Source organism: Falco peregrinus, chromosome 17 (genome assembly GCF_023634155.1).
Source record: "Falco peregrinus isolate bFalPer1 chromosome 17, bFalPer1.pri, whole genome shotgun sequence".
In the NCBI taxonomy this organism is placed as follows: Eukaryota; Metazoa; Chordata; class Aves; order Falconiformes; family Falconidae; genus Falco; species Falco peregrinus.
In genome coordinates, this window is record NC_073737.1 from 5,254,349 (window position 1) to 5,395,123 (window position 140,775).

Genomic DNA, 140,775 nt, shown 5'->3' on the forward strand with positions numbered 1-140,775 from the left:
CTTCTAACATTTGCTGAGTCATTGCCCATGTTCTGCAACCTAAATGTGTCACCAGAAGAGTCATGAGGACAGAACTCCCCCAAGGCCAACCTGAATCTGCAAGTCAGCATGTCTGATTAAAGAAAATCTCTCAGCCAAGTAAAAGTAGCGTTGACAAATAATAGAACTGAAAAAGTGAGAATGGTTTCTCACCTAGAAGGAAACCACTACATACCTTTTCTGCTATGCCATTTTCTGTAGTATAGATGGCCATCAACTCTGTGTCTTCTGTATCCTGATCACCGCTGGATGTTGCTCCACCGTTTATGACTACCTTAAAATAAAAAGAAAGAAACACATGGTCTTAAAATAAACGTTTTCCCTGCAATCACACCCCATGTCACCCAGTTTTCTCCCTTGGTACTTGACATCTGCCTTTGACATTTTGTCAGAACACATTACAAGCACGGCAAGCAATCATGGCTGTAACAGCATGTCTAGGAATATACAGAAACTTGAAAGACATCACATACAGCTCCTCAAAGCCTGGACAGCATCAGCTGAGGGTGGCAGGAGACAGCAGCAGACCGACTGGAAGAGTTATTAAGAGGCAGACGTGTACAACAGGAACGGTACAACTGAAAATCTGCTCAAGTAAAAGACAAGCAAAGGTTTTCTTGCTGTCACCTACTCCTCTTAGTCAAGTGACTTGAGGCATACCAGGGGCTGCTGCATTCCACAGGAGGACAGTTAACTGTTCTAATCATAAACATGAAATTGTTCTAATCGTGTCAGGGGTATCGCATGTCCTGTGAACAGCGCTGCTTCGGAGCACGCGCATGAAACAACCACAGACAATATAATTGGCTGTTTCTATATAAACAGTAGCAAGTGGCAAAAGAGGTTTTACTAACTACTTGTGGAAATAAAGGGTTTGTACAACATGATTACAACAAAGCATTATTAACTGATTATTATTAACTATGTAGTACCTGAAAGTGTTACTTACAGGCAGGGTGAAAAAGGTGGGATGTTTAGATTCATCCTCATATTTGCCTTCTGCGGAGCCTCCTGCCTCCACTGATTTTGAAGTAGTATTCTTACCAATCCCCATCGTTTCCAGGATGTCAAGGACTTGCATGCAGGACCCACGCAGATGATTCTGGGATATGACAGGCCAAGTACTACGGACAAATTCTTATTTAAACAGCCGCACCTCCAGGAATCACAGAAGTGCTCAGTAATCCAGCTGGGACATTAGGGTTGCTTTTTTAAGTATCATTAGCATCAATGGCACCTAGAATTGAAGAGAGACATTAATTTTTTCTTGATTACCTAAGATATTTGTACAAGCACACATGCCCTGCAGCCCTGGTTCCCTTTCATGCTCATGACTCACCAATTCTTATCTTCTCCTTTGGATTTGATAATTAGGAGACTACCATTTAAAGATAAAGCTGAAGGTATTTTAAATTCTTTCACGATGGGAATACCATGATTATTCTCTCATTCTTCTCTCGTCATCTTCAATTATTAGAATATATATCAAAACCTTGGGTTTGTTTCAATTCCACAGTCACATCCAGAGAACCTTTGAGGAACAAAGTACGCCTGTACTCCAGCTACGCAGCAATGCTATTGAACACCGACTGCAAACAATACTTGTGCTTCTTCAGAAAGCGTGAACTGTAGACCTACTCACAAGTCCACCTCTGTATATCTAAATCCTTCCTTTTAAAACGACCTGTTTTTAAATAAAAAGCATCCAGGAAGCTTAGATTAGATGGATTGAGAAGCACACCTGTCTTTCAGTAAGCCCATTTCAGACAGACGGAAACAGCCTTTTCTGCTGAACACCCTTACCTGAAATTATCCCAGCTGCATGAGGAACATTCAAAGTAATCTGCCTGATGATGCTGAAGCAACTGGTTCAGGATAAAATTGTGTATTTTAATTAATATCACTACTATTTTGGCACAGGAACAGGAAAATGCTTACTGGTTCTCTTGTTTTCCCAGATGGGTCACTACAGTACTGTTTTTCCACATTTACTCCTTAAATTAGACCTGCCAGTCTATGGTGATTGACACTTCTGCTATTTCCAAGACTACGAAGCATGGATGAACAGATTTTAACTCAAACTTCCCAAAGGACAGCACAGAGAATTCTGCAGCAAACCAAGTTTTGCAACCTGTTGTTACAGAGCTTCGAAGAGGAGGTGCAGCTGCAGACAGCTGCAGATAAAACAAGCTAAGCTACAGACGAAAGTACATGACAGAACCTGAAAAATGGCCTTTTCAAAGTCATATCAAGTGAAGTTTTCTGCAAAGCCAGGCACACATTCAAGCAGCAAATCCCACTGCACGCTGGCGTTACTTCAAAAGCAAGTTTATAACATCGTCAACTTAATCACTACAGCCACACACACGGCTAATGGACATTCAAAAAACACGGTTATGTATATATATTAAAAAAGAACAAAGAAAAACCAAACTACAGTTTGGAATTCTTCTTAAGCATCCTGTCTAAAATGCTGCTCAGGAAGATGCTAGCAGCTTGAATGTAATTGCAATCAAAATGAAACTTGACAAAGACCCTTCTGCTAGGGGCAATTTAGGACTGTTTGAAAAATTACCAAATACGAATATTTTAGAACATCTTAGTAGCTATTAACTGCCCATTTGCTAGAAAATTCTGATTATTTGAGGTGAGAGATAGTAATCTTACAAAGCAGATGTAACTTTTCAAGAGAGAAAATATAGGTACCTTAAAAATACTCTGTGGGCACTGAGACACCCTTGAAGCACCCTTAATTAAATCAAAACGGAATGGAAAATCTTCAAATAAGGGTTTAATTATGACCTCTCTCAAAGTAAATATTAAAATAGCAAAATTAATTATTTCTCACTTGAACTTCAGACTGAAGGAGAAGGCTAGTTGGAGCACTCACGGCCCTATGCCTGGAGAAGAAAAAAGGCATTCCCATTTTGACGATAACCACAGACTTCCCCTTCAGAAGTGCAAATCTCCAGACACGAACAGCAACTTTATAATTAGTTTGTCTGCTTCTGAGTTTGTGCACAGATAACTGGCGATTGCTCAAATCTCTACAGGAATATTTGTCTCACAGCTGCCTATGCAGCTTAGGGGGGGGGGTAACGGATACTGGTTAAAGGTTTGGGGCCAGTGGGGGTGTCTGGGGTGGGGGGGGTGGGGGGTTGAGGGGTTTTGTTTGCTTTTTACTGCAAAGGCACGGGGGACTTTTGCAAGCACAAAAGAATAAAAAAAAGAAATGAATCTGCCGTTTTCTGTCAATGCAGACATATTTTATTCTCCAAGAAAATCAGTGATGGAGACAGGCGTAGTTTAGTCTGGCGGCTTTTATCATCTCAGATTGGAAAGGAAAAGGGAAAGGGCAGAATTAAACGCAGCCATGCCAATAAAACACCAGCGTACCAGTTACACCAGCAGGAAACCTGCCATTCAGGAGATCTGGTTTAAGGTACTCTGGCAAGATAAGCTGCTTAATTAGCATTAACTAGCATCTCCACCGATGCAAATGAAAAGACCATGTAATCCTATTTCACTTTGCGTTGCAAAACAGTAAGACTGCTATCTTCTCAAAGAAGATGTGATCATTCCTCAGGAATTGTTCTTGAGAATGACATCAGGACAGCAAGCAAATAAGCTGTGCCTATTATTTATTCTTGAGAGCTGAAACACAATAGCTAGAACAACAATATTTGGATAAGGGCTCCCAAATGATGACAAGCAAGCTACTCCAAATTAACAGGCAAAAATAGCCTCTTCTACTACTTTTCCTAGTGAGAGGGAGTGTTTGTGTACACACATATACATGCACACAAACTACACATAGGTGTGCCGGGGGGCGGTCCACAGAAAACAAGGTGGACAAATTGCCAAACTTTTCTTGCTTATACTCAGCAATTAAACTTACACTTAACGGCACAGATGATAATCAGAGGTTTTGCAGAATAGTTTTATTCTGCAATCAGAAGCGTCAAAGTGAAACAGCTTATCTGAAATATATCCTCCTTTATCAGACCTCTTATCCCACCAACTGAGCATAGCTAAACAAGACGACTCTGACATTTTATAGTCCTCCGTAACACATCTAACTGATCAGAAGCTGAAAAGTTATGTAAGAAGAGATAAAACTCATTCAGCATCAGCTAGGTGCACACAGTACAACAAATTATCTGTGCCTTAGATCAAATGGAAAAGCTAGAAGTGAAATTTCCACCAGGATACCGATTAACTTTCATGCCTTTCTATACCAACTTATCTTCAGTGCTTGTACATGATTAACCCAGGAAGGCCAAAAGCTGACATGGTTTTATAATGCTTTAGATAAGATTAGTATCTAGACAAAGAGCCTACTGCAGGGGATAGTCCAGGTGCAAGTTCACAAGACTAAAACCCTCCCAGCCAAGGAAAGGCCACCCTGCATCTTCCACACGCTTGCCTTTCCTCCCACACACAAATCTTTCAGATTTGGTACCACCGAGACAGGACACAATGCCATGGCAGTGTCTGCTTTGACACCACGCGGTAGTTCTTACACTTTGCATTTTCATGACTACTAACATCACATTTTCTATTTTACTGAGGCAGCTCTTGTTTTGTTTAAACAAGTTAAAATGCATTTCAAAGTTCACTGAAAGAAAAAACGGTCATTAAACGTACTTTTCTTTTTCTTCCGGCAGTTTCTTCCTGCAAGTCATTACTCTGGAACCTCTGCCACAAATAAAAACATTCACAGAAGCAGACAACAAAGGTTTTTCTATAGAGAAATCTGCCCACATACCAAGACAGGCTGCACAAAAAGCTTCTATTTCACAAGGTAACCAACCGCATGCAAGTCTGTTGAAAAAAAATCATTTGAAAACTCACCTCTTACTAGATTCAAGAGTTAAATTGGGCAGGACAGAAGACACAGATCTACACAAAGAGCTTACTACCACGGAAAGGAAAAATGGACCACAAATGCCACTAAAGGAGCAGACAATCGTAATATATACAATATGTAAAATATCTCCTCCCTTGCATGCACTGTTGTCTTTAGAAGCAGCATCACTTGATAACAGGTTTTGGCTGAACCACACTAAAAATGTTCCCTACTTTTTTGTATTAGTTTGAGAATACCCAGCAACAACTACAAGAGACAAATTAAAAAAAAAAAAAAAAAAAAATCCGATTTGCAGTGACGCCATTCATCTCTACAGTGCTATGCTTGAGGGCCTTTAACATTTGAATTCTGAGCTTAGCAAAGCAAAGACTGAGGAAACCAAAACCAATGTGACCTCCAGACAGCAGCATGCTTGGGGCAAGAGGTTGTTGGGGCTCTTTCTGTTTGCTTGAGGTTGGTTGGTTTTTTTAAGCATCCATTATAAGAGTCAACAATTTGTCAGGTGCTGTTCACCGGCAGCAGCAGAACTGGGAAGCAGTGCTGTGTTCAGGACATACCGCCAATACGATGAAGCTCATCGCCCCACATTTGCAATAAGCAGACCTGGAGGTTAACCCTCTGAAAGAAGCTTCGTCCAAACCTCTGCTTCCCCCATGACTGTCACGATGACTTTCAACTCTCAAAATTACTGTTCTTCCAAAGCATAAGAACAAGGCAGGTTTTTCTTCCCAGAAGCTTTAAGAGGGAAGCAAGCTCTGTGTACTTCCTTATTTGCCAAACTCAACCCAAAAGCTTTCTAAAACCACAAGGGCCTTTCCAAATTACAACTGGATCTCAAATTTCTATCAACTGAGCCAGGCCCACCATACAGAGACGTTATCCAAAATACTTTAGACTTTCCATACTGATTTGTCCAGCTGCTTTGAGAGGACAGGAGGCAGCTGACTCAGCATAAAGCTGGGCAGATAAACACGAGCAATGGGCACAAAATTTGAATACAAGTGAAGCAGCTTCATTTAGTGCTTTGCACAATGGGGCCGCAGCATTTTAGAACTGGTACCAAGACCCCTAAAAACAACAGTCAAAAGCTGCTGGACAGTCACAAATGTTTTATCACTCTATAAAGTGGCAGAACTGTCTGCAGAGAGAAATGGAAAGCAGGTACATTATAGCTGCAGTTTGCTGTATTCCTTTCCCTCAAAACACCAAGTTCTGCTGAAGGTCTAGGCCACCAGCTGGTGAAAAAGTTAAAAGGAGAATCCTATCCAGTCTGAAAGGTAAGTGTATTCCCTCCTACCCTTAGCACAGCAGAAGTATCAAACAAAATTAAGTAGTTCATCAGTACCTGTGGTCCTTGCCACCTCTACACCGTGGAAAATCAGGAACTGACCTACATTTGGTAACCCTACACTGCTGTGCAAGGGAACTATTTGTAAAGGAAGCACAACAAGGCGTGGTTATAAAACAAGCTGGCAGTGAAACAGCACATTCTTTAGAGCGTACTGATGGAAAAGCTCCCAGGAGCGCTGATGTGGGTATGCCACCTGGTAAGCACATGTCGCACCGCCCCAAGGAAGGAGCCATGTCAGATCCAACCCACGACCTTTCTGGCTTTTACAGACGGCTGAAGAGCCAAGAGAGCTCAGTCTGCTGCATACACTAAGGAGATTACAATCAAATTAAGGTGACAGCTTAATTACATTCTTCAATTTATTATTTGTAATTAGCTGTCAGACTCATGTGGATAACAACAACTTTCTCCTGCAAGCAGAGATGACGCTCAGCCAGAAGTTGTCCAACCTTACATCAACCAAGGTTAGCTTCACCTACATTTTAAATAAATTCCAAACAGCTGAGGTGAATAACCTGAACTCCAGCAGCACATCTGGGGTTCCACCACCTCCAACGGCAGTCTCAAGTGTCAGGCATCTCTGACACTCAGGCACATGATGTGTTTAAATACAAATCAAGATAGCCTCTACGTCTGAGATTGTATTTTTGGCAACAGACACATGACAGAGATGTGGAAAGGGACCTGCACTCCCTGCACATCAGGATATTTTACCGTTAAAACGTGCCAAGTCTGAGCAGAAGATAAAACCAGTTTTACAACCCACTTGACTCGCTCAGTACCCAATACTGTGAGCACTGCACAGCTGTTTCTGGAAAGGGCACGCTGCAGACTGCGACTACAGGTAAATTCTCGGTTCCTGCAGTGTCAGACAGCTATGAAGAATTCAAGGTGCACAGCATTTACTTTGTTTAGTTTAAAAAAAGTGCATTTAGGCCAAGCAACTAATACTACTCTACAACATTAGGGACATTAAAGAGAAACCACATGCTGCAGGACAGAGCTGCTTATAGTTTGGTTGCCAGTCAACGTTCACCAAGAGACATGGAGAAGGGGGACCGGCAAACACACGGCTCGGATCGGCACGAGAGTATCCAGGGAGATGGAGATGGCTGCAGAAGGCAGCAGGATGGATGCCAATAGATCAGGGAAGTTTTGAAAGAAACTCCTTCACCAGAACACTGTACCGAGCTGATTAGGGAAACAGGAGTGCTTCTGTGCTTTCAAGACCAGCAACGCAGACAATTAAGGAATATTGTGGAGGCTCCAATTAGACAAGTTTACTTACAAGGTACAGCTATCCCTGGCCAGACACACAGTTCAACACAAAAGCAAGGCAATTCCCAGTTAATTATGGAACAGCAGCTTTCTCCAGACTACTACTGGCTCTAGTTACATCCATCAAACAAAATTTCTGTACTGATTTTGTGCCATCAAGGTATCAAAAAACAAAGACTCCTCTTCCTGTTATTAGACACCCCTTGTCTTCTGTGCATCAGATGGGAGCTACAGGCGCTGTGGTTTGTATTTATACGTGTCCTCACTTTTACAGGTCCTGAGTTATGCTACTTTTTAATACTAGAAGAACCTGAGCACAGGATTCCCCCATTTCACTCTCCAGCCTGTCTGCCATAGCTATTCACATCTTCTATTTAACAGCATAATACAGTAAGCCTGAGAAATTTGTTTCTGAGAAATTGTTAAATATGAAACAATATGCTATCAAAGGGTTTTAAACTATTAATGACCAAATTCCAAGTGATCAGAAGAGCAGCAACTTTACTACTTAACACTGTCCAAAAAGTTGCTTGGTTTTTTTCCTACAAAACAAAAAGGTCCTCCCCACCTCAAAGAATTCAACAACAAGAATCTCATTTAGCGAGGCTAAAAAAGCCCAAGAAGTACTTAACATGATGCAATCAAAGTACCATCTGCAGACCCGCAACCACAAACGGTGCTGGCCAGGAGTATTACATCTCCAGATTGGTACCTGGATACGGCACCCATGAGGTCCCCTACCCCACAAACTGTTCCAGATAGGTAGGTGTGCCTGAAGGGTGTTTTGCCAAGCTTCCAGGGGATTTTGACCATCTCACAGATGCGAAAAAAGCTGCAAAGCACATGCACTTAAATCTTCTGTTGCTACATGTAAAAACCATCTTCCCACTTTAGTCTTAAGTAAAGCTCTTCCTCAGGCTATTTTGAAACTGAGCCTCTTTGATCCAAAAAATACTCATGATCTGACTGTACCAGGTGCTTCTTGCACCCAGAGTTCCTTGCCATGAAATGAAATTGCACTGAAATGCTACTGTGTCCTTAAATGCTACAGAGATGATTTTCCCCCTCCAGTCAAGAGCAAATTACATCCACACTTAGAAAAAGTATACTTCAAATTCCTAATGCAACACTACCTAAAAAGACACAATTTCCCTTTGCCTGCAGTAGAAGCAAAGTACTGCTAAATATGCCCGAACTTCCTAACATTTAGTTTTTAAAAACCATGACTTGACGTGCACTTTAAGAAGTTTCAGTCCCGAGTTAGTTTCTCACTTTGCTTCAAAGTATGTCTTCAAAGCCCAAACATATTCCTTCTTTGTAGGCACTAATGAATTTTTAAGTAGTTGGTATTTTGACTTCCATCCAGGATAGTATGTCTTAACAACTGACCAACATTATTAGGGCATGTCTACACAAAGACGCACAGGAAAGTTATGCCGAACTCAAACCTTCCGTTGATTTAAAGCACATTAGCTAAATCTCATTAACTTCCTGTGTGAATGAGCTTGTTGAGGACTTAAATCCAGCTGAATTAGACTTTTAACAAAGGATCTCACAGCTTTCAAAAACTGCATGTTTGGTTACTCGGATTATTTAGTAAGAGCTTATTTAAGCTGTGATTCTAAACAAAAATATCTGAAATATGAGTATTTCCAGTATAGGTCAACCTGAAGTGCACTTGGTCAAAACCATTATTGGTCAAGCTGTTCCTCGCTCATCTTTCATCCCATTGCTCTCTCAGTTTATTGTTCCAATAGGCAACAGTTTTGCCAAATTTCTGTGCAGCATGAGTGCCACCCTCCACAGGAGATCCCATCAACGCACATGCAACGGTCTGCGTGAACAGAGTCCTAACGGAAGACCAAGAAAGAACTATACAGATGAATCTGTAAGATTACATTTCAAAAAAGTGCAAGCAAAATCTAAGAGGTAACAATTTCACAGCTTGACATCAAGTGACTGATATCAAATGACACCTGCAGTGTTTTCTAGATAGCAACGATGCTCACAGTAAATAAAAATTAAATAGCATATCACTGTTCTTTATCAAACACTTCACTACTTTATAGTCTTACTTCCAACATAGTAACCTCTCACTGTTCATGGTACACATTAACTTGATTTATAGTATTATACAGCAGTCCTTACAGTCTCCCTGTGGAGCATTAATAGTCTAAGAATTCAGATACCTCCACATTATATGGATATTAATACACAGTTCATTAAGCTCCTTCATGGCACTCAGAAAGCAACCTGAGCACACACTGGTTCTTTTCTCAGCTTTCTTTGTACTGCTACTTGGCACTTTGATGAAAGCTACTTTTTTTCCAAGACCTTAATCACATTAAAACAAAGGTGAAGTTAGAGACTCATCCAGGAAAAATTCCATTTATTAAGCAAATCAGGGTAACGTGCCAACTTTTTCAGCTCTCAATACGAACCTCCTTTCCAAAGGCTCAGGCATTCCTACATCTACTTTTGAAACAGATACTCACTCCTTCCTGAAAGAGAACAATTTTAGTCCAGTAAGCAATATAAAACCAGTTACTGATTACACACACACACTTGAAAAGATGCTGAGTTGACTTATTAGGCTTGTCTTAAAATAAATATTTTACATCCATTTAAAATAGCTTAATAAAAGATTGAAAATTCAAGAAACTTCCAAAAACTAAGCAAGATGCTGTACTTTGGGGTCAAGCGTTCTTAAAATCTCTTTTTTACTACATAAACCTCATATAAACTTTTCCCTTTTAAAAAGTAAAAGAAAGCCAAAGTTTACAGGTAAACAGGAAAGAGGGTAAGTACTTCTGAGTCTCTCTGTACAGTGATAACAATTTTAAAATGAAAAATTAAGCTCTCAAATCTTTAGGATATTGAAACTTATGTTACTAAAAACCTTTTGACAGGTTTTTCTTGCTTAATAATGCCCACACTAAAGCAGCTGAATTTTTGTAATCATCCTCCATTAACATCTGAATTCAAAGCAGCTCTTACCTCCAAGAAACCTGTACCAACTTCTAGAGACTGCCTCTGCCAATTCCTCTGCCGCCTTTCTTCCAGTCTACGCTCAGTGCAACAGTTCGCGTTGCAAGTTGCAGCCTGAAAGGATGCAGACATACCGAAGGAGGATTTTTATAATCTGGTTGGGCTCACTACATTGTATAACTGTACTGTGCCCAATCACAATCTCGGCACATTACACAACGGCCGAAATGCAGGAAGACACCACACGGCCATCAACTGTTACTGCACGCCTCGGCCATAATTACAAAAAGTAAGCAAACGGACAGTCTCTGAGTAACAGCAGAGTGCGTACAGATCAACCCAAACAAGGAGGTTCAAGCGTTTTACAGAACCTGCAATGCTACAGGGAGAAAAAGCCAGCCAGGCCCCCTAGAATTCAAGTTGCATAAATATTTACATGCTGACTGCAGCAGCTATAATCAGGATTGGGATTTTCTCCACCCAGTTAGCATTTCCATAACCTCCGTTGTGCAACTTGCACAGAAACAGTTTTATTAGCCATTAGCCAGTTTTCAGGAGGTCCCAGATCTCAAAGCTGTTCCGTAAGACAAGGTTTAGCAAGCCACAACCTCACCAAGAAGTAAAAAACACACAGTATAACTTACACTGGGCTTTTTCACTTTCCTAATGGAAAATGCTGCATAACAGTGATGTTAAGGTCACAGAGCTAAGTGAGATGGTAAGGATGCAGGAACAGAAGTGAGAGAGGCTGGAAACAATTAATCAACATGCAGTCCTCCTGCATAAATCTATTCTCCCCTCCCTGACCTACCTCTTTTTCTGCAAGAAGACAGCACCGCCTTAAGGCTGCCCTAACACTTTAAACATCACGTTATAATTCACCGCACCACAGCCCCCGCCTCAAGTTATCACTTGCCATCATTTGTACACCATCCCCTTACCCCACGAGGGAAGTAATCAATTACCTCTCCAAATAAGTCACGTGTTTGCACCATTAATGAGGCACCATCCTTCCACAAGTGATACCGTAAGCGATAATTAAACCAGGCCACCAGAAAGCACCACCCAACTACCAGGCACTGCCCACATTTACACGCAGCATCTCAGCCATCTGCGCGCAACAGAGTGGCCAAGAGGGGAATAAAGAGCTGGCTTTACCTGAAACGCACCCTTTGAACCCAAATTCGTGGAGGCAAAAGCTGGGCGGATGGCGCCATCTAGCCCCCTCCGCTCACCGCGCAGAGCCAGCCTTACGCAAGTTTACAAGTTCGTCATCCAAGCTTGCTTAATTGTCAAGACCTGAAAGCGGCGGATCACCAGCAGATCAGAAATCGGCATGTCCTTGTTCTTGCATCAAAGAACCAGCCACTGAATAGGGCACGTTTAATTGAAAGCTGACACTTATTATGTGCAATACTCTTTATTCATCATTCACTAAGAATGCAGGGAAGGAAGCCAATTATCTCCACTGATTATTTTATGCAGTGGGTGCGTATATAAAACCACATTATGTTCCTGCATTTAATCTCCACTGCAAAGAGATGTCAAAAAGCTTCCTCCTCCACTTGCCCCTTTTCCAATTATTCTTTCCTTTGCTCCTTCCTTCAGAATTCCAAATGTTCTCACAAACAGAAACACCTTCTCATTTCAGTATGGCGAAAGCTTACAGCCCTTAATGCAAGCATCAACATAGGCGAAGTTTTAAGACCATGCACTGCCGTACCACAGGTCCACAGACTGCCTGCAAGATTACTCATCTACAATATTTTTGTGGAATATGCTAGAAATTATTTTAGAATCAAGGCTTTCAGTGTGCTCACAGGGACCTACAGGACCAAGAGATCAATAGCAAGAAAACCACACAGGTTTTGAAAGAAATAAGCCATTTGCTTTTTTAAATTCTGGACATCGGACTGAATATTTTTAAATAGTTGTGTTAAACAATGCCAGGGACTCAAATGCTGCTTTGCCCTGGATATCATAGTTCAAAGTATAATGGAGTTCTGTGCAAGTAACATTACTTAAGTATACAATTACACAAGACTTCTCTACTGACCTTATAATTAAAAACAATCATTCCAAAGTTCTTCACTGATGAGTGGAGAATTGCATCATTCAAAAGACTTTTTTCTGACTACTTAGTATTTACACTCAATAATTTAGTTCAAATAAGCCACCTACTAAACTGGACACCTCCACTTAAAACCCAGCTTCCATGATCGACCGTCTGGACAGATCTGATGGCAGGTTGTTCCGTTAAAATTCCTCGCAGTGAATATGTACTTTATCACTACCATAGTTGAGATGAAAGTTAATTCAAGATATAACTCTTGCGACTACTGTTTCAAGACAGTGGAATATTTTACAATGCATTTTCAAACTCCTTAATGCTGTGAAAGACAGGCAGGAATAAACAGATGAGCAGCTCTATGTACTGCTGCACTTTATCGATGCAAGTGAAATCGCAGTAGACAATTTATCTTGCTCTGCTTCAGTGCAGGGAAGCATTGCCGTGACGATCCTACATAGCTAGTCATCATTTTTATAACCTGCTTAGTATCTGAAATTTAAACTGATGGGAGCATTTCTCTTGCTTCAAAATGTTACTCCTAGGGGGAGTTCACTTCTGATTATTATAAGAAAATCCAATTTTTCGCCTTCTTCTCAGGCATACCGTGTTCAGCTTAAGGATGACACAAACACTTCAGAGTGCCCTGGTCAAATTACAAATGTTTGTTGTTAGACACACACTGGTAAACTACCTGACAATTTGCAGGCAATGTTCTGAGTCTGAATACTTATTCTGAGGCCATCCTCCCTAGTTTTGCAGCACTCAGGACAAAATTCTTCTTTGAAGTCACCTATTTCCACTGTGTGTATAGGGATGGCAAACTGCGGTTATCTCGTATAATCAAAACTGATAATAATGTGACCCAGTGACTGCAAACACCTGGTAACTAAATGCCTCCTTTGAACTTTCATATCTTGCCAGGTAATAGAAATGCCCAACATAAAAAAGCCAGTCTGATGAAGTCACTGAAAAAGTGTTAAACAAAAGAAAAAAGCCTGTTCAAGCATAGCACATGCCTCGCAACACTGTTAGAAAAAGGCACATCATCTTCGCAAGAACATCCTGTTTCATCAGGAGCGTGAGGTGTAGGATGCCTCATTCATGACGGCCAAATGAATCTCCCAACTACATTTTTGTAGCTATCTCCTCATCTAAGTATTCTTCCTACTAAAGTCGTAACAAATACGCGGTCTTCTGCATCAGTGAATAGGTTCAACTGATGCAGCAGACTCCCATGAACATCTTCCAGAATGCACTTAACATAATACAGCAAACACAAGAAAATAGCATCACATACTAGTAGAATAAATAGATCCACTTCCACCCACAACTTGGAGCAGCAGAAAGCCATTAAGTTTGATCTTACGGAGACATTTATAAATCCATAGAATTATAAATTCCTTGGAAAAGCACTTACCAGAAGATATGTTTTAATGTGAAAACACCTACTGCTCTCTTCCCTAATGCTGTATCAAATATACACAAAGAATTACTGAACTTGCTTTGAAAGCTACCATTTCATTCAATGAGCAATACGCCGTCCTGGGTACGCCTTACAGATACTGCTTGTACATGATTCAACCCATTGCAATGTACATCCCTCTCATTTAACAGAAATGATACCTAGAGGCAGTCCATGTTCCGTAAATTCCCCTTTTCCAGTCAGAGAACACAATGCTTCGGGCCTAACTTCTGTTGTCGTTACATCCTTAATCCAGTTACAGCTTGTATTATAGCATTTCTTAGAACTCTTCCTGCAACTGTGTATTTTTAAACATTTGTAAGAGAAAGCTAGGGTCTGAGATGTACATCAAAGGAGACCGACAGTTCTTCTATGTAAAGAAGTAATTAAAGGCACTTCCATCTTGTAAAAATACCTATGGCTGATTTCTGGGCAAGAAACAAGAAACCATTTTCAAGGAAAACCAACAAAAGAGTAGTGAAGCCAAAGCCATACACTCCACAGGCACAGATCAAAGCGCTTCAAAAATTAATGGAGAAGGAACGTGGGTTTTGTGACCCGCTATTGTATCCACCGTGTCCATAAACTAAGTCAGATGCCTACGTCTTTCCTGGACCTCCAGGTATGCTTGTAATTAAAGGCTGAAGCTCAAATAATTTTTCTTTGAAGAACTGACAGAAGTAAAATCTGTTAGTGGTCAGCAGAGCACCAAGGGAGGTTGCTACCCTTAAAGCACCATTACCTTCACGTATTCCCAGATGCCTGGGGAAAAGCTGTCAGCTTCAACATAGGCTTAGAAGACGGCAGCATATGGCCCAAACTCAAGTATGCAGTAACTCAGCCAAGGGAACAACACACCGCTGACCCAACCGGCCCAAGTATATAATAAGCCTACAACCAACAAGCTGCAAACTTCACACCTACGACTTCAGTCTCTTCATTTCTCAAATGTCAGATCTTCAAAGCACATCCTAGGTGCACCCACAGGTTCTAGCCATAAGCAAAAACCCATGATCAGCCCAACAGCTCTGACCTGCTCAACGCCGCACAAAATGGAGTGGATATGCAAATTTATATGCTAAGTCTAGACTTGAAACATCTGCTGGCATTATCTGCTAAAGTTGCAATTTTGTAGTTTTCTGGTATTACATTGGCATTATTTTGCTGTTACTGTTCAGTTAGCACACTCATTTCCCCCTCACTCTATTTCTCTGTATTCTTTCACGCTTTATGTCTCTCCTCTCATTTTTGTGATTGCAGTAGTTTCAAAAGTGCAGGCTAAATCTCTGTACAGAAAAAAACCAGCAGACTGATCTTGCTACAGGCTGTGCAAAGAACACTGAAAGTTCCATCCTTCAGCTAAACTTGCTGTTATTTTCATCTTCTAAAGGCAAAACATGTTTATACAAAAAACGTCCATAGGTTTTGCATTCAATATGCCACTTGCTCAGATGCCTAAAAATCCACCTGCACTAAATAGCGATCAGCTAGGTTGAAGATTCTAGCTGCAAGACTGTTTAAAAAAAGGGGGGGGGGAAAGGAGCATGCACCGGGATCACCGGACAGGAGCGTGGCTATCTCATTCACAGTTCAGTACACAAATGGCAAATGCAGCCTCACAGTGCTGCCCAACTGCTCCAGCAGCCACAACTCCTCCTCCCACCGATCCCGACCTCCTTCATCTGAAATGAAAAAAGCCCTTTTAATCTTCAAAGCATGGCCACGAGTCAATCTCAAACTTAGCACACTTTTTAATTTTCTTTTTAATTATCCAGTTGGGAGAGTTATGCCCTCCTCGCTCAGTGACCTTTCACTCCTTCAAGATTATTTCAAGAAATCTTTCCTGGGAATAATCAGCAAATTTATACCACTTGCAGAGGAAATGTTTCAAGGCTTCCAAGCGCTGAGGGGGAGAGACAGCATGATTCTTCGTGTGCTTTTGTGCAGGCAGCCTTTGCTGTGTTACACAGTACCCTCAGCTCTGCAGGCCAAGTATCTGCTGGCTTCAGGCTGCTGACTGCTGTGAGCGCAATCCCAGCACATCTGCTCAAATACCTTCCCACAAGTAAGTTGTCACCGTGCTGGGTTTTAGAGCCCCCCGACTCCTTATGTGGAGCCAACCCCCAAAATGGCAAGCCAATTTATTTCTGCTGGAACTGACAAAAGGCAGGGCGCAAGCAGATCATCTTTTGGTGCCACAGAGCATTAATATGCTATTATTAATTATGTTAGCAATAGTGGATGCTATTAGTACTACTGATAGCTGTTGACCAACCGTTCTTCCCATGAGTTTTGGTCACTAAGCATAGCTTGGTTTCCCATAGCCATAGGGAAAAATTAAGTCATTACTGCCATTAATGATTTTTAAGTTAGACCAGCACTACTTACTCTCTACCCACACACTAAACAACTGTATGCAACCCTGCATTTGATTCCCACACGTTAAGCCAACCAATTACTAATTTATTAATTTCACAACAAGCCTGGAAGTGTTTACAGATCCAGGCTTGTGTTTAACCAGACTTGCTGCTTAACTTCCCGTACTCCCGTTTCAGGCAGGCTTAGGTGAAAGTGTTTACATGCACAGCAATCATGACCTACTTCCTTATAAACCTGCATTTGCGCATCTTGCTCCAGGCGAGAAGTTAAGGTGACACCACCAGTTCAGTCCTCTGACTCCACGAGGGCAATTAGTAGAGACAGGAGGTAACTAGGACCTGTTGAAACCCAGCCGACACCTAACCTGTACGTCATATAATGTGCTACCGTGCAGAGATACAAGATGTAATTTAGTCCAGTAGAGCGTCATATAACGTGCTACTGCGCAGAGATACAAGATGTAATTTAGTCCAGTAACGCTTTGAAGATTTTTCTCTGTACGTAAGTGGTTCATTAAGAATGCATTACATTTATATGAATGCATTAAATACCCCTACAGCAACAAAACTGTTAAAGGTGGCTAAGTGAATTCTTCTCCAACTGCAGTGACAGAAATGCAACAGTCCACTTAATACCAAACTAACTGCTCAAGAAAAGCACAAAAAAATACAATATTTTGTCAGAGTTCACGTTACTTAGAAAAATATTTATGCCAAATATAGTTTATTGAAGGAAAGCTTTTTCTTTTCAGCAAGACATGCCTTTTTATTTTGGCAACATTTAATAGAATACTTTTTTTATGATTTTTGCCAGTAAAACCATCCTTTTTTAGCCAATTGCCAGTGGTTTCAATATTGTACTTTATGGGTTCCTTCATCTTCAGGACTCTTTTGCAGATGTCAGTATAGCACTACTTAAAAAAAATTATCGCCATTGTTCCTACTTAATTGGCATTGCCTGAAAGGTGGGAATTCTTTGCCGCTACTATTTGGAGTAATATAATTTAGGCATACACTTTGAACTCAACAAAATTCTCCTTTTGAATAATTAAAGAGGAGAAAAGACCAATACAGATAGAGTCTCCTTTGAAGGTACCCACATGCTGTGCTGTCTCCATAATAAATCTATTACCTGCCATTCAACAAAACATTATCTGTCACAACAGTCTCCAGAACAAAAACAGTAATTACACTTGGATCTTAATATGCTCGGCACACAGTTCTGCGGTCTACAATTCAGCGGGTTTAGAAAGCAAGGAACAGTGCTCCTAAGCAAAGTTAAAAATTGGACTAATAACTATCACAAAATCTTTACCAGAACTGAACAGCCAAGGAAGATAGCTCAGTTAATACTTAGGGTTTAGGCTCTTTATACTAAGAAACTTAATAGAAGGCTTAATTGACAGCTTTGCTTGATTTGATTGCGCCTTATTAGGCACCTTCATGAAAAGCATTAAATGCGTTTGATCCCTTGCAAAGAAGGGGAAGACTCATTAGCAATGGGTGTTTACAAGTAGCCAGGGCTCAAGATTACAGGAGTTCTTCCCCTTCTGCAGAAAGGGCTTTTTAGATCTATGTTTTTATGAGAAGGGTCACGTATTGTCTCTGGAAGAGCTCAGGCTTCCATCCTTTACTTTTTCTGATATTTGCAAACAAGACAGACGGACAATGAGAATGTCAGCTCATTTGAAAGGCTGACTTGTAAGAGCCGACACAGCTCGGTACGCAACTAGCAGTCCTGGAAAATTCAAGCTGTAGGGCCAGTCAACACTAAAGATGATGATTTATACCAAGCCAGATTTTCTATGTTCTGAAATGACTACAGCGCAAATTAAGCTGTTCCCATTCAATTTCCAGTTTCTGGCTAGATCAAGTAAATAGATACACTATCTTACCGCAGCAAGACCACAACACTTGGGTATTAAAAAAAATAATAAAATAAAAGCCATCTCCTCGTCCATATAATTTTCTTCTTTGAGTTTTAAAAGCATCTGCTAGTAAGTTGAAATAAACTGCAGGTAGCCAACAAGTGTGTGTAACCGTCTGAACAAACCAGTACAGAGCCCCGTAAAATTGTATTGATAATAACTATTATGCTCAGCGTAATCACCTGAAGTTACACACACAAAATTAAAAGGTACACATGCAAATACGTATTTCCAACACCAGCAAATGACTAATACCTGTTATTGTTCCCATATATGAAAGGACACTAAACAGTGTGAGAATACTGCAATTATGTCTTGCAGTCTGATCCTACAGAACAGGGACCCATTTCTTGCTTGTTGGTCTGAATCCCAATTATTCCTCAGGGTTGACCTTTACACAATGAAATGCTCATCAGGAAATGATGCTCTTTAAGCTTTTATCAAAAACTCCAGTCTGTTAAAGTATGATGAAGCAAATGCTTCATGCATCAGGAGCATCTAGTCAACTTTCAGGAAAAATTCATTCTGTACAAAAAATGAAAAAGGAAAAAAAAAAGTAACCATGAAGCAGCTGATGCTGTTGAGTACATCACCTATAAATACAAGGATGTATTTTCTTTGCTCAGGTACGGTAAGGGTCAGAATATATAGGATTCTACACACAAAGGGCAAATAATAAACCGAGCAAAAATTGTAGAATTTACGAATATCTTTTTTCTGTCATAGGATTCAAAGACTCCATGGAAATTCAAACGCTATCACAGCACAGTCCATTAAGTGCTGTTAGCTCAGGGATGCTTTCATTTTATTCAGCACACAAAATCAGAGGTTGGTAACTTTGCAGCGCAGCACTTTTTATTTAGAAGCCTGGAATGGAAATGAAGTGAAAGTCGTGACATGGAGTCACGTGCCTGTTTATGAGGAACTCTGTATGACCTTGAATACTGGTAACAACATATATGCACTTTTTTCTTTAAAAGCACGAAACAGCAACACTGAGCTGTATGCTTAAATACAACACAGGTAAGTGATGAAAGGAACAAGGCCAGAAAAAAAAGAAACCTTTCAGATTGCTACTTCTCTGCTAGAAAAGAAAGAGTGCTCCATAAAGATATGCTTAATGATAGACTCCAGTGATCAAAGACTTCCAGTATTTCCCTCCCATTGCTAGCGTCAGGTCAACGACGAGCACTGGAAAACTGGGATAAATCCACTAACGGCACATTAATCGCCTCATCATATAAACACAGCTATGAGAACCCATAGGAGACCGAGTGTTTAAGGTACCTTCCTATTAAAGCTTCCAAACTGTGCTTTATTCTCTTAACTTTTACAACCTTACAAGTCTACTAATAGCCAGCATACCACTAAAATAGGCCTTATCGCCCTAGGCTGCCATTTCACAGCCATGCAAAATAAGAGTAAATCCAATTAAAACGTGTTGCTACATTTAGAGCCCAAACTACTCAAAGCATCCACACACGAGGTTAACGCCTAGGAATTTAAGTGCATAAACCCCCCCTAAACCACTTTTTACTTAACTTTCCTGCTAGCCAGCACTGTTGTCTACTATGCATTCACAAAATGCTTCAGCCGACTGTTGGGAGTCACACAAGCACTGCAATAGTTTGATTTAAAAATAAATTCAGACAACAAATTTGGGGGACATGCAGACATTTGAAATCCATTCCATGAGTCACTACGTTCCAAAACAGTGAAAAACAAAGTAATGGTGAGTCAATCCCTCCTTCACCATTTATACTAATTTGAGCCCACACTTCAAGCAATTTTAATGTAAAGCAAGCATAAAGGAAACGGGTGCTGAATTAAAACAGTCCCTTTTATCACAAAGGGTGTAAACAAACAAATGCTGGTTAAATCCAAACACACATAAACAAGTTCAGTTATTGCTTTCATACCACACAGAGCCTAAAAGTTCAAAAATACACACAGGTACTGTACCGTTACTTACTGCTCCTCCAACACAATTACAACTGGACTAATCTGCTCCCATCTGCTCCTAAAAATACAACCATCAGACAGAGCTTGTTTTCTCAGGCATTTTGCTGACGCAAATACAAGATCAAAACATCACTCATTCAGATGAGAAAGACGTACTGGTCTCCATAATACACAAGCTAAAATCCAGCTACACCATCGTTCTAAGGTGCACATGACACACTCTTACCAATACACATCAATTTTATTACATGTTTAGTAACGTAGGTTTTGGGGGAAGAATAAATTATCCTGGCTGCCTGAATGTGGCAAGAAGAAATTCCAGAAATTCCCTTTCACCAGAAATGGACAAAGTTTAGTCTCTCCTAAAGCTGTTTTTAAAGAAAACCTCTAATTTTTGGTTTTTTTTTTTTTAAAAAGTAGACCAGACACTTGGATGGTAAGTGCATTGCCCCCCCTGCCCTCCGTAACTAGCACTTTCATCTTCCGCCCCGAGAACTGAGACACAAGGAGATTTAGATCATTTAATTTCTCATTATAAACCCGTTAAAAGACTAGTTTTACAATTACCTCAAGGCCAGCCATTCCTCTGCAAATAAGAAAACGGAGCTGTCAGATAGGAACAAGGAGTATTTCAATACATTCCCGCTGCGCAGGATGGGGTCAATCAAAGAAAGTGCTTTGGGACTCCCTCACAACAGCCCAGCTGGGCCTTTGGTGGTCCACGTACCCTTCCCAAAACCAGCCCAGAGTTTTCAAACCCCAGTCGGCCCAACTCTATTCTGGGGCCACAGCACAGCCATGAAAAAAAAAATAAAAATAAAAATAATCATAGCTCTCCGCAGACCCAAGGCGATTGATGATTCACTATTTACCTGACTGAGGACAACATTCAGTACCAAAAAATAAGTTCATTAAACCTCTGAGAGCACAGTGGATTAGAAAACCATGGGAGACACACAGTGCATCACCAGGCACGCTGTATTTCTGATGCCATACACGTTTTTACTGCAATATTTGGCAATAGAAATGGCTAAGATTAATGTTGAATGCAAGGAATAACACTAAAGCGGGAGATTTCTTAACTATAAGATTACTTCTCCCTCTTTCTTCCTTTTCCCCACCAAGTGCCAGCAATGTTTCAACACCCCAACTCCATTTCCCAAGCAGGTAGCTGCACTCCTCTCATGGCCAAATTACCATGGCAAGAAATCCATATTCAGATTAATCTCTAATAGAACATTCAAACAGCTGACATTTCCTTCTCATAACCTGAAAATGGCCAAATATCACTGGATTTCTTTTCTGCCTTCAAATAAACATTGTCATAAGATGTCTTATGACAACTGAAAATACTTAGCCATAAAAAAAAATATGCTCCCCAGTACTGATAGAAGTATTATGTGCAGTACCACAAAGTTAGCACAATGTCTTAATGCGCTTCACCCCTGGGAATGGCTAGAGAATGGCAAATACCCTTCATTTTAAATGATTTATTTTATTCCTGCCTTACACTACATCATGATGCATCTCTCTCTACTCATCCTGACTGTCAATATTTTCTTCTTGCCGCTTTTAAGTAAAATAAAACACACTGTGACTGCTGTCAGACCGTTTCATGACCACTAAGGCTTCATAAAACAGAACATTTGCTAAAAATACGTTTTTCCAGCAATACATGAACCAACATCTTCAGTGGAAGAAAAACCGTGCTGCGCAGCCACCTGTATTTTCTCCTGTAAGGATAAATGCATAAAGAAGTGTTTGAAAGTAAAATAAAAATGGCCCCACCACAGAATCTTCCGGGGCTTGAGGTTTCTTACACGGTTCACACAAAGACACTTGACAGGAGCAGCTACAGCCGGGCAAGATCTTCCAAAAATCACCTTGTGTGGGACACCAGTTTGTAATCTGCTGCAAACTGAGACAGCTCTCCAGGGTGTGCCAGTTGACTTCCCCCTGTACCCACCAGGATCAGAAGAGGTTAACTGCTGCAGTTCAGATTAGGTCATTAGAGCAGCTTAACAGCTACTTCTGGAGGAATCCATACTAAAGATGGCTGAAGTTTCCCCCATTTAGTTTTCAACCGTCTCCAATCAACCTAAACAATGCCACTTCATAGCACAGTTAAGAAAGTCAAGAAAGTCTATTATACTGAGGAAGTTGACAGATTTGGCTATACCAGGAAGAAAAAGAAAAACATACCGACAGAATCAAAGAAATCTCAACTCGGTTTAATTTAAACACCTTTGAAATAGTAACTGCATACAATTGCAGCATCTTCCACGGTGTCTTCTAAACCAATGCAGGGAAAATCCACAGTCATAAAGTTTCTTCTCTTAGGGGGAAAAAAAAATATCCTCAATCACTGCCATGACCTTAAGCTCCTCCTGAAGAAAAGAGTCACCAACCAAATAATACTAACAAAGACACGACTTTTATTTCTCCACTGGAATTCAACTCTCTGTTAGCTTCAGCTGCAGAAGACAAGTTCTCATATTAGCAGTCTTTAAAAAAAACCCATACGCATACATCACTCAGTATGCCTTTAGGGATGCACACACAGCTTTACCCGTGGCTCAGGGAGGGTAAGGAGCAGCTAAAAATTCTCCAAACAGATCTGGCTTCAATATGAAAGCAAGGCTTTTGTGGGCTAATCCAAAAAAAAGCTCCCTGACCAAGCAGCCATCCATCCAGGGGTACCAGCACCACCAAGGGGGTCACTGCAAGGCTGGGAGCGCGCAGCCAGTGATGGATGGGGGCTGTTTAAATTGATGCTGTCACCAAAGGAAACATTCATCAACCTGCAGCCCAAATTATCCCACTATTTGAAAAGCTGTTTCCCCTTCTGATGTCTTTCCGTACTGATGATGCAGAATAAGCAAGGGGCCCGTATTCAGAGAACCTTATTTCCATCCAGCTCCTTACATGTACTCAACGTGAGAGCCAGGTGCCTCGAGAAAACAGTTCACCAAATCTAAGCCTAGCTAAGAGCAGGGCTTACAGACAAGTGACAGATTGGGATGGATTTTAAACCGTATGAATGTGGCCTGTTAAGGAACAGCAGGAGAACAACCTACCCTTGAGAATCACTTAACTCCTTCCCTTATCCACAGGGCTCTGACAATACATTTTCAACTCCTATTTGCATCTTTACTAAAGCCAAAGGCTTGTTTAAATCCATGATAAAAATCTCAGGGCTTGTTTAACCTCACTGCTAACCTAAGGTTGAATTTGTTTCAGTGCACCTCCATGTTAATACTGCTCTAATTTCAAGCTATCTGGATCAAGACTTGAAGCTAGGAGTAGGGTTGCAAGAGCTCATCGACTACTAATCCAATTGTTCTACATATCTCAAGGATTACTTTCCAGTTTACTAACCTGAGCTACTTGTTGCAATAATCCTTTACCAATAGTGAAATCACTAGGCAGATCAAGTTGCACAGCGTTGTCAGCCCCAGCTCTGTGCATCACATCAGTAGCTAATCGCTCTAGTATTTGTTCTGCTTCTCTGCTACATTTTACAGCCTGCATCAAACTCCAGCTGCCAGTAAAAACGCTACCCAAAACAGAGGGGTTTTTGAAGCTTAAACTGGGCAATTTAAAGCTTGGTTAAGTATGGCAACAGTGCGATGCAGTGAGGATACACACACATATTAAGCTCCCTGTGACAACAGTGTATTTGGTATTTTTGTTTCAGCTGGTCAAGTTCAACAGCAACAGGGAGCCTAGCAATTACCTGGCACTGAACTCATACTGAGAAAGTCAGCTGCATAGGGCAAATTATTAAAATGGAAAAAATTAACATGCAATGTCTTTACCTTGTCTCAAATACATCTGGGGATTTCCCTTTCCTGCCAGAATCTTCTCTGCCTGCAGCTGCCTTTTGGGGTCAGCCCCTGCCTGCACTTACCTGGAGAGCTCACAGGACACGAGTGGGACCCCAAGCTGCGTTAAGTGTTTGTCTTCCCCGTCTACAAAATGACAATGATGGCTCCAAAATGAAAAGATAGGAATAAAAGTCTACAAACCTTACTGCCTGCATACCCATCTTTTATGAAAAAAGGCAAAAACCACTGACAACAGAGATAACGGTATAGGTAGATAGTCATCTGTTAGGTAAGGAAACCTGACAGAAGGCTTTCAACAAGATTTTTTCGAGCATTTTTCTGTGCTTCCTACATCACTTATTTCGACCCAAAATGTACCTTAAAACAAAAGAAAATCACACATGATACCGAACGGGGCTCACGAGCCAAAAGCAGAAAACAGAAATATTTACTGCCTCGATCTGCACTGGAAAGAAAAAAATAAAAAACCCCACAAAGACCACAAAAAAAGCAAGCAAATAAATGAAAAAAAAACCCACCCTCAAAGCGTATCACGAGAACGGGATCAGGCAAGAAAGCGAGGCCACCCCTTCAGGAGCGGGGGAGAATTAACCTGCATTTCTCCATCCCATCTGCAAGCTTACGACTCTGCCACCCATTTTGTTTCAGATTAAAGAAAAAAAAAAAAAACAAAAAACAAACCACGTTAAAAACCCAGATTCTCTCAACGGAACAGAGAAAACACAACACCCGCACCCAGGGGCACAGCCCCGGGGCCGGCCGAGCCTCGCAGGGCAGGTGCCCCGGCCGCAGGTGCCCGCCTCAGGCATCCCCTCAGCCGCGGCCGCCCAGGCCGTGCCCCAGGTGAGGCGCCCCTTCCCCTCCGCCCAGCACAGGCTAGGGGCCACGCCGAGCCAGAAACCACCGGCACGGAAAACACGGCAGGGTTTAAAATATAAATACGAAATAAAAAGGAGAGGAGGAGAGGTAGAGGCGGCGCAGGAGCCGCGCGGCCAAGGTGAACCGCGGCCGGGCAACATGGTGGAGGCTGCCGGGGAGCCCCGACCCAACGCCCCGGGAGGAGGAAGGGGAGAGCCCCGGGTGCCTGGGGATGGAGGGCGGCTCTCAGGCGGCGGCGGGGAGCCGGGATGGAGGTGACAGCGGGCGGGAAGCGATAGCAATGACCGCGGCGGGCTGAGGGGAGAGCGCCGCGGGGGAGGCGCCGGCGAGGCTTCTCCCTCAGGGCGGGCGATCGGCGGCATCTTGCCCGCGGGAGGAGGAGGAGGAGGAGGAGGAGGTGGACGGGCTCACCTGCCATAGCGGGCTGAGGGCGGCAATGGCGCTGGGGACTGCGGCTCCGCTCCGCTCGGACGGCAGCGGCGAGTGCGGCGGGGCCGGGGCCGCCCCGGCAGGCAGAGCACGGGGCGGGCCGGGCCCCGCTCCGCCCCCGACAAGATGGCGCCCGCCGCCCGCCGGGCCGCCCTTCTCCCCTCAGGGCACGGCCGCCATGGCAGCCGCGGGGCGGCGGGGGACTGAGGCGCCGGGCCGGCTGGGGGACGGGGAGGGCTCCCTCTCCCTCAGCGGGGCTCCCTCTCCCTCAGCGGGGCTCGGCGCCCCGGGCCGCTGCGTCTGGGGGCGTCCCTCCCCCCCCCAGCCCCCAGGAAAATGGCGCTCGCCTGCTGTCACCACGGGCTGCCCTCAGCCCTGGCCCTTTCTGCGGTTTGGCGGGATTTTGGTTGTTTTCTGTTTTGTTGGTTTCGTTTGTTCTGGTTTTTAGGAAAATATCCAGCTTTTATAGTAAGAGAGTGAGCTTAGTGGGCAAAAAAAGAGGAAGGCTAAGGAAGTTGAGCCCCCCAAACGATGGCACTTCCACCGCATGCACATCCCTCTTCCTATAATCTTGTTTTTATGCGCTTTTCACAGTTTTCTGGCTGGGGAGGACAGTAAATCTGACATGATCCCCCATCAGCACATGCGGCTGGGGGGTCCAGGCACAGCGCAGACATTGCTGCTGGGACACCCCGTACCAAAGACAGATGCCACCTCTCTCGCCTCCCTCTCCGCAAAACCTGAATTTCCTAATAGGCTTTGATAACATTAACTTGCTTTAATTTGGCTTCTGCCCTTTCCCGTAGGCGCAGTTCTCGGACACGCCGCAAGCAGCTGGCCCGTGAAGCCTTTTGCTGCTCCATGCTTTTCTGGGAAGCCGAGGCTGAGCCCCCGCAGCCGCCTCCAGTAATTTCTACTTTTTCTCCCCGCAACGAAACTGTGCTGTGAACATCAGCCTGCTAATTTACAGTAGGTGTCCTTGAGATAATATTGACTGATGCTGAGCTTTCTCCCCCCCCTCAGCCCCCTTCGTTATTTGATTAAGGTGCCTTGTAGCTCAAAGTCGATAGGAAAGCCTGTGCTCCCCAGACCAGTGACACTAATTGTAATCCATTGCATCATTTTACCCAGACCTGCGATCCTTTGTTGATCTTTCAGGTCTTTGCCTTAATAGTTGCTGTTTGCGCTGAGTTCGGCTACCGGGAATGTTTACCGAGTATTTGTTCACCAGCTGTCCATCCTCTTCCACCCCACTGCCCTATAAAGAGGGTTTCATCAGATCCCGTTAAAAGCCAGGAGCTTATTTTAAGACCATAGACCCTACGAGGCCTCTGGAGCATTTGTGCTTCTTATCCACATGCATAATTTTTTCCACATTCACTGCAATACTCTCCACGTTAAGCTTCTAAACAAGGCTTTCAAATGAACCATATGGAGAACTATATAGGACACTGGGAAGTCACAACGCACCTCTTCTGCTGCTCTAGATCATGAATATCGATCCCGTAGCATTATTCAATACCTGGCCATATCCTAAACATACACACAGTTAGTGCAGCTTTTAAATGTTAATAGCCTTTGTTTGTCAGGGTAGAGGAGCCATGATGTAAGGAACATTTTAGTAATGCAAGATTGATTGAGACTGCAGCAGTTCTGCTGTTGACAGGAGTTTGTACCAGAAGATGGATCATATGTATTCAGCGATGCAGTCTCCCTGTGTTCAGGAATCATCAGCAGAGATGCAGCTCTATACTTTTGTAATTGTTTTAAAGTGTTACGGTTTTCTAACCCGCCTCTGCCTGTGGAAGATGGCAGAGTGAAACACAAGTAGTACGGTAAGAGATCTGCAAGTGAGAAGTTCAGACACGTGCATCAGTCAGATTGAAATTTAAGAGACAGAGAGGCCTTGGGGTCAGTATAATCCCAAGGACAAGCAGGGGAAAGATGATAAAGGTGGATTTAGCGCTCCAAGAATTGAATTTGACATAGCTAGACCCCCTGGAACCACGGGCTCAAACCCAGCAAAGCATTTTTCAGCCCTTTGTTCCTCTTAAATAGATAAATTACCTTCCGGGTGGCCTTCAGTGCTGTAAAGTATCACAAAATGCCCCAACATTTCACTTGTTCAGGGAGCCAGAGCCCATTCTATGCTGTCACACAGTCCTGCTGTCGAAGTAAAAATAATTTTACTGGGATTATTGGTATATATAATTCCTGTTATTAAAATATAGTGAAGAACCATGAGGTATTTATAAAAACATTCAGTCACTTTCTGCCTGAATGATTTACAGGACCATAAAAAAGTTGGAAGAATCAGAGACACAGGATGTGCATGTGCGTGTCCTTCATAACAATGCTATCAGGAGAAATTGGCAGTCATTAATCATTTGGTGTGCCAGACCTTTGAGACCCTAAAGGAGACATGTTCCCTTTGTTGTTAGCTTTGCTTTGCTTCATCTAATCTGGGAGATTATTTGAGCCTTGCAAAACTCACTCAGGGATTTACCTGAACAGGTGAGGTGTTGCTGCATCTAGACAATTAGTCCCAACAGAAGGCTTGTGCCAGTCTTCCCACTCTAACCAGTGTAAAATACCTGTCCATCAAAGATACATAGCCTGAATTTCTCCTGTAATTGCCCTAACTGGCCTAAATTCCTGTAATGCTGACTTTCTTCAGCTAAGACTACAGTCCTGGAGTCCCCGTTCCGCCCTCTGTTCTTTGTACTAATCAGTCATTATGCTTGCTTTCATAATGCAGGATAAATATTATAGTATTAATGTAATCACAGTAGTAACGATTAGCAAGTGCATGAGCAAATAGTGCTTTGTGATATTTGCCAGCCTGAGTCACTGCAACATCTCCATGACAGTGAGCAAGCAGGGATTTGATTTTGTGGTGAGGCTGTGCCCATGTGGAGCTAGGAGCATCCAGAGGGAGATACTGTTGTGGGACAGTCAAGCCTTTAGTCCAGGCTGTGTGTCCTTCTCTGCAGCCAAAGAACACAAAACTGTTGCAATAATCTGAGGTAACTTTTAATGAGGATGTTCCCCAAGCATGCCAGCTTTATTTTGTTCGTTTCTTTATGGCTCCGTGCAAATGAAATGGTAAGGACAGGACTACAGAAGGTCAGGGTTTTCTCGAGATGCAGCATGTATATTACTGGCATAAATTTAAACGCTGAAATGCTTTTGGCTGGCATTTCTTCTGTTTACTGAAAATTTCCATTTTAAACCAGCGTTGCCTCAACTGGGACATGAATCATTGATCTGAGTGCAGGATCTCCAAAAGACCAAATCAAAACTTCATATCCAGTTATATCCAGGGATATTTGCATTGGGCCTGGGATCCATAGCTCATTTCCCTGTCTTGTTTCCTTGGTTTGTTGTGTTCTGGGTTTGGGGTTTTTTCTTTCCTTTTTTTTTTTTTTTTTTTTTTTAGAGCATAAAACAAGGGAAAAAATGGTCCGCCTTACATCACATTAACAATATTTTGTGCGAATCCCACAGATGGAGTCCAGAGTTAAGAACAAGCCAGCACACATATGCAGATAACATACTTTTACTGGATTACACAAACTAAAAATGAAAAACCTGGTATTTCAACAGCTGCCTAGGAGGTGAAAGGAAACTCCCCCAGAAAAGACAACTCGCCAGCAATGATGTTTTTACTTCCCCTTCTGGAATATGGAGTAGTAACTGTAAGGGGAAGAGAATACTCAACTGGGGCAGAGCTGGGGATTCTATTCTAAGAGGTAAAGAAAGCAAGAGTGAACACCACTTCTTAACAAATGCTGTCTACCACCACCTAGTGGAAAACACCACCTCAGGCTCCTTCACCTACATAAATTTGTAATCTTGGGGACAGGCATGACCTGACTGCAGCGTGTGTGTCCCCTCCACGCTATATGGAAATACAAATTAGCAAAAACTTTGTTTCTTTCTAAGAACTATTTCTAAAACTGGACGCCATACTTCCTGGTCTGTCATCTGACCTAAATCCTCAGTTTTGTCATCTGCAAAATGGAGGCAGGAAGAATTTTATGAAGTTTAATTAGTGCAAAGTGCTCTTAATAGCAAATAGGGCTTTCGGTCCAAGGATCTCAGACTGCTTTGGTCCAAGTACTCAAATTACTGAGGCTTCAGTCAGCGATCCAAGAGGCAGATGTACTGCTGTGCTTGCTATATAGAAAGATAAATAGCAGGGGTTGCAAAGTTACAGTTGCCTGAATTCACATAATAAATCAATAGGGGAGCAGGAGGAAAAAATCTGCATAGTTGCAGAATTGTTGGATCCCTGCTGTTCATTTTACCCCTGGTAGCTTTTGGAGGGAGGAGACCTTCCTTCACCTTTGTATATGCAAAGTATTTTTTTGTAAATGGAGACCAGATCCTGGCAGCCAGCACAGTACAAACAATTCAGAACAGGTTCCTGTGCTTATAGGGTTGCTCGAACCACATTGGCCACACTATTCATCCAAACATCATCTGTGAATATAGGGAAGGAAGAGCAACGCTTACAGTAACACTAACTCAACTGGACAGCTTGGGCTTTGGGTGAGCAGCTCATTTTCTTGATGCTGTTATGTCTGGTACCTCAGGGGCTGTACCAAATAGATGAGATTTAACTTGCTGAGTCAGGAGGCCTGCGTTTGGCAGAGGAAGGAGGAGATAGGTTTAGTCACCTCTCAAGTGTTTGTTCCCAGTCCTCTTTTCAAAAGCACAGCCCCTGAAATTAGCCAAGGGAGAGTCCTTACGTCTTGGGAAGAGCGGGAGCAGGATGGGGCCAGGAAACCGGCCTGCATTTATCGCCCGTTCTCGGTTTCTGCCAGGTTCTAGCTGCCAATACTGCTGAATCGCTGGAGCCACTCACAGCTCCTGACTCTGAGATGTTGTGGCAGCAGAAAAGGCACTGCAAGAGCCTGTGGCTGACAGCCCCTGACATTTTTTGCTTTGCGAGTACGCATTCAGGCTGGCGTTTTGCTTGCAGCTGAAGTTTATGTTGTCTGGAGAGACGGTCTCCAAGCAGGAGACATGCTGGGGTTTGCCACCTTGTATCAAGTTCGTGCGTGGCTCCTGTTCAAAGCTGTGGCAATAAATGGCAGCTTCTGTTGACAGATGTGCACAGGCAGGACCAGAGCAGCTTATTTCCACTTAAACTACTGCCAAAAGGGTGTGAACACGGCGCACAAAATCATTTTTAAGTCCACTAGAGGAATTTTGTAGCGCAGAATAGAACAGGTTTTCTCAAGCCGCCTTTGCTGGGAGTTCGAATGAAGGTCCTTTTCTTTGCAAAGAACAGACAGCAACACCCTTGTGGTTGCTTACCCATACCTCAGCAGAGAGATAAACCCTGTTTTAATCTTTGATTGCTTGAACCCACTTGCAACCCATTCTGAAAGAACATCCACAATCTGTTCAGAGAGGAAGGATGGGTTTGGACATTGTCATTCCTTTCACCCACTATCTCCCCATGACTCATTTAATTCTTCATGTGAGCATATAGTAAGAAAACCACACAGTGATTTCAGGAGGGATAGAAAAAAGGATCGCTGCAGAATCGACCTTCTCTAGCAAGTGGCAAAAGACAAAAGAACCGAGTGTGGGTCTGAGGCACAAGTTAAAGATCAAAACTGGCAGCACCATAACAAGCCCTCTACAGAGCTGCTTCTGAAATGGAGCTGCCTGAATCGTGCCGGGCCGACACCAGGAATCATCGTTCGCACGCAGCTAGAAAAAGAACTCCCTGAGGCAGGAGGGAGAACTGGGCCCAGACCGAAGCTCAGCAGGCAACTCGAGAGCTGGAAATTGTCTGCGGCAATACTTTTCCGTTCCTTCTTTCCCTGACAGCTGAACTAACACTTGTCGCAGGAGTGCAAACCAGGCAATTATAGCAAGCATGGATGCCACAGGGCTGGACAGGCTCGCTATTTATAGTTCCTTGCCGAGAGAGCTTTCCTGCTGTGCTGCTGTACACAGGTTAAGGTGCAGTCCATGCCTTGAAGGGCTCACAGTCTAAATAAAAATAGAAAGAAGGAGTAGCAACCTCTTTCATGATGAGAGCCGAGACTCAGAGATGAAAGGATAAAAAGGAAATCCACAGCAGAGCCTGGAACAATGAAATTCAACTTCTGCCCCCGAAATTGCCCTTTATTTTGTTAACTCCTTCCACGCCTGAAGTGCCACCTTCTCTGCTACTCATAATTAGTGCCAAACAGTCTCATACAGTGTCACTGAGGTGTTCTTGCAAGCTCTGGCCTGCCTTGCCGCTGTTCAGTGATTTATTTTCCCTACCTACAGCAGAGATGGGAGAAGGGATGTGTGCCTGCCCTTCACTCCCTGCTGAGAGCTGGGCCCGTGCCCAGGTGTGGACAGGGTGGGAAGCAAGGGACCAGGACCGCATCCTGGAGCTAAAGGGATGACAGACTCCCAGGAGCGGAGCAGGCTGCCAGCTCCAAGCGTTCAGAGTCTCAGCCAACTGCAGATGCAAGTCAAAGACTCTCCTTTGTTTCAGGGGGAGGATTAAAACACGAGCTGTTTGCGAGTTGAACTTTGAAGTATCTTTGTAGCAATTTGAAATGCGGTTGCCCAACAAAGAGAAACCTTTACAAATACATTTTTTTGTATTTGAAGTTAGAGACCATCCACTGGCCTATTTTAAGGCATACATTTGAACTGGCCATGAATCCTGCCTCTGTTCTCATGCACTAAAAGGCAAGAGAGGATTCACTTGACCTGCACTATCAAATACAGAGAAAATAAGGCATTTGCCTGGGAAAGAACCACCCAAAATAGCAGTGAAGAAATCGTGCTGCGACATGAGCTGTTAGTGATGAGAGACAAGAAAAATGAGTTCTAAGAGCTGGTAGACTTCTTCTAATGACGTATTAATGAAAACTGCTAGAAAATTATATGGTGATGCTAATTAGTCTTTCTAGGTTTAAGGACCTGAGATCTTTCCCTTTTACACTAAATACTCACATAAGAGTAGGGAATAATCCTTGTTGAGGTGAGTTCTCAGCGTTCTTTAAGGATTCTTTCTAGATCCACCTGACATTTCCTTTGCTGAACACGGCTTTTAGCTCAGAAACCAATGCTCTTGCCTGAGGAAACCCTCCCCTGGCAGCCGGTTTTTGATCGATTGATTTGACTGCTTGCGTTAAACATGATGCAACACGGTATGACAAATGCAAGCGAACATCAGGATGGAGCGCAACGGAAATGCTGCATGCTATCTGGCAGGTCAGCAGGAGGGGAAGGAATTACTTGCCTGGTAACAGCACATGGAAAAGCACAGAGGCAGGGGGTAGGATTCATCTGCAAACATCTCATGCTCCCTAAACTTTTTACAGCCCTGTCATGGTTTAACCCCGGCCGGCAACCAAGCCCCACGCAGCTGCTCGCTCACTCCCCCCCACCCAGAGGGATGGGGAAGAGGATCGGAAAGGAATGTAAAACTCAAGGGTTGAGATAAGAACAATTTAATTGGTATAGCAAAAGCCACACACACAAGCAAAGCAAAGCAAGGAATTAATTCCCCACTTCCCATGGGCAGGCAGGTGTTCGGCCATCCCCAGGGCAGCAGGGCTCCATCACGTGTAACAGTTACTCGGGAAGACAAACACCGTAATGCCAAATGTCCCCACCTTCCTCCTTCTTCCCCCAGTTCATATACTCAGCATGACGTCCCATGGTATGGAATAGCCCTTTGGCTGGCTTGGGTCACCTGTCCTGGCTGTGTCCCCTCCCAATTTCCCCTGCCCCTCCAGCCCTCGGGCTGGCAGGGCCCAAGGAACCGAAAAGTCCTTGATTTAGTATAAACATCGCCCAGCAACAGCTGAAACCATCAGCGTGCCATCAACATTGTTCCCACATCAGAGCCAAAACACAGCACTGTACTAGCTACTAAGAAGAAAATTAACTCTGTCCCAGCCGAAACCAGGACAAGCCCCTCATTCGGCTTTGCAATGTCCTAAAGCAGACAATTATGACTATATCAATTTTGTGTCTTTCCCCTCCTTCAAGAAGCTGGAGAATGAACCCAGAAGAGCTGCCTGTGGATGTATTAACTTCCCACTATCGCATCAGCGAGACCATATGTATCACGCATTTCCCACTGACAAGGAAAGAAAGGTTAAAACCTTGCATGACAGGTTAACAGCATGATTTGCAGCAGCGGCTTAAATAAATGGTCGCAGGCACGAAAGACTAGCAGGCAGCTAATCCTTTAAAGATTTAAGAGCAGCTACTACTTCAGTCCAAGTAAATATTTCAAAATAAAATTAATTAATGGTGACTAGTGGATTTTTTTCTGCTTCGTTTTAACAGCCCAGGCTGAAATGGCGATGCCGCCACGGAACTTGCACTTTCAGTGCCAAAACTGTTATTTCATAGAGGCAAGAAAGAGTCCTCCCAAAGAAGATTTGTTGCAGTTTTGTTCCTTACTGTAACCGCAGCAGAACTGGAAAAGCTCTGTACGAATCTCGCGGGTCGGTGTTAGTGTCAGAGAGGCAAGCGCCAAGAGCAACCTTTATGCTGCCCCAGAGATGCAGGACAACATCATGGCTCGGTGTCCAACAGAAGCACAATGCAGAGGAAGGAAGCGTTCGCTTCCTGATTCTTGTCATAAGTAAGCTCTGTCCATGCGGGCCACAAAAAAAGACCTCCTCATAACTGTCTTCCTTCCGATTAAAAGAACTTTCTTAACACCTTCCTAGACACAGGTGAAAGCATGGAAGGAAAGGCTCTCAAGGTAACAAGTACCTAACCAGCACACACAAAGTCTGCCCGAGCCCGGAGAAACAAAGCAGTCAATGAAATGATTTGGAAACAACAATTTCTACTCCTCAATTAAACTTTTTTTTTCCCCAGTATTCCCCAATATCCCTCCCTCCCCCCCCCCGACCTTTGGCTCCATCTCAGAACAAAGGCAGTTCTCTTGGGAGGGAGGAATCTGTCATGGCCCACTGAACTGTCTGGACTATTTTTAGTTAAATCCAGCATTCCTAAAAACATCGAGCTGCTTGTGTGTTAAGGAAGGAGAAGGGAAACGCCGTGAGCGCGCACATCCACATTTCACACGGGGAGCGCAGAACACGGCATGCCATCTGCCTTGCAGCACGACAGTGTAGCTGGGCTGAACGCAGAGCTCTGGGAAAAAGGCAAAGAACATTTCACCGGGTAGAGAAGGCAGAAAACCAAGGCAGGATTGCCGACTTCCCCGAGCTGGAAGAGGCAAACCAAAGGTCTCTGCTCGCAGCTGGGAGGCCAGGGAGATGCAAGGGCTGGGCGATTTGCACTTACCTGCTAAACTGATGAGCTGCAGTTCCAGGGTTCAGCGATGAGGAGAGTGCCAAGTGGAGAGGCAGGATCAGCCAAGTAGTCCTGGAGGTGCTTTGCAGGTTGAGATCTTGCTGGCACGAGCAGGACAAACACCCCAAGGGAAGGGCCAGGAGAAAGAAAGCTGAAGGAGCGGTTTAGGGAGAGGCAGAAGACGTGAGGGGCAGTTGTATGAATGGGCTGATGCTTGAGACTTTTAAGGACTAGGCATGAGGGGGAGGAGTATGGAGAGACCATGGAGAAACACATTTAGACCACGGGCGTAAGTGGAGCATAGCACAAATCTGATTAGAAGGGACAGAACTGTCGTGTCGAGTCATTTCTTCCTGCCCTGCAGGGTTTTTACGTTGTCTTTTATGCTAAGCAAAATCCATATTTGCTGTAAGAGCAGCGGTAAAGCACTGGGCCTCTCAGTGGCAAATGTTGCTGAATTTGGCTAATTGCAGTTGACAGAAGGCAAGCAAACCCTGACCGCAGGGGCTGGTCTAAGTGTTCCTGCACGATGGGCACCAGAAAGGCACCAGAGATGCTGTTGCAGATTGTGCTGTTCATTCAAACAAAGCATTTGGTTTATGGCGATATTTATAGGAGGGGGGTTGTAGCCAGCATGCTCCAAGTGAGTCATTATATTCTGTTGTCCACATTTCTGCAGATGTCTCACACGACTTCTAGTAAAATACTTTCAGGAGTAAGATCAGTAACCTGCTGGCCAGGCCAGCCTCCTCACAACCAACCTGCTCTGTGGACAAACAGTGCAACACCCAGCCAGGCCTCCAGGATGAAGTTATTGGAAGGGTAAGAGGAAATACAAATCCCTGCTGAGAAAAGATGAACAAGGAGTCTGAAACTCAAGTTTCCTCTTCCTACATCACCACGGGACCGGTGATGGGCCTTGCTCTTCTCCCCACCCCATGAACCTCCATCAGCACAAGCACATGGAGAATCTCAGAGAGAAGGATCAACAGCGACGTCGAAAAACATGTCTGTATCGCTATATAGCACAATTCAGGTTGCTGCCTGGAGCCCTTACACCTGCTTTCCCAGGACCAACAGCAGTGCCTGCAGCTGCCAGCTGCTTCCCTGTGGAGGGAATGATGGCTCTTCACAGGGCTCTCTGTGTGAACAGATGCAAAATCATGAGCCTGTAAGAATCACAACATTGCTGGCTCCACAAGCCTTAAACCCAAGAACAGAGACACCAGGACAGGGTGATAAGACCTTCAGGGCTGTGGCTTCACTTGGACCCAAAGCTCACACACAGTCTCCAGGCTGGTGAAACACCTCACTGCTCCTTCACTTCAAGCAACCTCCAGCAGCAGCATTTCTGCCTCTTCTTTCAAGGATTAGTCGCCAGCCGAGGTTAAACCACGACAGAAGCCTCTCCTGGAAGCTCACCGTGTGGGCAGCAGGTTGACTCTGCAGCTCTACACTCGAATGCCACCACTTGGTGCAAACCTACTGCCTGGCTTCCCATCTTGATGGAAACCAGCTGTGGGAAGTGTTAGAAAATTAGTCATACACGGCATTGTTGAGCCAGGAGCCACTGGTGGCCATCGCTCTCAGCCGGTGGCATTTGTACCACCAACAGTGGTAAAAAGCCTCCTGGAGAGGAGAGGAACGGGCCCCATTCTGCCTCGGGGAGCACAATATGCTATTAACAATGAGCCATCGCAAATAAGGAGCAGAGAAAGAGCCATTTTGGATCTAGCATCAGTTTCCAGGGCTTGTAGTTAATGTCTGCAGCTACTCAAGACTGTCTCCACGGCTACCTTCTTTGCTCCCCCCAGTTTATTCACCCCGATGTTTCATACGGCTTTGCTACAGTAGTTTCGTCTGATGTGATGATGCTTGGGAACTTCAATTAGCTTTGTTCACTCCAGACGCTCACAAAAAATTAAAAAAAAACCAGAAAAAAAGAAGAAAAAAAAAAAAAAAAGAGATTGACTTAAAAATGAGTCTTTGCTTTTATAAATAATGCACTGGGGGAATTTCTCTGGGAAGCTCGGGCCAGAGGACTCTAGAATCACGTTTCCAAATGTCTTTCCAGCAAGTTCATGGTATTAAATTAAGTACGTAACGGTATAAATACACCGTACACCAGCAACAGAAGAACATCGCTGAGGACACGTGAATTCAAGCGCTCATAAACGAGAGAAAAGCCTGAAATTGGGGGCTTGTTCTTTCTCCAGAGCTTCTGCGCATAATAATACCCCATCGAGCTATATAAATGCCAACTGTTTTTTTCCTGAGACAGCTGCCTTGCCGAGTGCCCAGAATGGATGATGCTCAATAAAGGAAACAGCTATTCAGTATTATCCTCATTCACCAGAGTTCGGCCAGCGCCTTATTTGTCATTCAAGCCCTGCTCTAGAACGAGAAACTTCTCCACAGGCGTTTTTGCTCCTGCCCTCACCACTGCGGTGAGTCAGTCAGTTCTCCCCAAACCCACAACAGCCCTGACTTCACAGAAGGGGAACTGCGGAGCAGAGCCATTAACCGTGGGGTTTGGCAGCAGCATCCAGCACCCGGGGTCAAGGGAAGGATACAGCTCAGGGAGTTCGGGCAAGGCAGCGAAGGAGCCGAGCCAGCCATGAAAATCACACGTGCAGGTCCACAGCGTGGCAGGAGTGGGGGGAAAATTAAAAAGATCCTATTGTATCAGCACTGAAACAACGGCCCCATTGGGAGGAGAGCTTCATCCTTGTACAATGTTTTAACAAGTGAAAGGACTGACAGCACCGATGACACTCAACCCAGTATCAGGGAGCACCACTGTTAAGGTACAAACTGGGCTCGGAGAAACAAAATATTTACAGTAAAATTTGCCAATCTCTTGAAACAAATGTGAACGCACGCTATTTTACAAGAGAGAATTGAACCCTGGCTATTAGCTAGACAATTAGCTAGAGCTAGACAATTAACAGACATTTTAACATCTAGAGACTTAGACTCTGGAGGAAAACTATGCTTGTAATGCAATACGTCAAAGAATGAAGTCGTCTGTATCTACATTTTTCCAGCCGTCAGCATACCTTTTTTCTTTCCCCAAAATGTCTCCTTTTTCCCAGATCAGATATAAAACAATCGCTGTCGAGAGGACTGTTTCCCTGTGGCCATCCCTCACGCAGACAGCCCTGCGAGCGCTAGGGCAGGGACTGTTATTTATACACTGTGCTGCCTGAGAACTTCGCTTCTGTCAAATAAAAAAGAAATTGCCTTTCCTCCAGAAATGTCAGCATGTTCTTCTCCCATCCCCTACGTTTTTCTTTCTTAGCTGACCCAGGCTTGCCATCTTTTGGCATCTTATCAGCCCCACTCAAAAGCATCTTCTCCCTCCCCCTTTACTTTTTCTGTCTAAACATCCCTTTCATTTCCTCTCCCCTTCCCCAAAACCCAAACAAACCCACATTCTTATCCCCTAGTAGAGGCTGATTCATGTTCTGCGTCAGCAGCCACTCTCCTGGCCAGACCCAGCTTTAACTGACACATTTCAGCTGCTGCCAAGCGGGACGGGACAGCATCTGGGAAGCCGGGCTGCCGTCAGCCCAGGGGCCAGCGTGACGCAGCAGAGTGGCAGAGAACGTGCATAGATGATGCCTTCAGAGATGGAAAGGGAGATCCTGAATTCAACCAGAGTGCAACACCGGGGCACACACAAGGCAATGAAGTCAAACGTGGGAAGAGACGTAGCTTACAAAGAGATCTTGGCTCAGGCTTTGGGTTTGGAGGAGGAAAAAAAGGCAATCTGAAGAATACTTTCAGAGCAAGGCGTTCATCCAGCACTGTTCTCATCTCAACAGCTCCACAGACCTACCCTGCACTAACACCGACACCTGCCCCTATTCCTTCCGAAAATTTTCAGTCCACATGAGGCACACGCCTGAATTCTGGAGTATCAGTACCAGCCTGCAAACTGACACTGCCCCGTTACACTGCCCAACAAAAGGAACTGTATGTCTGGGCCCTGAAAAAAAACCCCCAATTAGAAGCCTGAGGTCTTTGCACATTTAATAAGGACTGCATGTGAGGCTCAGAAAGCGAGTCCCGACCTCCCGAAGCAGCACATTCTCCTGCCGCACCCAGGGCAGTCTGGATTGCTGCCACGGGGAGGGTCCTACAGCAAGGTCCTCTGCCCTAAGCGAGCCAAGGGTCCTGGAGAGCAGATGGGGCTGTCGCAAAGCTGCTGGCTCAGCACGGCCTAATTGCAGTGACTGCATTAGCAACTGGAAGCAGTGGGCAACAGCAGATTCAGCTAAAGCCTTAATCTGGGGGCCCAGAACTGTTTTTAGCACACACCGAGACCTACAAATGTGAAAAAGACAAGCTTATGACTTGTACACAGACTATAGTGAAGTTTATTCATACTAAATACACGTACTTGCATCACTACTCGCCGCATACTTGCCCTCTGGGATGCCGAGTTCATTCCCACTTCAGGAGTCAAGACTGTTTTTACTTTGCATAAAACAAGAGCTGCCAGTTTGGTTTCCCTGAATAACATATCACTGAAGCTAGCAAAACAATACAAACGGGGGTTTATTCAGTACAAACTATACAGAAATTTTCTTTTTACCGTTCTAGGGAGTTATGCACAGCATATTATTTAGACAAGCACAAAATGATTCCAAATATACATAAATACAGTGGAATTCAAGTGTCTCCAATATCCACACTAGTCAAAACCAAGAGTTTTGGTATTTGGACACTTGGGTCCTGGTCCGGATTCCAACGCTTCTCCCCGCATCCATTTGGTTTGTTTAAAATAATAAGCAAAATCCAACAACAGCCCTGTTAAAGGATAAACTGGTTTTGCCAAAATTAACAGTAACAGCAGCATGGGGAAAAGCTTGCTTCGGAAGAGCGTGTTTGCCAAGTAAGTAAGGTTGGTCAGTCTGACAGGAGGAGTTGTGTAGCAAATGCACGACGTGTAAATCCTTTCACGCAAGTGCAGCTTCCTCCCCTCTCGTGCCCATTCCGACTGCCGTTACTCCAGACAAGCACAGGACAAGAAGATTGGAAGCATTGCTGATGAGCAGAAAGCCAAAGGAGAATTTAACTATGGTGTTTGTCTGCAAAGGTAAACCCACCGATAACCACAACGTCACCGAAAACAAAAATAAACTCTATAAAAAGTTACAAAAAACAAGTATCTTTGATGTTGCAACCGGCTCATCTATTTTTGGAAAATTGCTAGAACTGCCTTGCCCAAGAGGAACTTTTTTATAAGCAACCAACATTAGGTAACCAAAAGAGTCAAAATACCATAAATCATGTTTTTTCCCACCTTGTGTTGCAACCCTTCGGGTCAACTCTGTGTTCGAGCCCCCACCAAGTGAAAAACCCGCCACACCTCAAAACTGGGAACTCGCATCTTGTGACCAATAATACTTATCTTACAGGCCCCCTCTGATAGCCAGGGTAACTAACAGCTCTTACCGCCAATCTAATTATAACGCGATTAAATACATTGTTCAATCATCAAAATCTGGGATATCGTCGTAGGAATAGCCCCGGTAGCCTTTGGAAGCGTAGTATGCGATGCGCAGGTGGTAGAAGCCTGGGAGAAACACAAGGATCCCAATGATGAGCACGGGGATGGCACGGTCCGCTCCCTGCGGGGGAGAGAGGGGCAAGAGCAGTGAGGTTGGGGAGGGGGTGTCTTTCACGTTCCTTAAGTCCTGTCTCTACTCATCCCCAAGGCCTGGCTAGCTGCCAAAACAAAAATTCATCTTCAATCAGAATTTTCTTCAGGCTGAGCTCTCCCTCCTCGCTACAGGAAACCCTCAACATCCCCTTCGGACGCCAACAATGGAAGGGCAGTGCCAGCCCCCGGCCGGGTGCTGTGCGCTTGGCTGAGCACCAGCTCTCCTGGCTGTGCCTGGCTGCTTCTGATACAGCCGAAACGCTGCTGTGCCCGCCCTGATAAGCGGCAGCCGCCAACCGTAAAACAATTCCATACGGCGCAAGGTAAGAGGAGGAGCGCGCCGTGGAGGGGCACCAGGCCAAGCTGTGAAAAACAGATTCCCTTCCAATGGGTCGCAAACACAGCGATGAGAGCAGCGGTGCCGTGTCCTGTACCACGGCCTGGGATCTCCTACCCAAGTCACCAGCCGGTCTTTGCTAGGAAGAGCGACGATCCCAGCGTGAAGTTTTTCCAGGACAGCAAGCTGACCTCAGCAGGGACATTGTGTTAAAACGAAACCGTACCCCAGGGAGGCCAGGGGAACTCGGCGCTCCCCGGCCGATCTCCAGTTCAGCTACGACCGTGCTGCAGAGCGGCAGCTGAAGACACCAGAGGGCTCAGCTGCTGGAGAAACGGGGCTGTCGGCCAATGTGGAACTCGTCACAGAAATGTAATCGAACAACTTACACCTTTGCTGATGTATCCCGCCAGGAGGAGGGCTCCGATGATAATGAGGAAGGTCCCGATCATGAAGAGCACAACAGCCAGTGCAATTGCCTTGTAGGGGATTTTTGGTGGGCTCTTCTTGAACTGGATGGAAAAAAAGCCCCGACCCAATATTAAACAGCTTAACGCAGCACAGCTCCCCTCCCGCCACGGCAGAGCTGCGAGTCCCACAGCCAGCAGAGATGACATGGGACAAAACTGCTGCAGCAGCTCCGCTGCAGGGCTCTGCGATGGCCCTTCCGTGAGGAATCCTGCCCAGACCCCGCTCTCTGAGCCAGCCTTTAACCCACTGCTTCCAGATCCGCTCTCATTTTCTCCTCCCTCCAAAAAACCGTTTCTGGAGAAGGGCTGAAGTGGTGGCTCACAGCTTTGTACCCTGGAGGTGAACAAAAAAGCAGCCTCCTGCGCACACACAGCGCTACAGCAGCTTTTCCTAGCAGGTTACACAGTCAGAGCAGCAGCAGAAAGAGGTTTCCTTCCCCGCTTTTTACCTGCAGGTCAATATATCCATCGTCAGTGCTGGCGAGCTTGGAATATTTGACTTTGCTACTGGGAATCCCAGCAGTCAGGTTTGTACGTGATGGCATCATTACAAGGAAGCCTGGGCATCAGCTAGAACCTGGGGAACAAAAAGAACAGGAAAATAAAATAATCGGAGCACACTGTGCGACAGAGGCTGGGAGAGACGGAACAAGTGTCTCAAGAGAAACGAAAGTCTCAGGCCCGCGCTAACCAAATGGCGTCGTTGTTCTTTTTCACAAATGAAACCTTTTCAAACAAACCCTTGTATTTAAGCCTGAAGTACAAAACCCTGAATATAGCTGCAACAGGGTTTGCCAACATTGGAAAACAAAATCAAACTAAGAGAGAACTTGTCTTTAAAACAAGACAGAAATTCCAGAATCATGCACGATGTATAAACCAGCTCTCGTTGCGCAAGGAGATCGCAATTCCAGCAGGGAAATGTCTGAGGCCCAGCTATTTCTAAATGGGGACACGAGCAAATAAACCCAACCCAGAAGTAAACAAAGCAGCTTCTCTCAACCAGCCGGATATTTTGCAAGAGATCCATGGGGTTTTTTTTGGGGGGGTGGGTGAGGTGGGGAAGTAGAGCAAACCACCGTAAAGTGGAACGAAAAGGAGCTGTCATTCCCGAGACAGCTCGAGTCGTGACTCAGAGGGAGCATGACAAGGGGATGGGGTGGTTAGTGGGTGAGGTAACCAAACGAGCAGCAAGGAGCTAGAAGCAGAGGTCACTCGCCTGCCTGGCTGCGAGGGAGGCAGCGCCCTGGGCCGAGCTGCATTTCCTTACGCCACAGCCGGACCCTGCCATTGCCCCACGCCGCAGCCAGCTCCTGCGGTTCTGCTGCCAGCAGCGCAGCCCCGGGGAGGGGGCAGAGCCAGCTGGCTGCTGCGGGGCCCAAGCCGAGCTCTGGCCTGCCAGCCCCCCCCCCGCCGCCTCGCTGCAGAGCCACTGCACGGGCTGGGACCCCTCCTCGCAGCGGGACCCAGGCGCTGGGTGCCACTCGCCCACCGCCATCAGCCTGCGCTGCCGCCCCGCAGCGGGGTGGAAAACAGGCTTCCCACGCTTCCCAGCTTCCACAGCTTTTTTTTTTATTTCCTGAGGAAGTATGGAATAAAGAAAACAAAAATGCATCTATCCCAACTGTTCCAACAGGAAGGGACAAAGACGCTTTTTCCGTAACGCTATTTCGCATCTAAGGTAATAGCATCTCCTTAAAATATTTAGTTTCCACGGAAATCCTTTGTCTCCCTCTCGCTAACTGCCAGCACGCTCCCGTGACATCGGGTTTGTTCCTCTTGCAGGAAATTTAACTTCTATAAACCCCCAACACCCTCTGATCTTAAACCCCAACACAGATGTCCCTTTAGCTTGAACTTTCTGCTTTTTTTTTTTCTTTTGCAGCAAAACCCCAAGCACAGACAAATCATTTCCAGCCCCAGGCATACCCGAAATCTATCGCCCACCTCCAGGGTGGGCACGCTCGCCTCCTCTGCTCCTCACACATCATTTCCCGTACCCCAACACCCCCAAGGCCTCCTGCGTGTCCAGGGGGTAGCCAAAAGAAATCAGCACATCAGAAACGCGTCCAGATTTTCTGATTCGGGCCCAATTTTACTCTTGAGCACTTGTGGGACTTGTTACTGCCGGTCCCACTATTTACCCGGCCATTCCTAGTGGCTTCCTAGGAATTATTTCCCATTTACATTTGCATAAACTGATGATCTGCCCTTGCCCTCACCTTGCTTACCAACAAGAAAGAGGCTGTTAAGGGCAAATGCAAATGCAAATAAAAAAAAAAAAATACTCTCAGCCCTCACGGTTAAGGGCCAGTTTGAGCCCACCGAGCTTCACCCTCCCCGTGGGCTCAGGATGAGAAACAAGCTGCGAGGGGTGGATAAACGGCGAATCGTGCCTGTCCTGCCCGTTTAAAACACGCTGCGCGACGGCCACGTTTGAAGCACAGTGGGAAGCCGGCAGCGTGCGGGGACAGGTGGGGGGGGAAGGGGAGGGGGGGGTGGGGGGACACAGAGCGCAGGCTCAGCGGGGAGCTCGTCGCTGTTTACGGCCCCTCAGCCCAAAATCCCGTTTACCCCCCGAATCAGCCCGACACCATCTGCTCCCCCTCCCCCAGGAAGGGGGGGGGGGGGGGGGGAGGCCATTCCTCGCCCTTTGGCCAGCTCAGCCCTCACCCCGCTGCACCCCAGACCCAAACCGGTTTCTGCGCTGGCGGCCAGGAAGCCCCCAGCAGGCCCGACCCCCCGCCTCCCCCACGGCGCAGGCCGCCTCCCGCTGCCCGGCCCCGGTACGGACACGCCGAGGCCGCTGCCGTTACCGTTACCGCCTGCTCGCGCCGCCCAGGCCCATCGCCGCCAGCACCGCCCCGCTCCGCTCCTGCGCCGCGGCCGCGGAACCACCCAGGAAGTTTATTCTGGATGACAGCAATGTCCTTCCAGGTCACGGCAGCTGCCGCCGGCCCGGCTCCGCTCCACGGGGCTGCCCCCGCCGCCCGCTCCAGAGCCGCAGCTGGAACTGGGGTGTCCCTGGGGAGGGCGGCAGGGCCCCCGTCACACGCGACGCGCCGTGCCAGAGCTGCTCCGTGTCACGCCAGGCCTGTGTTTGTAGAGGGTTTAGGAAACGTCACTCCTACACAGACTTTAAAATAAAGCCGATTTTCTAGAGGATCCGGATGCGATTAAACGGGCAGATGCAGCACAGCCCTCCGTCAGGGCCGGGTACGGGACCTGCCACAGCCAGAGAATTATTTGTAGCACCTGGAACAACATAAACCCATCAGGTAAAACAGGTGGGGACCGACCTCCACCAGCCGCGCCAGAGCAGGGAGCTGCAGGAATTGCCATGGCTCCTCCAAGTTAATAAAATATTTAGAGCCCCAAAAGCTTCATCTCCTGAAGTAAATTAATAAAAACCCCTGGATTTAGAGCCTGTAAAGCCTGATCTCCTGAAGTTTCAAAGAATTCTTGCTTCCCTCCCCCCCCCCACCCCCCCTTCCTTTCTTTTCTCCTTGGTAAGAAAGTCTAAACATTTAAACTTCAAAAGCTTACTCCCTCAAACATGGAGAAACACATCCAGCACTCACTAAGCCTCCTCAGCTCTTTTTTTTTTTTTGTTCTTGCCCTTTTTAGTGTTTTGTTTTTAAAAGGGATTATCTTTATTTTGATTATTTGGGTATGGCAATAGCAACGTAAACATTCAGCTTCTTTAAGGCTTTATCCAGAAAGCCCAGCGCATGGGTCAGAACACCCAGCGTGTAAATACTAATGGTAAAGGAAATTTTCTTAAAAGATGCGACACCACCAGCTCATTACAGCTGTAAAAATAACCAATTAAACTATACTTTTTTTTTTTTTTGGCCATGTTTATGAGTAGAGTAGCACCAAGCCTGATGGCCCCCCCCGCAGCAGGAGGCTGCACCAAAACAAACCAAGAATTTGCTTCCGGCACCAGCCCAGCCTGATGCACGTTATTGAAACCCAGGATAAATCCCCATTTCAACATCGTGAATGTCTGATCCGGCACTGAGGAGCATCACACCGGGAGGGGAAAACCCATCCTGGTTATTTGAGGTACCTGCTACTGCTGGGGGCTGTAACTCTGGGATTGCTGGAAAGCTTTAGGGCAGCTGAAGACCTTGCTTTGGAGATTATTTTTTTTTTTTTTTTTAAAGGTACTGAATGATTCAGCAAGTAGAAGGGAATAAAGGGGGTGTGCACTGGAGACATGAGACGATACAGGAGCAGAGAACCACACAAGGAGCCACCTGCATCACAGCAGCAGCAAACCGCAGGCTAAACTCTACTACAGCAGCGCGACCACCAACGAAAAGTCAAGGTCAGGGGCACCGAGAACCCCTGTCCCAGAGCTCGGGGCTGGCTCTGTGGATGGTGGCCATGTCATTCTGACACAGCAGGATTTGTTCCTCAATCAGCACTGCCACCTTGTGAAACTCTTCGGCTGCATCCATCGGGTTTCAGGTCCCAGCTTTTTTGCAGCCAAAAACCCACCCCCCCAGGGCTAAAGTGCCCATGCGTGCCACCTGCCACCGCCCCCGGCAAGCCCCCCCAGGTGCTTCTTGCTGTTTTACTGCTGGGGACAAAGCGGGGCCACTCTGGCTCCAGACGGAGGGTACAGGGTTACGGCTGACTCTGAGCAGTACGAGAAGCAAAGAAAAAAACCCCACAGCTGCCCAAAACTGTTTTCAAATCCTATTTTTCATGATCAAACCTTCAGGGTGAAACATGCTGTAAACCTTTACCGTTCTCATCAACAGTAAATACGAATGTGATGACAAAGACCCTCGGTTAAGAGAGGAGCGGCTGGTGGCACGGCCGAGCGCACCACGCTTGAGAGGCACAGGGCAGAGGCAGCCGATGAACACAGCGATGAACACAGCGTGCACAGGTCGGCAGAGGAGGAGAATGAAACCCAGGCAGGGCTTGCACGGCACCATCAGACCAAGGAACGGAGCCGCAGCGTGGGCCTGCACCCTCAGCCTTCACTGAGAGGCAGAGCAGCAGCTACCGAACAGTCTCTGGCACCTGCTGAACCTCGTGCATTTTAAATAAAACCTGTTTCACAAACCTCCTCTGCTTAAAGGAAAGAGCATTAAGGGCTGATTAGTTACAGAAACAATAACCACACCTCTCCATTTCACCTGTCTGAACCATCAGAGCAGCTGCTGGTAACTCCAGCACAAAAAAAAAGCACAAGCTTGCCCATGGCAGCACCTTTCAAAACAGGAGCTAGCCTACGTTAGCGTAGTCTAAGAAAGCATCGATTCCTCCACCCACGTTTAAAGATGATAAACCCCATGAAATTACATTCTTTATTTCCATTTTCAAAGATTCAGTTAGAATACCAGCTGCAAAACTAAGTGAAGGTCTAAAACTCACAGCATAACTGAACAGCAACCCTAGGCAGCTACAGAACTCTATGGGAAATGGGTCTGCACTCAAGTTAAATATCGCACCCCTTCCCTAACACCAGCTGGAAGAGGTAAGATACTTCACCTTCAGACAGCACCTAAGAGGTGATTGGAAGTACAGGAATACGAGAAAAACCAAGATTTCCTTCTTCCAGTGACACCAGTATAGCAAAAGAGGAAGTTGAAAAATATTTACAAAGATATCTACACGACATGCCTAACTGTGCTGATGTGATGCTCCACAGCACTGAAACTGCTAACGCCGCCACCTCCTTCTCCGCCAAACCAGCTGTCCTCTGGAAGAGCTGACCAGCTCCACCCCTCAGTCCTGCTCCAATTAAGAGCCTTCTTGTTGGTCTTCGATCTTTGGAGCCAGGTAGTATTTTAAGTGTCCCATATCAGCAATCTTGTACTCCACAACTAGGGAAAAAGAAAAAAAAAAAAAAGCCCGATATTCAGAAGGTTTTTAATAAACACCCTTCAGTCAAGAGTTGTTAAAGTAGTTGGAAGGCGGCAGCATGCTACAAGATTTTTCAGTAGAGCTGCTTGTACTCACCAAGAGGAACATCTGCGGACATGCTGAGTGTGACTGTCGGGGACAGGGGAGTGGCTTTGGTAAAAAAGTTCAAGTACCTCAGAGCAAAGGTCAACTGGACTGGCTCGTTCATCTCTATTGCAACCTAGAACACCAGCAGCCAGGTCAGAGCTTAGCAAGCGCCAGCCGCAGCCAGCTCCCTCAAATAATTCCGACACCTAAAGCAAGGGCAGTCAGTGCTGCTCCCCACCCTGGCCTGCTCAGCACCACCTGCGGGCCCCAGGGACAAGGGCCTGGTATAAACCAGAGAAATGTACGATCCAATCCCCCAGCAGGTCATAGAACGCGCAGTGTTTGCAGAAACCTCAACATCGAAGGCACCACAGTAACAATCAACTTACAGCTTCTTCCTCTTTATCCACGTTACTGGTCTGTGACAGCTTGATGTTTCCATTGCCCAGCTCTCCACTGGCTGAAAATTTCACACCATCTTTCGCACAGGAGATGACAACCGCATCGCCAATGTGGCTGAGATCTCTACAGATGCGTGCGAATTCAGCAGACGGCATTTTCACTACGCAACTATACTCTTGTTCCTGCAAAGGAAGTGCCACAATTAAACTTGTACCAAGAAATGTAATCGCTACACTTGAGTTCCTTCAGTCTTTCCAAAGGCAGTTGTGTTACAAGCTCAAACGCCAAGTCTGATGGAGTTTGACATGGAAAAACACCCACTTTAAGACAGGGTGTAATCAGTCATTTGCACCACTACTTACTGGAATTCCAAGCTGCTCCACGTCGAGATCCATTAGCTTCATCTCATAATCAGAAACCTTTTCCTGATCTAAAGGAACAAACCACAGTTTCACCAGGTGTTTCTTAGAAGTTATCATCCTGAATTTAACTTCTGCGCCCTCCTCCCAAGTAAAACCACACTGATCATGCCAGTAAGACCCACCTTGTTTAATCAGAGCTAGCAGTCCAAAAGTGACCCCAACACCGAAAGTGACCCCAACAGCCTTTTGTAGGCTGTAAGAGGACAGGAACCCAAGGGCATCTGTTTGTGGCCTGAAGAACTGTCTGTCTCTTATAAGGAGTATGGGTCAAGTTTCTAAGTTTACATCTCCAGACTGTTTCAAGAGTTTACCAGGTGACCCCTCCTGTTTCAGAAGTATTTACAGCCCCCCCTTGCATCTCTGTGGTTTATGAAGCCTACCTAAAAATATCCTGCTACCAATTTACTTCCGAAATCTAACACTCACTTGGTGCTTCAAACACTAGAGCCAACGTGTCTGCATTGTCCTCCGCCCGGAGCGTTATGATGTCCTCGTTTCCAGCACATTTCAGTATTTTGGACATGCTGGGGGGGAGGGGAGACAGGTTACTCGCAGGATTACCAGGGGACAGAGCAGAACCCGCACCCATGGCCTACTACAGTGTGAAAGCCAGGCTACATGGCAGCAGCGGCCAGTGCCCTCCAAGATCCCCTTCCCCAGCCCCATACCCCTCCCCAGCCCCCCTTCCCCAGCCTCCCTCAAGTTCCCAGTACCAGGAGCTCACTCCCCAGCCCGCTCCAAAACCCCCTTCCCCAGTCCCATAACCCCTCCAACACCCCCTCCCCCAGCCAGCCCCACACCCCTCCCAAGCCCCAAACCCAGCCCCCCTGCTTCCCCACCCCCTCAAGTGTCACCCCAGCCCTCACTCCCCAGCTCCCTCCAACAACCCCTCCCCCAACCCGCCCCACATCCCCCCCCAGCTCCCCCCAGCACCCCCTCCCCCAGCCCCACAACGCCTCCAACGTCCCTTTCCCCAGTTCAGCCTCCCCCGCTCCCCGCCAAGATTTCCCGCCATGGCGCGCCGCGCGCCGGTAGTGACGTCACGGCACGGCGGGCCCCGCGCGCGCCGCGAAAAATGGCGCGAGAGCGCTGAGGAGAATGGGGGAAGGGCCGTGGGGGGGTGTCCGACCGACCCCTGCCCACCCCAGGAGCCGCTCCGCGGGTACGGCCCGGGCACAGCCGCCCCCTCGCCCCTCCCCCGCTCCCCGCAGCCCGGGCCAGCCGCCTCAGCCCCGTCCCAGCGCCCGGGGGGGGGGGGGGGGGCCGCGGCCGCCGCTCCCCGTACCTGGAGAGGTTGACGCCCATGGCGATGTTGCGGTCGCAGCGGTAAGTGTCGAAGCCCTCGGAGCGCAGCGTGAGCTGCACTAGGGAGACGTGCGAGGAGTCCATGCTCTGCAGGCTGATGCCGCCCGAGCCCAGGTCCCAGCAGGCCTCGGTGATGAGGTCCTTGAGGGCCTCCAGCACCCGCTTCAGCACCGAGCCCTGCACCAGCCGCGCCTCGAACATCCTGGCGGCTGCCCCTGCGGCACCACACACACCCGGCAACGCAACAAGCGGCCCACCGCCGGGCAGCTGCCCGTTTTATAGCCTCTCCCGCCCCGCCTCCCGCCGCGCCGCAGCCAATCATCAGCGGCCCTCTCCGCCCTCAGCGAAGCCCTAGCACGGTCACATGACGGATACCCTGCTCTCCAACCAATTGCGGCGTCGCTCCTCTCCTTAATCCCGCCCCTTCGGCCGGCGGGAGCCAATCGCCACGCGGGTTACACACTGGCGCTAGCCCGCCGCCCGCCGCGCCGTACGGCGATGGCCAGCGGGGCGCAGAGGCGGTGGGGGCCCCGGCTGAGGCGGCGGGGAAGGGCGCTGGGGCCGCTGCGCCCCGGGGCCTGTCCGCAGGGGCTGCTCGGCGCGCCCCTCCCCCGGCAGGAACTGCAGGCCTGAGTGAAACCCAGCGCAATCTCCCCTTTCACGCACATCCGTCACCCCTGAGCTTCCCGCTCGCGGGGCTTTCCCGATCGCCAAGGGCTGCGCCCCACCCCCCGCCCCGGCGATTTGCGCTCGCCCATCATGGCGCCGGCGGGCGCACATCCGGGTACACCTGGGCGGAACCAGGCTGGCGTTAAACCCCGCCCCCGCACGCATCCTCCGCCGCTGATTGGGCGGCGGCGGTGCCGCTCTGCGCTCCCCCGCCCCCTGGCGGCAGTGGCAGTGGCGGCGGCGGCGGCGGAGCGCGGCGGCCGCGGGAGCGGGGCCGCTATGAGCGAGCTGCGGCAGCGGCTCGGCCGGGAGCCCGGCGGGGCGCGGGAGGCCGAGGAGAAGGTGGGGTGAGGGCCGGGGGGCGGGGGGCTGGCTGCGCGGCCCGTGGGGGCGCGGGGGGACCCGCCGCCGCCTCCTCCTCCTCCTCCTTCTCAGCGGGCCCGCCGCGTCTTGGCCCGCACCGCGGTGTGTGGGGGTGGGGGTGTGAGGGGGGTGTGAGGGGGGGTCCCCGGCAGCCCCAAAGCGGCCCCCGGCGGGCAGAGCCCGGCCCGGGGGGGAGCAGCTGTCCGTGGCCGGACACCCGGGCCCGCTGGTGGGAGCGCGATATGGGCGCCTCAGGTGGTGGGGGTCGCAGGCCCCGCCGGTTCCCTCAGGAGGGACTTGGGCATCTCCCACCTCACCCCCGAGCGCCCCGCCGGTGGTTTATCGGGGTTTAACGGTTTTTCTGAAGAAGAGCCGCGAAAGGAAAACCTGGCCGGTGCCTCCCGTAACGTCTGTGCTGTTCCGTTCCCAGCCCAGCCCAGTGGATGCTCCGTGCTTGGCGGTCGCTTCGCCGTCGCCTTTGGCATCTTTACTCCTGTGCCTCCCCAAAGAGTGAAGGACTGGGAGGAATAAGCAGCCAGGAAAAACTTTATAAACAATGTTCGCAGTGTCGCAGAGAGCAGAAGCTGGAGGGTGAAGTGGCCCGTGGCTGCGCTGGTGTGTAACACGCGTGTCTTGGGGGTGACCCTGTGCTCTGCGTTTGCCCTTCATGGCATCGTACTCGTGTGTCCCGGGGTAATGCATGAAGTACGCGACTCAGAAGAGCACGAAATCATCAGGCAAAACTGTCTTTTGCGATTTAAGTGTCGTGTTCCGTGCTGGTTTCGATGCCGGTTTAACGCCCGCTAGGAGCTGCGTGGTCGGGTTGGAGGAAGCTTTGTTGTTCTGATGTGATTAGAGAGGGATCTGGGGCAGAAAGCGCTGGCAGCGCCGAGAACGGGCTACCTTGATGTGGGTCTGAAGTTTCTGCCTTTTTCATAGTTTGCGTGAAGCTGCATAAATCTGACAGCAGATTTACTGACCTCTACTAAGAGAGCGGTAAGATGGCTCCTGTTCTGTTGTTGTTTTGCACAGGGCACAGCTGTTACTCTCTACGTAAATACGTTTGTCTCAGCTGGAATTTAATTTGCAGCAGAAAATCTTCAGGGACATTTATATTCCAGAACTCTGGGAGTTGGAAGGCGTCCCTCAGCAGCCTGGAAGGACTAGCACTCCTTGACCAATGTGCAAACAAACTCCCTCGGCCAAGCTGTGATCTTGCTACTTGTGTTGTGTTCCTAAAGAAGGTCAGAGGGCCGCTATTTTGAGTGCAATTTTCTTATCTCCAGGCAAATAAGCTTTTTACATATAATGAGCCTTCTGAAGGGCTGCTCTAATACTACCTTTGAGTCAGTGACTGGAAGTGTTCATCCTAGAGAGAGAGAACATTTGTGTCATACTGCTCATCCCAAAGCAGCTCAAATGAATTGTGAGAGAGAAAAAAAAAAAAAAAAAGAAAAGATGTTTCCAAGCAGTGTAGAACAGCTCCTCTGAGGTCCTGAACCTGATGTCTCTGAACAATACGAAGCAGTTCCAGGAGGCAGAGAATTTCCCCAAACTGTTAAAATCAAGCCTGGTAGGAGGTTACCTGGTAACAGTAATCCTGCTATTAGTGAAACCCTACAGTGTCATGCTTTCTGTGGCAGCAGACCTCAGCAGCAGATTTTTCTTTCCTCCTGAGACCAAACTGTTGTGTTTTTAGCGCTCAGGAAACGCCTGGCAGAGCCTGGGAATCACATCAGCATAAAGCCAACGCAGCGGAATTGCTCATGCATGTCTTATTTATCGGTGGTCTTAGCTTGCCCAGTGCGTTGCCTGCAGGTATTGCTGTTGAGAGGGGAGATTCCCATTTCTGCTTTGTCATTCAGTTAGCCTTGCCAGGAAAAATAATTTAGCAGCACATATTGTGATCTCCAGAAAGCTTTGTGTCTTCTGAAAAGAGCGCTCGGAGTATTAAAAGAAATGAGTTAAAATGAGATGTCAACATCGAGGCTGGTCTTAAGATCGGACCTGGGAAGTTGTATTGTGGAATTGTTCCTTTTGCCGTTTTGATAACGGAAAGAGAGAGGCTGGTTTCACTTTCTGCTCCTCTAACCCTCGCACAGTGTCGTGGCTTTGGTGTTTTCCTCCCCCCAGCACATGGCAGTGCTTACAGCTGAAACTGTGCTGCTTCAGTTGAGACTGTTGTGCCAGAACATTTTAAAATCGATTTCTGTTAAAACTGTTGTGCAACACAATCTTCGTCTCAAAGGGAAACAAGGCAACATCTGTTTACTCTGATCAGTGAATGCCCCCTGATCGCTCCAGTGAAAAAAACAGGGAAACTTGCCCTGATGTTCTTCGTGCTTGGTACCCATTTTCTTAGCCCAGAGGACTTCAGTGCTGTTAACTGTTGCTGTTAGTGTTTAGATACCTGAGATTAGATGCTTGGAACAAGTTCCAGTTTCTTGTTACCTTACAGATCCCGTTCTCCCTTGGTCTTTGTAGACTTGTTCCTTTGCTTTGTAGATATTCACTATCTAAAACCAGAGGGCAATGCTTTCTCTCCTGTGTTGCATCCCATTAAGTCGTGTTTTCTCTTCCTGCTTCCAAAGAGAACAGGAAAAGTGCAAAAGGAAATTGTTTCATGATGCCTGCAGAGCTCTGGAACACTTCTGCTGGTGTAATGGGATCTTAAGGTGGTTTCTCAGTAGTGGTTTGTACTTTGTGCGACTCGACAGCGAGGACAGCGGGGTTTTTTCTTTTCCGTCCTTCTGCTAGGACGTTGCACTAGTAGTTGTCTGAAATCAGAGGGAGCTCAGACATCCCGTGGCCTAGTCCCAGGGAAGGGGAGGAGGGCAGTTTTTTTATTTAGAGGCTGGATTATCAGGACTGCAGATCACACCCCTGCATCACTTGTGGCTTTGTTTGCCAACCCCTTTCTCACTGGCGCCCAGTGTCTTTCTGGAAAATACTGTCCCTTTTAAGAGAGGTGGCAGCTGCCAGAGCAAATGGAAGCGGTCCCTGCCGCTGCTGTGCCTGGCAGACCTTTTTGTGCAAGCCCATGCAGGTGGATTTTACCACTGTGCAGTGTTTGGCACCTTGTTGCACCCACAGCAGCTGATTTCCTACGGGAGAAGGGGTGACGGTGATCACAGGAGCATTGCTTCGCTGATACAAGGCCTGGAAGAGCAGATGTGAAGTGTGCGAGGGTGCAGTGTTTCCATACTTAAGGAGGATCCTGCAGTGAGTTTGCTACCCCCGTGATGAGGGCTGCTCTTCTTTCCAGCCCGGTTTTGCGGTGGACTGATGATGTGACTTTTTATCTGGCCACATCTGTATCGCGTGGTACAAAAAGTGAAAGGCCCTGGCTTCCAAGCCTCATGATTTCTTGTGCTTCCAGGCATTTTGCAAGACTTCCCTAGCAATCTGAAGTGCTCTGAAGATGTTGAGCTAAGTAAGTGTTTGAACACTCATGCTGACAGCTGCCCCTTAGGTCTGCTTGGGAGGGGGAAGGGTAGGTGTGTGCGGCTGCCATGTGTGTGCTGGAAAGGACACAGCAGCTCTGAGTTTGGTGCTCAGCTTAGGAGAGGGCGCAGGACGTAAAGGAATAACAGCGCAGGCACTCTGAAGGTTTAGGCAGTTTCAAATCCTGTTACTTCCCAGGTCACAGGAGAGCTCCTAGGAGCTGGGAGTTGGTGGTAACAAGACGAGGTTCTTGTAGCACCAAAACCAATAAAGCACCGCAGTAATGTCTCTCTTCATCTTCATCCACGATTAAGAGAGGCAGAAGTACAAGTCCGCTTCCAGCCCCATGCCAAAGGCTTATTTTTTTAATAGCTCTTAATATTATTTTAGGCTTGATACCAAGCGTCGGTTTGCTTGGCTTCTGCTGAAGCATGAGCCTCATTTATTTTTGATAGATGCTGGCAATCTCGGGTCCGATGTGCGGATACGTTTCAGCCTTCCTTGCTGTTTGGTGCTCGGCTTCGTGCGTGCCTGCCAACAGGAGCGCACCGTTAGCTGTACTCTTAGTTGTGGCAACGAGAAGTTGGACTGACCGCGTTTCTAATGGAGCTCATTACAACCGGCTGTTGGATTTAATACCTTCGCCAGGTTCTGGCCTGCCCTGCAGCTGATGAAAGAGCTGCAGGCTGCTCATCGTTTCCTTGGGATGGCGTTTGACTTGCCCGCTGCTCCTCTTTGCAAAATGTGTGGGGTCTCCATTGAACTGCCCGTTTCCCTTGCTCGTTTCTGGTGATGCTGGAAAAGTTTGATCCTGGGAAGATTTTTGTCATGTTAAGGGTTGGATGACTCTGCCTCGGGCTGTGAGGAGGTCCTTTCCTTCCCACTCTGCATGGAGCTGTGTGCAGCACTCGTGCATGGCAGAGCAAGCACGGAGCCTCTCGATGCTGAGGTTAAGCCCCCCAGGTGCACGCTGCTTTCCCGTTCCTCAGCCCTTTGGGTGGGTGAGAGCTGGCATCTGTTTCCTATCCTTATTTAATGCCTGGATTTATTTCTGTCTGGTCTGGAGGGCTACACAAGAGAATGTCTCTCTTGGCAGTATCTGCAAGTCGCTGTTCCCTCCAGGCAGATGGCTGACCTGGTTTCTGAAGTGTTCCTGCTGGGATCTTAGTGGATCTAGGAGCTTCTTACCGAGCTCCCTCTTGCTGCTCCAGCAGTCTGTCCTCACTCCCGATACTCTCTCATTGCTGTGTACCGTGAGGTCAGTGTAGGGCAGCGTGTTGGAGGGAGGCCGTGGCATGTCCGCAGCTCCCGATGGATACTTGTGCCGTCTTTGACCCCCCACCCCGTTGCACGTTGAGGTCGGGGCTCTTGCTCAGCGCTCAGACGAGCTGATTTATACACGGTGTCTCTGCTTGCAGTTCCGAAGCCGCGTGCTGGCGGTGATGTGATGGGGGGGATTCCCATGGATCGAGGGGTGTTTGGTGCTGAGCAGCAGGAAGTCGTGATGAGGTGTTTGCGTTTCTCTTCCCAGCACAGAGAAAAACCGAGGAATGATTTCATTGTCAACCATGTGACACACATTAGGTGGCAAGAAAACCATTTTATCCCCCTGCCTGCTTTTAATGAGCAGTGATGTGCACCAGGTGTAGACTACCCTGGGAGATAAAACCCTTAGGAAGCCAACCTCGGTGAAGATGCAGTGTTTCCAAGCAGATCTGTACTTCCTTTCTGAAGGAAAAGGATACCGCCACTTGTCTTTGTATTGGCCAGGACACATCTGCAGGAATTTGGGACAGAAATGATGACGCTGTCAGTGGCTCTGTTGTTTTCCCCGAAAATGTGGTCTGTGTTAGCATGTGTCCCTCCTGGTGATCTGCTTCACTTGAGTTTTCTCTGAACCCTGGTTTCCAGGATTATAAAGGACCATGAAGATTCACAGATTTCTCTTTAGAACAGGTTGTGTGGTAGTCTGTAGGTTTGCGATAGCTGGGACTTCAGAAAACTGCCAATTTGGGTTCATCGGTGTAACATCCAAACATACTGGCCCAAGTCCTGCATGGCGCCTTTCCTTGATTAGTTCCAATTAGTTTCCTTGATAAATCCAACGAGATTGACTGGTAAAGAAGCTTGTGGTACCACCTTATAGTCAGAAAGTTAAATAGACTGGTGAGATTTTTTTTTTCCGATTAGGTTTTGGAAAAATACGTGTAACACGAGCAGAACCGAGGGTCAGAAGCCATTGGCCTCAACGTGATGCAAGCTGTCGTTTTGGGGGACAAAAATAGACTTTTCCTGCACTAACCTTCCAATGCAAATAGCGTACCCGTTGCTGCCGAGCTGTTTGCTCTCCCTCTCGTTTCTCACAGCTCTTCCAAATAACAACAGCTCGAAATGTCTGCGCAGAATCGTGCAGACGCAGCTCCAAGCTGGGGCAGCCTCTTCCAGACAGCAGTTCCAAGAGGCTCTCGGGAGCGTTGCTTTCTTGTTTCCGTACGTGTTTCTTTGTCTCCACAGGGACAGCACGGTGTGCCGGTTCGGTAGGTGCCACGAGCGCAGGGGAATGCCGGTTAGATCCCGGAGAACCCAGCACTGGAGGCGATCACCAAAACATCTCCATCACGTGTTTCGGAGGGGGAGGCAGGTTGCTTTCTTTGCAGTAGGAAATCTTGGGGGAATGCCAGAACCAGCAACCTGTTTTTGTGCTCTTTGTGTACAATAGCTTCTTGAAAGCACTTGGAGCCTGATGCGTTTACCTCCGTGGTTTCCTGGCATAAACAGACCCCGGAGTGGGTGCTGTGTTGGGGGCCGGGCAGAGGATGAACTTGTGCCGAGTGAGTCACAGGGCTATGTGATTTCGCGTGAATCATAGTTGCTGACACTGAGATCAGGCTCTTGTATCAGGCTGTTGTTCTGCTAAATGCAAACAATGCATACCTCCGAGCACATCCCGCCGGCGAGCTGAGCTTGCTTGTGTTGAAAACGTGGGAACGTGAGATGGCAATGGGGAGTTTTCGTAGCTATTTCAGCCGCTGTGTAAACGTTTATGCTGTTGGTGATGTTACCTGCTAACGGTCTCTGTTTTCAGGCATGCCCTAATTTCTGTTCGTGCTTTCAACTGGAATAATTTTTTGGGGATAGGGAAGGGAGTCCCATGTCATAAATGAAACGTGAGCTTTGTTGGTTTTTTGGAGACAACAAATCAAGCAGCCACCACTAGATGCCAGCTTGGTGGGATATCCTGATGGGGGCACACAAGAAACTTGGATTGAATTGCCCTGTAGACAACTTCACAGCCCAAGAAGCACTTTCCTCTAGACCAGCACCAGGACATGTGTGGTGCCGTTTTGTGCCCACTTGCCAAAAAACAGTGCTTTTTGGGGACCTTAGTACAAATCAAGCCTGGACGCTTGTTTGCTTCTTCTAGTGTTAATGCTCTCCAGACTTCTCCCTTGTTTCACCCTTCTGACCTTGTGAACCTCTAAAAGAGAATATCCTCTAATTAGGGAGTAACAGGATGATTTTTTTGCCTTGGTGTCACCTTGGTGGGTCTGTCTGAGGTGGGTCGGGCTGTGGCACAGCAGCTGTGGGAGGTGGGTGGGGGGAGAGGGGGATGGAGACGGCTGTTTTCCCGGACATAGGAAGTAAAACCACTTTTGAAAAACATTGAGATTTTCATAACTGAAGCCGCTGGGTTTGCATCCATTAGACTAATTATATTGGCCTTGATCCTGCAAATGTGCTCAGAGGTGAGAATAGCAGAGGCTTTAGTACAGTTGGTCCCTGTTGTTCAGCTGTCAGTTTTATTGCCTGAAAAAGCAACTATATTTTTCTCTGTAGCGGTGTATTAGCATTTTCCGTCACAGCTTTTTGTTAAAATCTGGCAGGAAGTCTAAATAAAACGGCGCCTTGCTTCAAGAAAGGTGCATAAATAATGGGATTTCTTGAACTGATTTAATCTACCAGCATTGAATACTTAACTGTATTTCTGTATTGGGCAGAAAAATTTTGGCAGGGAGATAGCTAGCTTGTTTCTATGACAACTGAGATCATGTCATGGATACTTGGGCCGAAAAACCGAACGCTCACAGCTTCGGCTGCGAGAAAGCCTTTAAAATGTGAGCATTTCTTACTGCATGCTTGCAGGAGTTAAGTTGTTTAAAGAAAGCTAAGACAACTTGTTTCTCCTTATATCTTTCTTTAGGGTGATAAAATATTTGTTCACAGATGTTGCTTAGATCTACTGCTGTCACAAACCTAACAAGCAAGTAGGTATCTGGCTTTTTTCCTCTGCTCTGGTTCACCAGTCAGGAGGAACAGCCCTCGCAGAGATGTGTTGGTTTTACTCTTTCTTCTTATCGTGCCTTTAGTAGAAGTGAATGAGTTAGGAGAAAATGTGCATTGCTATCTTGATTTTATTCCTTCATTACATATTCCCTTGATTCTTTAAGAAGCCTTCGATACCGAGGTGATGCATTGAAGAAGGAGTGTTGGGCTTGCCTATGGTGCTGGACAGGCAGATTTGCACAAAAAAGAGCCCTTCAATGTAATAACTGCATGTTGGTAACAGAAGCCAGTAAATCTACTGCATCTGATTGTATTTTAATAGGCTTAATGCTTACCCTGTGAAAGAAACGGAGAAATAAAGCGAGAATCCAAGGTAAGTGGAGGGAAAGTTTGCTTTGCTTGCCCTTTTTTTTTTTTTAAAAAAAAAAAATTTAAACAAAACCTAAGGGGTTTTAATTGTTTCCCGGCTCCACATCATGTACATAGATTGCTAGCATCCTGGCACAGGCTTGCACTGAGTGCTCTGCCCTCCTCCTGCCTGGGAGGAGAGAGGCACAGGGAATATCAACAACTGAACTAACAGGAAAAACTGGTGATGGAGAGGTGTGGTAAGAGAATATGGAATAAATACAGCCGGAGGCAGCTATGTCCTGGTGCAGGAGCACTGGTGGGAAGTGGTGGGATTGCTGGAAGGTGGTGGGGCTGCGTTTTCATTTGGTTCAGCGAGGACGTGGTGCTGTGTTAGTTGCTACCTCGAAGTCATAGTTGGTTCAGGCATGATGAGATGATGTCTGTGTGGATCAGCCTGTGGCTAAATATCTTCTTTGATTTTAGGAAGAATCTAAACAACAACAAAAAAAAGACAGAAAAAAGGGTCTGTGGAAGGCTAAAGGAGAGAATACGTTCCAGTGGCTGGGAAGGGGATGAGTCACGATTTCTGGGTTAACTTGCTGCAAGTCTGAGTCTCTCCAGGCTTTTGTTTCAAGGGCAGAAGTATGAGAAAATAGCACGGCAGAGGCATCAGAAGCCTGGTGTTTCTTAGGGGAGCAGCAGAACTGGTGACAGAATGCCATCTATTAGACCCAGTTTCCCTGAAATGCTGGTTGTACTGGCATTGCAGGACACAGTTTGCACCTGCCCCTTGCAGTCACAAACTCCTTGCAGCAGCACTGACTCCGTAATGCGCTTACATTTTCACTGGCCATAGCCCTCGAGCATCACTCACCGTTGGCTGTGCCACTTTGCACTCTCTGCTCGCTGCTGCAAGCGGCTTTGCGGGAAGCGTTGCTGTCTGCTGGTTATCCTTCGGGGACAGGGATCTGTCTGGCTCGGTTGGAGGACTGGTGAGATAGCAGCGGGAATGTGCGGGAGGGTGTTGCCAAGGCAATGCCACAGCTGGATTAAGTAGCCCAGACCAGGGTGCATCACGCTCAGGCTTAAACAAGTAATTTAGCATCCCTCTCAGCTGCTTAAACGGGTGATTTGTAGGCTGGTGGTTGCAATTTGCATAAAGGGTATAAAAATAGTGTCAATTACTGAGTCCTTTCCATAGCCTATATCTGGCACAATGTCCTATATAATCTCAACCCTAGGTTTCAGAGAGAGATGAGTAGGGAGAAGAGCTCATTCCTGATGCTGCTCAGTTATTTTCAAAGTGAGGATGTTAAAATGTATGCTGGCCCTCACTTTAACTGGTGATTTTTTCCATTGGGGAAAATGTTTTCTTCCACCTCCCATCAGGCTTAAATTGAGCAAGCAAGACGTGGCAGGAATGAGTCCTACATTTAATGTTGAACCCTAACGACATCCCTTGATCTCGACAAACCTCTTGATTGCCGTCTTTGTACCCTCTGGGAATAACATGGCAATGTTTGTTGGAGCTGTGGGTATTGCATGTCCGTTGCACAACCTCTCCTATTCCCACTGCTGAAGATGAAGTGGGGAGCAGCGGGATGCTTGCGCCGTTGGGCTGCTGCTCTTGGAGACCAAAACACTTTGCAGCATGCGGTTTGGTTTGGCGTTGCGCTAAAGTCAGTGGGTCAGGTAACCGATGATACGGTTTTACATCAATTTAGCTCCAGCGTCAGTGTCTTGCAATTAGCGCAAGCAATCATCGGCTGGGCTATGGCAGCGATCGGGACTGTCCATCCCAGCAGCTGTTAGATTAGCGCGGTTGCGACATCACATTTCTCTGTCTCTTGAGCTATGCAGTTGCTTTCATCCTTGCGTTCTTCGCCAGGAGCAGAAGGGAGGAGGGCATCTGTGCTCTTTCCCTTTCTTTTGGTCTCTGAGCATTTTGCAAAACTTCTGATCCTCTGGGCTACAGGCAAGGAATAATTTGCCTGCTTTGCAATTAGCCTCGCAATGTTAGCGCTTTGGGGAATACGATGCTGGGATGCTGGCTTGGATCTGCTTCCTCGTTTCAATGCTTTTATCGCGTGGCTGGCGAGCCTGGGGCTTGCCTGAGATGATGGGTACTTGGGCTGCATTAGGAACCTGCTGAAGGTTTTGGGGTTTAGCCTGTACAGACGATGGCGGTTGCCCCAAGTGGCAAAGCACTTCCTTGCCCATTTGATGTGAATCAGTCACATTAATTTTTCTTTTTTAGAATGAAATGTCCAACAAGAGAAGCAAAGCTCCTGTTTCCTAAATGTAATCTAGAAGAATAGAAGGAGAAACTGAGTTTGGTCAGGCTGGAGCTGAAGCTTTTCGCTGTTATTTATATTGCTCACAGGGGAATTGTGCAGAAAGTCTTTTTTCCTGGAGAAAGCATAGAGAAATCACTGCAGTGGGAAACACAGACTGTAGCTTCAAACAGTGCACTGCTTTCCCCAAACCTGCTCAAGAGCAGGGCCCCGGACCTGTGTGTCTGGCTGGCACTAAATCTCTCTGAAGTCCGAGGGAGAAGTGGATATTACAGGTCGGTTAAAAAAAACAGTTTTAAAAAAAAACAAACCACAAAAAGAAGCCTGGGGGAGGTGTTTATATTTTGCTTTCCTCTTCCTTCCCAGTCGACGGGAATGGAAAGAAGGGAGTGTGGGGCAAGGTGAGGGATGGGTGACACAGGGTGCGATGGCTGCTCTTCCCGGAAGCAATCTCTGACAGCAGTGTTGTATTTTTAGCTGCCTCCACCTGACGATGTTTCGCTGTCCTCGCCTCTTTTAAGAACCTGGCTTGCAGCCATTTATATATTACAGCTTGGAGAGTAATTAGCTCTTCCTGCTTTAACTAAGGGAGCTGCTCAAGTCTTACTGCTCTAGTGAACTACAAATACGCCTCGATTTGGTTACACCAAACCAGTGCCGGTGGGTGCTTGTTTTGGTGGGGGTCCCCCTGCTCCGAGCGTGGGGCAGCGCTGCCTGGGAGCCCACAGGGATGAAGTCGCTTTGTTTGCAGAGCTCCCAGCGTTTGTCAGCTTGGCTCCCTCCTTGCCTTTCCTGCAAACACACTCTTCTTTTCTGGGAGTTTTAAAATAGCCCATGGTCAGAGGCCAAACACATGGGCTCTGCCATGCCCGATGCCTGAGCGCTCCACAGAGGGTGGCGTTTTCCTTCCTTGCTTCAAGGACTGATGAGCGGGATGAAGCTCTGCCGCTGAAATGAAGGGCAAAATGTGGAAGTTTGGATTCATCCTGTATTCAGGAGCTGGACTGGAGGAAAAATTGCCACTGGGGAAGAAGGTATGGGGCTGCCTGGGAGCCAGGAGGTGGTTTGTAATCCTTTTTCCACCACTGGCCTGTTGCAGAACCTTTGGTAACCTCCTGCCTCGCCTGTATTTATTTGGCCCCTAAATACAGGACTTTGCTCTGAGCTAAGTGCCGGAGCAGTGCAAGGGGCGGGGAGGGCACGTGGATTTCTCTCCAGTACGTCAAGTTTCTTCTGTGGCCAGAGAGGATGGTTGGGCCTGAGCGATAAGCCTTGCTCTTCCTCTTCGGCTATTTGAGGATGGGCTCAGTGTTATTTTTAGTGCCTGCGTGTAAAGTCAGCACTTAAAAAGTCTGTCTGGAAGCTTTGAACCTGTCTGCTTGGAGGCCTTTCTTTCTAATTTGGGCAGTGTTGCATACTTGGAGATCTGCCTGGGGATTGGGAGACCTTGTAAAAATTCCTGTTAACAAGTCTGTGTCCCTTAAGCACATGCTGCACTTGGAGATGCTTATTCATCAACGGCGAGGCATCCTGAACTGTTTGGAGGGAACAGATCCTTTTCTGTGGTGCTGCTGAGACTGATGGACAGTAAAACCCATCACATGTGTCACCTAAACCACTTGATGTTGGTTCTCATGGGTATAACCCCATGTAATACCCAGAATATTTTATTTTCCTCTTTCTCTCGTGCAGAAGCAGAGTGGTGGTACGTGTTACAGCTGGGGGCTGGTCTGAGTTGCTTCGAAGAGCGCCAGCACTGGGTCTAGTAAAGCTCTTTGTCTCTAACTTGCAGGAGTCGGAGTCAGAGAACAAGCTGGATGGAGAGACGGCGTCAGACAGTGAAAGCAAATCCGAATTCGGAGGATCGCCCGCAGTGCCGACATCAGATGACACCCCAGAGGTCCTGAACAGAGCTCTCTCCAACCTGTCCTCAAGGTAGCACTCACTGCGTGGTGTTCTCACTGCCGCCGGGGCCCCCGCGCCTTCACTGCGGCCTTCCTAGCCACAGCTGGCCTTCCTAGCCACAGCTGGCCTTCCTAGCCACAGCTGGCCTTCCTAGCCACAGCTGGCCTTCCTAGCCACAGCAGCGTGGCATGGGGGCTGCTGGAACCTGAATAAGCTGCTCTCGGAAGCGCTGCGCTCTCCCTCCCTGGCGTGCAGGCAGGAAGGCGCCCCTGAGGCGACAGGAAAGATGACGACAGCGATGCTGGGACAGCGATGCTGGGGCGGAGAGCAGAGTGATGCTGGGACGGAGAGCAGAGCGCAGCAGCTCAGGGCTGTGTGCGTGGGAGAGGACTGGTGGCAGAGGAGTGCTGTGGGAGGGCCGCCTCCAAGCGTGCTTGGTCTTGGCAGGTGAAAAGAGGCCTGGGTGGGACAGGACGGTGTTGCGTTTAGCTTTGACAGCACTCTCAGCTTCAAAGATTTCAACTGTGGCGGTTTTTAACCGCTAGGGTGACCTACTTCTTCAGGAATGCATGAGAAAAGCATGCTGATAAGGGCAAGATTTAAGCACATACTGGGAATGTTCTCTACCGACTGCTTGGGGGGGAAAGCATCTTATTTATATCATGAGAAAGTGTCTCTCCTGGGTGTGCTGTGAGCATGGGAGAGGCTCAAGGCAGGATCTGTTGGAGAGCAGCGAGGGTACAGCACCCCAGGGCCTATGTCCTGTGTGCAGAGAGTGCAGAGAGGGCTACGGTGCCCATTTTGTTTGAACTTAGCATGTGGCTTGTCTGTGGTGTGGGAAACCTGTAGCAGAACAGAAACACGCTCTCCTGTCCCATTCCAGTGCCCGTGGAGGTGCTCTGCACCTGGCTAATGCTTTCTGCATTTAGGGAGGTTCACAGCTGGGAAGACTGAGCTGAACTGTAGCCTTGCAACTGCTGCAACCAGGCCTTCGTCAGTGGATCGCGGGCTCTCTGCAGCGCTGAAGGGACACTCGGGGTTTCCAGGGCTCAGGTTCCTTCCTGTGATGTGCAGAGAGCAGGGCTGTCCCGCTTCCTTGCTTTGTTTTGACTTTCTCTTAACGTCTTTCCTTCTCTGTGGCCTAGATGGAAGAACTGGTGGGTAAGAGGCATCCTCACGCTGGCAATGATTACCTTCTTCTTCATCATCATCTACTTGGGACCCATGGTCTTAATGACAATAGTAAGTGCTCCAGAGAGATGCCCTGCCAGTCACAGCGAACGGGGGGAAGGTTGCTGGGACCATCGCCGGGGTGGGCAGCTCAGAGCCTCATAGTTGAGAGGTCCTCGCTCAGCTTGCTGGATTCCTCTCTCCGTGGAGGAAACCTGGAAGGAATCTGTGACTGCCTGCCCTGGGGGTCAGCATTTGGCTGCAACTGAAACGAATAACAAGGGGTTGTTAGAAACCTCCTGCAGAGGAAAGGGGAGAGAAGAACAATATGGTGAGCTTCCCATGTTGGAGTAGGAGACTCCTGCCAGCCTGATAGCGACTGCTGAGGTGCCTTTTGCTCTGCACACACGTGTTTTTTATCTCCTTGAGGAGAGAGATGTTTAACCAACATGTATTACAGCTTCTGGATGTCTTTTTTTGTGCAGGTGATGTGTGTCCAGATCAAATGTTTCCACGAGATTATCACTATTGGCTATAACGTGTACCACTCGTATGACCTACCCTGGTTCAGGACGCTCAGCTGGTGAGTAGGGGGGCTGCTCCCCTCCCCAGGCTTGTGTGCAGCAGTTACACTTCATCTCATTGCAGACAGGCAGCAAGAGGATCTGGCTACCTCCAAACCAGAGATGCTGCGATTGCTGCGTGTTGACAAGCGTCGTGTGTTAGCAACTCTTGTGAGGGAAAAGCCCCGACTGATAGATCAGTATCTTGAAAGAGCCCGTATTGGTGAAGTTTGTCCTGTTGTTAGTGAAGTGCAGAGATTTGAATCCCATGATCCGTGCAAGGGACAGCATTGACAGGATGACAGGAGTCATCACACAGAGATGGGACGTGGTTGCTTGGGTGGGGTGGGAGTTTTTAGGTGGTTGTGAAGCAGGGCTGGACGTTGGGACGGGGGCTGGGGAGGGGGCAGGAGCAACGCTTTCAGGAAGCACAGAGCAGGTGCGTTTGGGATGGCCAAGGTGGCCAGTTGAAGAGTGCCGCCTAAAGGCAGAAGGTCTTTGTGCACCACAAGGCCAAAATCAAACCCCAGCTGCGGGAGCCGAGTGATGCAGCCACTAGTTTAAATGAAGGTGACATTTCTAAACGGGGGGAAATGAAGTTCTGGCTGTCACTTGAAGAAAGCCTGTTCGCAGTGTACCAGAGGAATGTAAAGACCTTAGGGATCAGTCGCTTTCTGTGTTTCCTTGGAAGCCTTTTAGGGTTCCCGCTAACGAGCATCTGCATCCTTCACAGGTACTTCCTGCTCTGCGTAAACTACTTTTTCTACGGTGAGACTGTGACAGATTATTTCTTCACCCTGGTTCAGAGAGAGGAGCCCCTGCGAATTCTCAGCAAATACCACCGCTTCATTTCTTTTGCCCTATACTTGACAGGTAGAGACCGCATTTTCCGTTGGTTAATCGTGTCTGGGCTGGAAGAAATCTCCTTGAACTACTCATCCTGGGTATTGTGTCCAGTGTAGCAACTGCAGCAAGTTATCTGTGCTCTTTGGTGATGCTGTAACTTGGCTGCATGGTTAGAGTAGTGATGGCAAATCTCTTGCATAAGGCTCTGTAGAAAAAACCTCTGTGAGCTGTGTGGAACAGCGAGGCTTGATTGTTCATCTCTCCAAGTGTTACTTGTAGGCAGTGGTGTTTTGTGACTTCCAAAATAGTGAGTTTTCCCACTCTGCATTGCTGCTTTACTCAAGCGAAATCCTCAGGAGCTGTGCAATGTTGTTGTAAAAAAGCATTTCTTACTGTTGAAGATACAATCCCACCGTTTACTTTTCTTCTGTCTCACCAGGTTTCTGCATGTTTGTCTTGAGTCTGGTGAAGAAACACTATCGCCTCCAGTTCTACATGGTAAGGTTAAAGGCAGGGCCGGGCTGCCCCAGCTGGAGGCAGAAGAAGGAATAATGTAGGCTGCTTGAAAATGTGTGTAGGACTGTGTGCCAGTAGATGCTTCTGTGCTGGTTGTGCATTGTAATGCTGCCTGGAAGAAGAGTTACCGTGAGCAGACTGTATTTTTTAGGAAGCTGGCTCTGACTGAATTTCCCTGCAGACACATGTTCTCTTCTCTCCGCACTTGTGGATGCGATTAAACTTTCTGCAAGCTGCGAGGACGGCACAAAGCGACTTGACTCTTGTACTGAGGGTAGATTGCCCCCGGGATTAGTCGGTTGTGTCCTTTTCTCAGACATCAGTAAGGTGTTGCTTGTGTTTGACCCATCGATGCAGCTAGTTTTACTTTCAATATATTGGGTCTATAGGGATATGGCTCGGGTACCTGACTGTTCTCTGCTCTTCTTATGCAGTCAGAAGGCTGGGTGAGAGGTGTGGGATAGGGGGAGGCTAAAGAGCATTGGTCCAGCAGAAGTCTTCCCACTGAAGGTCACCTCTGGGCTTGAGCTGAAGAACATGCCCGTAAATTCCTACGGGCGACTGTTCCCTGCTGTTTGTGACTCTTGATGTTTGTCATAGTGAAGGCGCATGCTAGAAACACGCGTGTGCATGAGCTGGCCTCTCTCTGAGAGGTAGCTAACAGCACCCGATTCCTGCCAGCGATGCGTACGGGCAGTGTCTCTGGGCAGGCTGGACTGCATGCTGTCTTCTCTTCCAGTTTGGATGGACCCACGTGACGTTGCTCATTGTTGTTACCCAGTCGCACCTCATTATTCACAACCTGTTTGAAGGAATGATATGGTGAGTTGCTGCGTGTTCCGAGTTCCCTTGATTTCTGCAGCCTGAAATGAATGACCGTGTTTTGAGTTAAAACTTCTTTTAAAAAAAAGAAAGGGCCAAGGAGAAAGGTGCTTCCTGTGAGGGACCAACCTGTTCAGCATAGAAAGCAAAATATTGAGTGATACCTCAGTGCTTAGATCTTACTTTGTGCTACTCGAGCAGTATAGAGAGTTGTAAAGAAGCGTTTGACAGTTGCTGTGGGGTGCAGGGACTTTTCAGGCAGCATCAGGCCTGTGTAAATGCTTTATACCCACCTATGTATATGTGGGCATATATGCTCTTTATACCCACATCTAGCAACTGGATGGAAAGTGCTGCTTGCCCTTGATTTGGGGCAGTGCTGCCAGCATCATGTTAAAAGCAGCACTGTGAAAGGAAGGAGGCTGCAGCCTGCCACCTTACTCCAGCTGCTGTGCAGAAGCCCCTTTGGTCTTCCCAAAAACCAGCAGGGCTGGGAACTAATCGTGGCTGATTTAAGAGCGTGTTCATCTGCGCGTCGCAACCAGCCCAGGGTACTTAGGGAGCCGCCTGCTTACAGCAAAAATGCAACTTCACGGGGGGGAAAGGGGGTGACTATGTAACAGCCTGTCTTTTGTGGCAAAAGAAAATGTGCTTAAAACAGGCCGTTTAGTCCAGAGCACTAGAGTAACCCCCCAGATCTCCCCAGGAGCTCCCTGCTTGCTCCTTGCCTTGCACTGGAGGGGGAGACGATGTGATGGCACTGCAAAGCACCTTATGAAGCAACCACTTGTTTAGTTAAATCTTGGAGTTGTCTGATCTTGGCATTTTGCAATGGTTTGATTCTTTGCCCATCTAGGTTCATCGTCCCAATTTCCTGTGTGATCTGCAATGACATCATGGCGTACATGTTCGGGTTCTTCTTTGGCCGCACGCCACTCATCAAGGTTGGTAACACTTGGGTGGATGAAACACACGCTTTGGCTTCTTTGGGTCTGAGTCTGTGTTCCCTCATCTCCAGATTTGTTGCTTGTTATGGATCTGAAGCAAGCCTCCAGATTAAACTTGGTGTGCATCCCAGCCTTTGAGGCTGTAAAATTAAATTGTGGAATCGTGGAATCAATGAGAGTGAAAAGGACCTGTAAGGTCATCGCGTCCAACCATGAACAAACAAACCATCACAGACTGAGGTGTCAGTGTCAGCTTCTGACCAAACTCTTAATTGTTGGTGGTTGGCACCAACTTGCGTTTGCCTCAGCAATTTGCGAGTGAGGAAGGGCTGCGTAGGTGTGCGGCAGCGTACGGTTTGTAATTACCCCCCTCTCTCTCTGGCAGCTCTCCCCAAAGAAGACCTGGGAGGGTTTTATTGGAGGATTTTTTGCCACCGTTTTGTTTGGATTGCTGGTAAGTAGCAATCATGGTGCTTACTTCATTGGTCTTTTCCCTTTGTAGGGTGACGGTATTTTGTCTAAAAGATGCAGTCGAGCTTTAAGCTCTCCCAGCTCTTGTCAAAGACTTCACATTTTCCTGACTGACCAGGACCTGAACTGGTCCATGGCTGCGTGCAGATACTGCAGCTGGAGCAGAGTACTGGAGGAAGTTTTGAGTCCCTGTTACACCCTGTGATGTGTTCAGGACAATAACTATCCTTGAAATTTTCTCTCGGCTCCTGCTGGATGAATGCTGCGCCTCGTTCTGAGGGCTGCGTGGGGAATTGAGTGCTTTTGGAGTATTCATACCTGGTTTTCTGATGACCTCTGTGTCTGCCCGTTTCTGTCCTCTCAGCCAAGTGGTGCAGCCTGTCTCAGCCCGTGCGTATGGGGCTGTGATCACTGCTTGCTGAACAGATGCACTCACTGAATGAAAACGCTTACTTTGCCTTTAGCCAATTACTGCTTCTCAGGAGAGTAATCTCCTTAATGAAGCTGGGAGTGTGGCTCCCTCCTCACCTTGCCTCCTTGAGTGGCCTTTTCCCTTGAGAATGTCTCTGCCACATTGCTCAGGGAAATATTAATCCTGTTTTCTCTTGCTGCATCTCTTTTTCTCTCTCCTTGAAGCTGTCCTACGTGATGTCTGGGTACCGGTGCTTCACCTGTCCGGTGGAGTTCAACAATGACACCAACAGCTTCACAGTGGACTGTGAGCCGTCCGAGCTGTTCCAGCTGCAGGAATACAACATCCCCTTGGTGCTGCAGTCTGTGGTGGGCTGGGTAGGACTCTCTGTGTTTGTTGGATCTTATTTATTGGGGTAGGAACACGAAGAAGAGAGATCAGGGCTTTATTTTTATCATCTTCAAAGGAACAGGACAAGCCAGAAAAATGGGGAATTTAATGGTGCTCCGTGTTGGTGGACGGCCCAAAGGAATTGTCCCAGGTCTGGTGGGACATGAACCCACTTGAAAACGAACTGACTTAAAGCCTGGGGAGCAGAGAAAGAGGGGCAAGCAGTGGACAGTGCTATTCTTGTTGAAAATCCCTCTCTGACATGTTTTTCTTTCTGCAGAAGACAGTCCGGATGTACCCCTTCCAAATCCACAGCATCGCACTGTCTACTTTTGCCTCCCTCATCGGGCCGTTCGGAGGCTTCTTTGCTAGTGGATTTAAGAGAGCCTTCAAAATCAAGGTGAGGATGGTGAAGGTCATTTACGTTTCACAAATGGTTGCTCCCGCTCTCAGCAGACCCTGTGCTCCCAGGAGTGGCAGGCTGGGTGCTTTGGGAAGGGAGGTTTGTTTCGTCACAGATAAAATGCTGGAGCAGGATCTAGGTTTTTTGACTGAATGGGGAGAGACCTCAAAACTTCAGTTGTGATATTCTAAACCCCGCTTTGGTGCAGAACTTGAGGTAGAGGAAGAAAGACCCAATCAGGAAATTTTGTAATCTGAGGCTTCCCTTGATGTCTTGCGGGCTGGTTTTACGTATAAACGGTCTGTGTTCAGTTAAAATGCCTTGAAAGGCAAGACAGCATTGCAGGAGATAAACATTAACCTTCCTTGACCTTTGAGTGACAGATCCGAGTTAAGCCTTGATGTCCCTGAGGCACTGGTAGCCTGCATAAAGGAGAAACTTTTAAAACCAGGGAAAGATTAAACAAAAATGTCTTCTTAGTCTGACTTCTGCCTTCTGGGAATAATTAGGGCAAGGGTGTGAGTGTCACGTGTAGAGGTACCTAAGCAAGTGCAGGTGATGGGCATTTGAAACTGCTCAATGCAATCCCTTGTGCTCCACACAGGACTTTGCCAACACAATCCCAGGGCATGGAGGTATCATGGACCGCTTTGACTGTCAGTACCTGATGGCTACCTTTGTTAACGTGTACATCGCGAGCTTTATCAGGTACGTATTGCTTGGCGGTGAAGTCTGGGGGCCCTGTCGAACTCAAGCGATGTACAGGCTTGTAATGAGAGACAGTTGTTACCCCCGTTAGGTTAACAGCTAAAAATACAAGACAAAGAGAGAGGAAATGGAGGCTTTGAAGAAGGGAAACATCTTTTAGCTGGGTCATGCAGAGCTGGAAACACAACCCTCATTTCCCGAGGTCTCTTATCCCACTCCCTCTAAAACTCCTCTATGTCCCTTCTGCATCCCTGTGAATGTTGAGCAGGGTTTCCAGAGTTGAAAAAGGAGAAAAAAATCTGATTTTGTAGCATTAACAATTATTCTGTAGCCAGGCATGGAAGAAGGCGTGTAGGTGCATAAAAGATGTACCGAAGGAGTTGAGGAACTGTCTTATATGTGGCTACTTTGATTTTTGAGGGGGAGCATCTGCTGATAATGGAAGATGTATAGCCCTCTTGAAACAGATTGGGTTGGGTTTGGGTTTTATTTACAATTCAGCATCCTGTGTCTTTTGAATCCATTTCCGCATCTCAAATGGAGTTAAGCTCCTTGGGTAGAACTGGGAGTAACGGCCATGTTGCCCGTTCCTTCACAAGTCTGTTATTTTGATGGAATTGCCTTTGAGTTGTGAGATCGTTGCGATTTAGCAGTGTCCCTCATGGATAATGATGCTTTTGTGTTTCAGAGGTCCTAACCCAAGCAAACTGATCCAGCAGTTCTTAACCTTGCGGCCGGACCAACAGCTCCACATTTTCAACACACTAAAAGCACACCTTGTTGACAAGGGTATGTTAGGTAGTTTGGAGGATGCATAGACAGACGGGCAATTGGAACAGGACTGAAAACAGACAAGCCTCCTCGAGGAAATTCCTGGCTTGCCTGCTTTAAGACAATAACAAGGCCTCATTTCACTGTAACTTTTCTTCCTTTCTTGGTAAATGTTTGCATTTGTGGGTTTTTTTTAATAATATATAGCTTTGGTTCAAATGAGCAAATCTTGGGTTTGTAGCTGAAAAGGAGTTAAGGCTCGGAAGGACAGTTGGGTGAAGTAGGAGGGTACAGGTGTCCTCGTGGTCTGTTCTTAACCTTTGATGCATGTGGGCAGAGCTGAACCTTTCCTGGGAGCGTGTTGCTGCAGGGAACACACCGAGCGTTGTCTGTGCAGCCACCTCTGCGCGTGGAAGCCAGCAGGGAAGGTGAAGCCCTGCGGCTCCCCTGGCCGCTGTGCCAGGCTGCGTTCAGGGTGGCGGCTCTGGGGACCATCATTTTTCCCGGTGGGAACTGTGAATGCAATGTTAATTTTCCCAGAAAGCCCCGTTTATGCCTGTGTGTGGTCTCCTTGCAGACTGTGTGAGGAGCACAAGGCTCCGTAAATTGGAAGAGGATCTTGTACCAGTCCAGCCACATTTCCTCTGCCCAGCCAGGCACATGCATCTATTTTCACTTGCTGTTTTTTTGCAGTGCCTCTCACATTCCCATTCCCCCCTTATGGCTGAGATTTTTGCTAATAAGATTTTTATACCAATTATACCAGAAATAGACTGGGGACAAGGAGTCAAGAAACTGGCAGTTGCTTGTGGGAATGTGGGAGGTTCAGATTGCTGCAAAACTGAATCAAGCAAATAGGTTTTAAGGAACATCGGAGTTTCATTGAGTAATTCCTGCCAAGTAAGAACAACCCTTTAAATAAGCTGGTTCATTTTCCCCCCCATCAAATAACCTTTAAGAAACACTGAACCACACTTTTTCATTTCTAGATGGTTGGAAACCCCACACTGGGATAATTTAATCAATTTGGGGAGCAGTTTCCTACCTGTTTGTGGGGGGGGGGGGGGGGCGGTTTCTGAAGTTTGCTGGCTGGTGCTGTCAGCTGGGTATTTCATTTTTCTTTCAGGGATCATGTCTATCACCTGTTTGTTACTTGAGTTCTAGATGTCATGCTGCTGAATTTATCGTGGTCTGTGTTGCATTTCAGTCTGGATTCATTGACCTGCAGGCTTCTGTCCTGCTTCGCTTACTAAATCTTGTCAAAAATAGTTTGTACTTAATAGTTGCAAGTTTTATTGAAGTACTTTCCTTTATTTTGTCATACTTTTTTATTATTTAAAAATGAGACCCCTAAAGATTGTAAAACTTTTTTTAGTGATCAGATAGTGAAAATATCCCCAGTTTACACCTTATGCAATGTTCCCAAACACAAGGTGACTCTCATTTTACTTATTTCTATAGTTTGTGCATGGGAGAGAGAAACTTTACCTTATTTTAACCTGGGGAACGAGTGACAGGGAAAGATAACACAGAAGTACATTGCTGTTCTCGAACAGCTGCTGACCGAAACCACCCTTGCTATACAGACACATGTACATGCTGCAAGCTAGCTAAGCATCGACAGAAAATAAACCACCTGAAAATAGCTGTAGTTCATATTCTGATTCTGCCATTGCTTTAATTTACCCTGAGTAAGTGAGAAAGCGCGCGCGCGCGTATTACATTAACAGCTACCAACTTCTCTCTTACCTTTCTGTAGGACTCGGTGTGGTAAGCTCTGCTTCTGGTAAGCTCTGCTTCATCTTCTTAAACAGGAACCGCAGGGCAGAAGCTTGTGCCCATTGTACTGCAAAAAGAGGTGTTTGATCGAAAGCACAGATTGCAGAGGAGAAGGGTCTGTTCCCACAAGTATTTCAGCATGGTGTGGGCAAAGTTGCTGGCTTCTGGCAGGAGTCAGGGCTGCTCCAATGGAGCCAGTTCAGCATGGCCTGTGGTTAGTGCCAGTGGTGTGTATAGTGGCTTTCCTGGACTAGTCGCAGAGGCTGTGCCCTTCCAGCTTGAATTAGGCAGGGATTTATTGTCTGGCAACCTAGAGGATACTGGTCCAAGCCCTTAATTTGAAAACTGGAGGGGAAACTTAAGGTGCTTCCATCTTGCTTTGCCCAGGGAGAAATATTTGGTCTGCTTTCCATGACAGTTTGGCTGAGTTTAGCTAAGCAAAGTGAGGGCACCTGCAAGGAGTATCTGGGCTGGGAATAGGTGTGGAAGTGACAGGGTTTTGTGTAGTCCCTGAAAAGTAGTTTGCCCTGTGGGGTCAGACAGGCTGGTGCTTTTCTGGATTCTCCCTGCCCGTTGCCAGCATTTGCCAAAATCCCTTGTAGTGCACTGTCGGGTCGTGTCAGTCAGCAGAAGAAGCTCTAGTGTTGATGAGAATTTTTTCATATGGGTCTTTAGCCTCCCCCTTATCTTGCTTTAAACCTTTTGTACCTCTTTAGTTGTAATTAGCGGGGCAAAAACTGAACATGAAGCCTTTTCTGCGTGCTTTTGAAGTAGCACTTGGGCTTTTTGGGGGGTGCAGTGCTGGATGCGGACACTGGAGGGCAAAGCAAGTGCATTTAGTGGCTTCCCAGGGCTGGGAGAGGAGCAGCAGCAGCAACAGCAACAGTGCGTGTGGGCGGCTTTCCCGAGGGCTTGCAGCTTTATCCTTGCTTCCTTCCCAGCGGTGCGGTAAAAGGGTGGGCTTCCAAGCCTGTTTTGATCCTCAAGGGTAAAGCTACATGGAAAGGGTTTAGCATCCTGCGCTGAAGTTCAGTAAACTGAACGGGAGCAGTGCATCCATTTGTGAAATGGAGGAGGGAGATGGGGGTGGTTACGATTATTTGCAAGCCGGACGGCTGAACTTGGTGAGAAATGCTGGTGAGCACTGGATCACAGCCTCCGTCAGGCTGAGAGCTGTGGCTGGCAAAACCACTTCTGCACCTCTGGTATGAATATATGTGATAGCACTCCTCGGCTCTCAGTGGCAGCATGCTGTCGGGGGAGCGTTTGATGGGTTTTCCTCATGGGCCCAGCCTGCGAGTGGCTTTTACTTGCTGTAGATATTTCAAGTTAGAGGAAACGAAAAGCTGATGATACCGTCTTTGGCTGTCCCTAAAGGAGTTAACTGTGATGCCCAGGGATGTGTAGCAAGACACATCACACCTCTTTTCATTGCATTAAACCTCGCAGGACCTTGGGCAGGCAGCAGCTCTCACAAGGATTTAGGTTTGGAGTGAGGCAGACGTAGCCCGTGCTGCTGGAGAGGCCAGGCTGCCCTGCCACCAGGGGTGGCTTGCTGAGGCGATGTGGGGATGCTCATGAGAAGTTTCTTCAGCTGCAGGGCTCAGGCTCGGCATTGCACAATAGGTTTTGTTCACAGTGGGCTCCACGACCGGAGTTCTTCCTGCTTGTGGCCAGCAAGAGGGAAATAACTGCGAGAGCAGGCTGGCAGGGGGGGAGGTGCTGCATCAGCTGGCACGTGGGCTTGGGTCGGAAGGGAGGGAAGAGCAGGGTTTGGCCGCTGTGAAGCTTAGGGGGGTACGACTGCTGCCTGGCAGGGGACAGGCTGCTGTGGGAGCCACCTCGTCACGAGCCGGTGCCGTTTCTCCGGTTGGTGTGGACCGAGCGGGATGTGAGTGTATTTGATAAGCAAAGGGATGGCACGTGGCTAGAAAGCTGCTGGCTGTCCTGGTGAGGGGACTGACCATTTGTGACGTTTGTTTGCTGGTGGGTGATTTAGCGATGTGGGGTCAGCCGCTGGTTTGACCCACGGTCTGAGCAGCACGGCTGGGCTCGCTCGGCATAGATGTGCATGATCTGATAGGAATTTGCTTCTCCAAGTCTGGTTGTAGCCCAAATCAGTTTGCAGATCACGTGCATGGCCAGACTGGCCTGCAGCGCTCAGCAAAACATTAAACCCTAGTTTCTGCATACGGTGTCATGCCCTGTGCTGGTCAGCATGTATGATTTAGGTGTTCTTTGGGGTGGGGGCTCAGAAGTCTGCAGATTCTGATCTGAAGGGGCAGCTGTTGCCTGGGGTTTATGGTACCTGTGCGGCTCGTGAAGCTGGAAATCCTGTAGCGTCAGCTAATGCTTGGCACCAGGTTGTGAGGTGCTGGTACCTTATATCCCAGGGTATGTCTCCTGCTTCTGACGTGTGCAGCGAGTTCCCCCAAGCGTCGTTGCCGTGGGATCCTGGCGTCTCTTCCTTCCCTGCCTCCTCTAACCGGCTCTGTATGATAGGAGGGCAAAGCTGAGTGGGAAGCACCTGTATGGCCCATCCGGACCCTCCTGGGGCAGGTGTTTGTCGCAGAAAGCATCATGTGAGAGCTCCTGTGGTTCCTGCCCTCTGTAGCCAGCCCAGGAGTTGCATTTTGTACTGCTGTAATCTTTGTGTGCTCCTGTTCTCCAGACCTGATGTGTTTCTACCATCTGCTTTTTTCTCTGTGCATTGTTATTTTGATTAATGTTTTAGCTACACATGTAGAGTTGCCTTTCTTTGACCGAATGTCCGAATGTGATATATTGTATATTTTAAAGTATTTACCCTATTTATATACTATATGTTACTGTTAAATAAATATAAGTTCCATTATCTGGAGTGGAGTTTTATTCAGTGCTGTCGGCAAGCGGGGGAGATGCTGAAAACCTCCTTTCCACACTTTGTAGAAGAGATCTGTCTGTTTTAAACTCAGATTCCTCCATTCCTTTCCCCGTAGCTCTCCTTCCTCAGGGATCGTTGGGACAGCAGACCTAGTTATGGCAAAGACAGAGGGGAAGGCTGCAGACTGGCTGAGCACGCAGGCAGGATTGGACCCTGCACGAGGGACGCAAACAGATGTGTTTCCAGGGTGGTTTGTCGTGGAAGCTGTGATCAGATCATGCAGGCACATCTTGATCAAAGACGAGGGAAGTGTTAGCACTGCTGCACCCTGCAAATGAGCTCATTTTACCCTAAACATTTCATTGGGAATGTGAAAAATTGGTGGAGCTCCACTTAATGTAAATTATTGCTTCATTTCAGCTGTTTCTCCTGACCTGTGTGGGGTTAGGAGAGCAGAATCTTTCTGTTTACCCAGCAAAACATACTATTTTTAGCTCTTGTGTTATTTTGACTGTTTGACTTATCAGCTAAGCCAAACCAACCCATCAGCAGCCCTCTTTTTGCTTCCTGTCACACTCTGTGGGCATTTTCAGACAAACTAATCCTCCAACAACAAGAAAATAAGATGCCCTCTCTATAGCCACCTTGCAATCTCACGTTGCAACACATCGCCCTTGGAGGAGTCAGCCAGTTAAGCAGAAAATTGCTGAGCGGCACCATGCAGTATTCAGCAGTCCTATGAAGAAATTAGATGGTATTATTGAAAGGTCTTGAAAAGATCCCTCGGTGTTAAATGTTTTGGAAAACAGACTATGAAATCTGTTAGCAAGCTGCCGAGCTGGCTGACAGCAGGGCAGTGTGCGTGCCTGTGCCTTGCAGTGAGTCAGACACAGCTGACGGCCTCTGCGGCTGGCCTATCTGCACTGCTGCTTGCTGTTCAGCTGACGACCTGTCCTTGTTTCTCCCCATCCTGTGCCAATTTAATTAAAGCAAACACCGAAAACGGCAAATTCCCAGGGGAAATCCTGGTGCTAGCCATGTTCCATACCCAGAAGGATGGTAAGCCTCAAACCAAGGCTGCCTCTGTGCAAACAGGTCTCATGCAACCCTCTGTGCAGACACATTTTCCATGAGATCATGAGAGAAGAGGGATGTAAAAACAAAATAACGACCTTATGGGCTGAGATTTGCCCTTTTTAAGTTCCCCTGGGGCATTTGGTTCAGGAGGAGGCTGTCTGGCTTGATTGCTAAGAACCCCCCCCAAAAAACTTGCAATGTCCCTTCTCAAACCTGGAGGCCGATGGCAGGTGCCCAATGGCAGCAAGTGGCAAAATGCAGCCAAAGCTCCCTGGGTGCTTGTGCCGGGCTCTTTTGGGGTGCCAGGGAGGGCTGAGCTGCTGTGGTGTAGCCACGCAGCATTGGGCTGAATTGTGTGATTTTGGGTTTAAATACTTAACTGTTTCCTTTCTAGAGGAGGGGAAAGTGCCGTGTGACATCCTGTTCACGCGGGCAGGTGGGGAAAGGCGGCTGCTCATGAGCTGCTGCCAGACTTTTGTAAAAAAAGAAACAGGTTGAAGAGAAAAAGAAAGGTCAAAATGCATGACCCCCTTGAGCTCCCTATAGCTTTCTGCAGATTACGAGGAAAAAATGACTAATTCAGGGCTCGTTCAGGGCCCTCTGCTTGGGGCACAGCAGAAACCGAGTTAATTCAGGCAGTTTGGGTCCAAAGCAGGATGCTGGGGTTAATCCAGTTCAGGCTGGGATGTGTGCTGGGCTGCTCTGTTGTGATAGTGCTGCTTTCCATGCTCATGTTCTCTGGACTTTCAGCAGTGAAATATGTGAGCTGGGGATCTCTGAGCCAGCTCCAGTCACTGCTGAAAGCAACAAATTCATTTTTCAGCTGTGATTAACTGAAATTACCCCATCGGGGCCCACGCTGGCCATGCTTTGATCGGGCAGGCAGTGCCAGCTCCGGCTCCTTACTGGAGGCACATCCTCAATTTGTGCTAAAAAGCCTTTGCAAGTGGCTCAGTGCATCCCAGGCACGGCGGCTGGGCTGCAGATTATAATGGGAACCAGCAGCCGTGTACTATTTCAGCCCCCTGTGCTCCCCGTGTCACTGTTTCTGCTTCTGTTCAGGGCAACTTCCCTCTCCGCCAGGCCTGGGCTTTCCCAGTGTGGGGGAGAACGGGGGCTGGAGCCCTCCCTTAGGCTTTTGGGGCATGCTGCCGTGCCTGGCAGCTGCTCTTGCTGCTTTTTGCTCCATTTGGGTATTTGTGAATGCAACAATCCTTCCTTGCATTTATCCTGCATCTCCAGAGCTGCGTCTCAGTCTAATTGCATTGCAGTCTGTTTTGCAGATGCACAGCCATTTCTTTTTTTGGAAAACCAGCCTTAAATGACATGAAACAGGACACACCGGCTGTTGTGAGCATGGAAAGGGGCTTTGCTCGACCTGGTGGTCCTGGTGCTGTCTGTGCCCACATCCCCTGGCCCTCACTGCTCTGACACCCACAGCTTTTCCTCCAAGTGCAGCCTCATTTCAGCCCCATCTTGTTCATACCGCTGTTACAAAGTGGGTGTAAAAACCTTAAGTCAGCTGTGGGCACTACACAGCAGCTGCAAGAAGAAAATGCAAAAGATACTCATGTCATCTGGGCCTTGCACACCGGGATGTATTAGGACGTTCAGAGACACCATCCGGCAGCATTTGGCTGCAGGCACCTGAGCCACAACCTGCTCGGCTTTGCTGCTGAGCAAAACACTTCCCAAAACCCTGTGCTGGGCTGTGTCCTTCGGTAAGCAATTTTCTAGCACACCAACAGCACTGAGAAGGACACCCACTTCCTCAAATGCAACGAGCAGTGTGCAGAGAGCAGCCCCGGGCAGCCACGTTTCAGTGCAGTGGGGCCGAGCTGCTGCGTCCCTGCATCAGCCAAAGGGGTTTGCAAAAGAGGGAGCGAACAAAAAGGCGGCATCACCTTGGCATCGTCAGGGAAGCAAGACCAAAGCTTTGCAGGAAAGCAAGGCAGGAAAGTACTTTTATGGGGTTGTTCACAGCCGTGCTCAGGAGGGAGGAGGAAGTCCGTTGGCAAATCAACCCTTGCTGAGCCGTTGTGCTTTGTGGGGGCAATCACACCCCATCGCAGGATTCCCACGGGACTATCAGAGCTTCATTTCAGCCTGTCTCCTAACCAAGCCCCCTTCGAAAAACAAAAGCCCTTCCTAATCCAAAATGTCTCTCAAGCTGCCACGGAACTGGGATTTCAACCTGAAAATGGATGCTGCAAAAATAGGTATCGTGATGGTTTCTTTATGCTCTTCTGTTTCTGCTTCAGCCTTTCAGGTGCAGGCTGGGGTCTGCCCATGTGCTGTGGCCAAGCCCAGCTTCCATTTCAGCTTTGGCCCAGACCTGAACCTGTGCCTGGCCTCAGTGGGGGGACCTGGCCCTTGGCTACCAACCGCTTTCGAGACAGCAGATGGTTTGCAAATGATTTGCAAGGAGTGATTTACCAAATTGTCACCGGGGGATGCTGTGGGAGCAGGGCCAGCAGCCTCAGTAGGGTGGGGAACAGGGGTTCCACTGCTGCTGCCCACACAAAATCCAGGTTTGGGGGGGATTTAAACCACATGGGCTCATTCTGCTGGCGCAAGCCTTGCAGGAGATGAAGTGCAGCCAAGAGGCGGACACAGCGGTGCGGGCTGGAGGAAGCAATCTTGCTGTTGCTCAGGTTTCTTCGCCCACCCCAACATCACTGGTTTCCTCTCACCGGTGGTAAAGAGCCCTCTGATGCCCAAGCCAGGCTCTGTGCTGCAGGACGGCTTCACTGTGATTTCCTGACTTACCTCCTGCCTCTGCCCAGACTTTGCATAGCTCTCCTTCACCGTGGGATCTATTTCCAGCATAAAAATCACTTGGGAAGGAGCGAGGGATCCCTACGGTGGGCTTTATGGCCAAAATATCATGGTGGAGCCAATGCCTTTGATGCTTTTGGGTCAGGCAGCCAGGGAGGGGATTTGGGGGTGAGGATGCTGCGGTTAAGGAAGGGGTGCACACACCCGGCCTTGTGCATGCACTGAGGCAAAGGCCCTCTGTGGTCCTGGCACTGGTGCCAAAACACCATCAAGACACACATTTGCAACTTGATTTCTCCCTGCAGCACAGAGACTTGACCAAGCCGGTCCCTGTGTGCTGCGCTCTTCCTTCTTACACCTTGCGTCAGCTTGCAAGGTCATCCTGACTGGACTTTCTTGCAAAGGCAGTTTGGACTTGTCGCTGAGGCTGCTTTCATTGGGGTGGGCAAACCATTTGCTTCGTACAAGGCCCCAGACAAAGCACCACTGGTCCCTGGCAGCTGCAGCAGTAACTGGGCTTGCCGATGCGCAGGGATGCAGGATGAGAGCCTGGGTGGTCCAGAAGCTTGCAGGCGGACAGAGGAAGCGGTGCCACCACCTGCGCTCACCAGCTTGCAGGACAGCGGTGGAGAAATCCCCACATAGTTATCATAGAAACATCCTGGATTTCTGCATTGCCTGTTCTTGGGATAATTAACATTTTTTTGCACAGAGGCTGCGGAGGAGTGGGTAAATTCAATCGGTAGCTCAGACAAAAAGGCCAGGGGATGCTGGGCCTGCCAGCTGCTGGGAAGCAGAGAGGGTGGAGATGGGACACAGGCTTGAACCTGTGCTGTTACCAGGAACTGCTTTTTTTCAGGAAAATCTGCTTGTGATAAAATTCTGGATGCTTTTTACAGCTTGCAGCGGCTCCGAGCCCGTGAGGTGAGGGTTGTGTGTGTGTGTGTGCAGAGACTTGAGCATTGGGGCACAGCTCGGTGCATCGACTCTTTTCATGCTTTGAGGTTTCTGGCTGTGGGCACCAGTTGCTGCCACCTTCAGGGGTGCAGCAGGGATGTGTCTTGCTTGTGGAAAATATTCACTAATTAGTCACCCCTGCCTTTGCTGGCTTCTCCTGGCTCCAGGACACTTCCCCCTCCTCATCCCCAGGCATGGCTGTGGCAGAAGCAGCTTTTGTAAGCCCCAGGACAGTGCACCGGCTCCTGTGTTCTTCCTCATGCTGAGAAAAAAGCAAAGCTATTTATTTCAGAGAAGAGGAAAACTGCATTTGCAATGTTTATTGTGAAACCTATTGTGGCACTTCTACTGGTTTTTATTGCAAGTACCTGATGTTCCTCCTGGGGGGGCAGAAACAAAGGGGATGGCAGGGAGGGCTCTTGCCCAAGACAAGGGTTTGGATACCATGATGGCACCCAAAGCAATTTCTCCTGCAAGTCACACCTTGGTAGGGCTCCTCTTTTTGGGGAGCAGGCAGCAGGACACGGGCACCCTGCTGCAGCTGCTCTCCAGGCCTGGAGGAAGACTGAGGATGTTTTGGAGGAAACATTCAACTTCAGAGGCGGTTACCGCAGGAAACGCTTCAGGGGGCACCACATTTGATCTTAGTGGCTCTTTCCTGCCTTGCAAGAGTGGCAAGGTGAGCGGGGCCAAGTGCAGCAGGGATGCTGCATGATGAAGATGATTGTAAATGCTGGGCCACGCTGGTGAGAGCCAGGGGAAAGCTTTACACCCACCCTGCATAAAATTTTCAGCTCACACAAGCTAGGCATCACATTGGCCACAAAAGACAGAAACTTTGAAAGGTGGTATGGGAGAGAGCTGCAGCCTTGGTAGTTGTGGTTTGGTGAAGGCAGAGAACTTTCCACTAGGCAAAATCAGCCTCGCCATCTGCAAAGCCAGGTCCCCCACACCTCTGCGTGAGTCCTGCGGTGGGGACAGCGTCTGGGAGTGCTTGTGCTGTGGGTAAGAAGGATCCTGCAAACTGCTATTTTGGCCTTAAATGAGCCCAAAGTACAGGGAGAGCTGTCTCACGCGGAGGGAAAATACATCTGCATGTTCACCCTGCTGGATATGTACTTGCCTGAAGGGCTAAGCCACGGCTAAGCACGAGCCTCCGGCTGCACCTTCAGTCTGGCGTTTCAGAAGGGCTGATGCTAAAGAAAAGGGACCCAAGTGTCCCCTTCTCAATGCACATTCCTTATGCACCTGGGAAAGGCTGCAAAGAGGGAGAGAATAAATCTGAATTCCAGCAAGGACTAGGCAATTTAAGCTTAAGGCTGAGAGCAGGAGGAACCTCCAGGTAGCAGTGCCTGCCAGGTCGCTTCCTTTCCATGGTGCAGAGCCCTGATGCAACCTTGACAGGCTTAAAGGGGCATTAATATCTCCAATAAAAGGTAGTAAACCATTGCATTTTTCATAAAAGACACAATTTCTCCTTCCAAGTCTTTTGCTGCTGGAATATCAGAGCTGCTGGTCTGAGCTGAGCTCTTTGGGGAAGGCTGAACGTGGAGCTGATGGGTGGTGACCCATCCCTGATTTCCATCCGTTTGGGAGTAAGTATGGATCCTGTGAGCTGCATTTGCAACAGCTTCACTTCAGATTAAGCCCTTGTGGTCATCAGTGCTTGGTACAGAGACTTCACTTTGCAAAAGTTAGTGGTAATTAAACAAAGCAAATATCAGCGGCTCTGTTTCATCAAGGGGGAGGTGAGGTCCCATGATTAGATAGAACACACCACAAAATTTGGGAAGGCATCCGAGTGCTGGCTGGGGGAGGCTTGTTCTTTGGTGATGTTTCTGTGGAGCAACGTTCACAGGAGGCAGGCAGCACCCTGCACCCAGTAGCCTCTGTGCTCCCACCAGCTGCTCCACCCCTGCGGATCATTCCCCAAAAATCCTTGCCCTTGAGGAGTTGGCAGCAGCCCCAAGACATGAAGGAACATGATTTACAGAGAGGAGCGATGCTGCTTGTGAGCAGTTTGCTGAGAATCATGTTAATATTTACGAGACTTGAGTCATGCAGACATTTTGGCAAAGAGCAAAGAAGCTGCCCGGGGTTTGGGGTGCAATTTGGAAACCCCATTTTGGTTTTTGCATCAGGGTAACCCCAGTATCAGCATTTTTCAGGGGAGCTGCCTGGCAAATCCCTGTCAGAGGTCCTTGCTTACAAACACACCCTCTGCAGGAGGCATCCCATATCAGCACACTGAGATATAAGCGTCATCCTCACTGCACTTTGAAGGCCGATTTTTGGAGTCACAATCTTTTTTGGTTTCTCAGGAAGCTATTTGCAATCCTGTGACAGGTTTGTAGTGGCGAGGTGAGCTCACAGTGCCCAACCCAAGGCTGGCTCTGAAGGACAAAGGCAAAATGCAGCAGGGTTTCTTGCTCCAGGGGATTTCAGAAGGGGAAGCTGGGCACGCTCTTGCACTGCAGCACCCCGACCTCTGCAGCAGCTTCTAACTGCTTGGCACTGAGTGCAAAGTGTTTTGTGGCCTCCCTGTGGGTGTCTGTGCAATGAAAGCACCCCCTCAGGCATGAGATGCCCCCATCCCAAACATTACAAGGCAGCGGTGGGTGATTTTTAATTCCTGTTTTAAGCTTGTCATGTGCACTCAGGTCCACACCAGGATTCCTCAGCACTCATATCCAATGCAGCTCTTGTGGCTCTCAGCTCCGCTGACCAGCTCGGGGGAAAAGCAGGTGTCTGGGGGCAAAGATACAGGGACGCTGCAGCTTCCCCCCTCCCACAGCATTGCACGACACCTCCCTCAGAGCCCCGCTCAGCCTGAGGGCCCTCTGCCAGCAAACGCTGCTGGGCTCCGGGGCCCGAATCCTGCTCTGCCCTCACCCGCAAGACCCGGCCAGGTGCCATCAGGTCTGTTTTAGCAGAGGAGATGTAAGAACTCAGGAAGTCACCATGTGCAGAGGCCAGTGAAGCTGAATTCCCCTGGAGTCATATAGTTATTTTTGCCCTGCAACCATAAATGCTAACTCTACCCAGCTGGGTTGGCACTGGGGTCCTGCAGTGTTCGCTCCAGAAGCAAAAATCCCTTCTGGAAATTATTCCTTCCAAGGCATTTACTATCACAGACGCATTTAGAGATGCCACAAGGCCATGGTGCTGGTCCCTGGCACAGATCAACAGCACCAATGGGACTCACCTACACGATGCAAAGAGGAGACAGGGGATACTGCTGTGCCCAGCTGGTAAATCCACACTGGCACTTTTTCTCCCTCTTGGAGACTTTCCAATCCCATTGTGTGAGAGCTGCCCCACTGGAAACATCAGGCAATGCTCTCCCAGACCAAAACTGCAATTTCCAAACAGTTTTTTTCAAGCCAGGGTTGGTCATTCCGCTATCGCTGCTGCAGGCTGTTTGGGGTGGGTATAAAAAAAAACACACGCTCCCATTAAAGAAAAAAAAAAAAGCTAATGATTTTCTTCTAACTTGCAAGACAATTACTCCCACGCAGGAAAAAGGAAGCACATACTGACAGATACTGCAGCCACTTCCTTTAAAAACTCTAGCCAGTTTGCTCGGCACAGGCAGAGGGGCAGAGAGCCGCTCTTGCTGTTGTCGATTACATCGGCCCCGGGGACGCGGGTCTGCTGGCAGCTCATCCCCACCAGCCCGTCCCTCTCTTTCCTTGGCAGCCCGCTCCAAGAGCGTGATGAGCGGTGAGCCAGTGGGCACATGGCCGGCCTCCCCCAACCCGCTGGAGCGGCCCCTGAAGATCGGCTGGCTGAAAAAGCAGCGCTCCATTGTCAAGAACTGGCAGCAGCGGTACTTCGTGCTGAAGGGCCAGCAGCTGTACTACTACAAGGATGAGGACGATGTCAAACCACAGGTAGGCCAAGGCTTCTGGGCTTGCCAGTCCTCAGTCTCCCCCTTCTTGCAGCTTTGCTCGTCGGGAAATGGTTTGGGATGGGTCTGGAGTAAGACGGGCAGTAACAGAGATGAGATATCCTGATCACGCGCCTCATCTATGTACTTAAAATTATTAAAGTGCCTGCAAGCCCCACGGGGGGCTTGGTCCTTCTGTGCCCGAGCAACGGGGTGATGGAAAAAACCCAACCCAGTTACCAACTAGAAAGTTGCTATACATTTCCAAGACAACAGAAGAAGGCTGGGGAGAAAAAGAGCTGGGCACACCACCATGTTCGCAATGGCAGGTGCAGCAATGGGTGCACGAGATACTGGGAGCTTTGAGAGAGGTTTTGGCCATGCACCTCGTGGGAAAGGCATCTTACAGGACGCTTTTAGGAAAACACAAGCAGGACTTTCAGCATAGCCTGGGTGTGAGGAGCTGCCCAAGACAGACCTTACAGCAGGGCTGCGGGCTGGACAGATGACAGCGAAGGGCAGCTGCTTCCTTAGGACTTCTTGCCACGGGACAGGGCAGCTGGAGGGACGGGGAAAGGAAATCTCTCTCTCTCCGGCCTTCAGGTTTGTATCCCGTCCTGGCCCAGCCCCATCCTTTGCAGAAGGCTCAGTGGTGCAGATGCAGTTTGTGTTATTCGGCTGCTGCCCCAGTCCACCCTGCATGGCCAGAGGAAACCTCCCCCGCTGCCTTTTCCTCTAAGGGATAAGGCTTGAAGTCTGCTCAGCGCTTAGGTGCACGGCACTTCTGATGCTTTTTGAGGTCCTCAGGACAGCGCAACGTGCACCCAACCCTTTGCACAGAACAGGAGTGCAAGTCATCCACTTGGGCATGGTTTAAACCTCTGCACCAGTGCCCGATATCCACAGCACTCTGACAGCATCATCCATCTTCAGCCCCTCCGGGTTGTAACAAGCCCTCTGTCTCACCCATATAAATAATTTCTCAGAGTATGCATTGTAATACACTTGCCAGGAAGAAATCAGGCTGTTTTCCCAATTTATATGGATAACTTCCTAGTTTTTCAACCAGTTTCTCCATACTGTAACTTGCTTTTTGAATATCCATCATCTTTTCCTTGTTTTGTGAAATTTCAGGAAAAGGTCCTCCCCTTTGTCGGAAAAGCCATTCTCTGTACAAATTGTTACTGGCAGCAAAACTGATCTCAAGAAAGAAAATGCTCAAAAGGCAAAGGAGATCAGAAGATCCTCAGGGTGAAAGCACAGGGCTGAGCCCAGTGGGATCCAGGTCTCATTTCTGGCTTTGCCTGGTTTCAGGGGTGACTGGAAGGAGCAGTCTCCCCTGTTGTCAATGGGATGTGGAAACGGAAAGTGCTTATGGCTATTCATGGTGCTTTTGGAAGCTCTTGCCATGACCCTGATGCACCATCCTGGGTCATTTCAAGCCTCTCTGATCCCATCAATGATTCTGATTGATACAGCTGCAATTCAGGCTTTTGAAGCACTGATGGTCCTCACTGCTCAGAGGAGCCCAATGGCTTTCAGGAGGCTGAAGTCGCTGAGAAACTTCATTTCTGTGGTACAGCCTTATTTCCTGCCCCAGGAGGCCTCTGGTGCTGACTCACATGCCTGCTTGGCCACCACGTGCCTTGGCCGCTCCCCACCCATCTCCTCCAGCGGGTACCAAGCTGCCTGATTGCCATGACAGTTGGGGAAAGGCAGGTCCAAAAGAAATAGCTGGTTTCCACTTTGCTTTTTCATTTCCCCTCCCTTTTATTCTTTTCTCTGCTCCTCTCCTGCAAATGTTGGATTTGTTTTTGGGTTTAAGTGATGCTGTGTTAAAGGAATAGTTTTCCTCCTGTGATGCACCAAAAACAGGATGCACCAGTGTTTTGCCAAGTCCCTTCTCCTTTGTACTTTCTTCTTCCACTCCCAACAGGGGTTAAAAAAACATAAGAAGAGAGGAAAAAAAGGAAAGAGCAAAATAATCAGTTTTCTCACTCTGAGAATCAGTTAACCAGAAAAACTGGCATTTAAGAAGTGTCCCTTATTGTTTGAAAAGTCATTTTTAGCATATATATATATATATATACATATGTATATAGGCCACCAGCTCCTGCAATCTGAAAGAAGGACTCCAGTCCTCAGTGGTGACACATGGCAGTGTCATCCCCAGAGAGACGGGACACTGGTACCTGCAGCTCCTGCTCTGCTTTGTCCTAGGGCTGCCTGTCTCTCCAGGGAAGCACCATCAAAGAGGTGGTCAGCAACCCAGAGGAAGGAGGAAAATTTATCTTCGAAATCATCCCAGGTGAGGATGCTTCACCCTTCTGTTGTACACTATTGGGCTGGACTGTTCACCCAGGATCATTTGGGCAAGTCATCTGCTAGTCCTTTTGCTCCCACTGTTTTTCAAGATCCCCATAGCACTTCATTATACATGAAAATTAACATCTTGCTTTCAATATTCACGCATCAGGGCTAGAGGAGGGCCCTGTGTCATTGCCCATGTCCCATGCTGAGAAGCCTTGCCAAGCTGCAACATTAGGCAGTTTCTGTTCCTTTCTTGCAAACCTTCAGCAAGCGTGAAATGTAAGAACGCTGCTTCATTTCACAGCCAAATAGATGTGAATGGAGAAATTTGGAGCCAAAAGTGTTTAGCAAAGAGATCAACAAGAATGTGTCTTTTCTCCTCCAATGATCTCTATAAATGATGTATAATATTTTTATTTTTTTTTCCAGGGATCTCAGGAGACCAGAATCGGTCAGGGCAGGACACCTACGTGCTCATGGCTAATTCCCAGTCTGAGATGGAGGAATGGGTTAAATCCATCCGACGAGTGGTGGGGTCAGCATCAGGAGGTAAAGGGGAGCAGGGACAGCTCTTGGAGAGGCAATTTCCTACCGTCTTGTGGTCTGCAGTACTTTTGTGTGAGGATTTCAAAGCTGGGCTCAAAAACCTTTGAAACTGGAAAAAGGAGCTGTAATGCGACTAACTTGTAATGCCTTAGAATCCTGTCTGCTCCTAGACCCTGTGGTGGACGGTCTATGCAAACATGGGCAACGTTAAGGAAATGGCAACCAAGCATGAATGAAGATTTCTGGGCTGGTTTCAACATATTTTGTGAATTTCCTCATTGACTTACTGACCCCAGAAAACCTTGTTCTTGAAAACAACTCATATTCAGAGATAAAGCATTGAAAAATCTTGCCTTTCACCTACCAGTTTCCTCGCTTTGCTTTTCTTCCAGCTTTTCTTGCTCAGCTCAACCCTTCTGCTCCCATTTTCTCTGCAGTCTGCCTTGGCCACGCTGCCCTCCTCCTCACACACAGGCAAGGCTTGCAGCAACAGGATCCTTGCTTCCAGCCCCCTCAGGCATGCATTTATGCCATTACAAAATTGTGGTCAGGGAAGCATAAAACATGAATCGATCAGAAAGGAGCACACTAAGTTTGCTGCCACAGGCAAAGCCCACAAAGGAAGTGGCAAAGGTCACTCTAGCCACTTCTCCTACAAGGATGAACTATCCAGAATTTTCCTTAAGGATGAACTAATAAGCAAGATCCACCAATGAAACAGGGCTGGGAGTCTCTTTAGCTCTCTCCAAAAGAGCACTAACCCGGATCATTCTGAGCCTCTCCTCCCTCCCTCTGTGCTTTGCCCTGACTATTTATATTATTTTTTATAGGGTCCATGCCCTTCAGCCATGTAAGACAAGCACGATGGAGCTCTGATCACCCTTAGCTCCTGTGTTAATACAAATCACAGCAGTTCAGAAGCAAGCAGGTGCTGCCAGTTCAGGCTCTTTCACTGTGACCCTGCCATAGGCACAGACAAGCTTCACCTAAACATCAACACGGCTGGTTTTCCTCAACAACCCTGGTGTTTTCTGCCTCTAAACTGAAACATGCTGTGCCCTGGGGCAGGCAGCATTACTCATCTGAAATTAGGATTGCATGAGCCATTTTCAGGGCATTGCCCCACCTGGCTCTAATATTTAATAACAACTCCACATCTGATCCTTGCTTAAACTTAGGAGGCTGGCAGTTTCTTCCAGCTAGATAAACTGATCTTATATGATAGAAGTTGTAAATTTATAGTAGTACAGAAGGCCTGAGGATAGCAGAGCAGTCAGGTACTATGGAGCTGCATTTGATGTCAATACACAGGTTAACAGGCCCTGAAACTTCATGCTTTAGGTTTTGGCTTCAACGCAAGCTGAGCCAACACGTGCTTTTAAAGTAACCCGCTACACGGTGGAGGTTTGGGCAAGAGCCCACCTGGAAACAGCCCCATGTGACCCAGCTAGTTGTGAGCTTGTCACACACCAAAAAGCAAAGCGGCTGCAAAGTGTGAAGCAACAGCAAAAGCATCTCCAAAAGCCCCGAGGGGTTTCGCAGGGCTGGCTGCCGAGTGGGCTGGTATGGCCATTGCATGCCCCAGGGAGGTATCCCCAAATTAACAGATCTGCCAGTTTGCAGTTAAATAAACAATTCATTGTCAGCTACCAAAGTAGAGGGGGGAGGGCGATGGGGGACGGACACAATGCTATTTGCTTTTACTGTGCACAATGACAGGTTTATATTAGTTATTTGAAAATGTAAGCAAGTCATAAATGAAAAACCCCCATGATCAGGCAGGTGCCGACAAGCCTTGTGGTTCCAGATGAGAGTGTCTACTTGCATTTTCCTGGCCTGGAAGATGCACAGGAATTATTTCAGCCTTCAGAGCACGAGGTGAATGCATCACAGGCACTGCTGGGGCAAAAATATGGTAGAGGACCATAGGACCCTTTGCCATTAATATCCCAGAGCCAGTTCGAGTTGGGATTTGTCTGCACTTACCATGCCCCAGGCTCTGAGGAAGAAGAGCTGGGATGCAGGCTGCTGCCTTCCCGCCTTCGAGCTCTTCTTTTGCTGTGAGTTCAGGAGGAAAAAGCCATTGCTCCGAAGGAAAGGTACCACTCGCTGCAAAATACTGCTGCTCTTTGCACGGGGGAATTTCTGGAGGGTGAGAGAAGAGGGGAGGGGGAAGAAAAACAGTCAGTAAGATTTCCAGCTTCAGATCTCTGCAAGGGTGCTTTCCTTCTTTCTTGGTGTTCTCCTGTGCTTTCCATATCTTTCAGCTTTGTGTGACAAGCCTGCCTTCTCACCCTGTGCCCTCGCACCAACCTTTTTGCTGTTCCTGTCTCCCTCTGCTCCCCGGCAGGCAAGTGGCATGGCAAAAAACAAGGCTCACTGCTTGGTTTGAGAACTGTTAATTATTTGGAGGAGGGACAAGGTTTCATCTTGCTATTATTTCTTTGGAAGTGGTTCTGCTTTCACCAGTTTGCAGACTTCTTGTAGCTTCTATGCTACCAGGAAAGCAGGTACTGTTGTCACTTTTGCACCTGATGCACTTTGGCAAGTCATATGCAAAAGCAAAGCTTTTGGGCTCCTCTAACCTCTCTGTTCTTTCCCTAGTGGTGTTTGGCCAGCGCTTGGCAGAGACCATGGCCTATGAACAGAAATTTGGGCAGCACCAGGTCCCCATACTGGTGCAGAAGTGCGCTGAGTTCATTCGGGAGCATGGTGTGAGTGAGGAGGGCATCTTCCGCCTCCCCGGCCAAGACAACCTGGTGAAACAGCTCAGGGATGCGTTCGATGCTGGGGAAAGGCCATCGTTTGACCGGTAATGCTGGATTCCCCCTCTCCTACTCAATTAGCTCTCATAAACCCCAACACCTGGGGGAAAGCAGCTTGTCTAACCCCCCAGAGAGCCCAGAAGGAAACTTGGACCATCCAGAAGGGCTTGACAAGGAGAGAGGATTCAGCAGAAACATCACATTGAATCAGAGGGTGCTGAGATGAGATTAATGGAAATTAAAGAAAGCATTTAGGAAAATCCCTGCCCCACACAGCAACTATTATTTGCCGGAGCAGCCAAGGAAGGAGGGAAAGGGAAGATCCTACTTAGCCCATCAGCTAAGGGCAGAGGTTTGGAGAAAGGAGAGCAAGCAGAGGATCACTAATAAGCTCAGAGAACACCCTAACACACACGCTAGAAGTTCTTGCTTTCCCTGCCGGAATGTAGCCATGATATTTTCCTCCTGTTGTTTTTCCCTACACCACCACACAGAGGTGAGAGATTGATTTTGGCTGCTGCAAGGCTGTGTTCTCCTGACACCTTTCCTCTGCAGGGCTGAGAGGAACCGGAAAAGTCCCTGAAGCTGAGAGCGCTGCCTGTAGGTCTCAGAGGGGCTTTGGAGAGGGTCATTTGCTACTGCTGCCTCTGCCATGCCCTGTGCAAAATGAGAGAATTGTAAATCCCTGGTACATCTCGTTATAAAGCCCCCCTTGACAGTGCGCAGAGCAGCTGCCCCTGCAGGTGCTTCATTATCTCTAAGGAGGTTTCCCACCTGTGTACCCCCGACAAGTCAGAGTTTAACCCCTTGCTTTTGGCCACGGTTGCATAAGGCATTGCCCAGTGTCCCCTGCTCACTCTGCAGCCTGCTCTGGGGCTTGACCCACCAGTTTGCATTGCTGAAAGCAGTGACCCTGTGCTGGGATAAAGGAAATGCGGGTCCTGCAATCATCCACAGCACCTAAAGTGAGGCTTTTTGGTTAAATCCTGCCCTGCCTCATCCACCAGAACTAAGACAAGGGGTGCCCAGGCTGCTGCATGTGTGATATTGGCCGTGGTGATGCCCCATCTATGCAGACCGGGGGAGCTGCCCCATATGGCATCGCCTGAGCTCTGAGAGCCATTGGCAAAATCTGGGTGCTTGCAGGAGGGAAGCAACCAAACCCAGGAGCTTCCCTGGATTTTTGTGCAAAACACTTTGCCTAAGCAGAGTGCAGGGGTCTCGCTTCTCTATTTGCAGGCCTGCCCCTAACCACAAAACTTTTTGTTTTCACCCAGCTTTCTGCAGCTTTGTTAGGAAACCCCACAGCACTTTTACCTAAATAATTCCTGGACTGTGCCAAGCAGAGTCACAGCTGCTCTGGGAGCATAACCATCCTGACCGTTGGTTTTGCAGCTGAATATTTTTTGCTTTCTGGGTGCCATAGTCCTGCTGAGAGCTTTCCTGTTGTAACCTGTATGGGGGTCATAGGAAGGTGAAGCCTTTTTTATTTTTTGAGGAACTGTGTTTTGCAGTGGGGCATGGCAAGGGAGTTTGGCCCTTTTCCCAGCACCCTGTGATGTTAACCCTGTGCCGGAGGGCTTGGTATGAGCATTGCTGTGGTGATCTCAGAGTGACTGCAACCCCCATGCACTTCAACCAAAACATTTTCTCAGTGAGGAGGAAGGCAAACAATGGAGTTTCCAGTGACCTGAACAGTGCAAGATGCGGGCTCGACCTTCAGTGCCATCTCTGTAGCCTGTTTGGGTTTGCACAGGCATGCTTGCATGCGCAAGCTTGGCAGGATTGGGTGGGGAGCATCAGAAAACTTTTGTTGCAGCCCAGGCATCCAGGATGCCTAGTGCCGTGTATTGGTAAGCCCTACAAAAATACAGCTCTGAAAAAAATTCCTCTATGGTTACATGCATTTGTTAAAAATGTTTTACAAACCCCAACAAATCCTAAAAATAAATGACCTGGGGGATTTTTGCTAGAAGTTTATAACAGTTTAGCGACTTCAAGGTAGGTCAAATTAGAGGCTTACGATCTTGACAGTGTCCTTTTGACATAATGTAAACTATATGGTATGCAAAGCTGCAAACATCTGTCCCAGCAGAACATCTTCAGTAATTACTGTTGATCTTAAAAACCCCAGGCAAGCTTCGCCAGCTCCGCACAGAGTGGGGAGTGCCTGCCAAACATGTGAACGCCAGACAATATTTGCATGCAAACTCTCACGAGTCAAATGCAGGCTGGGAAGGCTCAGCCCGGGTATGAACACTGGGGACCTGCCAGCCCCACGGTGGGGAAAATCTCCACCAAGTATTTATTTTCCTGCCAGCTGGGGCCATTCCCTGGCTTGGGGTGCTCTATGGATTCCCCCCAGCTTGCTTTGGCTTCCCTATTCATATCTGTCTGTCTTCAGTTTAAATATAATCTCATGCTCCCGGAGCAGGGTAGGGTTTGCTCACCAGCTGGGTCCGAGTTCCACGTGAGTGGCTCTTTGTGCATTGCAGGAATACAGATGTGCACACCGTAGCCTCTCTGTTCAAACTCTACCTGCGGGAGCTCCCTGAGCCAGTTGTGCCCTGGATGCAGTATGAAGATTTCCTGCTGTGCGGTCAGGCGCTGGATGTGGATGAGAGAAAGGTAGAGACGCATTCACTTCTCTCCTTCTGGCCTTAAAATTAGCTGTGTTTCAGTGCCAGGGCTTTGTGAGCTGGAGGTGTCGGGTGCATATTTAGCTGTGCATTATAAACTGTGCAATTACTGAGCTTTGAAATCTGAGGGGAGAAAAAAAAATAATTAAAAAGATAAAATCTCCTCAAAACAGTGGGATTTCCCAGCTTGAAAACAAGGGTTTATCCATTTTAAAGCTTACATTTCTGAAGCAGGTCTAAGAGCTGCTCAGCACCTCTTTTTGTTAAGCCCTTGCAGCAAACAGAAAGTGTGAAAACCAAGAGAGGAAGGAAACACAATGTCCTGCAACCCCCATCAGCCCAAGCTGAGAATGGAGCTGGTGGAGGTTCTGCGTGAGACCAAGGAAGGAAGTGGAGATTTGGGAGAGGGAGAAGTGAGAAACAGATGGGAACTGTCTTTTCCTAACTATATATTTTGATGGAAGAGAATCCCCTCACTGAAAAAAGACCCATTCATGGATGCTGTTCCTATACATACAAAAATAATGCAGATATCCTTGGCAGCATGAGCTCTGTGAACTGCAATGTTCAGCCCTATATTTCAAGGGCAAATGTTTCTTGTAGGTTGTTTCACTTCAGGATCTTTGGGGTTAAAAATGTCCTAAATGTTTATACACAAGAAATGCAAGGAGATTAGGCATGATTGGCTCTTTCCAGAGCCCATCACACACATGCTGGGCTGGAGGGGACGCAGCTCTTTCCTTCGTTGCTGTGGCAGCAGCAGTGCTGGGCAATGGGCTGCCTCTTCTTGCTGAGCACTGTTCAGAAATTTCTCCATGTCCGTGCTTGGTTTGCAGAGAAATGTAATTTCCAAGGCGAGCAAATGCCAAGAGGTGAGACCACACAGGGATGGATGGAGTGACGAAGAGCCATTCTTGAGTCCATATGTATCTGTGAATCTTTATAGAGTTATTTCTTAACTTGCATTTAGGGCCATCAGGAACTCCTGAAGCAACTGTCCCTCCTTCCCAGAGACAACTACAACCTCCTCAGCTATATCTGCAGGTCAGTCCTCTGCACAAGGTATAAACAGCTCAGATTTGGTGTTGGTGAGTAGAAATACCATGCCAAAGACTGAGTCTGACTTCTCTAGAGAGAGCCCTCTTAAGCCATGTTTTGGTTCCCCTCGAGGCACTAGATCCTGACTTCTGTGAAGGGAGAATTTCATTAAAACTCACTTATGAACTCCTAAGAATTAAAATGGAGTGTAGTTTTTCTAGACAAAGCCTTGTGCAACGAAATTCTTAGGTTTCACCCAGCCTAGGAGTTTTTTTTTCTGGTTAAAGATTAGATGGGGGTTTTCCCTTCCTTTTTAATATTTTTTTCAGGTGAGCAGCTCATCACATGGTGTTTTTTCTACCGACACCAGTAAGACCCAGCTCCAGTTTGCAGTTATAAGGCAGTTATATGTTTCTGTCCTTGGGACGCAGAGGAAAAGCTGGATGGATTTATCAGGATTTTGTTTCAGTGGGTGTGTAAAGCTTTTGCAGTCTTCCTCCTCTGACTTCAAATATTTGCCCTTGGATTCTGGCAGGTTTCTACATGAAATACAGTTGAACTCTAGCGTCAACAAGATGAGTGTGGATAACTTAGCAACAGTGATTGGAGTGAACCTCATCAGACCCAAGATAGAGGATCCTGCAATTATTATGAGAGGTAAAAGGGACTCCTGGAATAATTGGCACCTGATATGCTGAAATACTCAGTTGCATCCACAATCTTGAAATTACAAATTTTCTACAGTAGACCCATGGATATAAGCCAGACACGTGCCTGGGCACAGTAAGTACAGCTAGGTAGAGTAAAGCCACATGTTAGTCAGGCTGTAAATGTGTTTATGGTGACAAAAACCCCTTAGGAGTTGCACTTTGTGTTCCCTCCACAGATTTCAAACGATTCAGGAATTTGATGAAGTCATCTTTCTTTTTGCTTAGAGCAGGAAAGTGTAAAAACAAAGGAAACTCAAAGAACTTACTGTTTCACTGAGCCAAACTGTAATCCCGTGGGCAGGGACAGATGCAGCAGAATGAATAGAAGAAATATTTAAGGCCAAAGAGTGCTCTGCTCTACAGATATCATATGCAAATGGTCCAGATATTCATATGCCTGTTTGTATAACCGATACTTGTAGTTTGCTTGTTGAGCCAAAGCAGCACAATGTGTGGCTTGGTGCAGCTGAGCAGATTTCTGTCTTGGTTGCTCCATGGTCTGCTCCTGCTAATCTGGGGTGATATAAAAATTCCTCCCTCCATTTGGTTTTATGATCCCACTCCTTGTCTTCACCTGCATTTCTATGTGCATCTCCATTTTGGACAACAGAAAGACCAACCAGAAAATGCTAGTGGGGGTGGAAGAAAACCCATCGCACTGGGTTTGCTGCTGACAGATCTCTGATTTCTTCCAGGCACACCACAGATCCAGAAAGTGATGACTGTGATGATAAGTGACCATGCAGACCTCTTTCCCCCATCCAAGGATGTGCTGCCCTCCTCACCTGCCCAAAAAAATGACAAGAAAGCCCCCATCCCACGTAGCTCCGTGGGCTGGGATGCTGCAGAGGACCCTGCAGTGCACAGGGCAGAGAGCTTGATCCAAAGGCAAATGGTAAGGCTAGATCCTCAGAGAAAGAATAAAACATAAATTTAATAAACATTTTTAATTTTAACTACATAATCTAACAGGTCAGCGAGCCACTAAGGGGACTTGCTATTAATAGGGTAAAGAGCTCTAACTGTCATCCCTGGAATATCTGCATCAGAAAAACAACGTAGATAAACTTTCCACTTTCCTGTGGAAAATCTACTGTTCTGGGAAAAATGAAAACTCCTGAAGTTTTTTAGTTAAAAGGCAGAATAGATGAAACCTTTTCAGTTCATGCTGGTGAAGTGAAATCACTGAGGATTATAGGCTTCTCTCAGAAAGAAAGAATCTCTGCAGAAAGTTCTTTTTAACAGAAAACACGGTGCAACCCAAAATAGTTTTTTATGGAAAACTTGTGGCCATTCCTGTTAGCATGTTAAAATGTGACTTTTGTAAATACTGCAGTCACAGCGGTCGCTGCAACCCGTTTGCTCACAAAGCAGGGCAAGGCTGTCCTAATGCCACTGGTCTATTTTACAGAGAGATGACCTGAATTCCAGCAGGGCCCTCGGACCAGCTGCGAGCTCAAGTGCACCCAGAGAAGATAACGAGTCCAAAGATACTCTGGGAACGTGGAAAACGCAGTCAAGGAAAAGAACTCAGACTTTACCTAACAGGAAATCTTTCCTGACAGCTGCTTCTCCAGGGGAGAAAGGCAGCAGTGACAAAAATGACATATTTGCTAGTGACTTTTGGAAAAGCTCCCCTGGGAGCAGCATGCACTCCATGGCTCCTGACGGACATAAGAGAACGTTGTCGCACGATCTTTTTAAGTTGCTCGACCTTCACCGGGCTTCGACCTACGATAACGTTCCTACCTCCCAGGCAGAAAGTGGGGAAGGCAGCAGCTCCAGCCCCAGCCCTTCGAGCAGCGGCTCTGATAAGGAATTTCTACCTTGCTCCAGTCCCAGCCATCAGCCAAAGGAAACAGCCAGTCCCACCAGCAGCCCTGCCGCGGTCTCCAAGCCTGATCAGGAGAGCAGGGAGTTCCTGCAAAACATGATCTTGAAGCTGGAAAAAGAAATGGAGGTACAGAAAAATGACTACGAAGAGCAAATTAAAAGGTAACATGCTGCAGAGTGCTGCTTTCTGGAGAGTATGGAGTCTTCAGCTTGTGTTATTACCACACTTGTTTTGCACAGATTTATTTACCAGTGATCCCAGTATATAATAGTAATGACTACTGATAAAACACAGTATTATAGTAGGCTATCTAAAAGTCAATGCTCATGTGCTGTACTCATGACATTGTTGCTAATGTTATATTATTACAATATTAAGACTCTGTAGTTCTTATTACACCATTGTAAGGGGCTGTAGTATTTCTGCAATAATTACACTGTCATAATTCTTGTTATTACTGCAATATTGTACCATTACACTATCCAGAGTTCAGTATTAGCATTATTGCATAATTAATTGCAACCATCAGTGTTTTATAGCTTCACATATTGTTGCCATATTATTATATATCATGTGTATTGATTTATTGCATCGTGTTATGTGGCCATTGAGGGTCAGGGGATCAGGACAGCACCTCTGGCTTATTTTATTGCTTAATGACAGAGAGAGCAGACTCCTTAAGAGCCAAATGATGACTTCCTGGCACTCTTCCGATCCAATCCTTTCACACTTTGTTTCTCTTTGCAGTCTTGAGAAGGAAAACTATGAAGTCTGGGCCAAAGTAGTGAGGCTGAATCAGGACATTGAGAAGGAGAAGAAGAAGTCTGAGGAACTGGAGCTGAAGTTGATGAATGTAGAGTGCTCACGGGAGGAAATGGAGAAGAAAAACAAGATGCTTGAGGAGGAGGTAAAAAACCTAGCTAAATCCATGAGCAAAGCTAACGCCAAGACCAACTAGGAGAAGACACCCAGCTATGCACAGACATAAAATACAGCTGCATGAATCCACAGGAATTGCCAAGCAGATTCAGAGCCAGGGACTTGTATTATTTGGTCTTCTGCTACCAACCACGGGCTGGTTTGGAGGAAGGAGCCCAGAAGTTAGAGGCTGGTTTATGCTCTGAAACAGGAAATTTCAAAAATATTCTTCAGCTCTTTTGGCATGTTTTTTCCAACTCCTCTTTCAGCTGCTCAAGTTACCTGTAGAACAGGCCAATACTTCTTGCTGCTCAATCAGAATATCTTGCACTCAGGAGTTCAAGTTGAGGACACATTATGCCTTTACAAAAATAAACCAGCAAGCATCCCTCTTGCCAGCCGGCTGGCTCTGTGCTGGAGGTACCCGCAGTGCTTCTGAGTGGAACAAAAAGTCCATAAAACCTGGAGCCGGGCAGACAGAAAAGCCCCACGGTCTGGGGTGGCACAGCCTGTCACACAGTGTGCCTGGACGGTGGGCTGCAAATGCTGTCAGCACCACGGTTATGTTGTTCACGTTAACACGCAGTAGGTTATTGCTCTTATAGAGCAAGAGAAGCCCAGACAGCCTGTCGGGTCCACTGAGAAGAGGTCTCTTACAGCATCACTTGCTGTGCTGTGCCACTCATTGATATCAAAGCTCCAGGTGTAAAATCACAACATCACAAAAACCTTTTTAGTTAAGTGGCTGCTCAGCTATTTTAAATCACTGCTCCTTATAGCCATGTTTATATAAATCCAGCACAGCTGCTGCTGGGCTTTGGAGAGCTCTTTCATGCATCCATACACTGAGCAATTTGTGCAGAGAGTCCATCAGCAGCTTTATCTAGTACAGAAAATGGGGCTTCAACACTTTCCTTGACAGGCAGTTTCCAAAAAGTAACAGATCCGGACTTATTTACCGCCTCTGTTTGTTTGGTTTTTTTATCATTTCTTCAGCATAGAACAGGATTTCCGCAGCCACCTTGGTAGAAACCTGGGTTTGCACCCTAACGATGATGCTGGGTCTCTCCCTGGCACTTGCTGCCTTCAGTGTAAATAACTGGACCCAAAGGTCTCATGGTGCCAGTGTGGCTGTTTGTAAACTTGTCTGCTTGTTTTCCCACTGCCTGCCAGCAAGTTGCCCTTCCAGCAGTACCACGATGCTGCTGAAGCTTTTGATGTTGAAAAGAAAGTAGCAGGACTCCAAAAGAAAACCTTCCACTCATTTATGTTAAGAAGGGGGAACACCACCACACAGCCTCTGCCTAGCCAAGAACCTTCATGGGAACACGAAAGGGAAAACCACAGAGATCTGCAGGAGTTTTCAATCAACTTGTCTAGGAACGTACACATGTCTCTGTGCCAAGCATGGTGAAGTTAATGCAACAACACTGGATTACTGCTGCTGAGGACCTGGTTTTGGTGATACAAAAGTTCAGCTCAAGATAGGTTGCAGACCTGCTCGGCAGAGCCTGCAAAGAAAAACGAACTGGCAAGAGACAGGGACACAGAGGGAACTACGTGAAAAAAAGGGGAGATGGGAGTGGGGAAATGTTATTAGAGAATAAAAGTCAATATTGGGTATATAGCACTTGCTGCTATCAGCCTTGCTAGGGCTGGGACTCATCTAGCCCTAAAACCGAGCGCAGACTCCTTAGCCCCAGACTCAGATTCATTTAGGTGTATTGAATCCACCTTTGCTCAGCTGTGGTTATAAAGGACTGGTAAAGGAGGGGTTTGTGAAAGTTGAGCTGTATTTAAGAATCCGACCCTTAAATAGCTCATTTGACCTATAGACTCTGACTCCAGGTGGCTTTCGTTTCCATAGAATTGCCAGAGGCTACACAGCTCCTCACCATCCTGCCCACAAACCTTCACACCAGGGAATTAAATATTTCTGGCACCAGGGAATTAAATGTTTCTGGAGGCCTGCATGGAGTTACTGCATGGGGCTACTGCAAAATCACAGTTCCTACCACAGGACCCACACCCATGGTCCTCTGCTCTTGTAATGATTGTATCTGATAAAAATGTTTCAAATCTGATTAAAATGTTTCTAACCTAAAACTTGGGAATTTGAAATCTCAGTGAGAACCCCAGTACCCCTTTGCATTGGCTCCGCAGCCCGCAGCCTTGCAGAGGGATGGGCGTCACAGAGAAGAGCCCCAGGGAGGACAGTGTTGCCTCCACAGGCTTAGCCACCTTCAAAGATGAGCTATTGAAACCTCACCTTCCCCATCACCTGCAGGTCCCACACGCTACGGCATCCCAGGACAATGTATTTCTTGTCTCCTGAAGTCTCTTTAAAGCAGCACTAACACAGTTTCCACTGTGCACCTATGGGACCCACATCTTCCTGACACTCAAATCAAGAGGTTTCAAAGTGCCTGTGAGATGCATTTTGCCTGCTGTCACTTCAGGGCAACTGTTCCCATTCACAATTCTTTTCTGTGATTTCAGATGACCTTGACAGAGCTGCTTCAGTGTTTAATTTTTTACCTTTACAAGGAACTCATTACTAATCTGGGCGTGAGGCTCAGGAGCCATTTAGGGAGAAACTTCTCCATCGGGTCTAGGAGAAACATCGTGAACATCTGGACTGGAAATGCCACACGCTCCTTTCTGCAAAGATCAAAAGTGTGAAGAGGCAAATAATTCCTTCACAGCCCGCAGTAGACTGTAATGATGTGAAAAGGCTTGGCTGAGGCTCAGAATTCTCCGTCATTAGGACAAGTGCACGTTATTTTAGTATAAACTGCGCGTTCCTCCACTTCCGCTGCAGATAGGCAAAACAACCTCTATCAAACCATGACTGTTTCTGAAGATCAGAGTAACTTCTTTGAAGATATTCTGCCCATTAAAATTTGGAATGTTTATAGTGGCCATATTTAAAAGATAGACTTTCCAATAGAGGTCAGGTGGGCTGGAAATTCCTACGTGCATGGGGGGAGCTAACAGCCTCAAGGAATAACATCAGCATCTTATGAGTCAGTATTGCTGTTGGGTGCTCTAAGATAAAGAGGGTTTTCCTTTTTTAAAAGTGAGCTTTTTCCAGAGACAGAAACGCATGGGCCTGCCTATGCCAGACCTGTGAAATTTTGCATCCTTTTCAGCCCTGAGCATATATCCTCTCAGCTCAGCCACACAAAGCCCAGAGCCACACCTGAATCCTGGCATTGCCCAAATCCTGCTCTGGCTTTATCGCACTTTTGGATCTTCTGTGGAGACACCAAAACATGAGATCCACAAAAACTGACTGATGCATGACCTACATTTCCTTCCTCCCCCTCTTTTTGCAGCCAAGCTGTGAAATGTTTGGGGGGAAGAAGTAGCAGAGAAAGTCTCTCCTGTTCCTGCTTGTGTACTGCAAGGGACGTTATAAACTCATGGAGGGTTGTTTGGTGGCTGCCTTTCAGCTCAGCAGGCTTTAAGCATTGATTCTGGATATCCTAGGAAGTGTGAAACTACTACTATAATATAGAAGTACAACAGACTGTCTATCATAGAGAATAAAGCCTGTAAAAAAGATCCTTTTCAAACTTGTCCTGGGCCCTGTAGGCTTGGAAACTGCCAAAAAGGCAGTTTTTTATAGCCTTAACCTTCACACTGCACAGACAGAGGACCCCAATGCATTCCCTTCAAGGTGACGGGAGTGTACGATAACCCCCAAAACATACCAAGGATTTTCCTCTCCCTTTAAATGTGATGTGGCTTTCCAAATTAGAACAATTAAAACCACAGATCTGAATGCATCTAAAACTGTTAAACTATGGATTACGGGCTGAAAATATGACATATTTTAGGATATAGTTTCACTCCTGCTCTCACTGTCTAGCATTCTTTGTGATAGAGCAAAAAATCTGGTTTGCTCTTCTTAGGTATTTACTACATGAATTTAGGAATTCACTTTGTTGTATCCAGGCGTTTGGTAGGCGTGAGAGGCAAGAAAGTAAAATTATCCTTCTCACATTATTCTCTTTGGATCCCGAGCCAGTCACACTTATGCTGACTTATCCCCTCGTATTTTATCGAAGTCGCATTTTTGGCATGATAATAACTTTCCTTTTTTAGCTTGGCTACTGCATAAAATAGCAAGTTGTTGTGGGAGGCGAGGTGGACGTGCAGGAAAAGTGTCCAGCCACTATTTAGGATGGCTTATACAAACCACAGAAGAGCCGTAAGAACATGTTGTTCTCCCCAGCAGTAACAGAGTAATGCAGTCCGTCCCTCCTTTACATGGCAGTTGAACGATACCCCCAAAACAGGCTGCTTTTAAGAAGAAAAGAGTGCCAAACTGAGACTTCGTGTATGAATAACTGTTCACCAAGGTGGAGAGAAGAAAAAGTCCCCAGACTTTCAGCCAGACCCTCCCTGGAAGCAGTCCCACTGTCCCGCTTTCTTTGTGTTTTCCTGCCACCTTGCTGCAGCACAGGGATGCTATGAAGCCAGACAGTCAAACTGGCCTGGAGGAAAAATAACCTGGCAAAAAAGGAGCATCCTGATAAAGCAAGGGCCAGCATGGGGGCAGGAGCAAGCAGGGACAGGAGTCGTCCGAATAAGCACTCCTTTGGAGAAAATGCTCATCTATTCTAGCACAAAAAACTTGCAAGTGTAGGAATCCTGAGTTACTCAAGAAGATAAAGACCCTGAGCACTTGCACGGTGATTACTGCACGGAGGCTCCAGCTGGGACAGTTTCTTCCTTGGATAATTCACATTGCCAAAGGCTCACTGCATGCATGGTCTCCACCAAGAACGATTTACCCTTCTAGCTGTTTTCCTTTACAAGAGTCTTCTGAGTAGGCAGTTCCCATAAACAGAAGTACTCAGCAGTTATTTGGGAATTTGGTTTCTTAAGAAATAGGGCTTCTAACTGCAGCTGAATACAGCAACCAGGTGAGTGATACGAATTTGGGTGCAATTTTCCTACCTCTAAGGCTGTGGGGCAGAGCAGAGAGACCTTAGTGGTGCTGCCACTGCAAGACTCCAGGGTGTGCTCAACCTTTAGCAAACATCAGAGGATTTACCAAGCTGAAACATCCTACAAGCAGAGAGCTCAGCAAGAAGGAGGCGTCCCGTTTTCCCCTTGAGTCCATCGTGTAAAGAAGCTTCACAAAAAGCTTTCTTCACTTTTCATGCATAATCCCATCCAAAAGGTCTCCCTGCACTCCCGTGCCAAGCTTACCCTGGTGAGCCTTGCACAGCAGAGGGGAACGACACTCCCAGTGCCGTCAGCGGGCACTGGTGTGGCTTGTGAAAATTTGCTTTATCACGCGTAAAAACATGATGTGATATTTCAGCCCTCTTAACACAATGTACCGATAACAGGAACTGGGAACAGGGGAATGCTCCTTTAATCTCAGCTGGCTGAAATGCTGTTTGCTGCATCCAGGGAGCTATTTCCAAACGAGTGCATTTTAAAACCAGCCAGCAAGGCAGTTGCCAGGCTTTGACCTCTTATTAAAGAAGTGAGGATAAGCATCAGCTTAGCATTTGCTTTCTGAGCATGTGAGAGGTAAATTTTTCCTTTCCCCAGCAGCATGGCCTTGTTTCCTTCCTCGGCTCCCCGATAAGAGCCAGCACAGGCTGCCATCCAGCCGGAGAGGCTCCCCTTGTGCTCTGCATGCTCTGGATGAGGTCCACACTTGATCCCTAGGGCCAGTGCAGGTTTTGAGTCTTTTCAGTGACACCTTGACCCTGTGCATCCCTTCCTGGGGCTCAGAGGATGGATTTTCTAATTCTGCCAAGTGTTGCCCCTGCATGCATCCACATTTCTGAGTCAGGAGGTCAGCCAAGCATCCCAAGGACAGTTGTTCCCAACACAACAGCTACACAGGCAGCGCCAAGGAGTGAAAGGTCAAATGTCCACTGGAAACTGGAGTGTTGTCACATCCTGGGAAAGGATGTTTCCACTGGGGGAGTAGGAACATCCTGCTCCCTCACCACCTTCCTCCTATCCAGTGTAAAGAATGCTGCGTAAATAAGTCTGAAATGGGGATAGATCACAGTTACAGTTTGTAGAAGACCTGGGACACATGTTTAGAAACTTGTTAGCTCCACAGACTGCGTCTTTCCTGCAGCTGGCAGTGGAAGGGCATTGGCTTAGGGTCAAGGATAGCACAAGAAGTTATGGAAAAGCAACAGCAGATTAAATTGCTGTCATCCACTCTGACCCGCTTCTGCTCACTCAAATATAAAGCCTCACTGATAATGGCAAGCAGGATGGCTTTTAAAAATAAAACTGTAGCAGTCTTTCTTCCATTTTGTAAGGCTGTTAAGAAATCACATGCAGAAACACCAGCTGGCACACAGCACCCTAGCATCCTATCACAACTGGGAGATGGAGCTGTAATGTGGTTTGTAATGTGGCTTTTTAGGACACTGGTGTAGGGCTCAGACGGTTAGACTGCTTTTTGCTTGACCTGTTCCATGTCTTAGCTCCTCATCCACTTTTAGCTTCAATGGCAGCAAGCAAGGAGCCCACTGCCCATTAAGGTGAGCCTGCGCCAGTGCAAGCCTTGCAGTGCCTTGGCCAGTCAAGGCAAAGGAGTTTGCAGCAGAGTGCTCAGCACTCACCACTCAAGCCAAACTAATTAGGTCTCCTGTCCCAATGAAAGCCAAGCCGTTGGAGTCACAGATTTTTGCTCTCCAAAACACAACACAAAAGTAATGAAGCCTTTGAAAAAGTTTGCAGAGCACATATGAAGCAGAGCCAGACAAAGACTTGGGAGTCCTGAATCCCAATCTACGATATAAATATTTGCGATAATAACTAGGTCGGCCAGGCTTGCCAGATAACCCTTCCTTTTATTAACTTTAGGCTGGAGGGTTTAGGCCAGAAGTGTTGACAACATTGGTGTCAGTGGTGAAGACATCGGTTTCTTCCCCGAGAAGAACGATGCAAGAATGAGAGAATGATGCAAAAGCGGGACGGTTATTGCTAGAACAGCTGAAAGCAGATATAGAGGTGCAATTCATTTGTTCACAGAGGTGCTATTGCTTCCCAGTGGCTACCCAGTCTCTCGAAGGCTGCTGCATTCCCGTGTGCGGGCCAACCACAGTGTGCACCAGGGTCTGCCTTAGCCAACTGCTCTATCTTAAAAGTTACTCCTTTCCGTTGCAGTAAGAGCAGGGGTTAATGCAACTCTGGGGAGCTCACTGAGGCTCTTGTCTAAATCGTTTGCCTGTCCTGGAGCTCATTAGCGTTGCATGCAGTGCCCTGAACAGTGTCACGGAGGAACGCAGGAACGCGTGTGGCAGCCCCCATCAGGAAGGCCGCATGCCCCACAAAGCATGGCCTGCTCCCTCTGCCATTAGCTCGCTCCTCAGGGCATGTTGCTTATCTCTAATGCACTAATTAGGGTGGACAGAGGAAGCACAAGACGTGCAATCAATATTATTGGGCCAAATTTGCAGCTGGTGTAAGTTGTCGATTGGCAGAGGAGTGCAGAAGAACAAGAAATGATGTGAGCTAGAGAAATCCCAAGGGAAAAGGAGGGAGTTCAGCAAGGAAAGTAACTGTGTTTGAAAGCAACTTGCTTTCCTTGAAAGAATGACTTCAAAATTGGTACAAAGCTATAAGTGAAAATTTATATAGCAGGTTGGATTTGCATGATGTCATGCTATTTTGTGTCTATCTCAGCAGCAACCAGCTACTGTAAGCCAAAATCAAATCACTTAAACTGTTTCAACAGTTGGATCAGCCCATTTAGCCTCCTAACTGTGTGTCTCTGTCTCCCATGGATCCCCACTCCCATTTTAACCCATGGGGAAATTCAGGTTGGGATTTCATAGTGCAGATCTGGTGAAGAGCAAGCACAGTAAGCAATAACAGGTGAACAGTTTTACCAGCTACCAGTACCTGTAGAAATGGTAAAAGGGCTCATTTTTCCTACAGTAAGATATCTGCTCTGCTCACAGTTCAGCTGGCTTATGTTTCAGGCTGTAGGCTTCTCTGTATCAGTATCTTGAGCTAGGCATCTAAAATCTGGTAATGATAAAAGCAAACAGAGCACGTTCACTATTGTAGGATAACAGGTTTTGCTTTCCCACTCTCCCAAAGCTTTGCATTTCAACTCCGCCTGATTAGCCAGCGGTGACAGCTCAGGAAATGGATTCCACCCAATCTCACAACAACTGATCTAAAATGCTCTAATCTCTGGAAAGATAAGGAGTTGCTACAGCAAAGCCAACATAAACCTGAGAGCTGGGGGGGTGGGTGGACTGTTGTTTAGCCACGTTGCTAGTTAGCTACTGTACTTGATTTCAGAGACCACCCTGTATTTAAACCTTCTCACTTAACTTGACACACATCTTTTCAACACCATCTGAAGCTCACATCCTGGATAGTCTCAGCCACACAGACCTGCAGGACATTGTTTGGGGAGCTCTAGTGCTGCGATGAGCATCCCCTCATCCTAAAGTCGCTGCAGATATGACAAGCAGCAGCTCCTGTGAGATACAGTTATGCAAATATTGAATTAATGGTACTTCAGCTGCTGATTTAAAATAAAATACGCTGTATTTTCTTTTTGGACCATACCTCACGCCACCACAGAAAATGTAGTATTTGGAGCTAGGAAAAAACCTCACCCTTCTTTTCAGGAACCATTGCTCTATGTCACGGAAATCCATTCCTCTCATATGATTTCCTTTATTACAGCCATGTTGATTGCTTTTATCCCTCATATTTCCTTTGTTTACTTAAAAAATGCATTCAAAGGTCTTGCTAAGCCCTTGAAATGCTGAGCAGGAGGTCGATTAATTTGTGTTCTGAACAGGATCACATTGGGCATGTATCCAACAGCAGAAAATAAGTAAGCAAACTTCCTATTGCCAACATAAGCTCATTTACCCTGAGCTGGATATACTGCAGTATATATGTTAGCAAAGCTCTTCTGTATTTTCTGGCATTATCTGCTCTAAAAAGTAACTCGGTTTGCTGGAATAATGCAGCCATATCGTAACAAGTTTTGCCCGCAATGCTGTGTGGTGAGTTGGGGTTGGAGGCAGAAATTCTCACAGCTAACCACTAGCTCAAATTCAGCTCTTATTGACATCTGAAGTGACTCTGTGAGAGGCAGGAGAGGAAATTGGCATTTACTAGCATGCTTCTGAAAGCAAATGCACTCAGTTGTTGCAGGAGACGTTTCCAAGACCTCAGCAGGAAGAGCTGGACCCCCTTCGACTATTCATCTTCTTGACAAGGGTATCAAAATGTGGACGTTTCCCTCCACTTTTATCTGGGAAAAGCAGCAGTAATTCTAACAGCTGCTCCTTCTACTGCTTTCAACAGCCTCGCATTTCCCCACAAAGCTGCTCCTCTGTGAGAGGAGAGACATGCTAGGTGCCTCGAGTCCTGCTCCCTAGGGAATGGCTTGCAGAGACGTAGCCTGACAAAAAGTGTATTTTTCCTGAGTGAAAGCAGATGGAGAGTGATAGCGGGGTGAAGAAGAGCAAGACAGGGATGAAGAGATGAAGGAGATGCGGCCAGATTTGTTCCTAAAATGTGCCCAGGGTTCTAAGGTCATTTTCAAATGACATTTTCAGCTTGCCCCTGTAGTGGGATGTGCAAATGAGATGATAACTCTGATAAACCTGCCTGCCCTTTTGAAATTCCTGGCTTTATGGTTTATAGAGAGTTTGGGTTTGAGTTTTTAATGGATGTCTCTATTTCAGTGGGCTTGTAATGCAAAACTTATCTTTTTCTTCTTACTGAGAAGGTGCTTTTAAAGAAGTTTATTTGCACAGCAGTAGGTTTGACAGTCTGTTTTCGCTAGCAAATATCCAGGGGTGCTAGGCCATAAACTCAGGTCCTCTCTGGGTTACAGCTGTGCCAACTAAATATGTGACCAGACCTGGCCAGCTAAACTGGCTTAATAACAGGTTGTCACAAACCTGCCTCATTTTGTCTGAAGAACATTCAGGGTAGACACATTTGGGGTGGTTTTCATCTGTTCCCATTTAGGCATTTAAACTCTAGAAATTCAAGTGCATATGTGTTGTCCCTTTACTTGCAGGTAAGACAAAGGGGCATCCTCCCGCGCTGCCTCTCTTTATCCAGTATCAGTGCCAGAAACAGCCCGGGTGATTTCTATGCCATGTCAAGGCTTAGCCTCAATGTGATCCTTTGCACAGCCAGGGATATTGCACCTGTGTGGGCCAATACAGGAGAAAAACCCCACATTATTTCTCCCTTAGATGTCAAAGCAAGAGTTTAGAGTAAGACATGGGTCATGTTTTGTGGCTGCTTTTTGCTTTCTGTAATATAGGCACCTCTCTGACTTCTTCACTCCTGACATTGACTGTGCTAGAAATACACAGCTCTGGCCAAAATGCCTAGTTCCAGCACTAATATTCAACAATAATACACTCCATATAATAAACCTCTTCTTCCAAGGGGTGCTGATAAGAATTTCCATTTTTAGTTGAGGGCAAATGAACCATTCCGCTTTTATTTGTTGCTGTTGCAATTGAAGAAGGAGCAGAAGCTAATTTTTTAACTTTTCCTGTAAATAGTGCATTAATGAAGACAGATGGGTCAGCAGTATAAACAAAAACTCTATCTCAAGCTAGTTTTGTTCTGGCTTTGTTTCCCAATATAGTAAGCAAACCACCACCACCCTGGTTCCCATCCTATTAACAGTACTTGCACTCCAAACGTTGAACAGGGTTATAAGGAAGTTTAAATTAACACTTGGCTGTAGTTTTTCAAATGCCTGAAGCAGATGTTCAAATGCCAGGAAAACTTCCTCTCTTTTTTTTCCCTCTCCCTAAAAAAATGGTAGATTTTGCTAGTGTTTGGCTCAGTGTTTCACAGAAAATATTTAACTGAACCTCTCTCATTGTGCTGTAGGTAAGCCAGGCACCAAACTGCCCCCAGTTGTTAAAACCTGCAGGATCCTTTGCTATTTCCAGACTGCTGGAGGTTCTGGTTCGCTTTGCTCTCTGGGGAGTCTAAGAAGGGCACTGCAGTAGCTGGAGCTCGGGAAGAGAAGGTTCTGGTTGCTACTTTGGATGGTGGTTGCTTTGGGAGATGATTTTTCTTAAGTTACCTCAGTTTTGGGGAAGCTGATCCCCATGTCTTTAGCTCGGGAATTGCTGCTCACGTGGTGGGGCCCACTGGCTTTGGAAAGAGGTATGTGTCCACAATATTCAGGAATAGTCTTTTTAACCTGAGAGTGACACTTGGGAACCTCCAAATGGGAACACCATGAGCCATCACCAGGCACTTACTGCTAGGGCGAGGGAGTGCCCTGCTTTCCTGCCAGAACAGTGTGGGGCTCCCCCCTCCTCCCCAGGCTCCACAGACCGCCCCAAACTACCCATCTCCCCAGGGCAAGGGGCTGGCAGGGCGGGGGCAGCGGGGGCAGGAAAACCATGCTGAGCTGTCAAGCTTTAATGCTCAAAAAGCCAGGAATCTGTTATCTTCAATGAGCTATGCAGGGAATCACAGTGAGCTGGACTCCAGGGATCACACTCAAGGGATAATGCCAGAAAGCTTTGGGAAGAAATCTATTTGAGGAATTTTAGTCCACATGCAGAGAGCTAAGAGATATGAATCATTTAAGGGAACCTCAAACTTTCAAGTGCTTCGTGAAATCTGGCATCGGTGCTGAGTGTTTGCACAGGAGACACAGTTACCATGATTTCTTCAAAGGCCAAGAAATGAGTAAGATATCTTTTAAGTTCATGCTCTTCTGGAGGCATCATGTGTGTTGATTTAAGAGCAGCAATCCAAGACCAAAGCTCTTCCCTCAACTCCCTTGCTGATAGGTTATCCAGGCTTTTCCTCTCTCTGTCTCTCTTGCTTGTTTCTCCTCCCACCCCTTTGCCTGTCCTGTCTATTTAGACTGCACGCACCGCCTGGCATTCTATACAGCGTCCAGCCAAAGAAGGGGCTTCATATCTGCTTACGCTTTCTTATACATATTCAATTAGAAACAGATGAAAGCAAAAATCCAACAGATATTGATGATTTTGGTGAGACAGTGTTGCTGCCTCCTTTAGTTATATGCAATAATTCATAGATGGATGGATGGATAGAAAGATAGATACTTCCATACTGAAGACATATTTTCCCAAAACTTTCTAAAATTGGTTTGCACTTTTAAGTCAAGCATCTGCTAGCATGTTGATATAAAATAGATCAGAAATTAAAGGAAAATCAATGCACACTACTATTTAATGTGAAAAATAAATTTTTAGAAACAGAAGAAATCACAGTACTAATGTGGATGGATAGAAGGAAGAAAGAAGGAAGACAGGAGTAAAGAAATAGAAAATGAAAACATGCAGTGGAATATTTTTTCAGGGACTTCTTATGACATTAGCAGCTCTTACAGCTTGGTAGCACCAGTAACACATAGCTCTTGTCATGCACTCACCACATTATTTGTAATAATAATAAATGTCATATCTATATGGACAGGTGTATTTTAAGCCAAGTACTTCCAAATTTGCAGAAGCAACCTTAATTTGCTACTTAGGGAAAACTCTTTAAAAAATAACTGTCCCATTTTTTGGGATGCTGTTTTCCCTGATCTCTGCCATCTAACTGCATGAACATCCAGCAAATGTCTTTGCACAATTATGTTCAAAGGTAAGGTAAAAGTAAGGTAAGGTTTTGCTCATAAAGCAGGCATGCAGTCCTAACAGACACACATTAATAAATGAAATAACCATTCTCAGTAGTTCTGATCTCAGGTTACGAACAGCATAGGTGCAGCTGAAGGATTCAAGAGATGCCCAGTTTTCTCCCAAAACAGCACAGTGGGATACATCTCATGTTTTACGGTCTTTCACCACAAACTCTGGCTGAAATCCTCTTCAATCAGCAGTACACTCCTTGTTCCTTTATAAAGAAAAGTTAACAATATAAAAAGACTCACTGGCCCCTAATTCTAAAAAGCTATCATTGATATTTTTACTGATCTTGTTAAAACTCACACATGCAGGTTTACTAACTGATAAAATTACATGCCCACCCACATTCACATTGTACTATGTTACAACAAATCTCTGGCAATAACAGAGTGTAAGGGAAGCCATTCTGCTTTGCTACATGGTCACTTGTAAATTTATAGTGATTATGAGTGATTGCAGTGGGTTACTTATGAATTTTAAGGCACAGGTCGCCCTGCACACTGTTCAGAAATGTTGCTACTGTTCAGTAAAGGACAGTGGTGCAAAAAGCCCGCTGGTCAGATCACTGCCACAGGAACAGTCGCAGAAAAGAGATGATAAAAGCAAATGTCGGATTATCTCCCTAATGCTGGATTATCACTCCTAACAAGGTGAATGGTTTGTCTTGGCAAATGGCTTCATAAGAATTGTGGATAGTTTTGAAAGGATCTATGTGGTCACACTTCAACCGTTGGCTGCTGCAGTTCATGTCAGCAGAGCGAAATATCACACCTCTTATGAATTCTTTTAATGTGCCATTAACCACAGACTAAGATTGCAGTGTAGCTCAGGGGAAAGGTCTGGGAGCGGTGTCAGTCACTCACAGGGTGCAATCTGTAGCAGGCAGAAAGCAGTACAGCCGCATGGCACAGCCCACTATCTGGAAACACACAGCACGAGTGGAGACTGCACAACTCTACAATAAACTACGCAGCTGACCACTTAAAGCAACGATACCCCTGCAAGAGTAGTTATACGTTGGACAAGACCGTACGAGCTCCAGAATGCTATTTAAATCACTCCAGTGACTGAACAGTCCTGCAAGCAAGGATGGTAACTGTGGTATATAGTATTTACAGACATCTAGGAGGGGAAAAAAATCAGCAACACCAATCTCTGCACAGCACAACTCAACAGAGAGATTCCATGTAGAATAGGATGGGTACAAGGTTTTATCCAAGTGGGATTACACACAAGCACAAAAATAAAACATTCTGTATTCTACATTATCTTACAAAGGCAGGTCAATAAATAGGTCAATAAATTATGGGAAAGGCAGAAGAGTATGTGTGAAAATAGGTGAAACTGGGTTTAGTTAGTGCGTGATGAAGTCTTTTGTGTCCATTCCCACAAAGTGTTAGAGTGATTCTTTCAAAGACCCTTATCACTTCCAAGGAAGATAACTTACCCTTAAAAGTGTAAAACACATGCAGGGACAGTACAGTAGGCTCTGGTACAGGCTAAAAGAGTCAACGTCACTTACACTTTCCCAAGAATCTGACAAATTTGCAGCTTAGTATAAATAAAGTGACGGGTCTATTGTTTCTCAGCTCTGACACCTTCTTATCACCACGATTTGTTGCAGAAGAGTGGCGGAAACATGGCATGTGACTCCACCATATACAGTTTGGGGGGGGGGGGGGGGGCAATACCTTTATGAATTGACAACTTCAGCCCATACATAAAGGAAAGATCCTCTCTATCTAGCTGGCACAAAGGTGTTTCCTTTTCTGTCTAGCTCTCTGCAGACTAAATGCAATACTACTTGGCCACTGGAATTGGTTTATGTAGCTGTACTGTATGTAATTTACTGGACTGGGTAGAGGGACTAGTTTCTTAGCTGGTATAAACTGGTACAATTTCAAGGATTCAGGAAATTTCCTGCACTTCTTTCTGCCACATAAAGCTTTGGCCCTTGAGAGACAACACATGGCTAATGCGACAAAGCCAGCGCTGCTCTACACAGGGTGCTTTTGTAATAAACATGCACAGGGGGAATTTCTTGCCATTGCATGTGAGAGCACTGAACGTGCCTGGCACTGCTCCTGGGGCCACTGCTTTACTAAGAAGGATGGGAAAGGGAATGGTTCCCTTCCGCGCCAGATGCCAAATCGCCCCTGCCAGTTAACTGAGACAGGGAAAGATTAAAGGAAGAATTAAGAAAAAAGGAAAAAAAGTTTAACACCTTGCTGTGTCTTAGTGATTTAGGAGCTTGAGAATTATTGGGACTTCAGATCTACAGAGATAAATTTCAAAAAAATAATCTGAGCATGTAAGGATCTTTATAAAGATTTTACACAAAACTAAACAATCTAGGTGTGTATTGCCCATAGTTCACCTATCTTTAATAGCTCTGGAAATCCCTACAGATGCCAATCAACATTTATAAAGTACAAAAATATGCCTTTATTTCTGTGAATTTGAATGTGCCCCTTTGGCACAAAGAGCCCTCCCAAACGATCCAGTGATCTGCTCTATGCCCTGACAGGAAGAGAGACTCGGTCATAATTTGGACAGCAAAGAACAGCAAGAAGCAAGCAATGGAACAAAATATACATTCCCTACAGTCGTACGACTTGCCCACTCCCCATAACAGGAAACATACAATTATCTGTACATGCCTCATTAAATAACCTTATTAAATAGGAAATCCGAAATGTACAAATTTACAGACTGAATCATTAAATACTTCCCCTGTGCCCTCCCCCGTGCATGCGTTCCCTACTACTATCTGCAGCCACACTCGGATACCACCATGCCTTCATATTTGAACTTGTAGGTGACCACCCCTGCATCTAAGTAGAGAATAGAGATGGGATCAAGTTTGGTGGGAACGCAGCAGGCCTTGGAAGCTTTCTGAGGATTCTTCAGGTGAACCAACGTCTGGACAATGGCATGTTTCGTTGGTGTGACGTGCTCTGTTAAGGGGTAGGCGCATACTCCGTGGCACTCATAAGCTTCGTATCCCGCTGGGGCGATGATCCAGGAATCCCAGCCAATCTCCTTGAAATCTATGTAGAGTGGAGTCTTTTTACAGTAGTTGCCCTTTGCGTTCCTCCGGATTCGGGCAGTAGAGTCATAAATGATGTTGGAGCGCATCTGGAGCAACGCCTCCTCACCAGGCTGGCTGTGGAAATTGCCAACCTCCAGGTTCTCCAAGTCCACGAGCTGCTCATGATCAATCATTTCATTCAGCTCTTGCTTCTCCTCTTTTTTGTCATTGCTTTGGTCATCAGAGAACACAATCAACAGGGGCACATGCTTCGCCTCAGAGTTGATGTCGATATCGATTTTCCCCTCTCCATTCTGCTCCTCCCCTTCCCTGCTCTCTATATGAACTTCCAGCCGATGCGTGGTCAGCCCTGCCCTTCGCCAACGCCTGATGGCTTCCGTGACCTCGAAGCTCTCCCACTCGCTGCTCGTGCCATAGATCTGCCTGGATGCCAGTGCCACTGTCTTTCTCTCGTCTCCTAGCCCCATGTGGTCATTTTCCAGCACTTCAAAAATGGTGACCTTCCGGTCAAGCCCATCATAGAGCATTTGGTCCCGCTCCACCAAGGTGTAGAGCCTCAGCTCTGCCATGGTGATTTCTTCATGGTGAGGGATGGAAACATTGAACAGAAGAGGGTATTTCCGAATTCCTGTAACACCAATGGGGTGGGAAGCCAAGTCTGGAAACAACAAAGATCAAGTATTTTAGAAGGGTCAGTACATTCAGCAACATGCACTGAAGTTCATCTGACAAGTTTTGCATTGCTTGGTTTCAGTCAAACGATTCCAGGAGAGTGGTTTTTCATCATTTCCCAAAATCCATACTTGGAAAAAAGGCCCATTTTATTTTAGATGTCTAAGGACAGCCAGATCCCAGACACGCTGAAGACCATAAACCTGGATTTATAGATTCTCCTTTTATCCCCATGCCTTCCAGGGACTTTCTTGTCACCTGGAAGGATTATGTATTAAAAACGTGTTGCCTAATACTGAAATACAAGTAATTTTTAGGTTGCTGCACAGCAACTATTTAATAAAAAAGGAAAAACATTTATTGGTGTAGGAGAGGAAGGGAGGAAGGATATGGCACTGGAGTGAACATGAGGTGGGTGACATGTAAGCTGCACATGCAAGAATGGCAGGCTGTATCTGTGTCTGCTTAGTGTTTCTGTGCTAGCAAGTATTCCCTTCTGCTGAAATATCCCTCAGAAACTGAAGGGCCAAGCACTAAGAGAGGAAAAGTTGCTTCAGAAGATGTAAAGGCTCTGGTTCGGAAGAGCAGGTGATAAACATCCTGTGTGAACTGCCAGTCAACAGAAATTCTGCCACAGACTCAGTGGGCTTCAAGTGAGCAGTCAAACAGCTGTACTCAGCCAGGCACTTTTGGCAGCTTTAGTTAATAAAACATATAAGAAGTACATAATATCTGCTTGTCAGTCAGGCTGTCTGTCCTATCTGCATTGTTTGTTTATACATAGGCAATATGCATTTCCTCACACAATGCAGAAATCTTAGCTAATGATTGTGTGTTTGTTGCTGAATTACTGTGCTGTCTACTTGTAACTCAGAAGACAGATTAGGACATAGAGACTATGGGCAGCATTTCTGCAAAGGCAGCCTATTTGTGACATATTACTATCTTCATCTCTGACTTCTCCAATTTTGATATGTTTGTAGAAAAATGACACTGATAAAGCTGCAAGCATTGGCGATGCTCCACCAGTGCACTTAAGCAAGCAGTTAACTTTAGCATGTGACTTGTCCTACTTAATTCCAGTTTTGAGGCACCTGCCTTTTTCTTTTTTTTCCATTTTGCACTTCCACCTGCTCATAAATGAAAAAATGAGGGGTGATTCTGGTTGCATTTCCCTACCTGTCAGTTGCTAAAGATGGGGGCTGAATATACTCTGCACAGTGCCAGGGTAGGAGCAGACTGTGAACTGAAATACAATGCTATTCAAGCTTAGTTATCATCTCCATACTGGAAGTAATCTTTGGGGTCTCCTAGACCTTGATATGCTAAAGCAAGTCTGTAGTGATACATATAATGACAGGGTGGAGAAATGCCACCTGATCATATAGAAGACAAGCACAACTCATTCACCAGAAGGCAGGGGAAAGCCACATGATACTTAAGAAGCTGGGTGAGTGCTAGCAGGGCATCAGAAGTGTTCATTTCTGAGTCAGGATGTGACTCTGCTCTTTAGCTAGAAAGTCCATAGGGTGAGGTATCTCCTACTGTTAGCAGTATACCCCTAGGAGGGTCAGGAAGGGAGACTGGAGTCCACACAAAAAGAAAAATTTCTCTTAAGACCTTTATCCAAGTTTTAAGAAGATAACAGTCCCATTTACAACGGTGATGTTATAGTTCATTCGTTGAAACAAAGAACTAATTCCAGCCAAGCAGCATATTTCTGTAATAAAGGATTTAACGGATAATAATGAAACTACTATTGCTGCCAATTTTCAGCAGGGTAGGTAAACAAAAAAATTCCATGGTCTGTTTCTACTGTCTATATCATTGCAAGTAATTAATTTCTCTATCAAAAGAGCTGTTTAGCATTAAAAGGATAGCTCTTACTTATACAGACTTTCAAGACACATAACAAACGTTAATTGCCCAGTCCCTTTAACTTTATGCGTTTATGAAGCTGTCTTAACATCAGCAGTCTCACTTCACATCTTGCTGTTTTGGATTGGAAGAGGTGAGAGAATTACTGAAATCACAGAAAGTTAAGCCAAGTTTACTTGATCCCCTGCAGAGCTCATGCAGTGATGAATGAAATAGGCATCAAATGTCATGGCTACAGAATGGCACGGAACTGCAAACTGCCACATCTATTACTGGCAAGAGTCAAGTCTGTACCATTTTCAGTGCTGCAAATCTGAAAGAATTTCAGTTCTGCCAGCGGAACAATTTCAGATTTATGTCACTAAACCACACTCTATTTTATTCTTTAGCATACCATACTTGGCAATTTTTATCCCATTTATTTTTTTTTAATACTGCAAAATGATAAAAGAACACCACGCATTCCTGCATGTGTTTTCATTTATGCTGATGAGTAGTGACAGGCATGGCTGTTCAGATGAATAACTGTTCACCAGTGGGTGTAACTGGTTTGCACCAACCCTTCAATAAACTTTCCCACACTGGAGAAAAGATTATGTAAAGATTTTAAATCACAATGGAGTGCCTCTTCAAACCAGAAAGAGGTTGTGGCTAAGGAGTGCCTGGGCCTGGCAGAAGGGCAGAGCAGAACAGAGCTTCTGGATTCTCTCCTTGCATCTCACTGCATTGCAAAACTGAAATTACTTACATGTAGCCTCTCCTTATAGTTATCATTTTGAAACTGCAAATGTTAGAGAAAAAGCAATACATATATATTTATACTTCATCAATCGACAAAGGATGAGAGAAGTCCCACAGCAGTTTCAATAGCTGCGTGTGTGCCTGAGTAGTTAAAACGAACCAAAGCACTTGTATTTGTCAAGTGGAGAATCGGTATTTGGAATTGTTTTGTTGAAATACGTTTTTAACATAAAACCTGTGTTGGTGCAAGTAGGTATTGACAAACTACTGAATGTTAGCACTGAAACATTATCTTGAACTGAGGGGAAATGCTGAAGCAGAAACATATAGGGAACCTACCTAAGGTCACAATTCCACTTCTTCAGCTTTTTTTTTTTTTTTTTTTTTAATAGGAAATGTTCTAGTCCTCCAAAGTAAAACCTCATGGTTATCCAAAATTCTGCCTCACGTATTTCTATGTATTTTTGGGACCGTGCTCAGATGCCAAAGGAAGAAAATGTTACAAATCTCAGGAGGATCAATGACAGGATATTAACAAAAAGCTGTATTAGGTTAAGTTCATAATAGGAAAACATTGCACCTTTGAACAGAGTGTAAAAACATTTCTTGCCTTAAGGTATGCATTTGAAAAATCAACAGGTAATTGCAAATTATGTGTGTCATTATAGGGATAATGAAAGTGGTGTCTCTACATTATACTTGCTGCTGCCCAAACATTAAAGAAACATCTTCCCGCAAAGCCTTACAGTCTCAAAAGCAAAGGACAAAGGATCCTTCTCACAAGAAGTGTGATCTGGGTAACCCTGGCACATGCAGCGTTCACTGCCTGCTTCCAGTGCCACCCCCACCGAAAGGCCTTTTTTCCCCTAGTGCAGTTCTTGCCCCATGCCCGGTAAATACAGTTCACGCTGACTATGAAGACAGTCATTTCTATTTACTTCTAGAGATGCACATATCTTACCTTCATTTTTGAAGCTCCTAATAATATTTGCGGATGGCATAGATGTCCTATCAGTGGCAAATCTGTTGTACAGCTCTAGCATGTACTCTGGTGGATCCACCTTGGCCGTTTCGTGCAGGGGAATGTCAGACAGGTTCAACGTCTTCAAAAACTCATTTTTCATATTCTGAAGCAGCGTGTTGAAATCAACACCATCCTGCTCGGAGAGAATCTCGTCGAAAAGAGGCACGTCTTCCTCCAAGGAAGAGTGCTCCAAGCTCAGGATGGGACTGCAAGCGGCAAAGTGAACCAAGACACAGAGGACAGCCCACAGCTGGAGAACTACAGAATCCATGACTTCACTTGAGCCTCCAACCGCACTCAACAAGCTCTAGCTCTCGTGTGGGCTAAGTGGCGGTTTTATCCCCTGGGTTGTACACGGCTTGTGTCACAGAGAGATGACAAGTTTGGAAGCTCTTGTCTTGAAACTTGTGATCCGTCCTGTCTGTCTCCCCCTTCCCCCTCCCCAAAACCAGGTCTCAGTAATTGGATATGGCTTGCTCTCTCCTATGGTTGCCTTGCCTCTCTTATCTTGTGTAGTGTAAGCTGTTCACCAGATTTGTTGCTATCTCGCAATCCCCTTTCCCTTAATGAGCGTTTTGTAAACATTCTGAGCTAGGACACTCGGAGATAGGACAAGTTTCTCCTCAGAGAGGAACTGCCTGATGGTAGCTGATTTCCTTTGAACAACTTTCATCCATGCAGTTTTCAAGCTAACATGTAAATTCTACAGAGCCTCTGTCCAAACATACCAATTTCACACCAAGAACAAACAGTAGCTCCCCTAAGGTAACAGCTCTGCCCTTTTCAAAACTATTTTAGACCTAAGTTTTTACATCACAGTTACAAAGGAACTTCTTTGGGAAAAGGTCCGTTCTTCTGTGCTTGTACAGGGCAAAGCATGGGAGAAGAGCTCTAGGTATCACCACAATACTGGAGTCACAAGGCCCTGAAAGCAGTGCAGCAAATGAGCTCAAGATGAGCGAGGGGAATTTCTCTCATTGCAGCTATAAAGCCGTGCTTGGTGAGGGCTCCCCTGGCATGAGCGCTTCGAAGACAGGTCGAATGTGAGCCAGGGAGCGTGGCCTGTAAGGCTGCGCCTCGACTTCTTTTTTACATAGTCACCACACACCTGCAATGCCACCACACAGTTTACTGATGAAGGACTTTTTTTTCTTCTCCCCAGTACTTATTTTTGCTATAAACCACTCTTTCCTGACCTGAACATCAACACTAGTAGAAGGCTAGCACTCAGTGCTGCGTGCCATATAAATGCTCAGAATACAGAGAAGGGACTGGAGTGTTTGCAAACAGTTCAGAAAATCTTTCCTTCCTTCTTTATCTTATATATGTGAGTTGGCAGGTTATAGTTAATCTTGATTTAGTCACAGCACTGCCAAAGAGATTATCTAAAAATTATTGAAAACACATAAAGGCCAACAGACGACTCTGACTTCACCTTTACATTGATTCAAATAGCTCAGAGGCACAATGTGGGGAATATGGAAATCATTTTGCCAAAAAGGCATGTTAAAATTACTTAGCAGCCCTTTTTGCTTTGGTGTGCACGTTTCAACAAAACATGAGCATTGCGCATGCAAAAATTGGTCTAGTTCTTGTATAACATTGTCCCCTCACATTTCCTTGTTCTTCACAGACTTTTTAAAGTGCCCTTGTTTTGGCAACAGGACCAGAGCTCAGCTCCTATGGCCAAGTGGTTCAGCACTCAAGATAAAGGCACTTCTCATGCTGCAGTTGCTCCATGCAAGCACTAGAAACTTCACCCAAAGACTAAACCACCATGGATCTGCCGAGTTTTCTGGACTCTGCTTTTCCACTGTGGCTAGGTGCATCCATTGGTTTGTTACTCCATCTCTGAAACTTTCTTCCTTCTTCAACAGCCCAAATGAATCACTGGCACAAATGGCCAGTGATAAAAAAACCTCCAGCTAAATTAATTACAATGATACTCAAGACATTCCTGTTTTAAATTAATCCTCTATTTTTTCTTAAATATCTTTGTGAAAATCATGTGCTGTATTGATGTCAAGGAGCCAAGCATTATCATGGCCTCTGAACCTCATTTTATTCAACCTTTCTTCTTCTAAACATGGGGAACTTGACAATAGAAGCTAAGTACATTATCAAGGTCCCTGTTATTACTACACTACATTAGAAGCAGACATTTGAGCTTAGGAAGATTAATTTAGACCTCATTGTGGAGTTCATGGTTATCTGTGCAAGTGCATCTATAAATCCTCTGCAGCCTTATCAAAGGCTCTTCTCTGAATATTGTGGCTTTCCAGAGCTAAGCACAGAAAACTTAGGGAAATTTTGGAGCTGAGTTCGTGTCACTGTTAATTAACTTTAAAAGAAAAGTACAGTCATCTATTTGTTGGTGATTCATCACCTGACTATGCTGAACTAAGGTGCTTACTCCCATAGGAAGCAAGATTAACATTAAAAACCATGAAATGGACTTAGCCTTAACTCTTTCATGCAGCACAGTACTGGCTACTGTAAAGGAAAGACTTCGGGACAGCTTGTCACGGCCAACTGTGCAGGTAGTAGATTTGTCATGAGAGTGATAATACCTGCAGAAGTGGCTTCCTTTTTTTCTGCTTAAACATTTAATTTCAGAAATGCACTGATTTCATATATATAAATGCAGATACAGTTCAATGAAAGAGATAAGCACATTGTAAGAGCCACTGCTTGCTGGAAGTCAGCAGGTGCTGAGCCTTCTCAGCACTTCACATCATACAGCCTTATCCTCAGTCCTTGCTCATATCAGGTTTTCCTTCTCAGACACGTACAAGTAACAGCTTGACTGCACAGGCAACAGCATGTGGATATGCCTTGCGTAGCCTGTAAGCACTGGGATCTACAGTATTACATGGCTCCTTTCTGAGGGTTTGGGGTTTTCTGTGAGATTTGGAACTGAAGGTTTTGAATTTAAAAGGATTTATTTAGCATCTGTATGGCTCTGAGTAGCCGAGGCTCCTCTCTCACTATGAATGCACTGGCGATTTTGAGGACTGCACCTGACCATCTGACATTGAGTGGAATTCTCTCTGTTACTGTGTTAATGCAGACAAACAATTCTAGAGCCAGAGGAGCTTTTCTAGGTTCACTCCACTTTCCTGTATTTTAAAACTTAGTCTGCTGTATGACTCTGGTTTGGTGGGTGACAAAACTGATTAGCATTGCTTTAACTGCTCCAGCAGCAACACAAGCAGCGCCAACATTGCCTTGGAGCAGAGGCTGGGCTAGTGACCTCTCTAAGTCCTGCTAAGTCCAGACATATTTTCTATGAATCTGTAATTTCACACCCTGCAGGTATAAACATGTAAAGTAAAAAGGAGTGTGTGCGCACAGTGATCTGACATAAATTTACTAACCCACAAATATGTCATCTTGATTCAGTGGCTCATTAGGAACACAATTACTGCTCAGACATTCCAACTGTCTTTGCATTTCCGCTCTCGTTTTGTTAACTCCATGAACAATAGCATACCGAAGGGCAATGCAGCCTGCTGTGTTACATACAAACAGGCTTTTGCTAACTTACTCAATTTAGACCCTGCTGGGGATTTGCCAGATGACAAATACCCAGAGAGTACTTCTGATATAAAAGCAGCTTCCTGTTTCCTCAGGTTGCAGGCTGATGAATTTAACACATGCATTTGTTGGTTTTCTGAATTAAATTGTTTAATAGAAGGGTATTATTTCATGTCACTTAAATGAAGAGGTTTGTCCTTTTTTTCACATGTACTGCAACTTACACGCGCATTAAGTATCCTAGAAAGGAAACTGCTCTCAAAAAATCTATGCTAAATAGCTTAACTGAGGCAGCTGAAGAGGGAACATTAATAAGCACCACTGTTTAATGATTATCAAATCTGTAGTATAAATGACTCCATTTCATTAGCAACAGATGGTGCATCAGGCAGGCAGAGTTATAGAAAGGTCTCTTGGTCCTCACTACCAGGAAGTTTGTGTTCATTTCCCCTGTTAATTTCCAGTTGTATGTGGGAAAATGTAGCTAATGAAAACCTAAGCCTCTGCTCTGAACTTGGCAGTGTTAGGGAACAACATTCAGCACACATACAGCACTGTTTAATTAATGTTTTGCCCTTTCTGTCGGAGCTGGCACTATGAGTTGGACACTCTCCATTCTTACGCCATGGTAAGAACTGGAAGGGAAAATCAGCCCAGCGAGTAAAGAGAGGCCTTTCCTACTCACCGCACGAAGCAGATAGGGCACAAACACGAGTGCAGCTGACACAGCGGCAGCCACGGCTACGCAGCAACTCCTGGGAACAGCTCACTTGTCGAAAGGGTCAGCCCTGAAGATTGTGGGGCTCCAAAATAGACTCTAATCTCAGGCACCCCACAACTTCCTCCAAGCTGATGCCTCCACGGCTTCTTCTGTCAAGAGGCAGCAGAAGAGCACGGGTTTGAGTAGGAATGTGTGAAGCAAGCTTGGTGCTGAAAGGCTAGAAAGTGAAGCAGGGCTTTACAAAGTGTCAAGGTTGACGATATACAAGATCGAAAAGGTGTGATGCTCCTCTGGGTTATAGGAAGTGGGGAAAAAGAATGTGAAGTGTTTTTTAAGCATCCTCACTTTTCCTTAGTCTGATTTTTGCAATGGAGGAACACCTGCTCTCAATAATACACAGAGTAGATTGGCATGTGGAACCTTTCCCCGGAGAAAGTGATTCATGTTTGCTTATGAGTCCTGGGCTTTGTGGACATGAATAGTTCCTCAGTGAACAAAGTTTGCCAGTTAGTATAATGTCACATATAACTTCTCCATGTGTAAACTCAGGTAGATTTGGATTCAGTAGTCCATACATTAGCAAATTTCATTAAGATTTTAAAATTAGATTGTTATTACATATCAGGCTTTCTTTAATGTTAGAAAAATGTTTCATTTTTTCTATTTTTTAATTTTTTTTCTCTGGTTTTTTTTTAGTGGTGTTTATGGAAAGAGTCTCTCAGAAAACACCACCAAGAAAATCTGAAGAGATTAAGGCTTCAGTAGAGGTAAACAAAATTGTTCTTGGTTTAAATACAGAAGCATTACTGAAAAGAAAATATTCCTTGGAGTTCCTGGGGTGGTTTTGAACATATTCAGAGAGACATATTTAACAAAAACATACTCAATTAAATAAATAATCTATTTCATTAAAAATATCTATCTATTGCCTGTCCTGCTTATATATGAATTACAAATATCACAGGTAGAATGGTGACTGGAATGTGGAGGTAAGAGCATTTGATTTCAGATTTCACAAGGGAAGGACTCACATCCACTATGGGCTTTTGGGGACACTTCTTGTAGATCTTCAAAGTGCAATTCCAAATCCTCAAATTCAGGGCAGATGAATCAAGAAACCTAACAAGTATCAAACATTCCAGCACCTTTTGATCTCAAAGAGCTTCAAAATTTTCATTTAAGCTTTATGCTTATTTGTCAGCAGCACGGTTAGACACTTGCCTGTGCAATAGATAAGAAACAAATCCTGTCCCCCAAGAACGTACATGTATATAAAGAAATACACAGGACAGCAAAGGGAAGCATTCCCATTTCACAGAAGAAAATTTATCAAACGACTTGCCCAAGGCAGCAGAGGACATCGATAGCAGAGCCAGTAATCGTGCCTCAATTTCCAGAACTCAAAATGCAGTGTCCTGCTTCACTACAAGAAAATATCTTATCCCATCCTCCTCCTACAAGGTACTTGCATTATAGCACAAGGGAACCTTTGTTTCTATGTTAAAACCTTTGAGGTAAAAAAAAAAAAAAGCCTGAGAGTCTTTTCTGTATGACGCAGAGAGCTGTCACTCTCAGCCATACGAGTGCTTTTGCCCTTAAGTAATACAGCATTAATAAATATTAAAGAGTGTGTTTCACTGGAAGAACAGAAGTGCCTTTAGGGACATTAATCAGAACTAAAACACACTGAGATCAACTTGAAAAAACCCCCACATATTTCTCCACTGCACAATGGAAGGAGGTATAAGGCACATGTCTATCACAGCACCTGGATCACACCTCAACATTCAGATTGAATTGACAGCAAGACTTCTTGTTGAGAAGTTTTTAAAATCGATACTGGGAAAACCTGAAATCCTTTTCAAAAGCTGTGTAAATGTAAAGATTTGAATTCCAGGCTGCTCTCTAATCAGGACAGCACAGACGTGTATGCCATTTCAGGGAAGTAGGAGAGTGATGTAAGTTAACGCGCTCTAGCAACCATCATAGCATGTGATTTGAATTTTTCCAAAATACAGGGATGAAATTATTAGAAAAATGCCCCACAATGGCCTCTGTCAGGAGACAGCTGTGGCATGAGGTAACTGTTGGATGTGATATGGGAGATAAAGAAGTGTGACACTGACAGTGTGATGAGCTTGCAATGGAATAACTATAATTAGTTTCCATTCCTGCATCTGCCTAAGTCCTTATTCCTGTATGCCTCGGTTCATGGCTGCTCTGGATTTCCTTTCCATAAATGGGCTGTTCCCAGCAGCTCTATTCTGATTTCAGATGTCACTGGGAAATGAAGAGATAGTATTTAATGAAAGAGTGGTGAGAGAGAAGCGTAGCAATGCATTACAACCTGTGTGAGTGAGAAAAAGAAAACAGGGAGGAGAAGAAAAGTCGCTGTGCAGCCACAGGGCAGGGAACTATTTAAACTGTGTAATACAACCTCCTTCTGACCCAGAGACAACACTGAAATGCACATCAGTAGCTTTATATGGGAGGCCAGTGTCTCGTCGTCTTTGTCAAGCTACTTCCAGGCAAGTGAAAAGGATAGGGGTCATACTAACGAGCAGGGCACAAAAACTACCTTTCCTCTTTCCTCTCTCCTTTTTTCCTGCCAAGGTAGCAAAAGCTCCAGGCTCTAGGGAGTCCATCAATGTGCATTTGCACTAGTGTGACCTGGTCTGAGCTGCAGGTCATTGGCCATGCAGCAGTACAGCTAAATAACGATAAGCAGAGATTATCAAGCCAGCGCAAAGCCTGAGTAACTGAAACAGAAAGAAAAGAGCTGGAAATAGCTGGACATTGCCTTCCTGTCAGCGTCCTGTCAGTCATGTTCAGCAAACTCACTGCAAGCTCATGGCTTCGTTGTAACTGCGAGTCTCAGCTCCCTGTGTGCTCATTCCCCAAGCAGTTATTTGGAAAAGCTGCCATTTTCTAGTGTGATCGGGTTGGCCTCATATTTAATCAGTAAATTTCTAGCATGCACTCAAGTACATAGCTGTCCTGAAGTCAGAGAATGATACGCACAAAATTCTTAAATCCTTACATGAGAAAGGCAAACCAAATGCTTGCTCTTGCAGCTGCCTCTGTACATTCCAGTATTTAACCTGTCTTTTTTCCTGCAAGGCCTCAAAATAAACTAACACAGGCAATAAAAATGCTTACAATTAGCACAAGTATTTCCAGAAGCAGTAAGCTGAATATCTGCCTATATCATTTACGGGATGGGAGATGTCTCAAGATATCTGTTGATTTGTCTCCACTCCCATAATCTCAGTATATGCCTCCATACAAATGGAGGCCCTAACTAATATTAAAGGTCAATTAAAATTTTGTCCCCTTAAAGGTCACACAATGTATTAATTCAGTGTGACAATTTAAACCTGGTGAGACAGGGTCAAAAATAAATCAATTACTATTTGAGATCTTCACACAGAAAGCAACTACTGCAGCGCTAATGAACAGCAGAGTAGGCATGCTGTTTAATCCCAGGAGTTTTGACTCTACAGGCTTCTTATCATACTTGCTTCATAGAACAGTTTAACAGAAAAAGGTCAAGAGAAAGTTTTAATTTTACATTTTTTAAATTCCTTCTCTCATCATCTAGTTATTTTATGGAGCTTTGGTATTCATGCGGGTGTTAAACTTTGGGCGACTCTCTGAGCAGCTTCAGTGACACTGACAAAAGCAAGACTGCTGAACAAAACTTCACAGAAATCTCCAAGCGTTCCTCTTTCTTTGTCAGCTGTATGTCCAAGTGGGCTGTTTGAGGAATACCATTCTTTTCCTTAATAAGAACTCCATTTCAATGCTCCCACAGCCCAAAAAGAACAAAGTGCTTGGGAACAATTACTAAATGTAACTTATCCTTGCTTTTTAGAACTATGGATTCTTAATCTTGAACAATGGGTTGAAAGAAAACAGACTCTGTTCACCAGAAATTACTTTGTTGACAATTTTGATTAATAACTTGAAATTATTTAATTGACATCTTGAGTACTAAGCAGAGATTAAATATTTTCTGACAGTTAGTCAATGTCTCAGCATGAGATGGTAATTACAAAGCCAACAGCTTATAATCACATCAACAAAACACAAGGAAAAATTAGACAAGCATGTCTAATATTTGCTGTGTTTATTTGATGTTAGGGCTGGGAGCAAAAAGGGAAACCAAACTGTACATAACAGTAGAAAAGAATGATTCAGTAAAAAATACTGTTTAAGTACAGTCCTAAAACTTCAAAGATTAAAATGTATTAAATTTCAGTTTCTGTAACTTGATGAGTGGAGTTATACTGGATAAATTTGCGTTGCCAGCAGCCTCTCATTTATGTTTGCCATGCAATTGAATATCAAATTTTGTTTTTTCTATCTTTTTTTTAAGGGAAACTGTATAGAGCTTCTCATTAATTTTGGCTTCAATTGCAGCAAAAATTCCAAATATGGTCTGGTCCTCTTAGTCTGGCTTCTGCAACTTTAGGATGCTCAGAATACTTATGTACTGGTTAGTGTTACCAAAGATTTTGATCAAATGCTGTTAACAGCTCACTTCACAAGGCAACTGCTGGATTTTGCTCACCTGGAAAAGTCTTACATATATCCAAGACCAACAAACTGAAGGACTAATGGCTCTTCAAATTTAACTAGCACATCAAAAATATGACTTTATGATGGAAGCTTTTAAAAAACAAATCACAAGAGGCAGGGAGAATGAGAGTCCATAGGTAACAGTTTTATGCAAATATCTTTTACACCCAGGAAACTTACCTCATTGATACACAGATTGTATTCTGATTAGCTGTCACATCAGTTTGAGATCATTTTAGTAGTAGCATATGCATACAGAGACTACCCTCTTGCAGGTACTACTTACATTGTATTAACACTTGTGAGGCTTGGGATCATGAAAACACATTTTAACTGGAGAATTTTTCATCAATCTCTCACTTTTTAGACTCTAGGCCTGCTAGCTCTAGCATTCTTGTTGCACTGGAGTTATCTCCTCCACTGTTTAACACCTGTAAGGTATGCATAAACACTCCCCTGTCTGAAGGATCCCACCCCTCTGGTAGTTCCTCACTTTTAGTTAGCACGACCCCCCCCCATTTATGACTGTAGCTTGGGGGAGTCTGTAACGTGCTTTAAATCATGCTGCACATCTCCCAGTTTTTCTCAGAGCAGCTTGGCAGATAGGAGTGTCTTGTGAAGCGTGGATGGCAGCTTATCTCATTGAGAGCATGGAACAAGCCCCTCGCAGTCCCTGGTGTTAAAGGGCTCGACTTATCTGGAATGAGTGGCAGAGTGCCCTGGCTCAGCTCTCAGTATGTTGCACCCAGGGACATTGCTTAATGTGCTGCTGTCAAACACCTCCCAGTGTGCTCAGGGCAACTTTCTGAATCAGGGAGCTTCTTTAGGTGAAAACAGCCTCTGCTTCCCATCACAGCAGATGGAAAAGGTTATTGGCTACCACGGTTGGCTCAAGCCTTAACGTCCTTATGTCTCAATTTAAACATATTTTTAAATGTTTACCAGTACTTACGTGACCATCTGTACAATGGTGCCAGCAGAAGAGAGGGGAAACTCTCCAGCAGATGGCATCGTGACTATGGTGGTATGTATGCGAAGGGCGGATGCATCGTATCCTACCTGGGAAGTGTCCGGCAGGATTTACAGCCTGCAAACAGATAAAGGCCTTCACTACCTTTATAGTCTGGGCTGTCCTGGAAGCTATCTGAATTACAAGAACCTCCTCTGAAAAACTCTTTGTACTGCTTCACCCTTCTACCCTCCTTCATATCCCCACGTCAGCTCTCATTCTAGTACCAGCAATTACAAAGTGATTTTTTTAAGGGTGCTTTCTGCACTCTGAACATAGGCACAAAAGGATCTACTTTATGTTACATCCGCTTTTCTATCCAACAAGAAATGGCTGAGGCAACTTGAGGTCCCCATTCAATAGGTTTGAATCACCTTCCTCTCTCTACACACAGAAAATTGAAGCGTGAACTGCCGAGTCACATGAATCTGGCTGCCTCCTTACCGAGCTGAGAGAAAGAGCAAAGAAACGAACTTGCAGAAAAGGCAAAGAGATGCTAAAACCAGCAAAGAATGTGGCCATAACAAGTGCTAGAACAGCAGGACCTGCCTGCAAAGAATGGAGACCTTGCTACAGAACTCCAGCCAGACTGACAGCCCCCTTTTCTCCTTGGTCCTCTAAAAAACCCTAAACATAACAAAACCCAAACCTGAGCCAAGAGCACATAATTCTTCTGTGGGTTTTTCATGCCTGAAGAAGAAGCCTGGCTAAGAAGGATTGGGCATGGGGCAGAGACAGATGAGGATGGTTAGATTTCACTTGGTGGCAACAGGGCTGTGATAAGGTGAGAGAGAGATAAGAGGAATGCAGGAGTGTTGGGGTTTCCCCCCTCACCTGTGCTCATGGTCAGTGTGTGACTGGCATTTGTCAGATCTGTCTTTCATTTGTTGCTGCATAACTTTTCTGAAAGGGAGATTTCACTCATTCATATTAGGTCTTGTTTCTATGTTTCTAGAACACTTTGATAAATAAACCTTGTGCAAGTCCAATGTCTCACTAGGTAATGGTATATATATATATAAAAGATAAAAAATGGCAAATATTAAGGGATCAAAAAAGAGTTCAGTTAGTCAACAAATGGGGCATAATTACGTGTGAAAACAAACATCCCACTGGTTTGGAAATCGGAAAGAAAGAATTCTAACCCTCTGCATCCTGAGCTTTTACTTCCTAGGGAACAGCTTTCAGGCTGACAGAGATTAATTTTATTTTATTTTTGAGTTACGGTGTCCTCCTAATCAGTGTTTTTACTAGCCTCACAACAGCAAGATCTCACTTAACAACCCTGGATTCAGACTGCTGATATGGAGAAATAGTGTGAAATGGGGACAATGGACATCGACTGTGATTGTATATGTCTCCTCAAGGAATGTGGGTATGGTGACTGGTCATGGGTGCGATGTCTGGTCACATAGGCACACAGCTTTGAGGAGACGCCTACATTTTTGAGGAGACGCCTGCCCTTCTTCCTCTAACAAAGGGGCTATTTAAAAAAGAATGAGAAAAGGATGAGAGGTATTCCAATGCTATCTAGAGGGAGGGAGTGCTAAGTCTCCTTGCTGGAGATGCAAGGAGACGATCGGATGGTCACAAGAACATGAATCACCTACAAACCTGCAAGACCACCACATTCCAGGCAAAGGACTGATAAGCTAATTAACATACGAAGCGGGTTTAGGTAACGAATATGTATAGGCGTTAATTGAATATTCATTTGTTTTATTGTATAAATGTGAGATGGTTCGTCACTTCGGGCATGCACGCTTGTGGAGGAGCGATCCCCCGTGCATCTGCGCGCAATAAACATACCTAGTTTATAACTTTCGAGTTATAGAGTCTAATTCCGCATGTCACTGCAGTAAGAAAAGCATAACCGTTGAGGTTACTGTACCCGTTTGCCATCTAGTGGTCAATGGAAATGACTAGGTTCGTAGCTCTAGAAAGCAAACGCACCACCATGACTGGGTTATAGGCCTTGGAAAACCTAGTGTGGCTTACTGGCCAAGGCATTTACTTATTTTAAACAAGTAACCATGCAAAACCCAGCCCACCTCCTCTCCAGACCATAATTTATAATCTGACTATTTAAGATTAGGCACTTTAATTCAAACTGAGGACATGCTTTCCCTTTACTGGAATGGGTCCTCTTTTCTTCTTGCACATGCGTCTTGCCATGTTCAGTGCTCAAACACAGCAATTTGCTCCTGAGTAGTTAGTGATACATGCTCAGGCAGCAAGCTTTTGACTTCTAAAATTAAGGGATGATTCTATTTTTCCTCATGGCTATGCATTGTTAGTACAAAAAGGGTGGGAAGACCTAGCAAATGAGGACGCTCTTTCACATTTTTGGCTTGCCAGCCCAGACTGCACAGTTTTTGTTTCAAATAGCAGTCTGACTTCATTTTTCTCTGCTAGGGGAGTTCTTCCTATAAAGGTAAATTTGCTAATGTTAATAGCTGTCCCTTTTCATTACTTGATACAAATTGGAAAACTTGTTTTCACGTATCAGACAAGATATATAAAAATCTGCCACACCTCCTAATTTAAGCAGTGTCTCATTTAAATGGCATTGCTCATCAGAGTAAGAGTTTCTGCATTAATCTCCCATTTTAAAATGCTCACAACTGGCAAAGGCATCATGCCTTGACATTCATAGTCTTGTACACCGGGAAATTTGGGGAAGTTGGGGGGAGATTCTCAATGGAATGGTTTCAGTGGAAAAAAAGATCTTGGATTAACGTGCAGCACAGGTGACTAGATAAACTGGTGTCCTTGGCAGTGAGGGACCATAGAGGCTTCCTGCCCACTGATATGTGTAAGGATCAGGAAAGGTTAATTGCAGCAGAGCTGGAGATGTGACTGGAATGTGTGCTAATTCTGCCTTCCCCAAATGCTTGACATAGTTTAGCTGCCTGTCAGTGTGCATCCAACAGATACCATTGCTTGGATTCCAGGCGTGCCTTTAAACACCTTTCAGGCTTTTAAAAAAAGCTGTGAGCAAATAATCAGCGTTTTTCTGATACCCCAGCCTAGGATGAATATTGTTTTAACTTACAAAAGCTGCCAATGCACATGCACACAGACACTTGGTCAGGCACACCCAGACAGCTCTCTTCCACATAAAACAAATTCCCCACCTTTTATAGAACAAGCCTAGCTGAGAAGCTAGCTGAACTTCCAAAACATGCGTAACACTTTGAAGGAGAGAAGCTCTTGGAAAGATCAGGTAACCTTCAAGGTAAAAACGAGTCACATCCTGATACTCCCTTCCTCTCTAGACTTTCAGCCAATATGTCTTTAGGATCCAAGCTTGTGCATTGGCTCCTTTCTTCATTTTTGTGACAGATCTGGGTTCCAGTCCTGGTAGGATCACCGCAGCCCTGCCCCTCTCCTGATGCAGATATACCAGTTGCCTGTGCAATTTTCAAGGTGTTAATCTTACGCTGAAGGCTAATAAGCCTCATCTTATCCACTCTGCACATTAACCTTTGGCAGTTATTAGGATAAGCACTCTGTTTTGTTGACTGTGAACATAACTCACACTCTCCCATTGTTTCTGAGAAGGCTGCTGGCTGCTCTCCACTTAGGAAGTGACTACAATCCTCTGTGGGTCCCTCCTGTGGTAATCGGGGAATTTCCCATCCATTCCAGTGGCAATCACAATCCATTCCATGGATCACAATGCAAAAAGATCCTTACCAACAGATGACCCATAAAGCTACTGATACCTAATTAGCTCTGTGACAACAGATACTTCATATTATATAGAACACGTCTAAGGTGATAAAAAAACATGAAAGCTGTATATTTTCTTCAGATCATGAACATTCAGTCCAGACCCTTTGCTGACAGGCTGTAGATTTAAACATTGAAAACATTTTCAGACTACAGTTATTTAAAGCAACAGATGGACCATATCTACAGGGATATTTTACCTGTTGTTGCTGCTTTTTACTTCCTTGGTCTTTCCTGTAGTCCAGTAATAATATCCATCACCTTGCAAGACAAGAGAAATAGATTAATTATGGTCTAAGACAGGTATGTAGAACATATGGTAAACCGGGGCATAGTCAGCAAAAAATGAAATAGTAGGACATAGCACTGGCAAACTGCAGTATCAAATAGATAAAATATCAAAATTTTTTCTCCTGCATAGTCCTTTTCTCTGCTTTTGCTCAGAGCTGGGTGTACATTCCTGTTTGTCCTGTAGTTAGTTACTAAATTGACAACAAATTTATTTTGCTCTGCAGCCATTTCTAGCATCAACTTTGGAATTAGTGATATGTTGGTGATACCAACTGGCCTAGGCTCAAGGTCTGTAAATTAAGAGCTGTAACATGCCCATCCACGTGCTCATGTGAAAACAGATCATACTCTGAAACACAGGGGGAAGGAGAATGTGGGCATATGGGTCATGCGGTATATGATTCTTCCTGTGCTCCTTTTGTCTGTGTTGTGAGCTGCCCCCAAAAGGTACAGCAGCATCACAACAGATCTGCCTCCTGGTGCTCCATCCAGAACAGTTTCCTGTATACTGGGCACCTTGGCCTTGGAGGTGCTGTGAGAGTAAATGGAGAGCTGAAGCATTATTTATCAAACAAACACAGCAGTCAAAAAACAAATACACTGCTATCAGGCCTGACTGATACAATGAGTTTGCGACCTAAAATATAAGTTAGAAAAAATCTTCTTCGATGTTTGAGTACGTAAAGGGAGTAAACATTACCTCCCTAGCTCAAAATAAATTAAATAGCAGATAATAAGGTATTAGGCTTGTTTCAGAGTTCTTTGTAGAACTATTTACTCTAGCATTGAGTGCAAAACTACTGAGCTTCTAACACTGCCTTTCAAAATTAGTAGGCAGTAAACAGGTAAGCTTTTAGATGTATATGCAATACTTACTAAAGAAAAAATCTAAGACCTCGAATATGCTTATAATTTAAATGAAATTCAGTCAAACTACAGAAAGCAATTTTTTTAAGCCATCAGTGAAGATTGAAGAGCTGGATCAAGTTCCTGCCTCGGCCAAGGCAGCAATACATCTCTTATTTTGGCCATTCAGAAGAGTCCTTATGATCTGCAAACAGCTATGCAAGAGGAGAACAGGACTCTTTTCACATGAGTAATGCTCTTTATCACTGGGTCAATGGACAAGTTTAGCACCGCATCTTCTATAACCATGCATAACCACTCAGTTTTATTCAGATCCCACTCCCATGTTTCAGAATACTGTTCCATTAATAAATGAATGTAATATGCAGAGAGTTGCTTTAGAGTAACTAATTCAGATTAAACTAGTAGGAAAAGGATGAGACTCTCAAAGGACCATTATTACACTTCACACACAGTAAAGGTTCAGATTCATCTATACTGTAGTAAGACAGAAAACCAGATGGCATTGAAGAATTATTTTAAATAACTTTTGAATTAAATAATAATTTTAGAATAATAAGACTCAGCTTTGCTCATACATCTAGTCTGCCTCCCTGGAAGCTCTACCAGTTTGTTCCCTGGGGATCTGCTTCAATCTCTGATCTTCAAACTTTCACTGGATAGTCCAAAGATCTATTAAGCCTGAAATAATTAAGGCAGTTATAATCTCTATTTTGAAGAGCTTGGCTGACTTGGGGCAGGGGCTTGTCATGACTTCCACACCCTCTAACAGAAGAATATACAAAGAAAGGGTTGAAACATGACAGTTGTCACTTGGAAACTAGATGAGGGCTTCCAAATCAGTTTAGAAGGTCTTGAAACCACAACCTCCCTGGATACTGCAACCATAAACGCTTTGAAAGCCACAACCCACACGAGTACTCTTGCCAAGCAGTGCTCTCAAAGAGTGCTTTGAGGTGTTTGACATCCCCCCTGCATCAGCCAAGAACATCACAACTACAACTCCTAGTTTTACTTCCCGTCAGTGAGCACAACTTCAAAATATAACTAAACAGGCTATCTTGTATCTTGCAGACACACATACAAATTCCTAGATTTAATTGCCAAAGTTTGGCTCTCCAGAAACATTCTTTGGATCCCCAAGAACCTGCAGCCTGTTGTGAATACACTTAATATGAAAGAACAGTTTCACCAGATGATAAAATGCTCTTTTAATAAATAGCAGATGGCTTGACCATGAGTCTTATTTGAAAATAACAAATTGCAGACCTGGGGCTAGTTTTGTCCAAATAAATGCTTTGCCCTCTGGCAACCATTCAAGGCTCCATTAAACAGTAAACATTTAGTCTTCAGCCCCAAAATATACACTCCATCCAAGCACTGATGGAAAGGATGTGTGAATTCAACCATCCACTGCTATCCATCAGAAGAGCAGGCAGGCAGCACTGGTGTGCCTCATCTTGTATTTAATCAGCTCCTGACACAAATTTACTCTCCAACATATGTGGGGCACTCAGCAAGTGGTCACAGCTCTTTTTACACTGGCATTGTGTGAAGAGATCATTTTATTCTGGGTTATGAATGTTTTAGGACTGGGACAGTCTCTTCTATCTGGCTTTGAATAATACCCACAACAAAAAGCTCTCCAACCTATCACACGAACTCAAATTGCTCCAAATTTTCGGTGGCCTTGCAGAACTCAAGCTTCTTTGCAAGTGCTCATAACATAGAGCTTCTCCCTCCCTTTATCTATCCATTCATCTGTTTGCTCCCTCCCTTCAACATAACGTGAGTCAGCACCTGAGGAGGCTGAGTGCTGATGCCAAAGGGCAATTCTCCACTGGAAAAAACTATTCTGTTATTGTTTCTTCACTGGCAGGCAGCACACACCAATGCCTAGGTTATATTGCAGCCTGAGCATAGCAAGGCATCAAAGGGGAATGCAACTCTTGTGTAGGAAAATTAGCAAGGCCCACTTTATTTCTGTTCTGCTTTCCGATGAAGAAAAAAACCAAAGCATTTTAATTGCTGCATTATCTTTATTTGTTTATTACACTCAAAGCTTTGGATAGGCAAATTGGGTCTAATACCCAGTTTTGTTCCAGTTGGAGAACATGGCTACAACCACAAAAGCATGCAAAGAAACAAGTCGTTTCCATGCAGCAGAATTGCCAAGATCCAGACTACTGGCTTTTTTCACAGATTTGAATGCCCAAAATGTTTGGAACTCCTGCATTGGCACAGCCACGAACATTCAGTGGTGCTAAAAGAAACAAGAAAATGACAATATTATCAGTGACAACATCCCTGTATCCAGCAAGGAAAAGTCTGCTAAATACACAAATTTCAATCCCCAGTTATGGTCCTACTCAAGGTTCCTTTTGGTCTCAATGGATACGGTGTAAAACTTTTATGGTGTAACTCAAAGGGAGGAAGGGTCTGTACAACTTTAAATCACCTTTGTGCTCCCCCTTTCCCGTAAGCTGCATACAGCCGGTAGCATACTGGCATACAGTAGATGCCTTGTGGGACTTTTATTGTTGAGGCATAAGTTGGGTACAGCTGCTACACAGCGGGTTCCTCTGAACAGGCGTTCCAGAATTTAAATGACTAACGATGAAATACAGTGCTTTATCAGATTTTTCCAAAGCATCCCAGAGCCTTACTCTTTCAGTCTTACTAGGTAGTTTACTCATCTGCTCTAAAACAGGGCAGTATGTTCCTTCCTCAAAGGTACCATGTGGACTTAGGTTTAAAGAATAGAAAGGTACTCCTGCTCTGTAACAGAAACATAATGTTCTGATCTTTAACTTACGTTGACTCTTTACAAGGCGGTAGAGAGGCAGGCCTTTGCAGAGTTTTTCAATTTGTTTTCCATAGGTAAGCCAATTCTTGATATTCCCAAAGAAAGAATGGCCAGACTGAAACTGTACCCACACATTCTTTGGAGAGTATATCTCCTTCATAGTCTAAAAAGAAAATGTTAGACATCATCAGTAATCTAGCTTTGGTTTCATTCTACTAGGACACCCTTTGTAGAAAATCCCAGAACCTAAAATAACCTTCCTTTGCCTCACACAGAGCAACTAAAGAAGCTTCATGCTTTTAGAGAAAAATAAGTATTTTCAATCTACTCAGAAACAACATTCACTAGATACTAATTCTGCTAACATAGCAAAACTGAGCTGTATTACTATCAAAATAAGTTTTGTTAACTGGCAGTAAGTTTTGCTGTAAACGTGCTACTGTTAGGCTGTCATTAAACAGGCCAGAACTCAAGTTCATCTCCAGGCAATACTTCCAGTGACCTTCAGGAAACATTTGCCTAAATAGGAAAGTCAAAAGTCTGGTCAAAGTAAATTGATTTCTAAGTTCTGTTCTGCAAACAAAATTATTTCAAGTTATGTCAAGCTCAAAATTATAGCATGACAATGAAAAAAAGGAAAATCCTGTCTAAACTCATACTATGATCACCTCAAAATAGTCCAGTTACACTACTTCCAAGGACAGGGGATCTTACGGTTCTAGACAATCCACTATAAAACCACAGGGCACAGGCCCATGATTGTGCATTATCCTAAAAGAATGTTCTACATAATATTCCCTTGAAGTTCTATCTTGTCAGAACTGCTTCATGATTGCTAACACAGTAAAAGACATTCCTAAGTACAGTTGTTCTTAAAGGCAGAACGGATGGCTCCCATCACACCACACAACTCTTATGCAGTAGCCTTCCTTTTATAGAGCACCGGGTTTCACTACAGTGTCACCTGTCTTTCAAAAGCCAGGCGTCCAATTTGTTGCAGGGTCGGGATGTATTGCTTGTCTATTTTCATGATAAAACAAGCACGTCGTGAAAATAACCTTGTTGCAATATATCCCTGTAATGAAAAAAAAAAATTATAGTTAATTAATTAAAAATGGCTACCGCTTAGATTAGTTGATTCTCTCTAGAAGAACCACAAAGTGGCTACACAGGCTACTATTGTGAAATGACTCTGCATTTACGCCGTCACCATTGGGGAAGAGAAGCAGCCTGCCCACACTAATGTCTGTCCATCAGATTGGAAGTATCTTTTCCAATAGTCTTCTACTGCACTCGCTATACATGACCGATGGCAGCCCGTTCTCAACTCTGACCTCACTGAGGCCGGTGAGGTTCTTCTCACTTTCATGAAGTGCCACCACAGGTTTCATAACAAGTCTTTTAAACTACCATCACATGGGTGAAACAAAGAGATGGACTAAGAGGAGGAAAGGTGATGGGAGTCTTCAAAGAAACAGTGTTTCAGGACAGCTTATGGTGAGAAGACACTAGAATAGTTTCTGAGTTTAAAAACTTCCTCAGAGATCAAATCCAGGCAGATTCGTAGAGGTACTTACATGCGCATAGTCAAAGATGGTATCAGAGGAGTACACTCCAGAACGGACATGGACATCAGCCACATCATTCTCACTGTCAATGGTCATAGTTCCAGTGACATAGTTTTTGTTAGGTTCATGAAGGACATAGGTCTTTGGTAAAAAACACAAAATCATTGCTCATCATCTGGCTTGCAACTTTAAAAAGTATAGTATGAACAAATTCTTTCTCTCAAATAAACAAGTATGACTGCATTATGTAAATACTAAATCCCTTAACAACCCTCCAGCAGTCTCAGGAGACTCTTGAGGTGGAGGTTTATTATGCAGGAGTGTGTCAGGGTGAGAAAGGAGGGGGCAGGCCCTCACTGTAGGCTAAGGAAAAACAACACGGGGCATCCCAGTCATCATGTGTAGCAGCAGGGACCGGCAGGAGACTGCAACAGTCCCCAAATTTTAGCTTGGGCTAAGGGGACCTATGCCACCCCCCATTTCCTGTGACTATGCATCTGCACAGAGCTGCCTCTTTTGCTTATCTGACTGCCACCTTTGGCAAACACTGTTGTTCACTACACTTGGCAATAAGCACCTTGTTCGTTTCTTCTATGCTTTTCTTCTTATTATATTTGCCCCCTGCCCAGGGATCCAATTAATTTTAAATGAGTACTTGCAGTAGGCGATTTATCAGTCTACTTACTGTAAGTGCAGAAGTCTGAGTCCAAAAGACTCCCAGCAAAACCAGAACGGTAGTCTGTAAAAGGAATATACATTCTCACTTGACAGAAACACCAGGCAGTGCCATAAAATATCCCCAGTTGATGAAGTGAGGGAAGCACCTATAGCTTCAGTTTGAAAAATTACCCATTTAACATGTGATTAGTTGAAAATAATTACAATTCTTCTTTGTAAAATTCTTGCTATTAGGGTCTGTTTTGCCTGAAAAAAGCAGAATGATAACCATTACATTTTTTGTATTTTTCAGAAGTCCCTTCCTGATGCCATGTTACTTCTCGATTTGCCTCTACAACCGTCATTATTAAATCATAACGCCCTCTTCTGATTTGTAATCAAGTTCTGCACTCTGCTCAAACAAGGCTTCCACTGACTTCAAGGGGATCGCTGTACACCCAAGTAATGCAAGTTTCCCACTGAACAACCCAAAAGAAATAATACACAGATCATACTCATCCCATTACTGTACCACTTACTTGAGCATCTTCTTCTCTATCCTTTTGTTCATAAAAATAAGGAACTTTTTATAATATACGTTCAACAAAAATGGATATACTCACAAGTCCGCTCATTTTTCTTTCAGATAAGAACAAGAAGCTGCACGAAGTAAGAATGCAAGAAAAACCCAGGGACCTTCAACTTTTATATCTTGCTGGAGGTGTGGGAAACACTTGACAGACCTTTTCTTCATGACTCAAACAAGTCCATATCAACATGCCATACTGTGGTTAAGCCTCATATCTGAATTTTGGGTTGGCACAGATAACCTGACCTTGATATGTTAAAAGCATTCAATAAGTCAACTTTTGTAAAATGAATCACTCCACAAATGGCTACTATTTACTCGTTTAAACTTTAGAGGTGTACCCACTCTTGCTGGTTCCATTTTTTAAATATTTAACAGGATATTGTTCAGAATTAAATGCCATCAGGAATCACTCTACTATTCATTCATACAAACTGCATTTTGTCTTCTCAAATATATTCCCTAACAGCCTGATAGCCTGCAGACAAATCCTGGAAGAAATACCTATGTCACCATAGCCTACATGCCAGCCAGTGAACAGACTAATTCTTTGGCCATTTATTCCAGCTAATATATGCACGAACAGTCAACAAGAAGTGCTGCTCATTTTTGATCAGTTACCATGATGTATCTAACACATGCATTGAAATAATTAGGAATAACAACTGTACTTCAGAAGACAATCTTCGTAATTTCTAGCCTCCTCAGCGTACAGAGGAGTGACATGAAACATCAGAGGATGTGTGGTTCACACGAGGTCACAAAACAAAAGGAGCAAGATGGGGATTCCTCCTTTAAAACTACCAGTTTTCTGTATTTTATGAAAACGTCAATGACCACATGCTATTGCCATGAGAAGCATTCTCCTATTACTACAACCACGCCTGGACGACTCCTCATCTGTGACTCCACGTCAGCCAGTGCTGGAACCTTGACAAATCACACGCTACTTTCTACTGGAATGTCATTAATTGAGGCCTATTCCCTTCTAATAAAACAAGAACTCAACCTCACAGCCAACACCTTTCTGTAATCTCAGTCATCAGAAGAAAGGTGAAAGTGATTGTATGGAAATCTCTCTTAGCAAACAGACCCCAACGAAGGAAGGAGAAAAAAAAAAAAAAAGGCATTGCATGTATTTGCTTTATTCCACCCAACTCTACATGGAAAATGTTATCTCAAGTGTAGCAAAGCTGTGCTGCTAAGCAAATATATCAGAATACATACAAACAGATATCAAATTCAATAAGCATAGTTAATTAGAATAATTAGATTTGATTTATGTTACCCTCCTCTTGAAAGCTGACTCTGTCCCTTCTTCTGCAAAGAAACTGCTTCTAAGATTACAGATATATCAGAAATACTCAGAGATTTCAGCAGTCAAGTTTTTCATAGCAGGAACCCTACAGGGTTCAGGCACCACAAGCTACTAAAACAAAAAGCTTTAATAAGTTTTAAATGTTTTAAAATAAAGCTTAAACTAACTTCCCATTAGCCATTATGTCTTCATACACTCATTTCTCTTGACAAAACACCCAAGAGCTTCTGCTTTCTTAAGCACTGATATACTTAGGCACAGGCAAGAGCAGAGCAACATATGAAATCGATGGTTATTTAGCAAAGGAGAATTAGAACAGCCACGATCTCATGATTTTCACCTGACATTGGACCGACTGAATTTTCCTGATCCAATCAGCCAAGACCAAAAATTAAAGATTAATTCCTAAAAAGCATTTGACTAATTAACATTATTGCAAGAGAGAACACACTCCTAGTAGCCTCAGGCAAAGCCTAGATATACTTCCAATAGGAAAGCCCTGCTTTTTGAAGACTTTTTCCTCACAGCTATTCACGTGTGTCCCAGCAATACACCTGAAATTAACACACATGCACTCCAAGGCAAGACTACCCATGACAACTCCAGAGTCCCCTAAGCACCCTTCCATATTAAGTAACTGAAGTAGAGCACAGCATAAGAAGGGCTATAACCTGCTCTAATTTCACTTTCACCCGTCCTCAGGAAGAATGAGGTTCAGCTTTGGAAGCTGTGACTCACCTCCCCTTGGTGAACATGAAATTTCATGATGCCCACATTCTCAATGTAGTCTTCTTGCTTTTGATACTTTTGATCTAAGTCAACAGTCTCAAACTCCGCCCCCCCCCCCAAAATCATTTTCTTCAACTGTTACACTTGGAGTCAGATTGGTCATGTCAGGGAAGACAGCAGAAAATAGAATTTGAATAATGTTCAGAACAAGTAGTATGCAGTCACAACACTGCAACATTTATCACTCTAGAAAACTTAATTTCTCTGTTATTTTCTTAAGGCCAAATATTTTCAAATACATTCTAATTTACCCTGATGAAATACAATTAAGATACAAAACTACTCTTAACCTCTGTAAGTAAAATTGCCAGAACTTGACCCATTACATGGCACTGTCATACTCTAAAAAATAACTTAAACAAAAAAACCTTGAAAATCAAATTAAAAGAATAATTGTACAATTTCAGTTCAAGTCTGATTACCAAACAGAAATTTTAACACATAAGGGAGAGAGATTCAGTCAAGTTCAAGTGAGATTATACTATCAAAATAAACTCTCCTGGTGAGTCATTTTGGTTTTTTTCCAGGTACTTTGCATCAATATTTACTTTATCAGGGAGTGAGCAGGTAGTGGGAGAAAAGTAAAGAATGCAGCAACACCTCAAAAAATCAACAAAAATCTTGATGCTTCCAAGCTGGGCTGGGCATGCCACACATCAGATAAAGACGGGGTGACACAGTCCAGAAAAATCTGTTGGCACAAGGACAGGTCAAGCAGAATTAATCACAGTCCATAGTTGTAAAAAAAAGTAAATAAAGTTCAAGGATGAATCCAGAATAATTTCAGTTGTTTAATTCTTGCCAGACAGTAAAGTGTAGAAGAACACAGGAAAATGTAAGCATGTGCACAAAATGAAACACTAATTTGAGAAAAGGGCTAAAACTGAAACAGCTCTTAGCCTTGGGAGTTTGCTGCACAGTGGTACAAGAATTTAGTACAGAAACAGAATGCCTTGAGGAGAGCTTTAAAACTGAGGCAAACTTGTACTGGAAAAAGAACAGGGCCTTCTACAGTAAAAGCATGCCCCCCACCTATTTTCCTGGCTTCTACTATTGTAATTAGTTCTGTAAGTTATTCTTAATGTCAAAGGCTCTAGCTGTGTAGGGTTGCCATACAAACTACTCGACCAATCAGAAGCTGACGGAAGATCTGGAGAATCAGGCGTCCAAATGTGACACATTACTGAAATGGCCAAATTGGCTATGGTTGTTGGAAGAAAAGGACAAAACTGCTTTCCAACTCATTGCTAATGACACTGCAGGGATTAGCATTATACAGTTCAGATTCTCAGTGCCTTTCTTGAAAACTAGTGGAATAATTAAATTTCCAGAGGATTTTGTGACATACAAAATAAGACTTTTAAGTGTATTTTGGATCTTGGAGGCTAAGGACATACCTATCTCCATTTAGCATCCACAAATCAGTCCGATTAGAAGAACCATAAATCTTTTT

At 45.8% G+C, this 140,775-nt stretch overlaps 7 protein-coding genes and 1 long non-coding RNA gene across 17 annotated transcripts in view; 3 read left to right on the forward strand and 5 right to left on the reverse strand.

Moving 5' to 3' along the window:
• SLC23A2 (solute carrier family 23 member 2) overlaps positions 1-34,903 on the reverse strand; it is a 62,063-nt gene extending 27,160 nt beyond the window's left edge. Inside the window, exons 1-5 of one of the 5 annotated variants that reach the window (XM_013296749.3) lie at positions 25,466-25,577; positions 10,536-10,640; positions 9,980-10,039; positions 989-1,276; positions 215-313 (exon numbers count right to left, since the gene is read on the reverse strand). In XM_013296749.3, coding sequence (XP_013152203.1) covers positions 215-313; positions 989-1,120 — 231 coding nt within the window. In that variant the 5' untranslated portion in view covers positions 1,121-1,276; positions 9,980-10,039; positions 10,536-10,640; positions 25,466-25,577. Of the gene's footprint in view, positions 1-214; positions 314-988; positions 1,277-9,979; positions 10,040-10,535; positions 10,641-25,465; positions 25,589-27,550; positions 27,655-34,783 lie in introns of those variants that run through there. The other 4 variants (XM_027782257.2, XM_013296748.3, XM_055820186.1 and 1 more) reach the window with 4 other exon arrangements.
• On the forward strand, positions 25,724-34,925 carry LOC129785798 (uncharacterized). The gene is made up of 2 exons (XR_008750045.1): positions 25,724-26,452; positions 29,090-34,925. It is a non-coding gene; the product is annotated as an uncharacterized LOC129785798 (long non-coding RNA).
• Positions 34,926-38,810: 3,885 nt separating this feature from the next.
• On the reverse strand, positions 38,811-44,206 carry TMEM230 (transmembrane protein 230). 6 transcript variants are annotated; one of them, XM_055820194.1, is made up of 5 exons: positions 44,093-44,206; positions 41,720-41,847; positions 41,190-41,312; positions 40,256-40,431; positions 38,811-39,121 (listed from the first exon to the last, which is right to left on the reverse strand). In XM_055820194.1, the coding sequence occupies exons 2-4, from the start codon at positions 41,816-41,818 to the stop codon at positions 40,291-40,293; spliced, it is 363 nt and encodes a 120-aa protein (XP_055676169.1). In that variant the 5' UTR covers positions 41,819-41,847; positions 44,093-44,206; the 3' UTR covers positions 38,811-39,121; positions 40,256-40,290. The 6 variants fall into 6 exon arrangements, with proteins under 6 accessions (XP_055676169.1, XP_055676168.1, XP_055676167.1 ...); XM_055820193.1 differs by lacking the exon at positions 38,811-39,121 and adding an exon at positions 39,145-39,844; XM_055820192.1 differs by lacking the exon at positions 38,811-39,121 and adding an exon at positions 39,145-39,888.
• A 2,377-nt stretch (positions 44,207-46,583) lies between these two features.
• Positions 46,584-49,634, reverse strand: PCNA (proliferating cell nuclear antigen). The gene is made up of 6 exons (XM_055820188.1): positions 49,353-49,634; positions 48,494-48,591; positions 48,008-48,075; positions 47,633-47,827; positions 47,253-47,376; positions 46,584-47,116 (listed from the first exon to the last, which is right to left on the reverse strand). The coding sequence occupies exons 1-6, from the start codon at positions 49,571-49,573 to the stop codon at positions 47,034-47,036; spliced, it is 789 nt and encodes a 262-aa protein (XP_055676163.1). The 5' UTR covers positions 49,574-49,634; the 3' UTR covers positions 46,584-47,033.
• A 482-nt stretch (positions 49,635-50,116) lies between these two features.
• On the forward strand, positions 50,117-75,334 carry CDS2 (CDP-diacylglycerol synthase 2). The gene is made up of 13 exons (XM_055820187.1): positions 50,117-50,383; positions 62,570-62,712; positions 63,828-63,924; positions 64,338-64,435; positions 65,149-65,288; positions 65,701-65,759; positions 66,517-66,599; positions 67,456-67,543; positions 67,932-68,000; positions 68,654-68,806; positions 69,100-69,219; positions 69,827-69,930; positions 70,619-75,334. Exons 1-13 carry the CDS (start codon positions 50,132-50,134, stop codon positions 70,746-70,748), a joined length of 1,536 nt encoding a protein of 511 aa, XP_055676162.1. The 5' UTR covers positions 50,117-50,131; the 3' UTR covers positions 70,749-75,334.
• Positions 75,335-78,111: 2,777 nt separating this feature from the next.
• On the forward strand, positions 78,112-99,717 carry ARHGAP25 (Rho GTPase activating protein 25). The gene is made up of 11 exons (XM_027782169.2): positions 78,112-78,639; positions 83,855-84,048; positions 86,265-86,352; positions 86,784-86,903; positions 89,505-89,712; positions 92,161-92,293; positions 93,275-93,348; positions 93,878-93,999; positions 94,748-94,947; positions 95,464-96,047; positions 96,634-99,717. The coding sequence occupies exons 1-11, from the start codon at positions 78,579-78,581 to the stop codon at positions 96,842-96,844; spliced, it is 1,995 nt and encodes a 664-aa protein (XP_027637970.1). The 5' UTR covers positions 78,112-78,578; the 3' UTR covers positions 96,845-99,717.
• On the reverse strand, positions 97,772-117,283 carry BMP10 (bone morphogenetic protein 10). Its single transcript, XM_005234227.3, has 2 exons — positions 116,792-117,283; positions 97,772-113,197 (listed from the first exon to the last, which is right to left on the reverse strand). The coding sequence occupies exons 1-2, from the start codon at positions 117,123-117,125 to the stop codon at positions 112,254-112,256; spliced, it is 1,278 nt and encodes a 425-aa protein (XP_005234284.2). The 5' UTR covers positions 117,126-117,283; the 3' UTR covers positions 97,772-112,253.
• Positions 117,284-133,638: 16,355 nt separating this feature from the next.
• Positions 133,639-137,282, reverse strand: GKN2 (gastrokine 2). Its single transcript, XM_055820341.1, has 6 exons — positions 137,250-137,282; positions 136,655-136,708; positions 135,979-136,110; positions 135,366-135,476; positions 134,411-134,564; positions 133,639-133,858 (listed from the first exon to the last, which is right to left on the reverse strand). Exons 1-6 carry the CDS (start codon positions 137,259-137,261, stop codon positions 133,779-133,781), a joined length of 543 nt encoding a protein of 180 aa, XP_055676316.1. The 5' UTR covers positions 137,262-137,282; the 3' UTR covers positions 133,639-133,778.
• Positions 137,283-140,775: the final 3,493 nt, after the last annotated feature.

Excerpts from the sequence above, each read along its gene's own strand:
- TMEM230 (XM_055820194.1), bottom strand. The coding sequence starts at position 41,818 with ATGATGCCATCACGTACAAACCTGACTGCTGGGATTCCCAGTAGCAAA. Across the intron at positions 41,313-41,719 it reads ATGGATATATTGACCTGCAG|TTCAAGAAGAGCCCACCAAA; the intron begins GTAAAAAGCGGG and ends TTTTCCATCCAG. Across the intron at positions 40,432-41,189 it reads CGGGATACATCAGCAAAGGT|GGAGCGGACCGTGCCATCCC; the intron begins GTAAGTTGTTCG and ends TCTCCCCCGCAG.
- PCNA (XM_055820188.1), bottom strand. The coding sequence starts at position 49,573 with ATGTTCGAGGCGCGGCTGGTGCAGGGCTCGGTGCTGAAGCGGGTGCTG. Across the intron at positions 48,076-48,493 it reads TCTAGTGTTTGAAGCACCAA|ATCAGGAAAAGGTTTCTGAT; the intron begins GTGAGTGTTAGA and ends TTGTTCCTTTAG. Across the intron at positions 47,377-47,632 it reads TGGATAAAGAGGAAGAAGCT|GTTGCAATAGAGATGAACGA; the intron begins GTAAGTTGATTG and ends CTGGTGTTCTAG.
- CDS2 (XM_055820187.1), top strand. The coding sequence starts at position 50,132 with ATGGCGCCGGCGGGCGCACATCCGGGTACACCTGGGCGGAACCAGGCT. Across the intron at positions 64,436-65,148 it reads TGGTTCAGGACGCTCAGCTG|GTACTTCCTGCTCTGCGTAA; the intron begins GTGAGTAGGGGG and ends CATCCTTCACAG. Across the intron at positions 66,600-67,455 it reads CTGTTTGAAGGAATGATATG|GTTCATCGTCCCAATTTCCT; the intron begins GTGAGTTGCTGC and ends TTGCCCATCTAG.
- ARHGAP25 (XM_027782169.2), top strand. The coding sequence starts at position 78,579 with ATGTCTCTCAAGCTGCCACGGAACTGGGATTTCAACCTGAAAATGGAT. Across the intron at positions 78,640-83,854 it reads AATGGATGCTGCAAAAATAG|CCCGCTCCAAGAGCGTGATG; the intron begins GTATCGTGATGG and ends TTTCCTTGGCAG. Across the intron at positions 94,948-95,463 it reads GCTTGATCCAAAGGCAAATG|AGAGATGACCTGAATTCCAG; the intron begins GTAAGGCTAGAT and ends TCTATTTTACAG.
- BMP10 (XM_005234227.3), bottom strand. The coding sequence starts at position 117,125 with ATGGATTCTGTAGTTCTCCAGCTGTGGGCTGTCCTCTGTGTCTTGGTT. Across the intron at positions 113,198-116,791 it reads TAGGAGCTTCAAAAATGAAG|ACTTGGCTTCCCACCCCATT; the intron begins GTAAGATATGTG and ends TGTTGTTTCCAG.
- GKN2 (XM_055820341.1), bottom strand. Across the intron at positions 135,477-135,978 it reads CCATCTTTGACTATGCGCAT|GGATATATTGCAACAAGGTT; the intron begins GTAAGTACCTCT and ends TTTTCATTACAG. Across the intron at positions 134,565-135,365 it reads GCCTGGCTTTTGAAAGACAG|ACTATGAAGGAGATATACTC; the intron begins GTGACACTGTAG and ends TTTTCTTTTTAG.